This window comes from Durio zibethinus, chromosome 17 (genome assembly GCF_047325235.1).
Source record: "Durio zibethinus cultivar Kanyao isolate XHJ-2024 chromosome 17, ASM4732523v1, whole genome shotgun sequence".
NCBI lineage: Eukaryota > Viridiplantae > Streptophyta > Magnoliopsida > Malvales > Malvaceae > Durio > Durio zibethinus.
The window spans coordinates 7,894,795-8,020,436 of NC_143178.1; the positions used below are offsets into that span (position 1 = coordinate 7,894,795).

Here is a 125,642-nt window from a genome sequence, read left to right on the forward strand (position 1 = left end):
ATTCCCTCCTCGAGTCTGGCTTCACAGAAATGCTTTGCTCACCTCAGTGCTACAACAACTGCCCCAACGCCGTCGACCTTTACTTCAACCTGGCCGCCGGAGAAGGTAACATATAGTATAACAATAATATTAACTTATTGTGGAGAGTAGAGACTAGAGATTACACAAGAGCACTGATTTTGTTTGACCGCTACCTGTCTTGGTAGGTGTTTTTCTTCCAAAATTATGTGAGGCACAAGGAGCAAATGCACGCAGAGGAATGGCTGAGATCCAAAGCTCTGGTTGGGTTGCACCAGGACCCGCCAGTGGCGTGAAGTTCTGGGGAGTGGCCCCAGCAATGGCACCATATTAAATCTTGATTAAGTGGAATTTTTACAAAATCTTAGTAGTTTACAATAAAAGAAAGCTGCACTAGGGTTTAGAAACAGGGCTCAAGTGCATGGACCAGCTTAATTTGGTGTGTGCATGTGAGCCATGAGCTTGATGTGTTCAATCCAGTAAGGTGCTACTTTCTAGATAGATATGTTACGAGGTTGTGTGGTAACATACCCAGGTTTTTTTAGTATTTGCTTATTGTAATGGGTATGAAAAACCAAATTATGAAATACAGATTTATAACAGATTTATAGTTTTATTTACGTGATTAATTACAATCTTTCTTTTTATTATTATCATGGGATGAAAAACGATCAAAAGGAGAAAACGCAATTCCATTTATAATAGTCAAAACTCAAATGGGGATAAATATTTCCATTAAATTGAAAAAATGGAAACTGATGAATTTGGGAAAACTTCTTCAACCTTTTTTTTTTTTTTTTAATTTTTTAAACTTATGGTAGAAGATGTGTACTCTAAGATACATGAATGATCATAATCCTAAAACTTCTACCAAGACTAAATCATCCACACCAAAAAAATATCTTCTTTAATATTTACAATTTCTTCTTATTATTTTTTGTTACAAAATAAGAACATGCATAAGGATATATCATTCACTAAATATAATACTAATTAATGATAAATTAATAAACGTACAGAAGGTAAACCATATAACGGCATTTGCTTAATGATGGTTTAATTAACATTCAAGCTTACCGTTGATATCCCAATATAACTTTAGCTTAATGGTAAGAAGGAAGTCCTAACACTCTAAGGTCTTAAGTTTAAGTTTTATTATATGTAAGTTTAATTATTTAGTTATGTTCTAGTTTATTAATTAATTATTCAATTAATCATATTGACATAATATTTTATTATAATTTTATCAATTTCAAAAAAAAAAAATGTTTACTGCTGCTAGCATAGTACTTGTTCATTTATATCACTTGCCAAACACCATTCTCTACCCTAATTAATAAATCAGGCCCATAAATAATTCTTATCATGCCTTTTTGTTTGTTAAAAAAAAAAAAAACAACGAAGGAAGACTAATATCAAAGAAAACATTAATATAGAAGCCGTACATGATAATTTAATATCATCATTAATTTATAGAAGCCCAAAAAAAAAAATTAATTATGCTCTTACACGGAGAAAATTCACCTAATCCAAAATTTAATTAGTTCAATTGGTATATAAACATATTAAAAAATGACATTTAATAAATTTAAATTTAAAATTTAACACTTATAGCCCATTTCCTATCCTCAAGCTATGATCTCCTTCATACAAAAAATATATTGCAACATTAAAAGAACAAAATTAATAGAAGCTAAAAACTAATACAAACGATAAATGTATAATAAGAGTAATTAGATAATTGGTGATTTCAATCTTGTATATAATTCACCATCGTCCCTATTGTAATTTTTTTTTACAGAATTACACATTTTTAATGTATCAAATTTATAAACTCATGCACATATTTGTATGATATAAATTAAGCCAACTTATTCTAACTATATTAAATTGGACGTGTTTTGCAAAAATAAAAATGGAGAATTCTTCCGTTTCAAAACATATTTCTCTTTTTACTTTTTATTTTATTAGGAAAGTTAGTGGTTAGAAGATGGGATGATGGCAGCAAAGAGGATTTAATTTCAACTCATATTCTTCCAACCTATAAAAAATTTTCACTTTCAAAGTCCAGTCAAAGGTAGTTAATTAAAGGCTTAAAGCCTTCTTAATTTCTCAAAACATAAAACGTGTTAGTGTAGAGACTTCTTGCAGTTTGGTGTAGCATACAAAGCCCTTCACCTGGACTGCACCAAAAATCAAGATGCCTCAAAGGTCAACCTTTACATGTATAATTTGATTAACAAACTAGTAAACTTGCCTACGAAGCGTCGATATGGCCCAAAGTGAACTCTGAGAGTTCGAAGGTCCAAATCAGCTTTCCTAATTCCCAAATCTGCAACTAAAACCCAGCCCAAGGACCACCATGTACCTGCCCTGATCCTTGAAATTGGCAAATGAATATACCCGAGCAACCCAACAACCACATCTAAAGAGGTGTCGATAATCATATGCTTTTTTTTATAAAAAATAATAATAATAATAATAATAATAAATTTTAAATTTTAAATTCATTGAATATTGTTTTTTAAAAATAATTTTTTTGACGTGCATGAATTTTGATACTTTATTATTGATCATAGATGGTTTTAATAATTATTGCAAAAATAAATAACAATGATATCCAAACTTAAATTCTTTATTTTAAACAGCTTGCATGCCTATAATCATCCCTTTGAAGAAAAGAAAGATGGCATCTGAATTACAATACCAACAATTTAATAACTGTTCCATGTATTCAACTTTAACACACAGTCCCAAAATTATAACTAGCTAGTTGTTGGTCACCTAAGCTTAACCTTCAGAGATAAATGGCTTGGGTTCGAATAAAGATTAATCTAATTCAAGTCATCAAGTTTTGATATTCTTATCTTAGAGAAAAGCATAATTTTCAATTTTAACAAAGATACGATCATTGATACCATGTCGGGGCTGGTCCGAATGCCGGAAATGTTGTTGTGGCTTTAAGCCTTCAACTCTTTTTGTCTTTTACTTTAGTGAAAGTGAAGTTATAAAGCATGCAAAAAGTGAAAGATAAATGAGTGTTCAATCTCAATTTGATCTTATATGCTATCTATTTCCTATTCTTAAATTCATGATTTCTGTTGGTTTCCAATGGCAAGAATCGGCTAACAAGATAGTTTCATTTGGCACGTGTACAAACAGTTGCAGAAGAATATATAGTGATTACGAAACCAGCAAGGAATCAACAGACAGACACTAGTAACTTGCAAGAAAGACACCAACAACTTCTGGTACAAATGAAAATTTCTAATGCAAAACCCACTTCATCACTTAATACTCATCTCGATATTTTTCTCATATCCTTCTTGCGCATAAACCTGCTTACTAAATTGTACGCTTCAATGAAAGTCTGACCAATTAGCAATTGATATGAGTTTTCGTGTCTAGATTTTTGCCAAATTTGGAAAGGAAAACCAAAGATAGTGTCAGTGACTAAAATGCCATCACTTTCTTAAAACCACAAGCAATATTGAAAAAAAGAAACCATTGAAATTCACAAAGCAATTCAACTTCAACCTAACCTAGCAACAAAAATGCAGAGCAAAAGATGAAGCCTGACTTGCAAACATATGTTTTGTCGTGCAAGGCACTTATACTCGAATGGGTAAAAATATTCAAAACAAAAGGAAAAATATACAAAATTCTACATGATAAACCCAGAATATGTTATGGTGTGGGATCAGCCCCATACTATTATTGTCTTAAAAGGCCCAATAAGTAATATCAAAGTTATAATTATTTTTGAGTTATTGATATAATAGCAACCCAAGATAGAAATAATTTTTATTTAATATCATAGAAGGTGATACAAGTTCCATAATAAAATTAACAGCTTAAATTATTCAATTTAGAAGCCAATGATAGAGAATAATTTATACTACAAAGATTTGTATGATTCGGTATTAAGTGATTTGATTAAACCAAAAAATATGAAAGATGAAAGCTGGAAGAAACTAGATAGAAAGACACTAGTCACAATTAGAAATTAGGTTGATGTTAGTATATTCCATCATGTAGCGTAGGCCCACATTCTTTAGAAAAAATTAGCAGCATTATATGAGACAAATATAGGCATGAATAAAGTTATGCTTATTAAAAAACTTGTAACTTTATAGTACAAGAATTGATGATCGATTACAAAGCACTTAAATAGTTTTTAAGATATATTCAATGGAATGACTACTATGGAGTTTAAAATGCAAGATGAAATGAATGTGTTGAATCTTTTAGGTTCATTTCGAAACAACTAGAATACTCTAGTTGTGACTATTCTTAATTCAACTACTATCTAAAAGGTGATTTTGGATATGATAAAAGACAATATGCTTAATGATTAAGTAAGGTGAAAAGAGAGACAATGAATCAAGCTTTTGTCATAGAAAATAAGGTAGAAACATTGATAGAGGTCAAAATTCAAAAGACTATAATAAATCTAGACATAAATTTAGTCCAAAGATAAAGTAAAGTGCTACCATTGTGGTAAACCTAGTCACATAAAACAGAAATGCAAAATCTTGAAAAAAGAACAAAAATATGAAAAAGACAAGAGTCCAGATAATGGTAGTGTTATAGTGGTGAATTCAGATAATAATTCAGTTACTTTGATTTGTACACATGGCAACTATAATTTGATTGGTAATTCAGGCATTAAGTGGATAATTGACACAAGAGCAACATATCATTATGTTTAAAAAAAGAGTTGTTTACAACTTGCAAAGTAAGAGACTTTGATTGTACCAAGATAAAAACTAGAAATGTTCACAGATTGTTAGGATTAGTGATATTATTATACAAATTAGTATAGGTTGCATGTTGACTTTGAAGAATGTCAGATATATTCCAAATATAAGAATAAACTTGCTTCCAATTAATATCTTCGATAAAAAAAAAAGATATTAAAGTTAACAAAAGAATAGATAGTGAAAACTTCTTAAATGATCTATGATAGTTGCAAGAGAAAAATTATGTTGCATAATGTATAATATATGGACATAATTAAACGGCAACGAGATAAATGCTATTGAAGATGATGCTTTGACAAATTTTGAGGCACAAAAGGTTGGCATATCTTAGCAATTTAGGGTTATCGCTTTTAGCAAAGCAGTCTCTCATTTCCTTGACCAAAAGTATGTTTATTGTTTTATATGATCATTTTTTGCATGGTAGGTATCGTAGAGTTTCTTTTCATAAGCATTTTTAAAGGAAAGAAAATATATTGAAATTGATTCATTTTGATATATGTGGTCCTATTGACGTTAAGTCATTGGGTGATAGCAAGTATTTTAGTACTTTTATTGTGATACCTCACATAAAACTTTAGTGTATATATTGAAAGACAAAAGTCAAGTACTATAATATTTTTAAAAAATTCATGCCATAATGAAAAGGATGACAGAATTGTCCTTGAAGTGTATTTAGATTGATAATGATGGAGAATACACATATAAAGATTTTGAAAAATATTGTTCAAAGCATAGGATCATGCATAAAATAACAAAACCTAGAAAACATCAGCATAATAGTATAGCTGAAAGAATGAATTCACCATTGTGAAAAAAGTAAGATGTACGTTGAAGATGGTAAAATTACTAAAATTATTTTAAGGTGAAACAGTGAACACAGCCTACTATTTGATTAACAGATCACCATTAGTTCCTTTGGGCTTTAACATTCCAAAAAGAGTGTAGATAGGAAAGATGTTTCATACTCTCACTTAAAGATTTTTGGGTATAAAGCATTCATACATTTGCCAAAAAAATAGAGATCAAAGCTTGATAGTAAAGCCACACAATGTGTATTTGTTGGATATGGTGATGAAAATTTTGGTTACAGGTTATGGGATCCAGTAAAATCAATCAATCAAACGTAGAGATGTGATATTTCATAAAAAAAAAAAATCCATAAAGACCTTGAGAAGAATGAAAAGGCTACACGAGTTGTTATTGATTCATGTGATCATTTTTTGCATAGCAAGTATCGTAAAGTTTCTTTTTATAAACGTTTTTAGAGGAAAGAAAACATATTAGAATTAATTCATTTTGATGTATGTGGTCCCATTAAAATTGAGTCATTGGGTGATAGTAAAAATTTTCATTCTTTTATTATGATACTGACTTTAGTATGTATATTGAAAAATAAAAGTCAAGTATTACAGTATTTTTAAAAAGTTCGTACCTTAGTGAAAAAGAATGATAGGATTGCCCTTGAAGTATATTTGGACTGATAATGATAGAGAATACACATTCAAAGATTTTGAAAAATACTATTCAAAGCATAAGATTATGCATGAGATAATAAAACTTGGAACATCAAACATAATAGTATAACTGAAATGATGAACTATACTATTGTGAAAAAAGTCAGATGTATGTTGAAGATGGTAAAATTACTAAAGCTATTTTGAGGTAAAGCAGTCAACATAACATGTTATTTGATTAACAGATTATCATCAGTTCTTTTGGACTTTAGCATTCCAAAAAAAGTGTGGACAGGAAAGATGCTTCATACTCTCATTTAAAGGTTTTTAGGTATAAAATATTCATACATATGCCAAAAGAACAGATATCAAAGCTTAATAGTAAAATCATACAGTATGTATTTGTTGGATATGGTGATGAGAAATTTGGTTACAAGTAATTGGATCCAATAAAAAAAAACCAATCAAAAGTAAAGACGTAGTTTTTCATGAAAAAAAAACCAATCAAAAGTAAAAAAGTAGTTTTTCATAAAAAAAAATCATAGAAGACCTTAAGAATAATGAAAAGGCTACACGAGTTATTGTTGAGTATGATGATTCAAACTGACAGATGTTTCACTTCAAAAAGACACAGATAGTGAAAATGAGTAAGAGACAAAACTTGAAAATACGAATGAGCCAATCGTAATTAATAATAAGCCAGATGCAATTACTTTTAAGTAACATGAGTAGTGTTTTCCACCAAAAAGTATTGGAAACTTTAGTCCAAGCATAGCATCATGATTCATGTGGCATTCCAGCGCCATTGATAGCGACAGTGATTTCCTGGGCACGGCCACCGTGGGTCCAATAACGGTAAAAGATTTAGACCAAATTATTTAAATGAAATTTGTTAAATTTTTTATTAAAAATATTAAATTAAAATTAAAATAAATAAATTGAAAAAGTTTTAGTACATAAAGTAAGTGTGTAAAATTTGAAAAAAATAAATTTTAATTTTTTATAGGTAATTTTAGTTTAAATTTTTTAAAAAAAATTTATAATTAAATAAATACTTATCAAATTTGAATTATAAATAATAATTTTAATAATTTTTTATATATTATTAATTTTTACATTAATCTCTGTTAATTTTTCGAGTTGAAATTTTTATTAGATCATTTTTAGATAAAATTTGCACAAATTTCATTTAAAAAACTCCATCTAAGTTTTATTTTAATAATTCTAACTAGCATCTACAGTAGGGTTGGTTTCGATTTCTGACTTGAAATTCCCCGATCTCGTGGGTTGATTTTCCAAGTTGCAAGCTGCTAAACCGAAACCAACTATAAAAGAACCTTGCCCACCCCATCATTCTTCACATCACATTCCTCGCATAGAAGAATCGCACACAGTTGCTAGAAAGTAAAAGCCTTAGATACTCAACAAATCTTGGCTTTTTCTTTCCATTAGAAACCATGACTTCCAACCGTAGCTTGAAGATTGTCCTAGCTCTTTCAATATTTGCCTTCTGCTTGCAAGCAACCCTAGGTTCTCAAATCTAATACTTAGCACATGCAGCTTTTTTTTCCTAACAAAGCTTTATTAATTTGTTCATTAGAAAGACATTTTAACGTAATTATATATTTTGGTTGCAGGGGAAATAACATGTGAACACCTTGACCAAGACACCTGCGCCTACGCAGTATCGTCTACAGGCAAGCGCTGTGTGCTAGAGAAGCACGTCAAAAGGAGCGGAGAGGAAGAGCTAACTTGCCGCACATCTGAAATTGAAGCTGATAAGATCAAGAACTGGATTGAAAGCGACCAGTGTGTCAAAGCATGCGGGCTCGACAGAAGATCCTTTGGCATCTCATCAGATTCCCTCCTCGAGTCTGGCTTCACAGAAATGCTTTGCTCACCTCAGTGCTACAACAACTGCCCCAACGCGGTCGACCTTTACTTCAACCTGGCCGCCGGAGAAGGTAACATATAGTATAACAATAATATTAACTTATTGTGGAGAGTAGAGACTAGAGATTACACAAGAGCACTGATTTTGTTTGACCGCTACCTGTCTTGGTAGGTGTTTTTCTTCCAAAATTATGTGAGGCACAAGGAGCAAATGCACGCAGAGGAATGGCTGAGATCCAAAGCTCTGGTTGGGTTGCACCAGGACCCGCCAGTGGCGTGAAGTTCTGGGGAGTGGCCCCAGCAATGGCACCATATTAAATCTTGATTAAGTGGAATTTTTACAAAATCTTAGTAGTTTACAATAAAAGAAAGCTGCACTAGGGTTTAGAAACAGGGCTCAAGTGCATGGACCAGCTTAATTTGGTGTGTGCATGTGAGCCATGAGCTTGATGTGTTCAATCCAGTAAGGTGCTACTTTCTAGATAGATATGTTACGAGGTTGTGTGGTAACATACCCAGGTTTTTTTAGTATTTGCTTATTGTAATGGGTATGAAAAACCAAATTATGAAATACAGATTTATAACAGATTTATAGTTTTATTTACGTGATTAATTACAATCTTTCTTTTTATTATTATCATGGGATGAAAAACGATCAAAAGGAGAAAACGCAATTCCATTTATAATAGTCAAAACTCAAATGGGGATAAATATTTCCATTAAATTGAAAAAATGGAAACTGATGAATTTGGGAAAACTTCTTCAACCTTTTTTTTTTTTTTTTAATTTTTTAAACTTATGGTAGAAGATGTGTACTCTAAGATACATGAATGATCATAATCCTAAAACTTCTACCAAGACTAAATCATCCACACCAAAAAAATATCTTCTTTAATATTTACAATTTCTTCTTATTATTTTTTGTTACAAAATAAGAACATGCATAAGGATATATCATTCACTAAATATAATACTAATTAATGATAAATTAATAAACGTACAGAAGGTAAACCATATAACGGCATTTGCTTAATGATGGTTTAATTAACATTCAAGCTTACCGTTGATATCCCAATATAACTTTAGCTTAATGGTAAGAAGGAAGTCCTAACACTCTAAGGTCTTAAGTTTAAGTTTTATTATATGTAAGTTTAATTATTTAGTTATGTTCTAGTTTATTAATTAATTATTCAATTAATCATATTGACATAATATTTTATTATAATTTTATCAATTTCAAAAAAAAAAAATGTTTACTGCTGCTAGCATAGTACTTGTTCATTTATATCACTTGCCAAACACCATTCTCTACCCTAATTAATAAATCAGGCCCATAAATAATTCTTATCATGCCTTTTTGTTTGTTAAAAAAAAAAAAAACAACGAAGGAAGACTAATATCAAAGAAAACATTAATATAGAAGCCGTACATGATAATTTAATATCATCATTAATTTATAGAAGCCCAAAAAAAAAAATTAATTATGCTCTTACACGGAGAAAATTCACCTAATCCAAAATTTAATTAGTTCAATTGGTATATAAACATATTAAAAAATGACATTTAATAAATTTAAATTTAAAATTTAACACTTATAGCCCATTTCCTATCCTCAAGCTATGATCTCCTTCATACAAAAAATATATTGCAACATTAAAAGAACAAAATTAATAGAAGCTAAAAACTAATACAAACGATAAATGTATAATAAGAGTAATTAGATAATTGGTGATTTCAATCTTGTATATAATTCACCATCGTCCCTATTGTAATTTTTTTTTACAGAATTACACATTTTTAATGTATCAAATTTATAAACTCATGCACATATTTGTATGATATAAATTAAGCCAACTTATTCTAACTATATTAAATTGGACGTGTTTTGCAAAAATAAAAATGGAGAATTCTTCCGTTTCAAAACATATTTCTCTTTTTAGTTTTTATTTTATTAGGAAAGTTAGTGGTTAGAAGATGGGATGATGGCAGCAAAGAGGATTTAATTTCAACTCATATTCTTCCAACCTATTAAAAATTTTCACTTTCAAAGTCCAGTCAAAGGTAGTTAATTAAAGGCTTAAAGCCTTCTTAATTTCTCAATACATAAAACGTGTTAGTGTAGAGACTTCTTGCAGTTTGGTGTAGCATACAAAGCCCTTCACCTGGACTGCACCAAAAATCAAGATGCCTCAAAGGTCAACCTTTACATGTATAATTTGATTAACAAACTAGTAAACTTGCCTACGAAGCGTCGATATGGCCCAAAGTGAACTCTGAGAGTTCGAAGGTCCAAATCAGCTTTCCTATTTCCAAAATCTGCAACTAAAACCCAGCCCAAGGACCACCATGTACCTGCCCTGATCCTTGAAATTGGCAAATGAATATACCCGAGCAACCCAACAATCACATCTAAAGAGGTGCCTTTCTCGTCTCGGGTCGATAATCATATGCTTTTTTATAAATAATAATAATAATAAATTTTAAATTCATTGTAATATTATTTTTTTTAAATAATTTTTTTGACGTGCATGACTTTTGATACTTTATTATTGATCATAGATGGTTTTAATAATTATTGCAAAAATAAATAACAATGATATCCAAACTTAAATTCTTTATTTTCAACATCTTGCATGCCTATAATCATCCCTTGGAAGAAAAGAAAGATGGCATCTGAATTACAATACCAACAATTTAATAACTGTTCCATATATTCAACTTTAACACACAGTCCCAAAATTATAACTAGCTAGTTGTTGGTCACCTAAGCTTAACCTTCAGAGATAAGTGGCTTGGGTTCGAATAAAGATTAATCTAATTCAAGTCATCAAGTTTTGATATTCTTATCTTAGAGAAAAGCATAATTTTCAATTTTAACAAAGATACGATCATTGATACCATGTCAGGGCTGGTCCGAATGCCGAGAATGTTGTTGTGGCTTCAAGCCTTCAATTCCTTTTGTCTTTTACTTTAGTGAAAGTGAAGTTATAAAGCATGCGAAAAGTGAAAGATAAATGAGTGTTCAATCTCAATTTGATCTTATATGCTATATATTTCCTATTCTTAAATTCATGATTTCTGTTGGTTTCTAATGGCAAGAATCGGCTAACAGGACAGTTTCATTTGGCACGTGTGCAAACAGTTGCAGAAGAATATATAGTGATTACGAAACCAGCAAGGAATCAACAAACAGACACTAGTAACTTGCAAGAAAGACACCAACAACTTCTGGTACAAATGAAAATTTCTAATGCAAAACCCACTTCATCACTTAATACTCATCTCGATATTTTTGTCATATCTTTTTTGCGCATAGACCTGCTTACTAAATTGTACGCTTCAATGAAAGTCTGTCCAATTAGCAATTGATATGAGTTTTCGTGTCTAGATTTTTGCCAATATCACCGAGCAGAGTGCAAGCAACGCGAGAAGGTCACAGTTGTTTTGCCATTATAATTAGCAATATATGAGTTTCCGTGTCTAGATTTTTGCCAAATTTGGAAAGGAAAACCAAAGATAGTGTCGGTGACTAAAATGCCATCACCTTCTTAAAAGCACAAGCAATATTGAAAAAAAGAAACCATTGAAATTCACAAAGCAATTCAACTTCAACCTAACCTAGAAACAAAAATGCAAAGCAAAAGATGAAGCCTGACTTGTAAACATATGTTTTGTCGTGCAAGGCACTTATACTCGAATGGGTAAAAATATTCAAAACAAAAGGAAAAATATACAAAATTCAACGTGATAAACCCATAATATGTTATGGTGTGGGATCAGCCCCATACTATTATTGTCTTAAAAGGCCCAATAAGTAATATCAAAGTTATAATTATTTTTGAGTTATTGATATAATAGCAACCCAAGATAGAAATAATTTTTATTTAATATCATAGAAGATGATACAAGTTCCATAATAAAATTAACAGCTTAAATTATTCAATTTAGAAGCCAATGATAGAGAATAATTTATACTACAAAGATTTGTATGATTCGGTATTAAGTGATTTGATTAAACCAAAAAATATGAAAGATGAAAGCTGGAAGAAACTAGATAGAAAGACACTAGTCACAATTAGAAATTAGGTTGATGTTAGTATATTCCATCATGTAGCGCAGGCCCACATTCTTTAGAAAAAATTAGCAGCATTATATGAGACAAATATAGGCATGAATAAAGTTATGCTTATTAAAAAACTTGTAACTTTATAGTACAAGAATTGATGATCGATTACAAAGCACTTAAATAGTTTTTAAGATATATTCAATGGAATGACTACTATGGAGTTTAAAATGCAAGATGAAATGAATGTGTTGAATCTTTTAGGTTCATTTCGAAATAACTAGAATACTCTAGTTGTGACTATTCTTAATTCAACTACTATCTAAAAGGTGATTTTGGATATGATAAAAGACAATATGCTTAATGATTAAGTAAGGTGAAAAGAGAGACAATGAATCAAGCTTTTGTCACAGAAAATAAGGTAGAAACATTGATAGAGGTCAAAATTCAAAAGACTATAATAAATCTAGACATAAATTTAGTCCAAAGATAAAGTAAAGTGCTACCATTGTGGTAAACCTAGTCACATAAAACAGAAATGCAAAATCTTGAAAAAAGAACAAAAATATGAAAAAGACAAGAGTCCAGATAATGGTAGTGTTATAGTGGTGAATTCAGATAATAATTCAGTTACTTTGATTTGTACACATGGCAACTATAATTTGATTGGTAATTCAGGCATTAAGTGGATAATTGACACAAGAGCAACATATCATTATGTTTAAAAAAAGAGTTGTTTACTACTTGCAAAGTAAGAGACTTTGATTGTACCAAGATAAAAACTAGAAATGTGTCACAGATTGTTAGGATTAGTGATATTATTATACAAATTAGTATAGGTTGCATGTTGACTTTGAAGAATGTCAGATACATTCCAAATATAAGAATAAACTTGCTTCCAATTAATATCTTTGATAAAAAAAAAGATATTAAAGTTAACAAAAGAATAGATAGTGAAAACTTCTCAAATAATCTATGAGAGTTGCAAGAGAAAAATTATGTTGCATAATGTATAATATATGGATATAATTAAACGGCAACCAGATAAATGCTATTGAAGATGATGCTTTGACAAATTTTGAGGCACAAAAGGTTGGCATATTTGAGCAATTATCGCTTTTAGCAAAGCAATCTCTTATTTCCTTGACCAAAAGTATGTTTATCGTTTCATGTGATCATTTTTTGCATGGTAGGTATCGTAGAGTTTCTTTTCATAAGCATTTTTAGAGGAAAAAAATATATTGAAATTGATTCATTTTTATGTATGTGATCCTATTGACGTGAAGTCATTGGGTAATAGCAAGTATTTTAGTACTTTTATTGTGATACCTCACATAAAACTTTAGTGTATATATTGAAAAACAAAAGTCAAGCACTATAATATTTTTAAAAAATTCATGCCATGGTGAAAAGGATGACAGAATTACCCTTGAAGTGTATTTAGATTGATAATGATGGAGAATGTACATATAAAGATTTTGAAAAATATTGTTCAAAGCATAGGATCATGCATTAAATAACAAAACCTAGAACACATCAGCATAATAGTGTAGCTGAAAGGATGAATTAACCATTGTGGAAAAAGTAAGATGTACGTTGAAGATGGTAAAATTACTAAAATTATTTTAAGGTGAAACAGTGAACACAACCTACTATTTGATTAACATATCACTATCAGTTCCTTTGGGCTTTAACATTCCAAAAAGAGTATAGATAAGAAAAATATTTCAGAAAAATGTTTCATACTCTCACTTGAAGATTTTTAGGTATAAAGCATTCATACATTTGCCAAAAAAATAGAGATCAAAGCTTGATAGTAAAGCCACACAATATGTATTTGTTGGATATGATGATGAGAAATTTGGTTACAAGTTATGGGATCCAATAAAAAAAATCAATCAAAAGTAGAGATGTGATCTTTCATAAAAAAAAAACCAAAGAAACCTTAAGAAGAATAAAAAGGCTACACGAGTTATTGATTCATGTGATCATTTTTTGCATGGCAAGTATCGTAAAGTTTCTTTTCATAAACATTTTTAGAGGAAAGAAAACATATTGAAATTAATTCATTTTGATGTATGTGGTCCCATTAAAATTGAGTCATTGAGAAATAGTAAAAATTTTCGTTCCTTTATTATGATACTGACTTTAGTGTGTATATTGAAAAATAAAAGTCAAGTAGTACAGTATTTTTAAAAAGTTCATACCTTGGTGAAAAAAAATGATAGGATTGCCCTTGAAGTATATTTGGACTGATAATGATAGAGAATACATATTCAAAGATTTTGAAGAATACTATTCAAAGTATAAGATCATGCATGAGATAACAAAACTTGAAACACCGAGCATAACAGTGTAACTGAAAGGATGAACTACACTATTGTGAAAAAAATCAGATGTATATTAAGGATGGTAAAATTGCTAAAGCTATTTTGAGGTGAAACAGTCAACATAACATGTTATTTGATTAACAGATCATCATCAGTTCTTTTGAACTTTAACATTCCAAAAAAAACGTGGACAGGAAAGATGCTTCATACTATCATTTAAAGGTTTTCAAGTATAAAGTATTCATACATATGCCAAAAAAACAGATATCAAAGCTTAATAGTAAAATCACATAGCATATATTTGTTGGATATGGTGATGAGAAATTTGGTTACAAGTAATGAGATCCAATGAAAAAAAATCAATCAAAAGTAAAGATGTAGGTTTTCATGAAAAAAAAATCATAGCAGACCTTGAGAAGAATGAAAAGGCTACACGAGTTATTGTTGAGTATGATGATTCAAACTGATAGATGTTCCACTTCGAAAAGACACAGATAGTGAAAATGAGCAAGAGACAAAACTTAGAGATACGAATGAGCCAACCACAGTTAATAATAGATGCAATTAGTTTTAAGTAAAGGGAATAATATTTTCCACCAAAGAGTATTGAGTAGGAGGAGTTACTTTTGGCATCAAGTAATATAAAGTCTCAGCTTAAAAGATTTAATAGAGAGCACTGACTATCCATCAGGTATCCAAGTTCATATTTTATTTTAATTACTAATAAAAATGAGTAGAGAGCTTCAAATATTTACAAACTACTCTGAATAAAGAGCACTTATTAAAAGTAATGAAAGAAGAAATTGAGTCATTGTAAAAAAATAATACATATGAACTTGTTAAACTTATGAAAAGGAGAATGCCATTAAATAATAAATGGGTTTAAAAGTGATGGTGACAAGCTAGTGATATAAAGCACGATTAGTGGTAAAAGATTTTTCTAAAAAACCTAGTATTGCTTTTGATAAATTTTTTCTCTAGTTGTGAAGATGAGTTCCATTTGAGTGGTACTAGAAGTAGTAGCTACTTTGAATCTTAAGTTTGAGCAATTTGATGTCAAGATTGCATTCTTTCATAGTAACTTGCAGGAATAAATTTACATGAATCAGCCTAAGGATTTTGAAGTGAAAGGGAAAGAACATATAGTTTGTAAACTAAAGAAAAGCTTTTATAGCTTGAAATAGGCTCTACGATAGTAGTATAAAAAGTTTGATTTTTTTTATAATGAATCATAACTATAAAAGAACAATAATGGACTCTTATGTGTATGTCAAAAATTTTCTAATGATAACTTCATTATTTTCTTATTATATGTTGGTGATATACTAGTTATGGACAAGATGCTAATATGGTTCGTATGTTAAAAGAACAATTATCTATAAAAGTCATTTGACATGAAGGATTTAGGCCCAACAAAGTAGATTCTTAATATGGATATTATCTGAGATAAGAAAGCTGGGAAGCTATGGTTATTATTGAACAAGCATGTTGAATAGATGTTTGTAGATTCAACATGTAGCTTGATAAATCAGTTTGTATTCCACTTGCCAACCATTTTCATCTGAGTTAAAAATTTTATTCAGTGACTAAAAAAGAGCAGTTAGTTATGTTTAGTATTCCTTATTCATCTACATTTGATTTTTTTATATATCTTATGATTTACACACGACCTGACATTGCATACGTAGTTAGTGTGGTGAGCAAACTTTTTTCTAATCCAAGTAAGATTCTTAAGGAAACAATTAAATGGATTTTTAGATATTTGAGAAGCACCTAAAAAATGTGCTTAAATTATGGAACTATACAACCAATTCTAAAAGGGTTTATTGATGCTAACATGACATATGATCTTAATGGTGAAAAATTTATTTCAAAGTATTTGTTCACTTTTGTATGAGGAACTGTGTCTTAATAATTTAAGTTGCAAAAGTGTGTTGCTTTGTCAACTACTGATGGTAGACTACATTGTAACAATCAAAATAGGTAAATAAAATGCTTTAGATGAAACATTATTTTCTTAAATTGAAGTTAAATAAAAAAGAATATGTGATATATTATGATTGTCAAAGTGCTTTATATTTGAGTAAGAATGCTATGTACCATGTTTGAACAAAGCACATTAATGCTAGATGTCACTAATTGCATTAAGTAATTAATGAGCAACAGATATAATTGAATAAAATCTATACTAATGAGAAAATAATAAATATGTTAATTAAGATATTTTTTTAAAAAAAACTTGAGCTCTGCTATAACTTAATCGAAATAGATTTTTTGATCAAGATAAATTCTAAATAAGATTGTTATGACGATGAATCTCTTCCTAATAAAACTAAAGGGAGAGATTGTTATAGTATGGGATCCAACCCCGTACTATTATTATTTTAGAAGGCCCAGCAAATAGCTGCCATTGGAAAGGATTGAAACAAACAAAAGGGTTCAACCGAACGGGTAAATTTAGTGCACAAGCCATTCATAATAGTCCAATCTGCAGAATGTATAACCTGTGACAACCACAATTCCCATTTCCCACAAAATACCATCTAACGAGTATCTTATCATACATAGAATATCAGAGTGCATGACAGATATATTGCTCTATACTCTTTACTTGAATGCACCATGCATTTTGAGCTGCCCAAACAGGATAAGGTCGGCTCAGTTGCTGTGAACAATGTGAGCGGTCATTATCAAAATTATCACATACAGTTATAACTTTTTGACGTTACTAGAAGTTTTTTGACTTAACAGAATTTCAAACGATTGGACAGGTCTTGGGCATACATATCGGCTTTGCTAAATGACATCCCGTGCTTACTTCATTGAGGGGTAATGAATTTCACTACACTGTGATTGAAAAGAGATGTGCAGGATCGATCAGGGCGCATCATGGCCAAATGCCTCAAGGGACGCTGGTTTAGGTCTATTCCAAAAGGAATGCCAAATGAAGATCAAAGTAAATGTCCCACATTTCACAAATGTACAACACCAAAACGACAAAACTTCAAAATTTTACTCTGAGCTAGCTAGGTTGTAACTACTTCAAATATTTTTCTTCGTCAATTTTAGAAATTCAACACTTGACTTGGACTAACGGAAGTCGAGCCCCCACCCTCCAGGCCACCATGCAAAATCACCCTATTATATTAAAACTCTTCTTTCTTATGCACTCCGAGGAAAAAACCCCATGATATCTTAATTTAACTATACTTGTTTCGTTCAGAAAGCAACCGAGAAGAGAAGCATGGACACTCTTACACTAACAGGATTACTGAAGATTGTCGTCAGAGAATTCCCTAACCGTCGAGCCCTGTCAATTTCTGACAAGTTTGATATAACGCATTCTCAGCTCCTGGAACTCGTCGAACATGCCACTTCTAGGCTAGTCTCTGCTGGGATTGGGAGAGGCGATGTTGTTGCACTCACCTTCCTTAACACCATCGAGGTTTGCTTTTCAAGCTATATTTCTTTTCTTTATTACTAAAGCACAATTCCTATCTTTGACGTTGTTATACATTACAGTTTGTAATGATGTTTTTGGCTGTGATTCGAGCTCGAGCCTCGGCGGCGCCAGTCAACCCAGCATACACCACTGAAGAGTTCGAGTTTTACCTATCGGACTCAAGAGTCCAAGCTTTTATTAACTCCACAGGATGCCAACTCAATATCCCACACGCCTCAGCCACCTTTGTCGCTGCTGATTCTGAACTCGCTCTCTCCCTGAAGCAATTGGAATCAGCCCCCAACTCAATCAGCAATCTCATCAATGACCCTTCGGACGTGGCAATCTTCCTTCACACTTCTGGGACAACAAGACGCCCCAAAGGCGTGCCATTGACTCAGCTTAATTTAGTCTCTTCCGTTAAGAATACTGTATCCGTTTACAAACTCACCGAGTCTGACTCGGCCTTGTTAGTCCCTCCGTTGTTTCACGTTCACGGTTTGTTAACGGGTTGTTGAGCCCGCTTGGGGCAGGGGGAGCCGTGGAAATCCCCGCCGCTGGCAGATTCTCGGCTTCCACATTTTGGCAAGACGTGAAACAAAATAATGCCACGTGGTACACTACCCGAAGCTTCGATTCATCAGAAGCTGTAGTGCGTCAATTGCTCCGGCGATACTGGCCCGGCTGGAACAGGCGTTCGGGGCCCATGTCTGAGGCAACGGGGTTGATGGCTACGAACCCGTTGGTCGAAGATGGCCCGCATAAGGCTGGGTCAGTGGGGAAGCCTGTGGGTCAAGAGATTGTGATTTTGGATGAAAATGGCGTGAAACAAGAAGCAAATGTCAAGAGTGAAGTGTGTATTAATGGACCAAATGGGGCTATAAAAGTAACCCCGAAGCTAATGAGGCAGGTTTCAAATTTGGGTGGTTCCATACAGGATATGTTGGGTATTTGATTCGGATGGATATTTGTATCTTGTGGGTTGGATCAAGGAGTTCATTAATCGTGGAGGTAAACTTCTAATTTCGATTTTTGATCATCATGATTTCTGAAATTACTACAGTATCAACCATGTCATGGTTATTATGATCATTTGAATGTCTATCTATATGTGATGTCTTTACTCTTTTCTTCATCATAAGAACGTAAACTGCAATCTTTGTTTTTGTTTTTTGTTGTTTCAGGTGAGAAAATATCACCAATCCAAGTGGATGCCGTCCTTTTGTCGCAGAAGCTGTTGCATTTGGAGTCCCTAAAAACAAATACGGCGAGGAGGAAAGGTCGCCTAACAAACTTTCTCATTTCTCAACCGAACAAACGACACGAGTCCATTCTGCCTCAGTATTAACGAGGTGAAGATGGCCCATCCGTTCGGAATCTGTGCGAGATACGGCCCAATAAGTATTTTGTGGTCATATTGGATCCCAACTACGAGATTCATATGATGAATTTTCGAAAGAAAATATTTTGTGCATCCACTTTTGCTCCACCTACCTTTGTTTCCCAATTATGGAACTTCGGAAAAGCTCATACAATACAGCATATTTAAGTGGCAATGATATAAATGATCAATTAATTGTAATAAAATATTTAATATGATATTTAAATTTTAAAAATTTTTATTACATATTTTAATTATAAATTTATTAATTAAATGACATTTAAAAATTTATTTATTTATCACATTAATATTATTATTTAAAATTAATCATGTTAAATATTAATACTATATTAAATAATAATAAATTTATAATTCAAACATCAAATTAAAAAATTTTTAAATATCATATTTTAATTTTTTATTCAAAATCCATTTCGTAACAGTAAACCTCTATTTAGAACTCCATGAATCAGAAATGTCAAGTAGAAGAATGCTAATTATCTATCTTATGCTAACAGATAAATTGCGCAATCATTCCAAGAGAAGGATCAAAATATTGGCGAGGCAGAGGCGCAAGAGTTTTCCTGCAAAACTCTTGCAGCTTTCAAAGTCCCGAAGAAAGTTTTCATCATTGCTTCTCTCTCAAAGACTGCCAGGGGGAAAATCCGCAGTAGAGTTATACCAGATCACTTCCTTGCGAAAAAACTGTGTCCTCTGAGGTCTCCAAATCTATGACCTGAATAAATACCACCTGCCCCGGTTTTATATGAGTAAAAGCTTTAACAATCTCAACAGATGGGATGGGGTAGCTACACTCTCGCACACTGGATCATGATGCACTTCTCAAATAAAAAAAATAAAAAAAAGCTAATATTTATAGAACTGAGTTCCATATATGGAATTGGCTTCTTAGTTTCACATCATAGAATATTACCGTACCATAACATCGTGAAATTGTGATGCATACCAGGTGCCAACAAGTTTTCTAATCAAGTTTGATAAGGCCTAAAAAATTGTACAGAATGCAAATCACTTTGACTAGCTGATTAACTTAACAGTTCATGTATATGGGTTTCTGTCTATTTCATATATAAAATGAAAATTATTAAATCAAAATTATGTATTTTCTTTATTTTTGTCAAATCATTTTTTTAAACTGTGTCAAATGCTGAAATCCAACCCCGTCCTGCTAATAACCTCCTCCTAAGAAAGATGGGTGAATCATTTGAACTACCTCAGACCATCTTCGATAACACATGCTTTAGACAACCGGGAAACTTGTTAAGTGTCAAGTTATGAAACATGAGCAGACAAACATAAAACTGAAAGACAACGCATGTTCTCATATCACAAATTAATGGGAATTGGATGCCAAATGAGAGAACCTATTCTCTTCAACCAAGGCAGATTAATATTTACCAAAAATCAACATGCAACACAACCATTGTAAAAAGTTGAAGGGGAAAATCCATATGCATTCACTAACTGCTAATGTAAAGATGTTCATAAACAAACCATAGGCCGGGAACAGGAAACCGGCCACATAACCACAATTCAAACACCCGAACAAGGCAAGGCAGAAAACAGTCAGACACAAACACACTACTATTCCTCGAGTTCCTCCTCATCAGCTGTTTGCATCTTGATATTGTTGGTATTCAGAAACCTAGATCATTCATGTTGCTCTCAGCCTCAGTAAACTCCATCTCATCCATTCCCTCTCCGGTGTACCAGTGCAAGAAAGCCTTCCTGTCCAACATAGCTGTGAACTGCTCACTCTCTGAAACATTTCCTGAATTGATGTTGAGTTTCCAATGAATGTTGAGGCCACCTTCAAGCCAGTGGGAGGAATATCACAAACAGTAGACTTCACATTATTGGGGATCCACTCCAGAGTAGGATGAATTCTTGTTATGCACATTAATCATCTGTTCATCAACCTCCTTCATGCTCATCTTTCCACAGAACATAGCTGAAGCAGTCAAGTATCTCCCATGGCAAGGATCAGTAGAACACATCATATTTTGGCATCCCACATTTGTTGAGTGAGCTCAGGGACAGTAAGAGCCCTGTACTGCTGGGACCCTCGGAGATGTAAGTGGAGCAAAGCCAATCATGAATAAATGCAGCCCAGGGAATGGAATGAGATTAACAGCAAGCTTGCGCAGATCTGAGTTGAGTTGAGCAGGGAATTGAAGGCAACAAGTTACATCAGTCATGGTGGCAGAAATCAGGTGGTTAAAGTCTCCAACTGCATTCAAACAGGATACACCAATGAGATCAACACAATTTTCACAACCAAGAGTGAAAGGGAAACATATGAGCAGGACAAACAATAACAGTGTGAAAAGGTATTTTGACTTACAGCTTGGAATGGTGAGCTTGAGAGTACGAAAGCAAATATCATACAAAGCTTCGTTATCCAAAACCATACATTCATCTGCATTCTCAACAAGCTGGTGAACAGAGAGAGTGGCATTGTAAAGTTCGACAACAGTGTCAGACACCTTAGGGGATGGGAACACAGAGAAAGTGAACATCATTCGGTCTGGGTATTCTTCTCTGATCTTGGAAATCAGAAGTGTTCCCATTCCCGAACCAGTTCCACCCCCTAATGAGTGGCGTACTCGAAATCCTGAAAGATTAAAAAAAAAAATTTATTGCCAAATCATAATCAACAAGAATAGATGTCAAGTAATAGAGGAAAGCAAAATCCAATTTAAAACTAGGTGATAGTTTCACAACATTTCAAATCACCATTACATGTTTTTAAGAACCATCTTCCTCTCTGTTTAAATAGACCATCTAAAAAGCATAATACCAGGTTTTCCAGCATGACATTCAAATTATATTATTTATCATTTCGTGAAACTTGAATTTTGCTATTAAGTTGAAAGATCAAATTAAACATGCAAATAAAACCTTAAAACCTCCATAAATTCTCAGATCCGTAATCATAAATAACAGCAAAAACCACTTAAAATCAACCAATACAAGAAATGAAGACATCAAATCCTTCTTCTAAGAGCTATTCATACTCTTCACTCAAAAATTCCAAATAACATAAACCAAAAATGTAACAAAACGTTAAAAATTTCAAAAACAACTTACCTTGCAAGCAGTCACAGTTCTCGGCTTCTTTCCTCACCACATCAAGCACTGAGTCAAATCAAATCAGCCCCTTCCGTGTAATGACCCTTGGCTCAGTTATTCCCCGCACCGGACTGCCAGAAAACAAAGTTGTAGGGCCTGAAAATATGCCCGTACGGGCTGGATCTAACACTATCCATGGTGCCAGGCTCCAGATCCATAAGAACGGCGCGTGGAACAAACCTCCCGCAACTTGCTTCAATGTAGCAAACGTTCACACGCTCCAGTTGCAAATCGTTGTCCCCTTAGTACCGTCCCATGGAATTGATACCGACAAACCACCTACCAAAACTTGGCACCAATCTGGTTGCCGCATTGACCTCCCTGAATGTGAAGAATCTGACGCATTTTTTCAAAGACTGAGAGGTTTCAAAGAATAAGGGGAAGAAAAACAGAGAATTTTAAGCGAGTGGATTTGTTTTGGAAACGAAGAGATATATGAGGAGATGATGGAAGGTGGTGTTTGCCGTTCGGGTTGATGGAGATGGGTGATGACGAGAGCGTTTGATTTAAAAGGGAATTTCGAATTTTGAATTTTTTAACTGGAAGCGGGCTTTTTCGCGCATTTGATGGATTGAGAGTGACGCGTCCCTTCCATGTGTGAAAAAGTGTTTGTCTCATTTTCTGCGACTCAATGGCGCCTCCAGTTCTTCTTCTTGCGCGTGCGTACGAGAGTGGAGAGTGGAGAGTGGAAGCACGTGATTTTGGGAGAGGAACATGTGACCAGCACTTTGGGCTTTTGGCTTTTGGCTAAAATAAACGGATTTACTCGCAAGGGCGTGTTTGGTTGTCTCAAGTCTCACATAGAATTATATACTTGTATTTGGTATTTTTGCTAGTCCTCTACAAGACAATGGGAGCGTGAGCACATACATATATATACATATATATATATATAGTTGATGGTATTTTTAGATGTCTTAACTAGATGAAAGGAGAAAAAGTAGAGAAAATGATAACTTTAACTTACAGCAAAAAAAAAAAGATAAAAGGGCATTAAAATTGTTAATTCAGGACGCGCTTCGACACTTAAGTTAATACAATGCTTGAGATAAAGTTAGGAAGTAACAAAAATGAAAATGGTGAAATGTGTGAGAGAACTTTAAATGGAGGAAAAGTCAGAGATTGTTAAATCTAATTTTATATTATCTTGAGTATCTAATTTCCTACTTACCTCTCATGTGAGATCAAGGATGATGGTCTAACTGAGATAATTGACTATTGATGAAATATTTATGTAAAACTTGAGAATGATCCACATAAATATATAAAAATTACATTTAATGATCTCAGACAAGTATGAATTGCATTTAATGATCTCAGATAAATTAAATGATAGTTGATCAATTTTAAAATAATTATCTCGATAAATTATTAGTGAGACTTAGGTGAGTCCTTTATTTGGTGAAGAGTGAGCCATCACTTTAAAATAGGTGATGTGGCTCTTTAGACATTTTACCTAAGCTACCTAAAGACCCTAACTATTTTGACTAAGCTTTGGTCGTTGGTCAGTTAACTTAAGCATAACAATTGCCCTTCAAATCTAATGAGGGTTACAAAGTAACCGCTTTTAGGCCATTGTCACCTAAAAAGAAAGGGAAAGAAAAAAAAAAAAATGAAAGTGCTTTAGCATAGGGTTTTTATGTCTTGGCGAGCTTGGCATGATGACATGTTCGTTGAAAGTGAGATGAACGTCTTTGGCAAATGGTTGTGCTAAGTTGTACCTGGGGATGGAGCATATGATTTGGTGAGCTCGATTGCTAACTTGTTATGTTAAGAAACAGTGACTATCTTTGGGCAAGCCAATGGTTTAGAATAGATACAAAACCAGTAAGTGAGGGCTTATGAAAATTTGTATTCATCTGTGGAATGCACGTGGTCAGGACGTTTTTGGTGGGGTATTGTGATGCACGCGCGCATGTTTCTAAAAAAAGAAACTGGACAAGCTACATGTCACGTTTTTTATGGGAAGCTATCAAATTCATTTAATGGGTGCATTTTTTCAAAATGCACCACTTTTGAGAGGGAATATATGTGTTTAGTTTGAAAAATGATAACTAAAGGGGTTTTTTGAAGGGAGAGTTAATCTTGTACTGTATGAATCGATTAAAATAGTCTGAACGTGTATCATTTCAAAGGTGTCGTTTAATGTTTTAGGATTCAAACTTGATGCCATTTCACAGATGCCCTTTGGTTGGGTATAAATAAAGGACTTGGGGATTTTTGCAAAATTTATTTCTGCTATTTTCTTTCTGAGATATTAGCTTCATGCTTTCTGCTTCTTCATTGTTCTTACGAACTTTCAGAGTCTTTTACCAGTAACTGCTGGGTAAGGTTCTCATGGTTCTTACTTTTGTTTAGTATTTACTTTAGCATTTTTAAGAGAGAGAAGGAAATTACTCCCAAAAAAAATTGTCATGATTGATAGTTTCGATAAAGAAGGCGATTCTATGGTTTCATTCACCAAAACTGGTGACCAAGTTGGGGAGAGAAATACTCAAAGAGCTTAAGAAAGAGTTGAAGGTAGCCAACAGAGGGGTCGCAAGAACCAAGGTAGTTAGACTGGTGGAAGTTGTGGCAGCGGCATAGTATTTAGGGAGCGGGGAGCTCTTAATGCTGGTCTAGGTGTCTCTGTCGCTAGGGGCAAGCGAGATAAGGGTAAGAAAGTGACGGAGGAAGAGCACAAGGGCCCTAAAGATGTAACACCTAGTTTCTAGCCTGCAGATTGTTATCCTTGCCATACTACTTGTAGGATGATAAAGCGTGAACTGGACCGTGCGTTGTTCAATCGCAACGATCCTACGTATGAGATTTCTTTGTCTCCCTTAAGGTTCACCATCAGCTAAGTAAGGCTATTCGAGGACATGGTGGGTTCTTCCTATACAATTTCCATTATGGGTTCCACCTACCACTAAACCCATTCTTCCATCTTTTATTGGCTACGCTCAATGTAACCGCTAACTAACTTACACCAATCACTTGGGCCATTTTAGTGACATATTTGATTTTTTGCAAAATAGATGGGTGGATGCCTTCGGTGAACGTTCTCCTCACCTTGAACATGTTCAGGGATAATTATGGCTGGTTATACTTCCTCCAAGTGAAAGACAAGGCAGTTGTGGTGGACTTACCTTCCAATGCTCACACGAATTATGAATGGTTTTGTAATGGCATGCATCAAGGTAACAAGAGTGGCGTTCCCCTTCAAAATAAAATAGTCATATGCTAGCCATTTGGCGAGGGAGCTGCTTGAGTTGAGTCGAGTTAAGATAAGGCTAAACAGGTGTAGGCATTAAAGAGCGCGAGACTCTCTTACAAAAAATTGGCCATGGTCATGAACATTCGAGACTGTTACACCATCATGAGGAGGATCAATAGCGGTGTAAATGATACATTAATATTCACAAGTTATTCGGATTTGACTCGAATAAAATTTGAATTTGATTCAATTATTATCCATTCAAATTCGAGTTCGAGTAACTTGATTTATCAATCAAATCAAGTTTAAGCATTTTTATACAAATTTAAATAGTTCACAAGCTTAATCGAGCTTTTATATTTTAATATATTTTAATTATTTTAATTGATAAAATAGCTCAAACTCAAGTTCGAGCTTGAGCACAACTAATTGAATTTTTATTGAATATAAGAATCAAGTTTATTTTTACATATTAATCAAACATAATTGAGTGAATTCGAATAATTCAATTTCTATTTCGAGTCGAGTTTGAATTAAAAAATAAAAATTCGATCGAATTTGAATCTCAAATTTAAAATTGAATTCAAATTCAAACTTAATACTATATCGATTTAAACGTGATCGATTTTACTCCTAAAAATCAAGCTTTCACTGCTACTATTAAAGAGAAATTGATTGAGAAAAAGGCTTAAGTGGAGGGTGCAGTCCGAGGCAAAAATGCGGGGGCCTATCCCAAGGGCCAGATATGTAAGTTGTGTCATTGGATTGTTTAGTCTGTAGTTATGCTTGTAATGTTGAAATTGTTACAAGTGTTGACTTATGTTATTTATCTTGTGACTATCGTTGCTTTTTGTATCGAAGAGAATGGCTGTAAAGGGAAAAAAATTCTGACAAGCCAGAGGCTTGCTCAAGGGATTCCATTGCTAGAGTCGCAGGACTAGTTCCTAAAGTTGTTTCTACTTCAGCTCCTACTCCTCCTGTATCAGTTCTTGCACCGGCTCCAGTCCCAATTCCTGTATAAACTCCTACACATAGAACTGAAGAGGAAGAGGGTAATAAAGGGGTGAAGTGTAGGAAAGCGAATGATAAAGGAGAGAATGTAGGCATGCCAAGTGGTAGTGGCCCCTCTAAGGGTAACTACTATTGTTATAACTAACTGTTGTTCTTGTGAACTGATTCTATTTCTTATATCTTTGTTTTGAAAAGATGGATCTTGTCTCTAGCTCCAGAAAGTTGTTGGTTAAGAAAGGTACAAGAGTAAGAGGTCATCTGTTACTAGTCTACTTTTTGCCAAGAGGCTACAATTGGAGGCCCTGCAACTATTGCTGCTGTAGTTGCATCAATTTTACATCCTCCACCTCTTACTTTTGTTACGTCAAGTTTTGCTCCAGCTACTTAGTGGCTTCTGCAATCCCAGCCATGGTACCTACTCCTCCACCAGTCGAGATTCCTACTCATCTGCCATCCCAGTAACTCTTACCGTACAACTTTAACATTTGCTCCTGCTCCACCTCCTATTTCAACTTTTCTGCTTCCATCAACAATAACTGATGCTAATTTTATGACTATAAAGGCAGGGTCAAACAAGCTAACCACAAAACAGTTTGAGACAAGCCTTAAGGTTCATGCCCTCCTTTTTAGGTATACTACCCAGCGGCTGGACAGAGTAAGCTCTGCAGATTTTGTTGTAGTGTTCGAGAGGCCTAGAACTTTGTTCCTACTTAATGCCTTTCGTGTGTGGGTTGTTATTAGTCTACCCAAGTTTGCTAAGAATAAGGCTCGACGATTCTCACTACTCAGTAATCTGTAAAATGAATTCTTTTTAGCTACTGAGGTAATACTTATGTGACTGAAGTTGTGTATTTGTTGTTTTTAATATAAAAATTCATTTTTTGCCATTATTGTGCTTTGTGCAGACCTTAGCCACCAAAGTGGGTATTTATGAGTAGGTCAGGGAACTGATGGACCACCTAAATTCTAAAAAGGACAAGTTGCTACAAGAGCACTAAAAGATTGTTGATCTGGCTGCGTTATTAAGGGAAAGGGACCTTTCCATTGAGGGCTTAAAAACCTATAATGCCTCATTGATGATGGAGATGGACACAATAAAGGCCAAGATGAAAAAGGCCACAGAGAAGAATTCAGCTCTCGAGTAGCTCTTGAACACTACCAATGCTCACTTTAAGGATGTAGAGGGAAAAAATGACAAGTTAAAGTTAAAGCAGGTGGGGGCTATGGCTTGGGCAAACCAGGCAGAGAATGGAAGGGAAGAGGCTTTGACTAAGAGCAGCCAGGATTTAGTTGAGAGGGACCAGGCCATAATAGACAGAAATGAGGCACTGGCCCACATTTTGCAAGTAGAATAGGAGCTCGCCAAACTTAAGATCAAGCTAGAGAATGAGAAGGTAGAATCTTTCAAAATAGCTGAAAAACAAGATGTTAAATGGACGATGGTGTACATAAATGCTAGGTTGTAGTACAGGTTGTCTGCACTGTATCAAGTGCACTCTATGTAAGAACCTTGGATTTGAGGGATATAGACTTTACAGAGATGAGGGAACGTCCAGAGCGTTTTAATGTGGAATATATTGAAGATTTGGCCCTTTTAGAGGGGTTAAGGGCCTCCATGGAGCCATACGAAGAACCAACTGTAATTGTTATAGGTCCAAACTTAAACAATCTCCCTGTCTCTATCGACAATGGAGAGGTTAGCAGTTCCGACATTGAACTTGCTCCTGAGAGGGATGGAATGGTCACTGATGCTGTCATTTCTCCACCCTTTACTGAGCCTACAATTATACTGACTAAAAGTTAGAGCTCTTGCCCTATCTGTTGAGGCTGACTCTACACCCTAGCGAGAATGGTACTATTGTTGCCCTATAGGGCTTTTGTTTTTACGTGTTCTTTCTTGTTTTTCTCAACTAAAAGTTTGATTTGTAATTTTTCCTTGTTTTATAATTAAAAGAAATGAATATTTTTGCCATTCATTGTTTCGATTCATATATTGCTTTGATAACTTATTTGCAACTGCTAATCATAAGTCAACCATGTCTTTTCTTGTATAATAAATGACTAAAGTTAAAGATTAAGGAATGTCCCATTTTGTGCCAGATTGATAAAGCAAAGCATTATGTCCTATCTTAACACAATAAAATTGGCTAAGTTCGAATTCTATCAATTTTTAACAAAGATTAAATTGTATAAAAAACACTTCATACTAAGATTAAACTTCAAGAATTCATGCTATTCAAGCCAAGTAGTGTGGTTAATGTCATAGAGTTCACATGTAATGGGTCAAGTTGTTCCCCAAAATATATCAAAGCAATATAAGTTAGTACTATGAAATAAACTTTTTTTTATCAAGAAGATAGAATTTTAGACTTAATGGTGTAGCCTGTTGGCTAATGTTAAGGATTGCAAAAAAAATAAATTAGTAAAGGCAAGCATATTCTAAGAATATTTAAAAGTAATAATGGATATACAATTATTTGTAAAATAACAAGGTGTACCTTGCTATGAAATAGTTGATTTGTTATTTGAATCTTAGCATGTCAACCTTATTTTAGCTAGTTTAGTGTGATGTTGATTTTGGAGATACAGGAGGATGATGTATATAGTGTATAGGGCATGTTGGTTGGAAAGCCTTAATGCAAAAGATAAAGGTGCAAAGGCATGTTGAGCATGTTAGTGCAAAACCTTAACACAATAGATGAATGTGCCATAGGCATATTGGGCATGTTGGCAAAAAGCTTTAACACAAGAGAAGAAAATGCGAAGGACACATTAAGCATATTGGCATGGAGCCTCAACATAAGACATGAAGGTTTCAAGGGCATATTGGGTATGTAGGCAGAAAGTGGGATCTATGTTAGCTCATATACCTTAACGTGATAAAAAATGGTGCGCAAGACACATTGAGTGTGTCGGTAGAAAGTGAGATCTATGTTAGCCCATTTGCCTTAATGCGATAAAAGATGGCGCACGAGGTGTGTTGATTATGTTGGCACAAGGCCTTAATGCAATAATAGATGGTGTGTAGGGAGCATTGTGAAATAGAGTTTGGAGAAAGGCGATAAAACACCATCCATCTTCATTATGATATTTCTTGTGCAAAGTTACTTACGAGATATGGTAGTTAAATCCAAATATAAGCTTGAAAATATACAAGTATTGAAACTAAGTATAGAAATTAAAAAATGTTGTGCAAATGTAAATGACTTGACTATATGTAGTATTTCTTTAAGTGAGCATCATTCCAAGTTTTTGGAACGGGGTTGCCCCCCATGTTCTCTAACTTGTATGCTCCAAACCCAATAATAGCTGAAATTTTGTATGGCCCTTCCCAGTTTGGTAATAGCTTTTTCCTTTCACCCAATGGTTTATTGGCTTCACAGTTTCTGAATACTAGATTACCAACTTGAAAATGTTTGTGCTTAACTCAAAAGTTGTAATACTTGGTAACTTGTTGAGCTCTGGCAACCATTTTAACTTCAATAAAGTCCTTAGTTTTTTTATAATAAATCCAACTTAGCCCTTAAAGCTTTTTCATAATAGCTTAGGTCAAAATATGCTATCCTAAGTGTATTTACACCTATTTCAGCAGGTATAACTACTTCTGTCACATATGTCAATGTAAAAGGTGTTTCACCCGTTGTTGAATGACTTGTAATCCTAATTGCCCAGAGTATACAAAAGGTCTCCTCTACCCATGCCCCTTTTACTTCATCCAACTTCTTTTTTAAGGCTGTTAAAATTTTTTTATTCATGAATTCTATATGCCCGTTTGTTTGTAAATAAGCTACTAAACTGTGTACTGAGTCCATTTTAAAGTTTTGGCATAACCATTTCAATTTGTCAACCTAAAACTGTGTTCTATTGTCTACCATAATGGCGTGAAGAAGACCAAATGTACACATGATATCTTTCAGATAAAGTTTTCCACTATTTTAACTATGATGGTAGCCATTAGTTTTACCTCTACCCATTTCATAAAGTAGTCATAGGCCACTATCATAAACTTTTTTTTGGGCAAACGCTACAGGTAATTGGACCAAAATGTTGATGCCTCACTATGCAAATGGTCGTGGACTGAAAATTTGACTAAGGGCTTATCTTGGCTACATAGGTACTTTAGCAAATTTCTGGCATTTATCACATATTTTAACAACCTCCACTGCATCTTTCTTTATTATGGGGAAATAGTAATCCTATCTCAATGCTTTTTATGCTAGTGTTTGCCTAGCTATGTGGTGACCACACACCCTTTCATGAATTTTTCTTAAAACGTATTTTACTTAAGATAGAGAGATACACTTGAAGATGGGGTTGAAAAGGTTTGATTGTATAGGTTGTTTTCCACTAGTGCAAATTATGTTGCTATTTTCTATACCTTCTTACACTCGTAGGGTCAGAAGGGTACTCATTTTAAGATACGCTTTAATAGAGATCATCCAATTATCCTTTTTTTATACACAAGATAAGTGGAGCTTGCAAGTACATAGTTGTGGGCATATACTCCAATAGGATTTTCCCATGCTTCTTGATCTAAATAGATGCTACCAACTTAGACAAGTAGTCAGCCCTAGTGTTGTTAGCATGAAAGACTTAGGGAAAGGTCATTGAGGTGAAGGATTGACTTAGTTGGTGTATAATTACATGTTACTTGACAAGCGAGATGTCTCTAACTTCATACTTGTCATTCACTTGGCTAGCGACCAATTAAAAGTTCGTGTATACAATTAAGTCCTTAACATTCATACTTGCTACCAATTCAAGTTTTGCAGCTAAAGCTTCATACTTAGCTGCATTATTAAAGAGAGAAAAATTAAAGGATAATCCATACTGCCACTCATGGCCCCTTGGGCTCAATAACAAAATTCTCATGCTAGAGCCATTTTTTCCTAAGGAACCATCCATATATAACAATCACGTGTGCTCTGGCAAGGGACCCATCACTGAGGGATGCTGAATAATCTAGGTAAGGATTCAATTTTAACCGAATTAACCAACCAACCAAACTAATTTAATTAGGTTAATCAATCAGCCATCGAATTAATTTTAGTCAGTTAATAAAAATGATTTTAGAAGAATTTTGATTTTTAATTAATTCGATTTGAAAACTAAAATAACCTAATTAACTTAAATTTTAATCGAAATATAATATAATTCAAATATAAAATGAAAAATACATGAAATGGATAATTTAATTTCATAATTTGTTAGAGTTTTTAACATAATACTTTGATATTTGAATATTTTATTGGATAATTTTATATAGTTTGTTTAAAATATGAGAAATTAAGAGTTTAAATATAATTTAAATTAAATGTATCTATGATTCGATTACCTAAAAAAATTAACTGAACTAACCAAATTAAATTTCATTGATTAATTTTTAAAATTCATAATCCAATTCGATTAACAAAAATAAAATAAAATAATTTAGTTAATTCAATTTTAAAGTAATATAATTCAATTAATTCAATTTTGGATAATTTGATTCAAAATTAATTGGATCGAACGAATGAACACCCCTAAATCTAAGAGGTAATTGGGGAGGCTTAGTTGATTTATCTATCTCTTATGGCTTCTGTGGCTTTGGCCAGGGCTATTCTGTTTGGGGATTTGAAGTTATAAGGAAAGGTTGATTTTGGGTTTCTGATTCAGGTGTGAAAGAACATGCTGCGAGGAAGTCTGCCAAAACTTGGGCTTGATGGCTTTCCTTGGCATATACTCAATATGAAATTTGCTAAGTTTGACACTCTATTTCATCATTTTTACTAAAGTGTTTATCTTGTGCAAGACTTCCCTAAGCGGCTGGTCTGTTAGCACAACTATGGCATATACTTGGAAATACTATCTCAATCAACGAATTGCCATATTAGTGCAAAGTTTATCTTCTCTAGCCTTAAGTAATTAACTTTTCCATTCTAAAAGGCCTTATTGGCATAATATACTAGTATTTGGTTTTCTCGACCTTCTTTATTAATGTTGCTGCCACCATTTCATTAGAAGTTATCAAGTATACATATAGAAGTTTGCCAAGTATAAGGTCAGCGAGTAGAAGTGATGAATAGAGATATTGCTTAAGTTATTTGAAGGCCTTTTAACATTATTCATCCTATTTGAATCTAGTGACACTTCAAAAAACCTTCAAAAATGGTAAACACTTATTTGCCAGCTTGGACATGAACCTATTAAGGGTTGCCACTTGCCCTGTTATTCTCTACATCTCTTTAGTAGTAGGGATTCATGTCTAAGATTGCTGCCACTTTTTTGAGGTTTGCCTTTATGCATTTATTAGAAATCATGAAACCTAAAAATTTTCCTACCTCTACACTAGATGTATATTTGGTAGGGTTTAACGTTATGTTGTACTTTTTTAAGATGGCAAAGACCTCCGCTAGGTCCTATATGTGTTGTTCTAATGAAGGGCTTGTCATCAACATATCATCTATATACACTTCTAAAGATCTCCCAATATGTTTCTAAAAAATCTTATTCACTAATTTTTGGTAGGTGGCCCTTGTATTCTTTAGCCCAAAAGGCATCGCTATTTAGCAAAATAGACCATCTTCAATAATGAAAGATATCTTTTCTTAATTTGCCCTTATCAATTTAATCTTGTTGTACTCCAGGAAAACATATATAAAACTCAAGTATTTGTAACCCGTAGAAGAGTCCACTAATCTATCCACTAAAGGTAGAGGGAAGCTATCCTTATGGTATACCTTGTTAAGATTGGTGAAGTCTACACATATTTTCCATTTATCATTCATTTTTTTCATTAAAACTACATTGGCGAGCCAATTAGAATACTTGACTTTTCTGATATATCTAGCCACCAGCAGTTTTTCCATTTATTCTCTTACTACTTGCATTTGTTTAGAGAAGAACTTTTTTCTTTTTTGCATAACCAATTTGGCAATTGGATCTATATTCAAGTGATGAATGATAACATGCTCATTAATGCCAGCAATATCTGCTACAAACCATGTAAAGATATTAGCATTATTTTACAAGAATTTAAGGAGCATACCTCTTTCTTTAGCATCTAACAAAGAACTTGCTTTATTGGTGAGATCTGGGTTTGAGGGGTAAAGCTGGACTATTATGGTTTGCTTAACAGGGCATGCCTTATATTCCTTGATCTCATTTTATACATCTAAGTTGTCAAGGCTAGATTTATGATATAAATAGATGGGAAGGGATGTGTTTCAAGGTCCTCTATAGGTGGAAATGAGGATGGGTTGGTGTTTTAGTATTCTTTCTGGGCAAGTTAAAGGTTAAAAGGTGGCATTGGTGAGCTATCACCTAATTTTTTATGTACCTTACCATAGTAAATGTGGATAATTTGACTTTTAAATAGTAAATAGCAGTCACCACCTTAGCTTTTTTCATCAATGGTTTGCCAAAAATTACATTATAAGTGAAAGGCTAATCAACCACCAAAAAGTTTACCAGTGTTGTCAATGTGTGTTCATGATCCCCCCATAACTAGTAAAGTGATAGACCCTTTCACTACGATGAGTTGATTGGCAAAGCCAAAGATAAGCCTTAATGGCCTCAAACCTTCATTCGTCAACCCCATCTGCTTAAAGGCTTGATACTGAATTAAATTTATTACGCTACCACTATTAACTAATATTCATTGCACTTGATAGTTGACTATTATTGTTGTGACCACTATAAGGTCATTGTCATTGTCCACTAGGATATTAATATCATCATCTGAGAATTGCACCTGTTAGTCCTTAACTCTTTATCTCTTAGGTACAATATTGAAGGCTACAATATCGATGGCTATTACACTATGCATATGTTTACTATTCACTCGACCCTTACATTAACATGAATAATGTAATGAATTAGGTGTTTGCCTACGACTTTTTCTTAACATGCCTTTTCTAATTAACAAGATGATCTTTCACCCTACTGTTGTTCTTTGTTTCATGGTTTTAGCAAGGTGGGGGGTTGTTAACTTAAGGGGTTGGTTAAGTTTATCATGCTTTCCAACCTTTCAATCTCTTTTTGAAGAGTTATGCATTCACCAGTAGAGTGTTCCCCGATAAAATGGTAGCTGCAATGTTTTTTTTTATGGGGGTTGGTTTTTTGGGATTGCATTTTTAGGTAGGGCATTAGGCTGGACACTGTGTAATGGCATTTAAGGTTCTATTTTGGTTTTGATGTTGGTTAGATTGTGTTTGAAAGTTTTTGATGTTGTTGCTACTATGCCTATCTCTTTTTTCTTGCTGGCTATAGGCCTGATAGTAGTCATGAAACTTTTAGTTCGTTACAATCCATCTATTCCCTCTCCCATATGCATTTATGATATTGTGTACATTATTCGACCCTATTAGCGGCCCTAATCTCTTCAACCTTAGCAAACTTTTAGGCCCTTTCATACAATTGGTACAACTATTTTGGTTTACTTTTTGTCAAAAAAATATCTCAAATGATCATGCTTCACCTCAAAAGTAAAGGCCTAGATGACTCATTTAGTGTTTAGATATTTGATCTTTAGAGTAATGGTATTGAACCTTTTCAAATACTATTATAAAATTTCTTTAACTTTTTATTTTACGACCAACAAACTCATAGAGAAGCATACAACAGCTCTACTACTCAGAAAATATGTTAAGAATTACTTACTAAGGGAATATGTTGAATTGGAAAAAGAAAGTACCTAAGTACAGACAGAGAATAATATGTTGAATAGCTACTTAAGCATGTTGAGATAAAAGTTGAATGAACAAGAAGGCCATATTGTTGCATTGGTTAGAAAGCATAGAGAGTTATCATACCAAGTCTGGTGTGGTAAAAGAGAAAACTTAGAAGACAAAAATATATTGAGTACCTAATGACCCAAATTTGTAAAGGGATATACAAAGCAAGAGAGATTATAGAAGAGATAGAGGCATTGAAACAAGCGGTAGCCCCAGTAAGAGAACATGGGTAGCGTCTATTGAACTTCATCAAGGAAGCCAAAACCTAGTATGGGCAAATCAAATAATTTCATGGTTATATCTCTAGGATGACAAACTCAATGTAAATAAAGTTCTTTGGAATAAATGAAATCTTTTAGTTAAGCACCGTCTTAAGGTAAATGTTCTTTACATACATGTATTTTCATTCATTGCATTCTCACTCATTACACTTAACAAAGTAACCATGAGATAATCATATAAATTTGCTAATTCTAAGATATGGTATTCAAAGTTCAAGGATACCTCCATCTAGCGAGAACCCTATCCATCGATATAACACAAAAGTCAAAGCCAGACAAATGGAGCAAAAAAACTTTCATAGATTTGAAAAGCTAAAAAAAGCACAGAAAAAGATTAAAAATGAGTTGAGCAAGATTCTAGATGCTCTCAATAAGCTAAACAAGAGAAAAAGAATAGAAGAAAATACAAGCCAATAAGGCCCCCATCACAAGAAATGATCGACCCTTTGTATCCTTCAGGTTTTGGTCCATAACAAGCTCAGCCTACATAGGATATTCTACCACAATAGTTCACATATCCTGTATACCTTGAAACACTATCAGCTTCGAATCCAGGGTATTACCATAGCTATGTAAATCCTTTGTTACTGAAAAGGTAGTAGAACCAATTCAAGTTCTTGATCTAGATAACTTGAAAGAAAAGGAGAAAAAAAAGTAAAAGTGGTGGAGTCTCAGGAAGATTCAAAGATTAGTATGCTTGAACAAAGATTACGGACTGTAGAAGGGATTGAATTTTATGATTCTGTTGATGTTACTGGGCTGTGCTTAGTCCCAGATTTAGTCATTCCACCCAAATTTAAGAAATATGATGGTACGAAGTACCCAAAAACTCATATCACCATGTACTATCAGAAGATGGCAGCCCATGCCCATAATGAAAAATTATTAATGCATATTTTTCAAGACAACCTTACAGGCTTTGCTGTCAAGTACTATGTCTAGCTGGACAGAACCCGTATTCGTTCTTGGAGCGATATGGCTCATAATTTCATTAGTAAATATTGACATATTACAAATCTAGCTCCTGATCATTTATCTTTACAAAACCTAAAGAAAAAGGCAAATAAGTCTTTTAAGGAATATGTCCAGAGATAGAGGGATATAGCTTCTCAAGTAAAACCCCCTCTAATTGAGAAAGATACTACAATGTTGTTTATTAGCACTTTAAAATCTCTCTATTATGAAAAGATGATAGGGAATACAACCAAAAATTTTGTTAATATGATAATTTCAAGATAAATTATTGAAAGTGCGATCAAGAATGGTAAGCTAAAAGAAGGTGAAACATCCACTAAAAAGGCCCCGAAGAAGAAAAAGACTGAAGCTCAAGCTGTGAGCTTTGATAAGCAATAATTCAAGGGTTATCAATCTTACCCATCACAAGAATACCCCCTATATTATCCTAATGTGAATAACACCTCTCCTTATCCATACCAACCCATCTTATAGTTATCCTACCCTTAAACATATCAACCTTCCTTCAGACCTCAAAATGCCATATACAGTCCTAACACTCAACCTACCTCAAGACCTTAGACTCATCCAGCTAGCCCAATAGGAGGTTCTCGAGAACGATGAACCACTCGTAAAAAGTTTGTATTTGACCTAATCCTTATAACATTTACAGAGTTATATCGTGAGTTTTACAATAGTCATCTGATTACTCTTAGTAAATTAGAGCCATTCAAGCCACTTTACCCTAAGTGGTATGATATCACAACCCACTATAACTATCACTATGGGATCGCTGGTCACTTCACTGAAAATTGTACTATTTTGAAACATAAAGTGTAACGACTGATCAAGGATAGAATGATTAGTTTTGATACAGGATGATTAACTGCACCAAATGTTAATGGCAATCCTTTGCCTAATCGTAGTGTGAATGCTCTGAATAATGAACAAGAGTGCTATCTGAAAAGAAAAGTGAAAGATATTAAGACACCTCTTAGTCAGCTATTTGATATTTTATGAAAAACTGACATGATACAACCAGTGAGTCTGTATAGTTATTATGGAGTATATATAGTAGGCATTAGTTGTAAATATCATAATGGGGCAGATGGTCACCCTATCGAAACTTGTGAGCAGTTTCACCAAAAGGTGTAAAAGCTCTTAGATTTATACCAGTTAGAAATTTATGAAAAGGGAGAAGGTTCAAAAAGTGTTAAATTATCCATGATAAATAAGCCTGCAAGCTGTTTCCAAAGTCGATGATGATTCATTATGAGAATAAGCCAAAGTCATGCCTAGATAAACTCATTCTCAAGTCGGTAACTTTTAAAGTTTTGACTCCATTCCCATATAAGGATGATAAAGCTGTACCTTAGAAATATGGCTACGATACAGTAGTTCAGGGGTAAGAAAAAAATGTCTCTAAAGCTGACGCCTCTAATATAACTAGTGTAGGAGGCATTACCCGAAGTGAAAGATTCTACACTTCAAAAATATTAAAAAAGACTAAAAAAGAGAAAGCCAAGGTAGGAGAAGGACAAAATAACCCTGAAGTGGAACCTAAAAAAGATCGCCTGAAGATGGTGTCAGAAAAAGAGGCTTGTGAATTCCTAAAGTTTGTAAAACATAGTGAATATTCAATTGTTGCACAGTTGAATAAAATGTCAGCATGAATCTCATTATTATCACTGCTATTGAATTTGAAACCACATCGAAATACCCTGCTGAAAGTATTGAACCAAGCATATGTGGCACATAATGTATCTATTAAATATGTAAACCACTTGGCTGAAAATTTAGTCATGCCAAATTATATTCCATTTAGTGATGATAAGATTCTCTCATAGGGAAGGGAAAGTACCAAGGCTCTGCATATCACAGTCAAATGTAAGAGCCATATCATGGTTAAAGTTCTGATTGATAATGGCTTCGCTATCAATATCATGCCTATGTCAACTTTGGTAAGGCTACTTATCGACTACTTTCATATGAAAGACAGTCAAATGATAGTGCGAGCTTTTGATGGGACTAGAAGAAAAGTCATGAGAGATATCGAGATGTCCTTATAAATTGGGCCATGCACTTTTAATGTGAAAATTTAAGTAATAGATATCTTTCTATCTTATAGCTGTCTACTAAAAAGGTCATAGATTCACATGACAGGGGTTGTTCCTTTTACTTTTCACCAAAAAATTAAGTTCAATATAAAAGGCCAGTTAATGGTAGTGTTTGGGGAGGAAGACATGTTAGTAACCTAACCTTTGAATACCTTATATGTGGAAGCTACCAAAGAAGTGGAGGAGTGTTCCTATCGATCTTTTGAATTGGTCAACTCTGTAGGTGAAAGATTTAAAAATCAACTTTTTTAAAAGATAGTGATGAGCCAAGTCATCAATAAAGGCCGATATCCAGGAATATGATTGGGCAAGAACTTGCAAGGAATAAATAAACCCCCAACAATGGTAAACAATAGTGAAAGGCTAGGCCTAGACTATGAAGTAACAGAATGGAAAATCAAGAGAAGGCCAATAGGTAAAATAGCAAGACTAATGATTATCCCACACCTGTATAAGATTTTCAGACCTAAAGGATTTATGTACCTAAATACAGAAAAAAGTATGGAAAGAGCTTTTATCTAGTTAACCATCCATGCTATTGAAGATGGAGTGGGGCTTAATAAAAAAAGGTGGGTCTGTCTTTGTCTACCAGATTACGAGCTAAACAATTGGAGTGCCATTGAAATGCCTTTGACCCTTGAAACTAATTCAATGTAATTGTACATCTCAATAGTTATTGCCCAAAGTATTAGGGTGATCTTTCTTGTTTAGATCATTTATTTTTTATTATTCTAATAAAAATTAAGAATGATGCATTTTCATTCATTTCCTCTTGTGTCTTCATTATTGCCATTTTTCTTAAATATATGTTGCCAACATATCCCATTTCATTCAATTTCAGGTCCTTAAATGAACATGAAGATAATTATGATAACAATCAAAAGGTTACTTTTGAGAATTTAATTAACACTGATGAACTTGACAATGAAGAAAATTTTGAGAAATATGTTATGCCTCTGGACCTAATGAGATTGATTGAATAAGAAAATAAGCCAATTGGGCCTCATCAGGAGATAGTTGACTTAGTGAATCTAAAAGATGAAGAGAATAAGAAAGATTTTAAAATTGGCACTTTACTCTTATCAGGAGATAGAGAATGTTTGGCAGATCTACTTAAGAAATTCATAGATGTATTTGCTTGGTCTTACCAGGATATGACAAGATTGAGCACGGAGATAGTAGAGCACATATTACCCCTAAAGCCAGAATGTAAGTTAGTCCAATAGAAACTGAGATGAATGAAGCCTGAAATGATACTAAAGATCAAAAAAGAGGTGAAAAAACAGTTTGATGCAAGTTTTTTACAAGTGGCTAAGTATCCAGAGTGGGTAGCTAATATAGTATCAAATTTTTAAAAAAATGAAAAGGTATGAATATGTGTAGACTATCATGATTTGAATAAGGCTAGCCTAAAAGATAACTTTTTTTACCTCATATTGACACATTGATAGATAACACGACTAGGCATTCAATTTTTTCCTTTATGGATGGGTTCTCAGGGTATAATAAGATAAAAATGGCTGCAAATGATATGGAAAAAACTACTTTCGTGATTATGTAAGGAACTTTTTGTTAAAAGTCATACTTTTTGGGTTAAAGAATTCTAGGGCAACATACTAAAGGGCCATGATGACGCTCTTCCATGACATGATGCACAAAGAGATTGAAGTGTACATAGATGATATGATTGTAGAATCTCATGAAGATGAAAATTATATCACCAACCTCAAAAAGTTATTTGAGAGATTGAGAAGTTTTAGCTCAAGTTAAACCCAGTCAAGTGCACCTTTGGGGTAAAGTCAAGAAGTTACTAGGCTTTGTGATAAGTGAAAGAGGGATTGAAGTCGATCTAGACAAGATACAGGCCATTCAAAATTTGTCACCTTCGAGTACACCAAAGAAAGTTTGAAATTTTCTGAGAAGATTGAATTACATTTCTCGGTTCATCTCTCAGCTTACCTATAAATGTGATCTTATATTTAAGCTTCTCCGTAAGAATAATCTTAAAGAATGGAATGAGGAATGCCAAGTGGCTTTTGATAAAATCAAGCAATACTTGTCAAATCCTCTAGTGTTGGTGCCACATGTTTCAGAGAAACCCTTAATTCTATACTTGATAATGTGTGAAAATTCAATATGATGTGTGTTGAGATAGCAAGATGAGTCTAACTGAAAGGAGAGAGCTATTTACTATCTGAGTAAAAAGTTCACAGAATATGAATCCAAGTATTCCTCATTAGAGAAAATGTGTTGTGCATTAGCATAGATTGTCAAAAGACTCAGACAGTATATGCTCTATCAAATCACATGGCTCATAACAAAATTGGATCCAAGTAAATACATCTTAGAGAAGCCTTCTTTATTTAAAAGAATTGCTAGATGGTAAGTAATACTCTTAAAATATGATATTATATATGTAAGCCAAAGGTAATAAAAGGGAGTGCTATAGTGGAGTTTTTTACAGATCGTGCTACTGAAGAATATAAACCAATGAGATTAAAATTCTCTGATGAAGATCTAATGACTATTTCCTAATTAAAGAAAAGGAAGCATAAGAAAAGTGTTGGAAGATGTATTTTGATGGAGCTGTCAATGCCTTGAGACATAAAATTAGGGCAATTCTGATCTCTCAAGAAGAACAATACTATCTTGTAACAGTGAGGTTAAATTTTAATTACAGAAATAACATCGTTGAATATGAGGCATGTGTCATCGGTTTACAAGCTGCTATAGATAGAAGAGTGAAAGCATTAAAAGTATTTGGAGACTCAGCTCTAGTTATATATCAATTGAAAAGAGAATGGGAGACGAGAGATTTAAAACTCATTTCATATTATACGTATATTTTAGAGTTGATAAAGCAGTTTGAAGATATCCAATTTGACCATTTACCTCAAGAGGAGAATCTGATTGTCGATGTCTTAGCTACTCTGGCTACAATAATTTGAATTAATGACAATACTGACATCCAGTCCATCAGGCTAGATGTTAAGGGTATGCCAGCTCATTGCTCCAAAGTAGAAGAAGAAGAGGATGAAAAGCCCTGGTATTATGATATCTTACAATATATTAAGGATTAAGAATACCCAGTTCAAGCAACAGAGAACGATAAAAAGGTCATCCGAAGATTAGCTATGAGCTTTTTTCTGGATGAAGATGTTTTGTATAAAAAAAGTCGTGATCAAGTATTACTGAGATACGTAAGTAAGTTTAAAGCAAAAAAAATCATCAAAAAAGTGCATGATGAAATATGTAGGGCATATACCAGTAAACATATGATGGTGAGACAGATCATGATAGTAGGATACTACTGGTTGACAATGGAAAGTGATTGCATTGACTATGCTCATAAATGTTATAAATGCCAGATATATGCTGAGAAGATCCATGCTCCATCATTTGCTTTACATGTTTTGGCATCACATTGGTCATTTTCAATGTGGGGCATGGATGTCATTGGTCTTATCACCCTAAAAACTTCTAATGGGTATAGGTTTATTTTTATGATGATAGATTACTTCACAAAATGGATCGAGGTAGCATCATATACAAATGTAACATAATCTATAGCTTACAAGTTCATAAAGAGAGAGATCATCTATAGATATAAACTTTTGAATAGAATTATTTCAGACAATGCAAAGAACCTAAATAGTAAAATGATACAAGAAATATGTGCTCAATATAAAATCAAGCATCATAACTCAGTATCATATCGTCTAAAAATGAATGGAACAGTTAAGGCAGCTAACAAAAATATTAAAAGAATTCTTGAGAAGATGACTGAGACTTATAAAGATTGGTATGAGAAGTTACCATTTATATTGTATACATATCGAACATCAGTGTGCACCTCTACTGGGGTAACTTTTTTTTTTTTATTTATGGGATAAAAGTTATACTATCAGTGGAAGTAGAGATCCCATCTTTGGGGGTTCTAAAAGGAGTTAAATTAAAAGAAGTTGAATGGATTCGAGAATGCTGTGAACAGTTAAATTTCATAGAAAAAAAGAGATTGATTGCATTTTACTATGGTCAGCTATATCAAAGAAAAATGATGAGGGCTCATGACAAAAAAGTTCAACCCCATTGCTTTCAAGAAGGAGAGTTGGTCTTGAAGAGAATCTTTCTAATCCAACATGATAATAGAGAAAAATGGACTTCGAATTGAGAAGGACCGTATGTGGTGAAACAAACTTTCTCGAGTATAGCACTGATATTGACTGAGATGGATGAAAATGATTTGTCCCATCCTATAAATTTTGATGCTGTAAAAATACTATGCTTAAAAGAAAAAGGTAAGAAAAATAGACAAAAAAAGGGAATGAAAAAGGAAGACTCAAGGCGAAAACTCTAAAAGGGCAGTTTGAGTCATATGGGATTTATCTAAGTTAAAAACCTGAAAATATAGCTTAGATAAGGAGAATACAACATCAAATCTAAAAATTCATTGACAGGGAGGCTAGCAAATTCGAATGAGCTCTAAGTTGTTAAGTGTATCAGATGATTGGGTTTTTAGAAGAACCTTAAGATGTGTTATCATGATTGTCCAATTGTTCATTTTTGGGCATTATCTCCTTATGCCTATTTTTGTAATTCTTTCTTGGCCAAAGTTGACCAACATTTTTGCTAATAAAAGACATTCTATTTCACTCTTTGTGTGCCTCTTCTGTTGACTATTTTCTAACCATTCTTATTCTTTTCTTCTTAATACCCTACAATGGAATAAATGAGCAAATGCATTCTTACTTTTTGAGTTTGAAATAATGATAGATAAATAAATAATGGCATGAAAAATTTTTACATTACATTGAAGAAGTTAAGAGTGATAAAGGCAGAATCGAGATGTTCAATTCCTGATAGGGACATCGAATTTGGAAAAAAAAATTTTACAAAAAAAATATGAGAACTAAAGGGAAGAGCTGATTGAGAGTTACACTGGCTCGATCTTAGAAGAATAGCGTAACTTAGTCTTTAAAGAATCAAGGGTTCGAGGCCCAAAAAAAGAGCTTAAGAAACTTGAGTACCATAATTGAATAGGAATTAATTAGCCAACATTTGCATAGCATGCATTGAATTTCACATGCATTGCATAGCATATACTACATTCAAGAAAATATAGTGCATAAATTCAAGAAGCAAGGGCATTTCAAAATCTCACATAGAGAAGACAAATGTGAAGATATTTTTAAATTTGAGAAAAAGCTTGTCAAGTAAGTTTTTAATCCTTGAAATAGGATATCTCTCGGTATCAAGTTGATGTGTAAGACCTTTGGGCATAATCTCCTGAAATTTCTTCAAACATGATTTTTAACTCCTTTGGACATAATTGTCAATGAGCATTTACTTTCAAAGTTGTGATGCCTCTATTTAAAGGAGCTTTGTTTATTTTTCAAAGTCGTTGAGCCTCTGTTTAGAGGAGCTTTGTTTATTTTTCAAAAGTCATCGAGCCTTTGTTTAGAGGAGCTTTGTTTATTTTTCAAAAGTCGTCGAACCTCTGTTTAAAGGAGCTTTGTTTATTGTTTTAGTCGTTGAGCCTTTGTTTAGAAGAGCTTGGTTTATTTTTCAGAAGTCGTTGAGCCTCTGATTAGATGAGCCATTTATTTTCAAGGTCGTGAAATCTCTGTTTAGAGGAGCTTTGTTTTTTTTTTTTTAAGTCATTGAGCCTCTGATTAGAGGAGCCATTTATTTTCAAGGTTGTGGAGTCTCTGTTTAGAAGAGCTTTGTTTATTTTTTTTTTAAATCGTTGAGCATCTACTTATAGGAGCTTTGATCAAAATTTTAAACAAAAAAAAGTGTCGAGTTAAGTCTTGAATGAGTGTCTACGTTTTTGCACAATTATTGTTTCACAAAAAATGTGCAAAAAGGGGCAGCTGTAGACACTCAATTTGGTCCAGGCCTGGATCAATTGGGCCTGGTCCAAATGGGTAAGCCAATTATGTATTTTTATTTTGTATCTTATTTATTTATTATTTATTTACTAATTGCTGTCATAACGTCTAGATTCGGGGATCTATCGCTAGACATTGACTTAAGGAGTCACCACCAATCTTTTTATCTAGGTGCGATTGGTCACCTAAGGAATCTATTTTTTCAGGGAACACTAGGATTAAGGGTCCCTAAAAGAATACGTTCGGATCTACTAACCAGAACAGGGTTCGGGAGTTCGGTTACGTGTGAGAAAGGTTATAGCACCCTCACAACACCCATTAAAAGATGGTACCAGCATAATTTTATGTTATCCAATAAGCCTTAAAAATTTACCAAGTAATTAATTGTTGAAAATTATTCTCAATTGACTCTAATACTTTTAGCAAAAAATTAAAAAAATTCTTTCACCTCAAGAGTATGCAAGAAAACTACCGTTTCACTTGCAAAGGCTTCATTGTCGGATTATTTAAAAAAAATAAAAAGAAAAAAAAAGACTGCTTTTGTGCAGGAAAAATTGATACTTTCAACTTTTCCCCAAAATATTTTTTGGAAACTTTAATTTCGAGAAAAATTAATACTTTCAACTTTTCCTCAAAAAAACTTTTTGTTTTTGAAAATTTATTTTTAAGAAAAATTGATACTTTCAACTTTTCTCCAAAAATATTTTTTGGAAACTTTAATTTCGAAGAAAATTGATATTTTCAACTTTTCCTCAAAAAAAACCTTTTTTGAAAATTTCTTCTTAAGAAAAATTGATACTTTCAACTTTTCCTCCAAAATATATTTTTTTAAATTTTATTTAAAGAAAATAAAATAAATAAGAAAAATAAAAGAATAAAAATAAAAGAATAAAAAAATAAAAAAATAGAAAAAAAATAATCCTAATATAATAATAAATAAATAAATAAAATAAAATAAATGAAAAAAAAAACCTACGAATGGCTCGACTTATGGCTCGACTTGGCTTGGCTGGCTCAAGGAAGAAAAATGGCTCAAAGACGCGGCTCGGCTTGGCTAACGGCTCGAAAAGGTGGGTCACGCGCAGGTCGACGCTCAGATCGGGTCGGATCTCAACAAAACGCGCAGATCTTCTGGGTTACTTAATACACAAACGACGTCATTTTGGAAAGGTATATAAGGCTGATTCCTTCATTTTTCAGCAGAACCCTTCTTCTCTTCTCTCTCTTCCCTTATTTCGTCTCTTTTTTCTCTCTAGAATCCGAAGAACTCTGATTGAATATTCATCGGATTCTGAAAATTACGTCAAAATCTAAGTTTTTTATCGAAAGTTCATTAATAAGTTGGTCGATTTCTGGGAATTCTCACCAAAAATTGGGCTGCTAGCTGAAAACTTCAAACTTCTCTGGAATAGTCGTCGAAAAATTCAACCTTCGTAAAAAAATTCAACCAAAATCTAGAAATTTTCTAGAAATTTTCAGAAAATAATTCATAGAAAAATCTCCAAAAATTTTCCACCGATTCCTAAAGCTATTCTAACGCCTCCAAACCCCTTTTCAGCTTTCAAATTTCTTCTGTCTGCCTTTTTTTCTCAATCAGTAACTCTTTCTTTGTATTTTTTCCTTTGATCCGAAGGTCCTTTTATAGGGATTGATTAAAAGAGTTTCTAATCAATCTCAACTCCTCTTTGGATCGGGATTCAATCATTGAATCAAATATGGACTCTGATTGAATCCCAATCCAATCTTCAGCTGAAAAAAAGAATTAAAAAAAATCAAATAATAAAAAAATATTAATAAATAAATAATCAAATAAACCAAAAATTAACAGATAAATTAATTATAATATATAATCAGATAAATATATATATAAATATTAACAAATAATAATAATAATAAAGATATATATATTAATAAATAGTAATAATAAATAAGTAAATAAGAAATACTTAAAAGATAAAGAAAAAAATATATATATAATATAAAATACAAAATACAAAAATAAAAATAAAAAAAACAAAGCAGACCAACCCATTTGGACCAGGCCCAATTGATCCGGGCCTGGACCAAATTGAGTATCTACAGCTGCCCCTTTTTGCACATTTTCTGTGAAACAAAAATTGCTCAAAGACGTAGACATCCATTCAAAACTCAACTCGACCCTTTTTTTGTGTTTAAGACTTGATCAAGGCTCCTCTAAGCAGAAGCTCAACGACTTTGAAAATGAATAAACAAGGCTCCTCTAATCAGAGGCTCAACGATTTTGAAAATGAATAAACAATGCTCCTCTAATCAAAGGCTCGACGACTTTGGAAAAATAAATGGCTCCTCTAATCAGAGGCTCAACGACTTTGAAAAGATAAACAAAGCTCTTTTAATCAGAGGTATTTTTTTTTGTTTTTTTATTTTATTTTATTTTTTCTTGTTTTTATTAAAGCTCCTCTAAGCAGAGGCTCAACGACTTGGAAAAATAAATGAATTCTCTAAGCAGAAATACCATGACTTCAAAAATAAATGCTCCTCTAAATAGAGGCACCACAACTTTGAAAAATAAATTGCTCCTCTAATCAAAGGCAACCACGACTTTGAAAAATAAATTGTTCCTCTCAATAGAGGCAACCACGACTTTGAAAAATAAATTACTCCTCTAAACAGAGGTACCGAAACTTCAAAAAATAATTGTTCCTCTAAACAGAGGCACCACGACTTTGCAAAGTAAATTGCTCTTCTAAACAGAGGCAATGAAACTTCAAATTGCTTCTCTAAATAAAGGCACCATAACTTTGAAAAGTAAATTGCTCCTCTAAACAGAGGCACCACCACTTTGAAAAGTAAATTGCTCCTCTAAACAGAGGCAACGAAACTTTGGAAAATAAATTGCTCCTCTAAACAGAGGCACCACGACTTTGAAAAGTAAATTGCTCTTCTAAACAGAGGCAATGAAACTTTGAAAAATAAATTGCTCCTCTAAACAGAGGCACCACGACTTTGAAAAGTAAATTACTCATTGACAATCATGTCCAAAGGAGTTGATAGATCGTGATTGAAGAAATTTTGTAATGGAAACTGAAAGATTCACAATTTGAGTTCACATTCATAGGTTCAGATCCGCAAGAACCTTCCAACTTCGTAAGAATTTACTGAAATTTTGATTCTCAAAATTTTAGTTTCATTCAAATTTGTAAGATCTCAAGATTTGTATTTGCAACTTGCAAGACTCGCATCAAAGATCCTCATTGAAATTTTAGAGGCTCACATCCAAAAGTTCAAGGCTTTTCAAAGGTTCTCATTTGGCAAACTTGGAATTCATATCCAAAAATCTAAAGCTTTTCATTTGAATTTTGGAAATTCACATCCAAAAATTCAAAGCTTTTCATTTGAGTTCAAAGGCTCACATACAATAAACTTAGAGTTTCACATCTAAGTTCAAAGGTTCTCATTTAAAACATTATAAATTCATATCCAAAAGGTTGAAGCTTTGTATTTTGGAGATTCACATCCAAGAGTTTAAAACTTTTCATTTGTTTGAAGATTCACATTCGACGAACTTTAGGGTTTCACTCCTCAAAGATTCTCATTTTGAAACTCAAAGATTCTCATTTGAGTTCTCAAAAATTTTCATCAAAATATTCATAATTTATTTTTCAAGTGACTCAAAAATTTGCATGAATGAATGTCATGACCAAATACGCACATCCCTTCTTAATGATACAAATGCGGTAACCTATATTCTCATAGTGCCATGCATGTTTAAACAAAGTTTAATTTATCAAATTATGTGTATATACTATTCAAGCGACGATGTCACCATGATGTATGTAATGCAGATGTCTATGTAACAAAATTCTAAATAATTATGGTGATATGACTCTCAAAACTCCACTATTTCGCATGTCTTCCTTGTTTAGTTTCTCAATACTTCGAAACAAGTTTCATCAATCAATCATCACTTGACTACCATTCATGGACTTCTCAGTATTAAAAAATTTCAGAACAAGTTTCATCCATCATCACTGAGTCATTACTCATAGACGTCTCAGCATTAACCATTTCGAACTAGGTCACACTTATAGGTTTCTCAACCCTAACCATTCCAAAACAAACTTTGTCCATTGATTATTTTCATCATTCAATCATAACTTGTAAGTCATGTCGACCAATTCATCCTTGTAAACTCATCATTTAGTCATCATTCATAAGCTTCTCAGCATCAGTTTCGTTTATTACTTCATATCATTTTCATCACTTAACCATAACCAATACATCCGCATGTTCATCACTTAATTATACCACTTTTCAATATTTATCCCATCTTCATTTTATTGTCCAATCTAACATCATATTCTTCATTTGGTCACATCATATGTCCTTCCAAATCATCTTTTTTAGGTTTTTACCATTTTTTCATTTTGTCACCACCATCATCTTAGATTTTTTTTCAAATGAATACAAGACTTTTTTAAGCACATATTCATTCATTCATTATCATTTCAAATCTTAACAAATATAATGCAATCAAGCATTTTCTCAATTCATTCTAGGGGTGTAACAATAAGAGAACACAAAGTGAATTATGGTAAAGATATTCAATGAAGATCTATTTTGGTACAAAATAAATGGAAAAGGAAATAAATTGGATACATGTCATTGGGATGAATGGCATGTCCAAATGATGAATATTCAGACAATTCTCAACATTAATTTAGGATTTTTTTTTAAAAAACTTTTCCATTTACTGTTGAAGTCATCTTGAGCTTGGCGAACTTTGCCCAGTCTTTGAGAAATCTTCAAATGTCTTTGATCTTCCATCCATGTGAACCATTTGACCTGAATCTTTTTTTACCAAAATCACCCTTTCAAGTTTTCAATTTGAATCTCTATTTTCATTTTCTCATTTTTTTTCTTTTTTTTCTTTTTTTTTTTAATTTTTTTCATTATCTTCTTTTTTTTTCTCATTTTTCATCCATTGTTGATATCTTCTATACATCAAATTTTAGAGTAATGTAGCATGATTCCATTATTTCATCATGAGCATGTCTTTGCCTAATATATGATCATTCAATTTGAGCATTCACACTTGATCCAAATAGATTTTTCAAGGTTATAATGTAGGTCAAGGTGAGGGGTCATAAAAGAAATAGATATAATAGGCTCAAAACATGTATTAAAAAGGTTCAAAACCAAGGATCATTTGATGCAACTTGGCATTTTACCCCACATCAATTTACTATTTTTTTCTTTCTTCACACAAAAGATTCTCATTATTTTACCCCAAATCATGTGTGGCATTTATTTTTTCTTTTACTTTTCTTTCTCTTTCCATCTTTGAGACCTTTTGTGATTTTTTTTCAAAAATTATCCTTCAGTGTAAAGGGTGATCCTTGGTTGGAGTTCTTAAAAAAAAAATCATAATAGGCTCAAAAGGGTAGCAATAAATAGTTTTTTGAATGGTAAAAAAAAGATGGCCATTTTTCATCTCAATTATGAATGCCTTTCTTGAACATCATCTATTGAACAAAGCTCATGAACCTGTATAAAAGATTATGCATCTTCAAGACATATCTATTTCACCTCCGATAACAGCTTACTTTTTGCTTAAATCATCTCCTCATATTAATGTGATGAGTTCTCAAAATTAAATTTTAGAATTATTGTTATCATTGTCTAAATATTCATCCTCTGAAATTTGAGAATAGAAATGTGAATTTATGAAAGGTAACAGAGCATGGAGTAATGGTCGAGTAATGAAATGCATTAACTTGCCTTTATTAAAATGATAACAAGTGAAGTCATATTGCAAAAAGAACTCTAACATTACTCGAAAAGAAATCCAAAAAAAACTTTCAACCAGTCTTATCTCCATTCTTCAAAATTGTCTCTCTATGTGATCAGGTGAAGAATTTTTATTAATATCTTACCCTTCAATTCATTGTGACTCTCCGGACCATTTCTGTTCTTGACTTTCACTCAGAGCACTAACATTAGATGTTGTTACTTTTTCTTGATCAAAACATATCATTCCATCGTTGATCAATCGTTACACCTTAAGCTTTAAAGCAGTACAATTTTTAGTAGAATAGCTAGTAATTCCATAGTGGTAGTTTCAATGGGCTATAGGATCATACCACTTAAGATATGGTGGCTTAAGCGGCTCCACATGGCTGGGGGCAATCAAATGGCTATTATAGAGTTCTTGATATAACTCCGTATAAGTCATAAGGATTGGATCAAATACAAGTTTTTCTCAAGTAGTCTATTATTCTCGTGAATCACTTGCTAGGTTAGTAGGGCGAATTTGAGTTCTTACAGCAGCTTGAATGTTAAGGCTATATGTAAGATCTTAAGGGCTAAAAATTGATCGATATGTGGATGAATAAAGTGGTTGTAGAGCTAGCTAGTATGGGTAGGATGAGGCATTATTCATAACAGGATAGTATGGAGAGTAACCTTGAGGTGGATAGGGTTGATAACTCTTGAATTGTTGTCTATCAAAGCTCACAGCTTGAGCTTGAGCTTCTTTCTTTTTTGATGCCTTCTTGGTTTCTCCTCCTTTCAACTTGCCATTTTTATGGCACTTTCAATAATTTCTCTAGAGATTATCATATTGGTAAAATTTTTTGTTACATTTCCTATCATCTTTTTATAATAGAGAGACTTTAAAGTGCTGACAAATAATACTATAGTTTTTTTCTCAATCAGAGAAGGCTGTACTAGAGAAGCAATATCTTTCCACCTCTGGGCATACACTTTAAAAGTCTCATTGGCCTTTTTCTCTAAGTTTTGTAAAGACAAACAATCAGGGGCCAAATCTATGATATGTTGATATTGACTGATAAAATCATGGGTCATATCACTCCAAGAATGAATACGAGTTCTGTCCAACTAAACATACTACCTGGTCGCTGAGCCTGTAAGGTTATCCTGAAAGACATGCATCAAGAGTTTTTCATCATGAGCATGAGCTACCATTTTTCGGTAATACATGGTGATGTGGGTTTTGAGGCACTTCATAACATCATATTTTTTAAATTCTGATACTTTGAACTTATGATGAATGATCATATCAAGGACTAAACAGAGCCCAGCAGCATCAATTGAACCATAGAAACTAAATACTTTCACAGCCTGTAGCCTTTGTTCTAGCATACTAATCTTGGAGCTTTCTTGAGTTTTTACCCTTATCTTTTCTTTCTCTTTCTTTTTCAAATCATCTAGGTCAAAAATTGGTTCTACTGCCTTTTCAGTAAAGACAAGATTTACATAGCTATGATAATGCCCTGGGTTAGAATCTGATGGCATTTCAGGATATATTGGATATGTGAAGTGTTGTGGTGAAACCTCTTGTGCAGACTGGACTTGAGGTATGCCAAAACCTAGAGGATACAAAGGATCAGCCACTTCTTACAATAGGAGAACCTGTTGGCTTGTGTTTTTTTTAACTCTTTTTCTCTTATTCATCTTATTAAGAGCATCTAGAATCTTGTTCAACTCATTTTCCATTTTTTTCTTGTGCTTTTTCTATCTTTTCAAATTTGTGAAATTTTTTTGCTCCATTTGTCTGGTTCTGGATTTTATGTTGTATCGACGGACAGGGTTCTTGTTAGATGGAGCTATCCTTAAACTTTTAGCACCATAATTATGATTAAAAATGTTATGCTATACTTTATGTATGATACTTTTATGCACGAATGACATGTACATTTTCTTAAATGAAATCTAATATGAAATGGATGTAAATGATTGTGTTAAAACATGATCATGAAAGTAATGTAGATGCACAAAATCTGACAGACAACATAGTTAGTTTCATGGAGAAATGAAAGTGATGCTGATGCATAATATTACATATGATAATGAAAATGATGCACAAAGTTAAACAATCAAAATGATTAGATAAACACCTTTTTTGTGTCTTAATTTCAGGGTATATCTATCATTGGGTAGAAAAAGACTCTATCCTAGGTTTAGGTACCTCTACGGTTCACTATATGTGGTTCAAGGCTAAAATTTAAAGGTTTCCAAATTGCTCCTTATATCATTGTCCATCACAGACTAGTAAGGCACCTTAATCCTCACCCATTATAGGTTACAAGCGAAAAAAGTTCAATTTGAATGAGAGATTTCGCTAGCCACTGCGGAGGCATTAGACCTCACGAAAGCAATAGGTACTTTACTCCCTCATAAAGGGACAGAGCTCAGGTATAGAGCTCATGTTATGCACATGCATATGAATGACATAATTAACAAAGTAAATAAACATGAATGAATAATAACACATATATACAAAAAGGTTCAATTTTATTAGGCTTTTGGATAACATAAATTATTTGCTGGCCTGACTCTCAGAGTTCTCCAGTGGAGTCGCCAAACTGTCATAACGTCTAGATCCGGGGATCTATCGCTAGACATTGACTTAAGGAGTCGCCACTAATCTTTTTATCTAGGTGCGATTGGTCACCTAAAGAATCTATTCTTTCAAGAAACATCTAGATTTAAGGGTCCCTAAAAGAATAGGTTCGAGTCTACTAACCAGAACAAAGTTCGAGAGTTCGATTACGTGTGAGGAAGGTTATAGCACCCTCACAACGCCCATCGAAAGATGGTACCAGCTTAATTTTGTGTTATCCAGTAAGCTTTAAAACTTTATCAAGTAATTAGTTGTTGGAAATTATTCTCAATTGACTCTAATACTTTTAGTAAAAAATTAAAAAAAATTTTCTCACCTCAAGAGTATACAAGAAAACTACCGTTTCACTTGCAGAGGTTCCATCGTCGGATTATTTAAAAAGAAAATAAAAAGGAAAAAAAATGACTGCTTTGTGCAGGAAAAATTGATAATTTCAACTTTTCTCCAAAATATTTTTTGAAAACTTTAATTTCGAGAAAAATTGATACTTTCAACTTCTCCTCAAAAAAATTTGTTTTTTAAAAAAAATTTATTTTTAAAGAAAATTGATGCTTTCAATTTTACTTTCAACTTTTTTTCAAAAATATTTTTTGAAAACTTTAATTTCTAGAAAAATTGATATTTTCAACTTTTTCTCAAAAAAAAATTTTTTTGAAAATTTATTCTTAAGGAAAATTGATACTTTCAACTTTTTCCTAAAAATATATTTTTTTAGAATTTTTAATTTTGAGAAAAATTGATACTTTCAACTTTTCCTCAATAAAAAACCCTTTTTTTTAATTTATTCTTAAGAAAAATTGATACTTTTAACTTTTTCTCTAAAATATATTTTTTTTAATTTTATTTAAAAAAAATAAAATAAATAAGAAAAATAAAAGAATAAAAATAAAAAAATAAAAAATGAAAATAAATAAAAATAGAAAAAAATCCTAATATAATAATAAATAAATAATAAAAAAATAAAAAAAAAGAAACTTGGGAACGGCTCGGCTCAAGGAAGAAAAATGGCTTAGAGACGTGACTCGGGGTGTCGGCTTTGCTCAGCTAACGGCTCGAAAAGGCGGGTCACGCGTGGGTCGACGCTCGAGTCGGGTCGGATCTTGGTAAAATACGCAGATCCTCTGGGTTACTTAATGCAAAAATGACGTCATTTTGAGAGGGTATATAAAGCTGATTCCTTCATTTTTTCAGCATAAACCTTCTTCTCTTCTCTCTCTTCTCTTCTTTCTTCTCTCTCTTCTCTCTAGAATCTGAAAAACTTAGGTTGAATATTCATCAGATTCTAAAAATTACGTCAAAATTTGGGTTTTTCGTTTGAAGTTCACCGGTAAGTTAGTCAATTTCTGGGAATTCTCACTGGAAACTAGGCAGCTGGTCGAAAACTTCAAACTTAATCGGAATAGTCGTAAAAAAATTTAACCTTTATCGAAAAATTCAACCGAAATTTGAAAATTTTCCAAAAATTTTCAGAAAAAAATTCGCAGAAAAATCTCCAAAATTTTTTCACCGATTCCTAAAGCTATTCTAACACCTCCAAACCCCTTTTCAGCTTTGAAATTTCTTTTGTCTACCTTTTTCTCTCAGTCAGTAACTCTTTCTCTGTATTTTTTCTATTGATTCAAGGGTCTTTTTATAGGGATTGATCAGAAGAATTTTTGATCAATTTCAACTCCTTTTTGGATCAAGATTCAATCATTGAATCCAATATGGATTCTGATTGAATCCCAATCCAATCTTCAGTCGAAAAAAATAAAAAAAATCAAATAATAAAAAAAATATTAATAAATAAATAATCATATAAACAAAAAAATTAACAGATAAATTAATTATAATATATAATCAGATAAATATATATAAATATTAACAAATAATAATAATAATAATAAAGATATATATATTAATAAATAGTAATAATAAATAAGTAAATAAGAAATACTTAAAAGATAAAGAATATATATATATAATATAAAATAAATATAAAATATAAAATACAAAAATAATAAAAAAAATAAAGCAGACCGACCCATTTGGACCAGGCCCAATTGATCCGGGCCTGGATCAAATTGGGTGTCTACAATTGTTATTATTATTATTTATTAATATATATATTTTTTATCTATTAATATATATTATTATTTATCTATTAATGTATATAAATTTTTATTATTAACTATTATCTATTATTTATCTATTAGTATATATATATTTATTATTTATCTATTATTATTATTTTTTTTGGCTGGGATTAAAGGATATTGATCAAAAAGTGAGAATTTTACCGTGAATTTGAGACTCAATCAGAGTCCAGATTTGATTCAAGGATTGAATCCCAATCCAAGAGGAAATTGAGATTGATCAAAAACTCTTCTGATCAATCCCTATAAATATATCCACAAAAAATGAACGAAAAGACACACAGAGAGAAAACAAAAGCTAAAAAGGTTTTGGTGCGTTAGATACAGCTTTAGGAATTTGTGAAAAAATTTTTTAGAATTTTTAAAGTTTTTTTTTCTAAAAATTTTTCAGAATCCGACTAATTTTTTTTGTGAATCTTGGATTTTCCGACGAGTTTTCCAACTAACTTTGAAGTTTTCGACATTATTTCTAGAATCCGATGAAAATTCAATCAGATTCTAGGTTGTGTTCTTCGGGTAAAGAGAAGGATGAGAAAGCTGAGGGGAAGAGAGAGAGAAGGGGAAATGTGTATCTGAAGAAAAAACCAGTTCTTTGCCTTTTATACCTGCGTAAAATAACATCATTTTAGTGTTAGTACGTTACCAGGATCCATATGTTTTTGTTTGGGTTGACCTGACCCGATCGTGATCCGATTCGTTAACCCGAAAGCTAATCGATTCTTGAAGCCGAGCCGCGTTTTCGAGCCACCTTTTTTATCTTAAGCCGAGCCGTTTCCCAATCGAGTCGAGCCGTTCCAAAGGTTTTTTTTTCTTATTTATTATTATTATTATTTCTTTTATTATTATTATTATTATTATTATTTGTTTATTTATTTATTAGATTAGAATTATTTAATATTTCTTATTTTATTTTATTTTATTTTTATTTTATTTTATTATTTTTTTAAATGATTTTCTTTAAATAAAATTCCAAAAAAAAATTTTTTTGAGGAAAAGTTGAAAGTATCAATTTTTCTTATACAAAAGTAATGAGTTTTTGAAGAGAAAAATATTTATATCTAAAGTTGAATCGTTATTCTTTTTTTTTCATTTTATTTCTTTTCATTTTTTAATTTTTTTTAATGTTAAATAATCTGACGATAAAGCCTCTGTAAATAAAATAGTAGTTTTCTTGCATACTCTTGAGGTGAGAGAATTTTTTTAATTTTCTGCTAAAAGTATTAGAGTCAATTGAGAATAATTTTTAATAATTAATTACTTGGTAAATTTTTAAGGCTTATTGGATAACACAAAATTAAGCTGGTACTATCTTTCGATGGACGTTGTGAGGGTGTTATAACCTTTCTCACACGTAATCGTACTTCGAACCCTATTCTGGTTAATAGACCTGAACTTATTCTTTTAGGGACCCTTAAACTTAGGTATTCTTTAAAAGGATAGATTCTTTAGGTGGCCAATCGCACCTAGATAAAAAAGATTGGTGGTGACTCCTTCAAGTCAATATCTAGCGATAGATCACTAGATCTAGACTTTATAACAAAGATCATATTTAGGTTTTATTTTCTTGCTACACAGCTACACTAAAATCCATTATCAACAAAGTCTTTGATACTTATAACCATGGATTGGTTTTATGTTAATAAGGGGCGTGTAGTTATCGTGATTCGATATTAGATAGTTTTATTGGATAGGATTATTAAGATGTTGTCTGAAAGGCTAAATTGTTTTTAAAATTGTGGCCACATCAAAGAAAATTAGCTTGGAGTCTTATTTTTAAGTTAAGTTTCATAAAATCAAACTACCCAATTAATATTGTCCAAGTAGGAGAATGTTAGAATTTTTGATAAATAGCTTACTATTAATTGGTAATTTTAATATTTAATAAAATAGGCTGATAAATTTAGTCTTTATATGAGACAGGTATGAGCGTCCAATTAATTTAATGTGATTATCTAAGTGTAGGCCTTTCACATCTTACTAGGTCAATTTGGGTCGGTGTAGTGTAACGATTGTGTAGACTTTTGCCCCAGTAAGCCTTTGAGAAGGAGGTTACTAGGGTTATTTAAATATAAGGCTAAGGTCCTCTCTTCATTTCTTATATTTGGTAACTACCCATTGAGAAACTGCTAACGACAGAAGAGCAAAGAGAAAGACCATAGCTACTCTAAAGATCATTTTGCTTATGTGATTTCATGATGATTACCTAAACAGGTGTGCCTAATCTCTTCAATTTATGTATGGTGTTATAATTTTTACATAAAATTTTGGGTTTGTCTCTACATGTTGTAGTGCATATTACTTTCCTAAGCTGTTAAGTAGGTCCAATAAGGAGGTTAAATAATTTATCTGATAAGATATCAATCAACTCAAAAAAAATTTGTATAAGAAAAATATATGTTACTAATGCTTCTAATGACTTTAAAAGCATGTCATAAAGTTTCACTCACCTAAAATGTTATTGTTAAAGAATATATGTAAGAAAAATACTACACTGAACAAATATTGCTTCACCCATATGTGTACCCCTTTCATTCTTATAAGAATAACTTCAATAGATTAATACATGTAAAAGCATGGTTGATCTTGAAAATTATGTCAAGCAAAACTTTAAGCTCCGCCTTAATTGAAGAATGTTTTTTTCCCCTTATTCTTAATATAATACTGATGCATTAGACTTGAAACAAGGAATAAGAAATAATAAAAAAAAAAAACTGAGCCAAACTTTATTAACCAAATTTAAGTAGCTACTCAATGAAAATAATAGTTAAAATAAATAAAAGTTTAAGATATCATAGACCATGTCACTTGGAATTTGAAGTGGGTAGATTTGATAGCATGATCAACCACAATTTAAAGTTGATGGCATGATGTATACATTAATTCAATGAACAAGGATGTATGTCTTATACATCGTGACTGGTCTTAGGAATGATTGATTCTCTTTGAAGGAGCATCATTTTTTTTACAAAAATTATATATGTTAGACAAATCTATTTAAAAACTTTGAGTTGGATTAGGAGGTGGATGCATACAAAAGTTGATTTAATGGTTCAAGAATAGTTATGGTATATGTATCCTTTTATTTCCTTTAAAAAATTTTCTTTTCCTTTCTTTTCATTTCATTTTCTTTCCTTTATTAATATTTATTCGTACATAGTGTAAAACAAAAATGTCTTAACTTTAAAACAAACTAATGGTTCAAGAATAGCTATAATATTTAATTTGATATCTCATCATTATTGACATCAATTAATGAAAACATTCAAATATTTTTAGTAGTATAAATTGGCATTTTATTCTTTTTCTCCTCATCATTATTCAATAATTAAATTAATATCTATAAAATGCATAGATAGTAGTCTCTAGCATTTTAAATTGATTTTGACATTTGTTTGGTTTAATTAGGTAACATTTGTCAATTATAAGCCACAACAATTTTTTTTCTTAATGTTAATTAATGATAAAATCATCTTTTAAACCTCAATATATTTTACAAAAAATAATTGTTTAATGGTAAAAAAAATAGAATATGCTAGAGCTTGGAGCTTTAAGTTTTTGTCCTAGAAGTTTCGCAATTTAAAAAAATACAGAAAAAGAGGGCATGAAAATGGAAGATAAGTGGGATAAAGAAAGAAAGAAGAAAGCCAAAGTCTACTATCGATGGCCACTTGCTCCGACAAACAAGGTAAGTCTACAATGGCTAGCATTGATACAGAGAGAGTGGAAAGGATAGTAACAAGAAAGATAAAGAAAATAAAATAAAATGAGTAAATATATATATATATATATAAAAGAAAGATGAAAAATAATTTTTGATTTTTTTTTGTTTTCTTGAGTTTACTTTTTATTTTTCATTAACATTTTTTCATAATTAATTTGATTTTTTTTTCAATAGGTTTTTTTAATGCTGAATATGTTCTATGTTGGTGGAAAGCAATGGGTTCCTCAGTTTTTTTTTTTCATTAACTCTCGTGCTATGACACAAGTACAAATCTAATTTAGTATAATAGTTGGCGATTTTTTTTCTCTCAAAGAGTATGGTTTGGATTATCTCTTCTCCAAGAGGATACATGATTAATGTTTAAATCTCATATATAGTAAATGTATTTTTTAAATTTTATAAATGAAATTAAAGAATTATCATATATTTTATTAAAATAAAATTTAAAATATTAATAAAATAAATAAACAAACATATAATAATATTTTAATTTCAATTATAAAATCTTAAAAACTCTACCATACTACCACTAATATATAAAATAATAATCTTACATTTTATGCTTCCATTAATTGTTTTGCTACAAATTTGCAAGACCTACAAGCCACAAGGTGTGCACCATTTTGTTTCAGCTTAAATTAAGGAAAAAATAAAAGCCCTAAAAAGAAGGGTATCATCAGTTTTAAAAAAAAAAAACTCATACTTAGTTTACTCGTAGCGGATCATGACTCCTTTCTTCTTGTCAATAGCGGATCACGACTTCTGAACCCTTTTGCTATGCCTTCCATTACCGTCGGTCGCCGTTCCCCATTCAACCAAATACCCTCCTAAAACCCTTTGCCTCTGCTTCGACAGTCCACTTCTCTCCCTCTCTCTTTGCAGTTTTCATTCCAGATGGTGAGCAAAAGACAGAAATTGGCTCGCAAGCAATACAAAGAAGCGAACCCTGAGCTGCTTCAGACCCCAGAGCCAACCCCAGCGAAAGACCCAGACAAGAAGAAGAAGATCAATTTCAAGCGCAAAAGAGAAGGACGCAAAGAGCCTAAAGACCCCAATGACATCCGCAGGAAGCGGATTAGAAAAACACCCACTTAGAATTCCTGGCATGAGGCCTGGTGAAAGATGATATATATATATATAAAGCCAAAGATCATATTGCCAAGCCCTGCCCTCAAAAAGCTCAATGGGAAAAGTATATGGTTAGATTTTGTTTTGATTTCAACTACATTTCTTTTTTAATTTGGAATATTATGAGCTTTTTTACTTTAATTTGCTGTTTTGTTCTTTGTCTTTTGATGTTTATAGGTATGTTTGCTCGGTCATCAACGTGGACACAGCTGAAGAACTGCCCTGATGTTACGGATAAAAGGAAGTGTTACAACTGTGGAGAAACTGGGCATTCACTCGCGAAATGTCATCAACCTCTTCAAGATGGTATTTTTCTCTTTTTGATTTTATCAGTTAGAATGCTCTACATTCGGTTTATTCTTTCCTTGATTCTGTAAACTTGTGTGCAAAGTCTTGGAGTGTTAGTTTACCATTATGATTATGATTACATTTTCAAAATTTTGGTGTGATTCCGCACAAAAGTCTTGTTGAAGTTGGTCTCTCAGATGATATTAAGTTTTTTAATGCATTTCTTCTTGACAAATGCAAATGTTATCTTCAAAATGAATTTGGTATTGTTTTTGTTATAGTTTTTATTATACGTATGGTTTAAAGCACGAAATTTCTATTCCAGAATAGGCTTGTTTTTCTAAGCATTTCATCAAGGAGAAGCTCTTGTTTGCTTTATGTAAATTTATTTTTTACACAAATGTATATAAGATAAAAACACTTGTTTCAAGCTTGCAATTATAACTTGTTTGTGTTTGCGCTTCTCATCATTTATTGCTAGGAACAATGATGGCTCTCCTTCAAATTGCAGGGGAACTAAGTTCGCCAAATGTTTTGTTTGTAAGGAAATTGGATATTTGAGGAAGAATTGTCCGAAAAATACTCATGGAATCCATCCGAAGGTACATTTTGAGTAAATTATTTGCAGCTTTTTTATTTTCTTAGTGCAGAGTCTCTTGTATTCTTGGGGAGCAGACTACATTTTTGTTGATATGGATGTTCATTGGTAAATGTTTCAATCCATCACAGAAATCTTTTTCCTCACTGTATCTGTATCTGACACCTTGTAGTTCTTTTCTTCTTTTGTTTTTGCTCCCTATAGGGTGGTTGTTGCAAAATATGTGGTGGTGCAACCCATTTGCCCAAAGATTGTTCCGACAAAGGCAAAAAATCAACTGCTGCAGTTACCAGAGAAGGTGGTGCAGGTAAGTCTTTCACTACCATAATTCTGGGTTTATCCCAAATGTTCAGTTTTCATTACCATGATTTTGAAGCTTAGAGAAAGCAGAGAGCACCTAACTAATTTCGATGTGAAAATCTTGATATGGACAATGGCAAGAAGATCCACAATTTTTTTTGTTAGTGATTTCAGAAAAAAGAGAAAAAAAAAAGAGGAAAAATATATCTTTCAAAAGTTTCTCAACGTGTTTGAGGTTAGTGATCTTTTTATTCTTCTTAAGTAATGTTAAGAAGTTAAAATGACAAATAAAGAAACAACCTGGATAGGATAAGAATCTCAGTCCTACGGTCATGCTCTGCTCTTTTCCATTATCCCATGTTGTAGGATTACTGGTGATGTGATAGAAAGTACTTTGATGCGGAACTACTGCTATGCTTTTGCTTTTTGTTTGCTCATGCTGCATGAGCAAGAAACTATTATGTGTGACACATCAAATACAGGAGTGTGGTTTATTTGTTGGTTGTTGCTGGAATTTGAAGTATATTTACGATAGAGATAATTTCAATGCTATGTTTAACAATTACAAGTAACTTGAATCTGTCATTATTGATTAAAGTCAAGATATTTGGTCAAAATTAGGACAGAGGAGCAGTTGTGATAATGCTTATATGATGTAAGTCTGCTATATTGATCTTGGCTGCTTTCAAAGAAAAAAATTGACTCCTCTGTGAATAATATGCCATAGATTCTAATAATTGGAATTACACGGTGACCATAGTGTCTGGAAGTGTTTGGAATTTAAGGTGAAATTCGTTGTAAAGCTATCGCCACTTTCCCATTATATGCTGTCAAGTTAGCTTGTGACGAATGTGAAATCCATGCTGCCAATCTAGATGACCTGCTAAGAATTCTGGTTATCTGACGGCATCATCTTATTGCTCTTCTTGTGTGTGCAAGCACATGGTATAGTGTTATGCATGTTAAAATGTTAACCTTATCCTTTGTATCATTTCCTGATTTCAGCAATTGATAGTGGAGAAAGACTTGCAGCGCAAGTGACAAAATTCATTCATAAGTGGGGATGATCTTGAGGATGACTTCATGGCACAGGACTTTGAGTCAACAGACCAGGATGCTTCTGATGCAAAAGATGCTAAGAGAAAATAAAAAAAGAAACGAGGGAATTTTGAAGAATAAAAATTCTCTTACCCTGAACTTTATGAGTAGTATTCTGATCTGTGCTAACAGATGCCTGCTGTATTTCGAATAGTGCTGACGTTGCTATATTTCACAAATGCTCTATATCATTTGAAATATATTTATTTTCTCCCACTTTCAGAATTTGCTTCTTGAGAACTTGTTTTTTTTTTTTTTTCTTACCACCAACACGAATTCTTTTGATGTATTTTTATGTTTGGTCCTGTGTCAAATAACAGTGGGAATTTATTCGTTCTCCCTTGACATCATTTGAACTTGAATGAATTCTTTCAATATTGCATGTATTCATTTCTGGCCTTGCAAGACATTAGCATCCATCTCGGTTTTGCTCTTAATGTGATAATCGGGCTAATTAATAACTCATTAGCAATTTCGAGACGACATAATTAATTGTGGGACCTATTGTTGTCCATCTTACGTGATTTATTTTGTATAAAGATGATCAAAATCTATGGATAAGGGAAGAAGCTACAATATTTATACAGGTGCTGGAATTGTACAAAGGATATCGAAATGTACGAATAAAGCAAGGGGTTGCAGAATGTGGTATTATAATTTAAACTTCAGGCATGTTGGATTCTACTCTTTAATAGTAATTACATGAATTAATTAAGTCAAGCTTCTAGATTCACAGGCCTAAGCCAACCTCACCCAGCCGATGGAAAGAAGAAACGTCTAATTTGGTAGATGGCTGCATTGGGACTTTGGGAGGACATGCAGCGACCTTAATCTTGTTTTAGGTGTAGCAAACTGATGATAGAAGAAATAGGAGATATATACAGCTCTAGCACAAAACCTAAACTTCTATCAGGAAACCTGATGTAAGGGATAAAATGTGGAATGAAAGAAGAAAGTTTTACGCAAAAAAAATCAAAATGATAAATATAGGCAAACTGTTGTTGTGGACATGATTAGCCTTAGAAGCTTGGAGAGTTGTCTACCCTTGTTTTGCCCTCAATTTTCTCTTCACCACCGCATTTGACTCTCCTCTCAATATCTCCCCTGAATTAAGGATCTCTTCCTATCCTTCCCCATACTACATTTCTCTGTTTCTTCTTTTTCCTCCTCTTCATTTCTCATAGGACTTGTTTCTCTTTGGACGACGACAAAATGGTAAGGTCTCTTTTCCGCTGTTTCTCATCTTTTGAAGGATCATATTATTTGGATTTTCCAATATCATCTTTTTATTTTGATTTTCGTTTCATTAGTTATTGATTGGGAAAATCCAATTATGAGGCCATAGCAACTTTCCAGGGCCAATGATGTTTCATGTTATGTTATTATAACAACTTTTTTCTACAATTTTTAAGCAGGCGTATCAATTAGATTAGTGCAACGGTTGCAATCATCTTTAAACATTATCCCAGGTTTTCTGTTTGATTTAGAAATTACAGACAGATAGTTTTATTCATATATTTCTTGTTTTCTTTTCATATGTCCGAACTAAAATTTTGGATTAGGCGAACTCGGCATCTGGAATGGCTGTGCATGATGAATGTAAGCTGAAATTCTTGGAGCTAAAAGCAAAGAGGAACTACCGGTTCATTACTTTCAAGATTCTGAACCAACAGGTGGTGGTAGACAAACTTGGCAGCCCTGAAGAAACCTATGACGATTTCACAGCATCTTTACCGGCCGATGAGTGCCGCTATGCTGTCTTTGATTTTGATTTTACTACGGCTGAGAACTGCCAGAAAAGCAAAATTTTCTTCATTGCATGGTAACCACCCTATTTATTTTTCTCCCACATTAATCTACCTCTACGCCACTCACTAGACATAGGTTGAAACAGTCAAATTTTGTCACATAAAAACTTTAGGCTAAAAGCTGACTCCTGTTTGAATGAATCTTTTTTCTCTGTTTGAGTCATGAAAAACATGTAGAATAAAAGAATTTTCAAGGACGTAAAAATTTAAAAAGAAAAAAAGGCCACTCCTATCCTGTTATTTGGATTGCGAATGCTGCTTCAATTGATGAAATGTAAAGTGAAAATGATGTATAAGAGTCCAATATGAAAAGGGCTTTTTTTTTTTCTCTTTTTCAAGCCAAAAACAAGAGAAAAAAAGAAGGATGGGGGTCTTGTCTTTCTTTCTCATTTTTCTTCAAGTTTTTTGCAGGTCACCCGATACATCAAAGGTGAGAAGTAAGATGGTGTATGCCAGCACTAAAGACAGATTCAAGAGGGAATTGGATGGCATTCAAGTTGAGTTGCAGGCAACAGATCCTAGTGAAATGAGCTTTGACATTATAAAAGGCCGGGCGCTGTAAACGCTATTCTTGCGTTTTTCTTCTCCAAACATTCACTCTGTTCTAAGCATTACCATTTGTGAGCATTGTTTATTTGTATTTTTAAGAAAAATTTCTTCTCTTAAAACATTTTCACCTTTTGCTGTGTGGGTTTTTTACAATTGACTGTGCAGTTTTAATGTACTAATATTATCCATACCTTTATGCTAAATACATTTTCAATCATTTCTATTTCATCTTAGATATATGAATAGTTGATAGAAATATTAGTAATAGAGTAAAAGAGTGTGAGCACCAACAAAGAATAACAAACATGCCTCATTTCCTCAAATTTGTGATAATCGAGGTTTAAATCCTGTATATGGAAACGAAAATTTCATTGCAAAAGCAAATTAACGTTGAATTTTCCAAAGAGAATATAATACTAGGAGTTCATTGAACTACTTGGTCCTTCCTCTTTTGCTTATCCACCACCTAACCCCACTTTCTGTGGCAAGCTTTGAGAGTTAAAGCCAGACGCTAGCCTACTAGTAATTTCTCAGCAACAAGCATGGTGCAGTTTTCTGAGTTCCTGTCTCTCTCTCTCTGAGTGCAATGATATATTTTTGGAATCACTTCTCAAATATGATTGAGAAACTGTTGAATCCTATTCCGTTGTGGTTACCTTGTGCATTTAATCCGCACTGTTCTGTTCATGCCAAAATTCAAGCTTCAATGGTTTGACTATCAAGATAAAAATCCATCTGGGTCCCTCCTTTTCAATTGGAATACATTGAAATGGAGTCTTGAAAATTTGGAAAACAATTTCCTCAATGGCTTTCCGATGCTAGCATCTAGGATACCGTGCCAAAATGGATTAAGGACATGAATATCTACTAACTGGACCTCTCCCACAAACGGATTATGGGAACCCTGCCAGTATTTCCTTCCAGCTTGAAGCACTCAGATCTCTCCAATAACTGAATCTCCTGTGCCTTTCCCAAAATTATTGGTGATATGTTGCCTGTATCGAAGCATTTGATTCTTTCTGACAACCTTTTGAACAGTTCAATTCCAAACTCGTTGTGCCGTATTAAAACTCTAATAGTTCTAGAACTCTTAAAAAATGCCTTGTCCAGAAATATTCCTGACTACTGTAGAGACCATCAAGACATTGAAGTTTTAGATCTATCATCTAACAATCTCGAAGGTGTTATTCGAGCACTATTGGGCATCTTGATTTGCTAAGATGGTTGGACTTGAGCAACAATAATCTCAATGAAGAGCCACCATTGGGCTTACAAATTGCACATCTTTTAGATTTTTGGATTTAGGTGAGAATGCATTCTTTGGAAGTGTACCTAAATGGATTGGGGATAGCTTTTGGTTCCTAAGAGTTCTCAGGTTACGAGAAAAGAAAATAAATTCAAAGGTAATATCCCTTCGCAACTCTGCCAACTCGCTACTGACCTGCGAATGCTTGATCTTGCAGAAAACAATCTCAAAGGGAGGATACCTTATAGTTTTGACAACTTAACTGGCATGGTCCTTCCCCAGACAGATGTCACTAGTTTTGAAAGCTATAAGTACTTGCTAGGTTGGGATGAGGAGAACTTAGCATGGGTCATGAATGGAAGATTCCTCGAATACACATTGCCTTGTTGCTTTTGGTTAATTCAGGACAAATCCCTGAAGAGCTAACTTTCCTCACAGGGTTAATTGGTCTGAATTTGTCTCATAACCGGTTATAGGGAATGATGCCAAATTAGATATATAGGGGAACTTGAGATGCTGGAATCTCTCGACTTGTCAGTAATTGAACTTTCTGCGTGATACCAAGTAGTTAAGTATGTCAACTTTAACTAAACTAAGTCACCTCAACTTGGTCATACAATAACTTCTCAAGACAATTTCCAAATGACAATGAACTCCAAATTCTTTATGATCCATCCATTTGTGCGGTAACCCCCTACTCTGTGGCGCTTCACTATTAAAGAAATGCTTGGATGATTAGCCTCATCAACGCAACAAATTAGACAATGGTATTACATTTTAGTATTTGAACTTCATTCCATTTTGTGTTACGTATGATGGATTTCAATTTGATAAATGGGATTCAGTTTCTATTACTCGTTCTTAGTAACACTGATGCACAAACATAATGCTGATGTCCAATGATCAGTTCCTTGGATCTCCAGAAATTTCTCTTTTTCTTGGTTATATAATTACAACCAGAAATTTCAAATGTTATACATAAAATGTGATGATAGCACCTGAAATATGGTAAATTATTGATAATGATACATTGTCTTATTAGTATTTTTTTCCTGTTAATATTAGCTTTGATGCAAGAATACATTCCGGATCTGTTTCGAATAAGTATGAAAGAATATCCTTTCCTGGACTGCTTATTTTTGCTTTTCCCAAAATTCCTTCTCCAATTCCTCTACTTGCTTTATTGAATTCTCCTTTTTACTAAGCAAGGCATAAAGAGATGGGGGATCATAAGGTGGAGGCATGGTGCATGGACTTGTAACTGAGGGACCCTTCACCATTGATTCCATCATGAACTCCTTCTTTAATCCTTCCGCTGGACAAGCCATTGTTTCCGAACACAATTCAACGGCTTTTCTAGGTATGGTGGGCTTAAATCTTAAGAGTTTAGCATACTCATTTAAAAGATGAAACATATAATCATACACGAAGTCCATCTTCAATTCCTCTTTAATAAACTCACTCGCGGCCTTCCCTATGGCCTGTGCCTGATGAAACAAAATGAAAATAATGGAATGAGGAAAAAAACAGTTAGAAAATGAAGTAATACATACAAAAACAATTCAGATCATTTTCATCATTTTGATGGGAGAATTTTAAGTTGTAGTATCAATTGCATTCTCATGTAATCTAACAATTATGCAACTTGAACCCTGCTACAGCTCTCAGATTAGTGAGCAAGAACCTCCCATTTTATTATACTCATGGCAGAGCCGAACAAGTTGCTACGAGGTTACCTCTTCCTGATGGCTGTTGCCCCAGTCAACTGCATGCTTGATAGATCTGCACTTGTCATTAGCCTTGATGGGCCAATAATGCTCCATTGGCTCCAAACTTCTGGTGAAAAAATCATAGTACCGGGGTTTTACCAGTAAGGTAACAGAATCACAAGCTAGAATGTATTTTTCACTGACAGACCATGCCGACCCTTCAACATAGATCTTAAACCTGCATGAATTATACATGCATTCAGAAAAAAAAAAAGGCATGAATATATAACAGAATAAGTACTAATTAAAGAAGTAATTCAAATTTACGTACAACAAATAAATAAATAAAAGGTGAAAAACTTGATCTTTAACCTATGTACACATTGGTTTGCCAGATTTGATTGCTTGAACCCTTGCCGTGATTCTCGTCCCCAATCCTGCCAATAGTTTCCTACGATTAGATTGAATAACTGCTACATCCCTGTTTGTTAGCTTACTTTAAAAAAATGTTTCTCTATCCCTATTAATCCCAATTAAATTGTCACACTTTTTTTTTGGTCAAAATTTTCTAATTTGATCATTATTATTTTAAATATTTTAATCAATTAAATTTTATAAAACATATATTTAAAAACTTTTTCATTCAAAGTTTTTAAAATATATTTTTTTTACATTTTTATCATCAATAAATACATAAATAACATGAGGTTAAAATTTAAACTTTTAATAAAAACATCAAAATATGACAATTTAAAAGCAACGGATGGAATAATTGTAGATGTTGTTTAATGAAATCATTATTGGAAAATTAATCCTAGATGAAATAAACTTTTGATTATTTAGACAAAATTAAAAGAATAATAAAAATATATGTTAAATTGTAAAGAAGAGAAAAATGTGAAATAATTATACATATTTTTTTTGTGTAAAAAACTTACACATTTTTATAATGGAAAAAATTTTTAAAAAAAAGTGAATTTTAAAATTAAATTTTCTCTTTGAAAAAAAAATGTAAATTGCTGTTATAATATTATAAAACAAATATATTTTTTATTTATTTTTCCTATCAATTTTTTAATAGAATTAGATTCTATTACATCGTGATACTAAAATAAACTAGGGAATAATGAATATTCCAATGAAAATAAAAGTGGAAGCACCTGGGCATAGACACGAGCACCCCAGTCCCGTTTGTCAGAAACGTTGCATTTGAGGAGGCGTTGCCTGGTTATGGCAACATTGGGATTCCCTTTCCAGTAAGCATAAGGCTCCCTTTCGTCCCATCTCATTCTTTTGTTGCCTTCCTTCAGCTCATTTAACAACGGCACCCACGACTTTATGCGAATCTCAGGCCTGATACACGCAAATCATACGAATGATTATCATGTAAAAGCATTTTTCACCAATTACATCAAAGATTAAAAAAGGGTCTCACCATCCCCAGAAGGACCAGTCCGGAAAAACGATATCTAGTGTTCGGTCATCTTTGCAGTAACGGAACAAAGGAGGTGGGGTCGTGGCATTGGGCCCACCATAGTCGTTTGACTTGATGACCGGCCAGTCGACACAATCAAACATGAGATCCAAATCCGGTATTTTTCCTGCATACTTCCTTAACAACTGTATGATCCCCCACAGCGTGAAAACATCCCTTGTCTGAAACGACCTATGATATTTCTCCACGTAAGCCCTCCCGTTTACTATTACCAATCTGAAATTAGCCGTTCTCTTGGCCCTCTCCAGCATGCCCAGTGTGATCCCCGTGTACGCCCATGGCCTCAGATCTTCATGGATCCAACGGAAGTAATCTGGACACGTTGTATTTATATTTAAATTACTGTCTGGATCTTCCTCGGTGGTTTTAGGGTAGTTTGTGGGGCAGGATCGTGTGAGATGAAGTGCAGTGCAGTTAAGTGGGATTTCTATTTGCTGTCGGGCCTTTTTGGGGGTTTCACCTCTTGTTCCTGTAGTTAGCATGGGCTTCTGCACCAATCCACCAACAAAAGTCTGCAAGCCGACAGCGCCCCCATTAGAGAAAGGGTAGTGAGTAGCATAGGCGGAGCTGCCAAGGACCCATTTGGATCCCCGTATCTCGCGCAATGTGATTAGACGCGATTATCAGTTTTACGCCATTTGGATAAGAATGGTGCTGTAGAGTTATTTTCATCTTGCCGTACCACTGAGGTTAAAAATTTTGAAATTGTGTTTTTTAGATAAAATTCAAAGGGTGTTCATCGATCCAATTTATTTGATGTTGACATTAACATTAATTTTATTAATTATCATTGTTCCAATAAAAAAAAATCATTTTCACCTATGAATACTTTGAAAAACTCATTTGATTAATCAAATGGGTGATTAATATTTAAATGATATATTAATTTTGTCTATTAAATGAATATATTCTAATAACAAAATTATTATGCAATCTTTTCAAAATATGAAATACCATTGTTAGAATTTTAACAATTATGATTAGATATAAAAATTTTAATTTTAATTTCTAATTATTTATTTTTTATATATTTTAATATATTTCAACTAAGCCCCACTCAATAAAATTTATGACTCTGCACTACTTGACCATACAAATTGCATATCAAAGGTGATAGCATTAAATAGTAGTTTGTTTTTTATTTGGAAAGAAATGAGGAAATCAAATTCAATTCTCTGTAAATACTAAATTTAAATACTAAATTTCATTAACATGAATAATGAAATTAGATTCCACTTTAATAACATCATGTTGAAGGGAGGGACCAAAGGTTTCAAATATAGTTAAAAACGCGTTTAGTTTGTGAAATTTAATGTTTTTCTTAAAAATTTTATTTTTTAATGTGATTTTTGCGTTAGGTTCATTGAATTTAAAATTTTTTTAGAATCTAACATTTTCCATAATGCCAAGAAGAGAAAAAACAACCTAAAATTAGAAATCTTTCTTCCATTAAGACTTTTTAAATTTCTGATTGAAAGCAAAATTTTCCCCTCTTTAATCATGAGTAATTGGTCTTAATGGTTTATTTATTATACCTTTTAATATCAAAAACATTATATCGTAAATCAAAAGCCAACTGACACATGAAAGGCATTCGAAACCCTAAATTTTGGCATCTGACAATGTATAGAGATAAATTTTATTTTTACAAAATAAAAATTAATTTTATTTAATTTTTTTTTTGAGTTTTTATTTAATAGAATTAATATTGTATTAAGTTTTTACAATTCATTTAAATTTATTTAATAAAAATATAATAACTAAAATTGTTAACATATATATTTTGTATATAATATTGTAATTATTTAAAATAAAATATATTTAAAAAATTTGTTGGATACAAAAAATTCTCATTTAGTTATAAACTACCATTGAAACTAAAAAACGTAATTTATTATGAGAGTTAGTATTTGATGAATTATCAATGTAAAATTTTAATTATATAAATAAAATAAAAAAAATGACACATGTTTTATATTTTTTATTAAATTTTTATTTTTTAAAATATACATTAAATATTAAATGGGAACTCCTATTGTTAATATAGACGTGTATGACCTTTCTAAAACTGATAGCAGACTTGCAAGGATGCAAACACAAACCGACCAGTGTGGCAATTCCAAAGTAGTAGATTATGCAGAGGGGTAGGTGAATTTTAGTTGAAAGTTATGACTCTCCCTAAAAAGATTTTCTCTTTGGCTCTTAAAAGGTTGAAAATCAAACTACTTTTATTGGAAAGGAGTGCGCAGTCACCGACGTCAACACACATGGTAGGTGCTTGGACCAACAAAAGGTGGTGATCTCTCTTCATTTTTGTTTTTGAAATGAAAGGAAAAACCAAGGCTAGAATTTGGTCACGGCCGTGAAATGGGTTTTGATTTTCTTGGATTTTAGCTCAAGTTTTAGGATTAAAAAATATGGAAGGAAAGAGAGAGAAAAGGAGGGAGTGTTGACATGGGTGGGAGGTTTAATGGAGGAAACTAGGAGAGAAGAAGAGATGAGGAACAATAGAGGCCATAAATTTGACGATTGTTATTGTCTTTTATATTTTTTACGATATTTTTAGTAAAAAATGTATTAGATGACGTTTTAAGTAAATAACTGTAGTATTTTATTAATAAATAATTTTTTAAAAAACAAATTTTTATATATTTATTTTAAAATATAATATTTATTAATTAATAAAATAATATTATTTAATTTATTAATAATATATAAAATTTATATATTAAAAATATATCAAATATAAACTCATATTTTATTTTTTAACATTATGTTTGAAATTTTTAACCATCATTTTTTTATGTTAAATAAATAAAAATATAAAATAATTTACACATTATATAAATATATAAATTTATATATAAATAATTTACAAATAAATAAAATAAATTACACATTATATAAATATAAAAATTAAATTAATTAAATTATTTACAAATTAAATAAATATATTATGAAATTATTAATTACAAAAGTTCTTTAAATAATTATATATATAATATATTATTTATATGTCATTAAAGATAGTATAATAAAATAATTTTTTAAATAATTTTAAATTTCTTAAATTAAACATAAAAATTTTATATTTTTTAGAATCAACAAAATACAAAAATCATCGATTCGTTTTAAATATCACTTTTTTACAAAATTATTTTTTAAAATTTAAAAATCCAAAAACCAAAAGTGCAAATATAGGTTTAAACATGATTAATTCTAAATCACAAAAACATGCTTTTGTCTTTTTTGTTTTTTTTTTTCTCCGCATTTATGTGGCTGAAATATTGAAGCCTAAGTATCGGAAAAACCACTTGTCATCCCAATGGCCAAGCAAATTATAAAGGACAGGTAAACAAGTCATAAGAAAGTGGGAAACAAAAAAACACAAGAAAGGTCCCATAGCCAGCACATGAAAGTGATCAAAGCCATAACACGCCTCCCAAATCAATGATTTCTGGGATGAATTTTTTAGCCTACACCTAATTATGCCTTCCAATCGTTCTTCTCAATTAATTCTTTTATTCTTAACTACGCATATGCGCTGCGCTTAAAGCTACGTCGTTTTGACGGCGTGAGAAAATGCGTCTTCTTTTTGGTAATAACCGTAATATAAACTCTTTTTTTACGAGTCAATTTCGTGCTAACTAAATAATGCAGGAAAGTTATTATGGTAGTAATAATATAATAATATTAATATTTTATTACTTACAGTGGTGTCAAGCAAACTCGTGGAGACCAACGCGCCGATGAGTATTACGATGAAGACGATGAATATAGCTGAGGATCTCGCTGATGATTTCACGGAAGGCCGCCGGACGGTTTCCGTGAATTGACTGAAGAGCCCGGCCGATCCATTCTCCTGTTGCATGTTGTTTCCTCTTGTGTCGATATTCATCTCTAATTTCTATCTCCCTCCGTTGCGAGACTTCTGGTATAACCAACTGCTTCTGTCTAGTCTCTTTGAAGACCGATAGAGACTCTATTCTGAAGATTTCATCAGATAGGGTAGCTCATTTTCTGGTGGAAAATTGGCAGCAAAGAAAAGTCCATGAACCTGGAAAGTGTGTTCCGGGGCTGTACTTGAGTTTCTCAGCTCTGTTATATTTGGAGAAATTAATAAGAGAGAACTGGGAACCTGATGTAATATCTGTTGTACTCGTGGTGGAGTACGAAGGTATTTCAGTGGAAACGTGCCGTACTTTAGGCTTAGGTCAGCAAAAGAGGTGATGAATTGAAAAAGGTTAAGGTTTTTTAGGAGTACTTGGGGGTTCGGATAAAAGAAAATGAAGAAAGAAGAGAAAAATATAATGATATTAATGCTACAAAAAAGGTAGGAACCAGGAAAGGAAAAGTTTCAAATAGAGGAGTTCGAACGGAAGATAGAAGAGAGTAAAGGGAGTGAGGGATCAAGAGAGAGAGAGAGAGAGAGAGAGAGAGAGAGAGAGAGAGAGAAAAAAGAATAAAAGAGTTACAGGCAGAGCCTGAGGGGTGGACTGAGCTCGTGAGAAAGCATGCGCAGTTATGTTCTTTAAATTTTTGTTTTAAGGTCAGAATTCAGAAACTTGGTGAAAGAACGAGGAGCAAAGGGGTTTCTCAAACTTTTCCCAAGCAGAAGCAGTGAAGTGGAATTGAAAGAACAAAAGTACAAAAGTAAAAGCCGAAAGTGTGGCGGTAGTGGAGTGCACTTCCTACTTTTAGCGGTTTCCAACGGGAATTCAGTGGTTCACATGTACATTAATTTTTGCTTCTTTCTTTGCCCATTGGAGTTGTGTCTTAGGCTTTTGTTTTTGACATATTCATACCTTAACTCTTTACCTCTCATATTGCAATCGGGAATAAAATCCGTCTAAAACAAGAAAATTATTAATTATTCATACTACAATCATCAGTTTTTCAGTTTCTAATAGGTTGTTGGAGCAAATCAAATAATCAATCAAATTCCTTTAATTAATTCATAACCTAACTAAATTTATGAGAATGAAATAGGTACCTGTTTCCTTTGATACAATTGATCAAGGTATATTTAACAATTACCAATATTTTTTATAGGATTAGCAACAATTTTTTTTATAATTAGAAAAAATTATTCCTACTACTTTTTTTCTAAAACGAAAATATAATTTAAAAATTAATAACATAATTATTTTGAATAAAAAGGAATACTGTATACACGGAGTGAAGTTCAATATATATGAAGGATTTAAGTTTAGAAGTTATCAATATGATAATTTAATAAAATATTAAAATTTTAATTTTAATATAATAAAATTTATTTTTTAATCACTTCAAATAAAAAATAAAAAATTCTTATTTTAAAGTTCATGGCACAAATTCTTCGTTGCAAGATGGTGCTTGTAATTATCAAAAGTTCCATCCAACAGTCATCTCCCAAAGCTTTCAGCTTTCTTTTTCAATTATTTGTTTTTCTTATTTTTACTTTTAGTCGGCATATGCCCAAGGAAGTGGAACTAGGTGCCAGGTGGAGAGCAGAGAGCTAAATAAAGAAACGAAAATCAAGAGTGGCACATGGCTTTCAGGCCCAGCCTAGGGATCCGATTTTGAATATTCTTCTACTCTTCCTATAGGGACATCATGGGCCCGAGTGTAAATCTCGTTTTTACTGAGTTTTTGTTAGGTTGCGGACCAAGTTTGCATGCTCATGTCTGGCCCATAATCTTGTGGGGTACCCAAAATCTCTGAATAGATAGGGTAAAACAAAACAACCAACCAACCGGTGACATTGTTGGTGGTCCCTGTCTCCTTGAGCAACCCAAAGTTGGGGCATCAGATGCCTTGCATGACCAACACTGGGTTTAACTTCTGATGAAACTCGAGCCTACAAACTACCTGCCAGATATTTGACATTCAGTTGAAATTACTCAACTGAACGTTGGGATTAGGTTGGGAACTATGTGTCGGGGATAATGATTATTTTGGGTTTGATGTGTTAACAAAATTCTGGGGATTTGGGAGAAAATGTGAAACAAATAAGTCTAGAGAAAGGTTTTATTTGTTGTATTCCGTAATATTTTTATCACATGAGTTGCACTTGCACATGACGACGGCACTAAGGTTCCAGCATGATACAAAAAGTGAGTCTAATGTAATGGTGTTTTTCTGTACTCCAATGTAATCGGTGGGATTGTAAGCATGAAAGCTATTTTCTTTTTGCCCTTGAAAAACATCATGACTATGATCATTATGCTACCAAACAAGCCTAACAAATTATACCATAAAATTTCCTTTTTTTCATTTTGAAGAGACTAATATGTTTTTTCATCTTTCTTTATGTCTACTTCTAATATTTTGCAGCTTCTAAGAGAATATATATTGTGGGATGTTTTCTTTCCGTGAGGAGTTTTAACCTAAGCAAATTCATATACAACATTATGGTGATCATTGATATCACTACCATGAAAAACTTCAGATAAATAATCCAATGGTGACAAATATCTTCAGCTTTAGATTGTAAGGTCCACCATATCTGTAGAAAAATCATAAGATAAAGAGATATTTAGGTTGGGATAAGAGCAGAGCACCCAAAATTGCATTTTGACTACTCCTTGTCCATTTGGAAGCTTAGGTCGCAGCGTATCCTTGTGTTACTATCAAAATTCAAAACCTTTTTTTTTTTGGTAGCAAAGCAGATTCAGTTCTTTACTTTGAGAATTTCCCTTTTGCAGCGTCAATGGTGATTCAGTAAAGCCGACTTGGTTTTTATGTTGGTTTCTGCTTTATGTTCACTGTAAACAGAGTCGCAGACCTCAACACAAAAGGAGCTGAAAAAGAAAAACTATTCTCCTTTAGAGCACGTCTCCAACTTTGAAACTTCGGTTGGTAGTTAACTTCGAGTCGAAATTCAAGGAAACAATACAAATTGTGGACGACAGTGGAAGAATTTTAAGAAAACATGTTGAAACAACTCAATTTAGAAATAGAAACAGAAACATAGTCAAGTAATTAAGTACATGGGACCTATATGTAAATGGGGGCATCATATTTGTTTTTGCCCTTGATTTGAGAGTGTCATTAATCATTTCAAAGGGAACGTGGCATTTTACATTGGCATTGAGACAGAAAGTCACGCTTTCACAATCGCACGCGTGAACCTTCTCTCAATGCCCTCACTTATCAGAACCCAAGGCTCCTTCATCAGAGACCTTATAAAACCCCAGACTCAGCCCCCTGCTTGCACTTGCAAACGTAGAGCTCTTGTTTCTTCACCAAACCGCTCTCATCTTGAAAGCTTATACAACTATGTCTGCGGTGAGTTCCCTCTGTACCTTTCTCTCTCACAAGCACACACCAAGCCACAAACTAAAATTAGAAATGTAGAAATAAGATTCTAATAATGTGGATATATATATATATATATATGTAGGTATGTATGTATAGCAGATGCTGGAAGTCAGAGTTCCAAACCTGGATTGTCAGGGCTGCGCTTCCAGGTTAAAGAAAGCTCTCTTCAAGCTCAAAGGTACATTTTACATTTTCTCAAATCAAGGTACTTTTAATTAGGTCCTCCTATTCCTCTTTTCCATTGATTTTGCCTTCCTTTTTCTCTTTATTAATTCTATAAATTTTACAAGCAAGTGCCTAATTGGAATGACAATTACTACATAGATAAAAAGCCTTTGACAGAGATGCATTCATAATATGTATTACGGAGTGTAGTCGGTTGCTGCTATATGGTGCTTAATTGAGTGTTCATGGTGAAATAGCTTAACGTACTATGAGCTTTGAAAGATAACTTGAGCAAGGCCGAAGCATAGCTTTTTCGGGTTTTTAGCCCTTTCCCTTTTTGAAGTCGAGAATGTTGAATATGGCGGGCTATTGTGTCACAGTCTTTCCAAAAATTGGCCAGATCTGGTAAAAAGGGAACTATGGGCTTCTTCCAGCTCCATCAGTCTCCCTTTAAATATTTTACACCCAAAATATTTGGACCCAACCAGGAATTGCTCTGGGCTTAGCCTCTGCTCTATAACTAACTTGGGCTTTATTTATATATTTTAGGGGTTGAAGAAGTGGAAGCAGAAATGGATATCCAAAAAATCACAGTCCGAGGCTATGCGCTGGAAGAGAAGAAGGTGCTCAAAGCTATTAAACGCGCGGGGAAATCAGCAGAGCCATGGCCATTTCCAGTATACTCCCACTACACCTCATTTTACAAGTATCCATCCCATATAGTGAGCCATTACTACGAATCTTACAGAAATGAAGCTTCCAATGGAGTTCATACTTTCTTCCACACCCCAGCTATTTATTCGGTTGCCGTGGCATCTGATGAGGCCGTTGCTTCACTTTTCAGTGACGATAATCCACATGCTTGCTCTATCATGTGAACATATTGCAACCTTTTCTCATTTTTTTAAAAAATTTTCTTTCAATTTTATAGTTGGAATGACGTGTGCTAAATTTCATTTTGTTTGAGTTCTGCTTGCTATTGAGTGTTTGCCAAATATGATTAGAACATGAAATTTAGGTAGAATTTATTGACTCACTACTGCTTTTAGTTTCACCCAAAAAAAAAATTCAAAACTCAAAACTAAAAGGATTTCTTTAGCGACTATTTGCGTATCTATTGCACTTCAATTTGAAACCTAATGCAAATATAATGTATAGTATAAAAGGTGGCACTTGGATTAGCAATAGAGTTGAACCATTGTGAACCACTTCGATTACAAGTCATTAATTAACTTTCCAACTAGCTAAACTCGTATGGGAATACTTAAATGTTTTCCAGGCTTTTACAATTTAACTCAGGTCAAGTTTTACCACTTGAATATGATTTGGGCGGTGGCTTTTGCATGGAGAGGATAGGGCTGACCTGGAAGAGGAGATAAGTCAAAAATCATCCCCACTTCGATCCGTCGTTGGTACTTTTGAATAGGAATCTTGAAAAGCATGACAACGAAAGCCGCCCCTTTCGAAAGGATGACCTGTCCAATTTGTCCACAACCCAACTTTTGCCGTCATTCTCCACAAATTTTGAAAAGACAAAAAAAAAAAAAGACAATAACAAGTAGAGAGTGCGAACCAAATTTTTGGACCACGGAATGTACATTACATGCTCCATAACAATTTGTTTTGGTGTTTATTCAGTAAAGAAAGTAATTTCGAAATATACAATTTTCATAATAAGTTATCAATGATTTAATCATTAAAATTATTTGTTTCAAGCTAAGTGATTTTGAACTCTAGTTCTATTTATGATTTTTCTTGGTATTATTTAAATGAAAAAAAGTGATTTCGAAAATATACATTTTTCATTTGTGTACTTGTGTCTTAAATTGGCCTTAACAGAGAAGTAACCGTCTATTAGCTTCTTTACGGTGGCAGCTTGTATGGAGATGTTGAGCACTTTTGATATGTTGCAGGTTCATTTCATACTCTATTTTTGTTGTTCATATGCTTTTTTTTTTTTTTGGGTGATGGAATATTTGGTCTGACCTTATATTGAAAATTTTTTTCATATGCTACTCCAGATTCATGTATGTTTTAAGCTCTTGATATTGTTCGGACATTAGAATGTTGGAAAATAATTAGTTTTTTTTTTTATCAAATTTTTAAACTTTGGCTTCTATTATTTTAAATATTTTAATTAATTAACATTTACAAAAATAAACGAGAATCTGCTTGTATTGATCTCTTTCATGTGTTTTAGGAGTCTGGTTTGTTTTTGTCGTACATAGTTAGAGTTAGTTATAAGAAATATATGATTCTTTTAGAGGACAAAAGTTGGTACGTTACATCAAAAAGTAAAGCTTCTGGTCCACGATCTGTGACTTCTTTGAAAAGAAATTTTCATTTAAATGTATTTAAAAATTGATGATAAGGTTTAATCTTCTTTGGGTAATAAATGGTTAGTATAACTTACAAACTTGGAACTGCGAGTCTAGAGGCGATGAATTTGCCACCCATATGATTTTCGAGAAGTAAAAAAAGAGGGAAAAAGAATGTCAATCAAGTGGCTGAAAATACTCATCAAGCAAATATTTGTTTTGGCAATTGACAACAATTGGCTATGTGGCCAGAAACCATACATAACAATCATCCACTTGAAGCTCAAAGATGTGACTAACCTTAAACAAAAGGCTTACCTAATCAGGTAATCAGGCAGAGGACATCCTCCAATATCACTCTTTGTAAAGGCGAACTGGTCCTTGAGTATTCATTTCATTTGCCTATTTGCTCAAGCTTCACATTATTCCCTCGCACCAAAATGGCTCAGGTGATTTTCTCTTTGTTCTATATTATTCTACTACTGGTAATGTTTATTTTCATGTTGATGTTCTTTTTTTTTCCCTCATTTCTGTCTTCTGTTAGCTGTTCTAGCAGAAGGTGGTCCTCAAAGTTCTAACCATGACTGATGACAAGACCAAGCAAAAAGCAATAGAAGCTGCTGCAGACATTTTTGGTATTTTACCATACAACCTGCTAACATTATTAAGATTTGTCAGCTTAATCTTTATCAAAATTAAGATCTAGAATGTCTTTTGAGTCATGATTAATGGGGTGTTCCTTTTTTTTTCCTTTAACTTTTTAGTCTAATAATAAAAGCTTCTGGATCCTTGCTTACCCTTTTATACATGTGTCACAAATCAAAGCAATTAGAGCAGATGATATGACAAATTTTACTACTTTTCTCCTTTTGTTGCAAGTTTGTTTATGTTAAAATAATGGCTGCCAGGAGTTGATTCAATCGCGGCGGATCTAAAGGATCAGAATCTGACAGTGATAGGACAGATGGATGCAGTGGCAATAGTGAAGAAATTGAAGAAAGTAGGCAAAGTGGACATACTGTCAGTTGGACCTGCTAAAGAAGAAAAGAAAGAGGAGAATAATGAGGAGAAAGAAGAGAAGAAAGAGGAAAATGAAGAAGAAAAGAAGGAAGATAATAAATAAAAATTAAACAAAGAACCCGTCCTCTCAGCAAATAATGCTTACTTCTCCTTTTACGTTTTTTTTCAGAAATAAGGTTTTGAGAATTGCAGTGGTATAATTTCTGCAACTCTCTGTCTGCTAAAAAAAAAAGTTAATTCAAGCACAATCAAGGAGCTATGTGAAAGGGTTTTTGGTTTACGAAAGTGTTATGAGCAAAAATAAAATGGATCATGTGGGCTGGAATACAGTCCATTTATTTTGGCTGTTAACCGTTTCTGTTGAGAGTGAGCAAGATAGTTATTGTATGGGAATTGATAACTGGGTGAATATGATTGTTATATAAATTATACGGACAGTTTGTACAAATCAGTGAAGGAATTACAACAATTTCTTCAATCTAAAAAAAATTCTCTTCTCTTCTCTATTCTTTTCTCTCTCTTTCTCTTCCTTGTCTTTTATTCTTCATTCATAAGACTGCTTCAAAGAGTTCGCATGCAGAGTATAGTTAGATGTTGATTGTCAGGTAATGTAATTTTTAGCTTCCCAGCAAAAGTTATTTTTATGCAGATTGGATTATGAGAGAATCGCCGGTTTTGTCTTAGTCAACAAATTGAAATTACAAAGAAATAAGTTTGGCTTTCATTAAAAAAAAAAAAAAAAACGTAAGTTTGGGTCACCAGTTTCCTTCCTCTTGTAAAAGCCCAGTCAGGTGGATTGATGAAGATTCAGATGAAACTTTTTGATGCAAGCTATTGCTATCCACTTGATCTCATATACCAATAGGAAGTACGTAGCATCGACATTCGGCAGATATTCAAGTTTTCCACACGAGACAAAAAAACAAAAAAAAAACCTGCAATGTCTCACTGCTATATGTGTAAGTGATGAACCTGGTTTCAAAACCATAACCCCGCTGAGTTTTGAATACTTGGGGATGAAGGATTCTGCTCAATATGTTCCCAATCCTGTAAAGTAACATACAACCTCCACAGCAAAACAATGATATGCCTTGGTTACAGGAGAAATTGCCACATCGAAAATTCAAACTAAGCTACATATTTTAGCATGAACATGTCTTATTATTGTTGTCAGTGCCACTGTCAGACGTCAGCAGGGTGAAAAACTGAAAAAGAATAAAAAGAATGACCATCTAACAGGAGACCAAGAATATACAAGACTGATCCTTGTAAAAGCTAGCAATTTGAACCTTTGAGCAGGTTCCTTGTAAAAGCTTATCAAGTCCCTGGACTGGAAGTCAACTACAAAAAGGTATCTTCAATCTTCTTCTCTTAAGTGAAAGCCTGGGACTACATGAGGATAGAGCAGTGAACTTGAGGAGGGCCAAATGTCGTAATTGTAGATGCTTGCAGAAAGGCATCAAACGCTTAATGTAATCTAAAGAAAGGGAAACAAAGTAAAAAACACTTAACTGTGGTGGAAGCCCGAAGGCCCTCGTTTGTGTTCAACCTAACCACGTAATTCTCCTCCCTTGTCGCAATACCTAAAGCTAAAAACTAAAAACTTATTCAAATGAGACGTTCTACATTCTAATGAAGGATGGTGATGAATTACCATCGCAAAATTGAAACCAATAACTTCAACTAGGGATCAATGGCATGTTAAACATAACCCCACAAAGACAATCACTAACACTAGCTGCAGATGCCATTCTGTCTTCTGTCAGGTCATTTAAGATTTTCACCTTCCTAGGTTGCACTAAATCTGACACAAGCAAAATTGGAATTCAGCAAGAATGTCATCAAGGACAGCAGCTTTGTAAGCCTAGAGACACTGCACAGGTTACAAATGGAATGAAAATCAGACAAGAAAATGGAATTATAGGAACCGCAGAGGCTAGAAGTCTTCAGTGATGCATGGAATAATTGATACCTGCATGACAAGAAAATTAAAAAGCACAATTATAATTTTATCACCCTCTTTCCAGAGCCAATGGAAACAACATTCTCGAATAACATCCTTTCTTCCTTTTCTGTCTCTGATAATTTCTAGAAAAATTAAGAGGCTAAGGTGCTTGACTATGAACAACATGATAATTAGTGCAATTGTACGTGTCTACATTTGACTAAGATACAGCACCTGATAAGAGTGGGGCAAATAAGAGTAAAGCAGAAACATTCAGTTATATCTTCTGAAAGCGCCAGCCTAATGAAGAGGAAGCCATAATTTACAAAGAAAGAACTTTGAAACTGTATAACTTCAATGCATTAGTGTTTATTGATAGAAATCAAATCTTACAATTAATGAATCAATTCACGTTCCTCAGTTGGGACTTGAAGGTCTCAAGATCAGTAAACTGAAATGTCATTGCAACTCTCCCAGAAAAGTCGACCTCCACAATGATACCACCATTATCACCTTTTAGTGTGACAACTGCCCAGCTCACCGCCAATGGCAATACCATCACCAATCCACTTTCCCTTGACTCTTGGGAAGTCAAAATGCGGCTTTTCTCCTGTTAGGAGAGAGTATATATTTTTAGGGGAAAGAGAGTACATCGGTCTTTTGTTACTTTTTAGTGAAAAAGAGAAGCCAAGATAGGCGCAAATATTGGCAGCATATAGGAGAATTTTGACTTTTTAGTGAAAGTAAAAAACTGAAAATTTCAACTCTCAATCAAGATCCTAGATTCTCACAATTTCCAGTCCAGTAAATTAGAATTGAATATGAAGTCAACTACCTTAACTATTCATTCCATAAGGGACTTTTAAGAAAAATTGATAGCACATTGAAGCCAACTGAACAGATGGGAAAAGTTAATCTCATTGATTAAGAAGGGAAAAGATGAATTAATTTGGCTTTCTATTGAGTTTCATTGTTTCAACCAAATTGAATAACAAAAAAATGCGAAAGGAAAGAAGAATGTGCATACTTTATCCTTTTCACTCCCTTGACATCTATTACAGGCAGCAGGTTCGTGGTGCTGACATTGCTGAAACAATGAATATACTGGCAATTAAGTTACTTTAAACAATATTTATATCGCACAATCTACTATTTACCGTCTTCCAAATCTCTTGATCTTTAAGACAAGATGAACATATTGTCCCTTTTCCACCATGTTTTTTTATTACTTCATGAGCTTCAGAAAGCCTCCTGGCGTCCTGCAAATGACTCACTAGGGTACTGTACAAAACAAAATTTGGGTCACCTCCTCTAGCTTCCAATTCCTTAAGTATGGAGCATGCCTCCTCAAACTTTCCTGCCATACAACAACCACAAACCATCGAATTGTATGTATTGTCCCCTGGCAATCATCTCATCAAGCATTTCTTGAACTTTCTCAGGCTCTCGAGCCACAATAAATCCCGTAATGATTACAGTGTAGCAAACCACATCAGGCATGCATCTATTCTTTATCATTTGATCGAAAAAGAACTTGCAAGCGTCCCAGTTTCCAGCACAACTCAGGCCATCTATCAAAGTTCTGAAATGATAAACACCTGGGTGTAATCCCACTTCTTTCATGTGTATGCAGAATGGCATTGTATGAATGCTTAAACAGCTTATAACTGAATGTCTTTGACTTGATGAACCCCTCCAGAACTTTCCTAGCTAAGTCGGCATATCAAAATGTTAAATGTCCTTGCAGTAGCATGGAAGCCATTCTTTATCATTTCATCTACTAGTCTCCACATTGCCTTGTATGCCTCGCACTACGGAAATATCTTCATTATCAAATGATATGAGTTTGCCGTGTGCCTATAAGTTTCTTGCTGACCAGACCACACGAAAAATTTGTGCCCTAGTTTTGCACACCTGGCCTTACTCGCATAATTTATGTTCTTCAAAATTCCCTTAAGAACTTCTCTCACGAGAAACCCTGAGACCCTCATCTGCATTTCACTAACTTTTGCATCAAATCCTGGCCCATCTTGTTGTATTCTCCTAGCATCATCCCTTCCACTCTCGAAAAATCCTTGCCTCGTTGGAAAATGTCCCTCAGAGCTGCTTTCATACCCCCCAAAATTATTGGGAATTCCATAAAAAACAGAGTCAAAACTGGAACCCTTCCGAACCCTTCCACATTCTCTTCAAGTGTTCCTCCGAATAATTGAACTCACTATCTATTTTATCACTATCAAAAGTACCATCACACAATTTTCTCCATAAAAATAACGAGATTTATAAACATTCCTTGTAATAAATCGAGCTATAGAGTTCATTTTTTCATACCAATTCAGCATTGGGATTTGGGTCATTCCTATATCAATCTTTACATTACCCAACAAATCCAAGAAACGCACAAGCAGATTGAGATATCCAAACACCGAAAGCTCGGAAAACGTTGTGCTCTCGAGTTGAGAAATACCCATTCAGCTGAAAATGTTCCATGACAGCGGTCTATTGGGACTGGAAACGTGCAGTGGACAGATACACTTTGCCGTGAAAAATAACAACAAGGTCGACAGGGAATGGAAGTGCATATCTCTCTCTCTCTCTCTCTCTCTCTCTCTATATATATATAGAGTGTAGGATAAACATAATATAATGATTTAACATAAAAAAATATAAAAAAAAAACATGGTTCATAATTAATTTAATATTATTTTTTCGTTTTTTAAATTTTAAATTAAAAAATGTGATAAAAAAATATTATCGGAATTTTTAAATATTTAATATTATTATAAAAACGTATTGAGTAAAATGTCTAAAAAATATAAAGAGAATAATAAAATATTATAAACACAAGAATAATATAATATTTTTATTTCAAATATATTTTTTCACCCAAAAGCATCTTTTCAAGAATTTCTAGTTTGTATTTGAAAACATACTTTTAATTTGAAATTTTTGTTGTTGCTGTTTAGTTGGATTAGAAGTATTTTTTTAATGCAAAAAGTTATTTTTAATAGTATTGTTAAATTAAATATTAAATTTTAGTAAAAATTATATATAAATTTAAAAAATTTAAAATAAAAAATTTATATTTATTTATTAACATAAATTATAATAAAATAAATTTTGTATTATATATTTAACAACAAATAAATATAATATAAATACATAAATTATTAAATTACTTTTAATTACTTTTCTAAATTGTTAGTCCTTACTCATGTGTGGTGCAAAACTATACAAATAAATCTATTTTGTCACTTTTTTTTTTATAAAGAACTTAATTGTGTAGGGCACAATACAAAAAATTATAAATACATTCTCCAAAACCAGAACCGAAGCTAGGCCCAATTATAGCTCAGGACTAAATTTAATATTTTTTATATTTATATTATGTAAAATATTAATTATTTATGTATTTATTTTATATTTTATATAAAAATTATATGTCATAATTCTTACTAATATGAAAACATAAAATATATTTTTGATTTTATTAAATCTATATAAATTTTTTATAAAAATTTATATTTTAGTATTTTTATATTTTTTTATATTTTTATATCATATTATCATATCATTTTTTAGATAATCGACTATACTTATAACCCTAGAAGTAAGATATATTTTATCTTACCAAAAGGCCTAAGATGTCTTTGGCAAAATAATTTATAGTTTAAAAATAAAAAAAGTTTATATGTAATGCATTATCTATATATAAATCTTATACACGATTAATAAATTATATTATATTTCTCATTTATGGGTAAAAATTAACTTTTAAAATAAATATTTAAAAATTAATATTATTTAAATATTTATTTATTAATGAAGTAATATCATATTATTTATTTTATTAATAAGATAATATTATTTAATTTACTTATAATATTAAAATTATAGATATTAAAATTTAAATTGTAAAATATTATCTTTAAAATAATTAGAGATAGAGGTGAGAAAAATTTGAGAAAATAAAAAATTGATTTGAAATCGTAGTATTCTATTTGATTCAAATCAATTTTTTTATTTAATTTGAATTAAATTTAGATATTAAATATATATATTAGGTTTGAATCATATTTGAATTGAACAGTAAAAAATAAAAAATATGAATCAAATCAAATTATATATTTTTCATTAGTTTATAGATTTTTTAAATTTTTTTAAAAAATAATTATTTTATACCTAAATTTATTTAACTATTATTAAAAATTATATTAAAATAATATATAACAGATTTAAAATTAATAAATTAATAAAATTTGATTTGAATTTAAATCAAAATTTAAAAATTAATAAAAATTTTAAAATTATTGAATTAGTAAAATTTTATTTAAATTCAAATTAAATTTTAAAAATTTATAATTTTATATTATTAAAAAAAATCAAATCAAATTCGAATTGTCACTTCCTAACCATATACAAAAATGGTTAGAACGCGACTTAAAATTTTTATTTTGAAAAAAAAAAAAGAAGACAAAATTGAAAGGGTGAAATAAGAAAAAGAAGAAATAAGGGTGTAATTGATCAAAATTTAAATTAATATAGTATTAAACTCAAACTTAAGTTTGATTTAAAATTTGAGGTTTAAAATTAGATTCGAATTCGATTGAATTTTATTTTTTTAATTTAAACTCGATTAGAGATAAAAATTGAATTATTTAAATTCGTTCGATTAAGTTTCATTAATATTTAAAAAAAAGTTTAGTTCTTATATTCAACAAAATTTTGATTAGTTATGCTCGAACTTAAATTTGAATTTGAGATATTTTATTAATTAAATTAATAAAAATATATTTAAATATAAAAATTTGATTAAATTTGTGAATTATTTGAATTAAATATAAAAATATTCGAATTCGATTTGATTGATGAGTTTAATTATTTGAATTTAAATTTAATTTGATAATAATTATCTAAAATTTAAATTTTATTTAAATCGAATTTGGATAATTTATTAATACGAATGTATTTATACCTGACGAGCTAAAGAAGCAATCGTGCGCGCCATCCACGCAAGTGGCGAACCCTCCGGTTGGAAAAAAATCCAAATTTATGAGCGCCAATTTGAAATTTCATGTCCCAAAACAACTCTCACTTCACCTGAAACAAACTCATAGAAATCACCGACGATGCGCACTCGATTTATGAACACCGACTACGTCACCACCTCTCAATCTCCAACAGAAACTATAAACTTCCTCCATCTACCGCCTCCTCGCCTCCCTCCTTGGCATCTTTCTATCTTCAACGACGATCTTCTTCACTTTGATCCGTTCCTCAATGTCCCTCTGCAGACCGAGAGATTGCCGATCGACGCCACTCTCTCCAAGTTCTTGTCAGAAGCAATTCCTCAGTTCATCGATGTCGATTTCAGAGATTTCGAGGATACTCGATCTTCACGTGGAAATGTCGGCGCCATGTTCTCTGAGGTAAACTGGAGTTGGATTCTCTTTAGTTTTGGATGCAAACTTGATTTCAAATGAAAATTTAATGATTATGATGTTAAGTACGAAAATCACATGAATTGTTGTTGAATATTTATTTCGGTTTTGGATTTACAAAAAGTGACTCTACTTTATTTGTTATTTATTGATTTCCTGGGAGCGCTCTCTCTGTTGATCTATGACTTGTCAATGCGTAACAGTTCTTCAATAATGGAAATTACTGAGATCTATTTTCTTAGTAGTAACAATCTAGTTTCAATCATGCATGCATGTCTTTCATTTTACTCTACTTCAGAATGACCTATTCTGATGCCTGGTTCTGCACTCCATGATTTTACAAAAGGAAACCGTGAAAACGCACTTACAGTTAATTTATTCCTAAATATTTTAATAAAAAACTAAAACGAATATGAAAATTAACATCTCTTGAAAGATTATAAATGAAAAACTTAATGATTTCTAGTGATCTGGCAGCTTTTTGTCTACGGTCTTGGTATTGTTACCTCGAGATGATTTTCTTGATTTGCAGAAAGAAGCTATGGTTTGTAATGAGAAGGAAGCAGGGAGTCAGATAACTTTTGGATCTGAAGTTCTAGAGGTTAGATTTCCAAAAGCACTAAATAAACTTTCTCAGATGATGTTAACCTCGTTTCACTTTTATTTCCTTCTCTTTAGGATCTTCCATAAAGATTAATTCATGCCCCTGCAGAAGGATAATGCAACCAGAGCAGATGATAAGGATGTGCAGAGGTTTGAGGTCATCCTATTTGAAACACCAGCGCTGGATACATTCTTGGTATAATAAAATGTCCATTAGATATATGAAAATTGATTCAGTAAAGCACCAGTTTGAAAATTTTGTACTTACATATACATATATTTATATATATTATATTTCTTTGCAGGATAATACTTACTTTTCCGAGAAAGAGATTGAGACATTCTGCACAATTCCAGAGGTTGATAATAATCAGGTAAATAGTAATTTATCTTATAATTTTTTTAAGTCTTGTATGATATGTTATAATTGGTCTTTCCAGTCTTCCTCCAAATTCCTTAGAATCAGCCTTAATCTTTGGGTGAATTGTACTAAATATTACAGTTTATTTCCTTTAAATTTGCCTAAATTACATCTATTCTGATATGGTGATAAAGTTTAACGGTTACCTTAATGTTTTAGAGAGGTTTTAGATATTTACCTTAACATGCAAAAGTACAGAGAGGTTGGTCTTAATTTGCTTAGTATACTGAGGGATTTAGTAGTTTCTCCGGATGTCCCGTAACCTTCTTAATTTGTTCACTTGTTTCTGGAATGCAGCTTTAGTCATATCTTGTTTGAGACTTGGATGCAAGTTATATATTTATTTTGATCAAAGAAAGAAAAGTAAACTAATGCTGTTCAAGTATCTAGAAAGATGCTTCATTATATTCAGTTTATTCTGTTCAAAAAGAAAAGCCTAGCTTGATAGCCATAATCTGCAGTGTTTTAAAGGAGAAATATAAATGTAACTGTTTTGTGGAGTTTTAATGATCCTTAAAATTCTTAGAATAATTTGCTGTCTCTTTTTAACTGGATCTTTCTTCAGGATGAGATAGAACCTATAGTGCAGTATTCTAAAATGATTCAAGAATCAGTTTATTCTGTTGAAGACGTTGCTTCAGATAACAACATGGAGCAAAACAATTATATGCTGGAAGAGGATAGTTCTTTTGGGGATCAAGTGCTTTTACAGCATAGCACCTTTCCTATTTTAGAGGTGGATGAGATAAGTCTGGGTATTATGACAAGTCAATCTATGGATTATGTACTTCCTTCTGTTTTTGAATCTATTGAATCCCAGCTGTGGACTCAAGAAAATAATGTGCTTATTGACAGCAAGGAGCTCTTGGGCTCTGTTGGGTATGATATCTTATTGTTTCTTTCTGATCACTGTTTGTCAAAACAGTTTCCCGAACCTGAGCTGTCATTCCCAGAGATGTTCCTGGATGTGAACCTTATATGCATGGTGGAAACTCCTCAAGTTGATTGGAACTCTGAATTTTATATGGCTAAACATGATGCTGATTATTTTTTGCCCATGAACCTGGTTCTTTTTGAGGAATTCCAGAATTTTTACGTGGACTCATCTCAAAATTTTGAAGTGTTTCTGAACAGACAAATGACTCATGAACCAGAAGCATGCAACCAGATGTTCAGGGAAGACATGAATTTAAAGAGTTTCAATGAATTGGTTGTTAGTCATGAACTTGTGCTGGTAGATGAAACATTCAAATCTTTGCCTGTACCTGTACTCTCTGATTATAGAAGGAAGAATTTAACATGCACTGGTGTTGAGGAATTACTGTCTGAGTTGAAGCCGCTGCTTCTATCTTCATCTGATGATATCTACTTGGACTGGTATATTTTGGAAGAAGATAAATGCAACAATAAAGTTTGTTCTTTCTTTCAGAATATGGTAGAGGAGATAGACTCTTATAAGATTGATTTTGATCGGGAAACTCTTGAGGATGGAAAGTTAGTGTCTAACTTCATTTTCTTAGATGATGATTTAAGTGGATCAGCCACTGAACATTATGAGGAAGCACTGAACGTCAGTTCTGATAGCACTCCTATGCTTAATGGTCATCTTATGGCTGTTGTTTCAGGTGATTTACAAGACAATGGATGTCCAAAACCAGGAAACTCAGAACGATTAGCAGAAAAAGATGCCAAGAGGGCTTCATTGCTATTCAAGTCTATGTCACAATTCAATGATCTTGATTTTTTCTTGAATCCCCAGAAACGTAACACTGGAGAAAATGCTGGCCCTGCAGCTCTGTCATTCAACCCAAATGTTACATTACCCAATGTTTCATCTGTTCATTCAGTTGAAGCACGTGCATCTGCTGATGTACAGTTGCAGCAGTGGGATATCACGGTTTACACTATAAAATTGACAGATGATATCGTAGCTCTGATTGATAATTTTGAAAAGAGCTTTCTAGCTATCTTGCAGAATGAGACAGAGCTAATCACATTTTTACCCGCAGATAACTTTGAATTACTTAGCCTTCCAAAGCACAAATTAATGGAATGTGTTAAGAAAAAAATGGCTCGAAGAACTATTTCTCACAAAGATGAAGACATTATGGCATTTGTTACATTGTGTGCAATTAAGCAAATGGCTTGGTATATGTGTTTCTATGGCATCCAAGCAACTCACTTATATGTAGACAAGCTATGGCGAAGCCTTGGCTGCATGAAGTCAAGACTAAGTTTCCTCCATTCCTTGATTGAGGATGCATGTGGCAAGGTTGGCAAGGAAATAACCAGATCACATCCCTCACTCTGTGTTATACAGGGAATTTTACAGTCAAACACTGGTCCAAGTAGTTCAAAAGTGTTGATTTTGACAGAGCAAGTCTTCTGGTGGTCCTTGAAGAGTTTGTTGATGTCAATGGGTTTAACATGGAATGAATTATCAAGTGTCTGCACAAGTGCAAATCCATCAGATGCCGATAAGATGGTTTCTCAGCTGAATTCAGGTTGTTGGTTCGTATCTCAGGAGTAAGTTCCAAACCAACAATATCTAATTATATAACTCACTTTTTTGTTCTATACTATTTGAAATCTTTTTTTTATTTGCTCTGTCAAAAGGTCAACTGAATAACATTGTTACTACAGGATATAGGAAATAAAAACAAACATTTCGATTTTTACATTTATGTAAATCATGGATTGGCTTGAGATAGCAAGGTGTTCTTTACACTGTTATTGATGAACTTCTTGGAACTTGAATCCGGAGAAATTATACATGTTTCTAACCTCATTGGCATATTAGTTCTACCTTAATCTGGTTGTGTACTTACGAATTCAATGACCTATCCCTATATCTCTACATATACAGTACGTATCGCAGCTATTGACTGTTAAAGGATAGATGATTTGAATGGACCACATGACCATATATATTCTGCACATTTATGAAAAAATATTCTTAAATAAAATTTTCATGCCACATCTAGAACCTAATACAAGATGTTAAACTCATTTCTGTGAATTTGGGAATTATTGTTAGAATTCAACAAATTTTAGCATAGATGTTAAATCATGAAGATTAATTGCTTTATTTCTTGTAACAAAGGCATGTGGGATATTTTTTCAAATATTTATCCGACTTCTAGCCTCCTTCGCACAATTACTTGTTAGAGTTTGAGTTTTCTTACATTTTAGAATTTCTAACCAAAAGATTGAGAATGCAACACATTGCATGTTATGAAAACATAAAGATGAAAATCTGAACTCTGAAGTGGGTGACCTGATCTTCTTAAACTTTAGTCTGCTTGTTGTGTGGAGTAATGAAGCTATATGTGATATTCTCTTTCTTTCTCCTCAAGGCATGTTTCTTCATCTTTTCCATTCAACAAGTTCAACCTTATTGTGGAATATGGAGGCTTGTGTGGCTCATCTAGGGTATCTTCTTTTTCCCCCAAGTCAGTTGGTTTGACTCATCTTCACTTTTTGAAGATTGAACTGGATGGCTCTAGTGCTTCCAAAGCACTCTGTGAAGGCATCGATATGCCTCAGGCTACAAAGAAGTTGATGGTAAGTCTCTTCTTTCTTACTAGAGTTTACGGAAAGTTAATCTATTCATTGATGGTATCTATACTTTATGTGCTTGTAGGCAGTTAACTTCAGTTGCCACGATTCCTGTAATTTCAGTTTCATTCAAAGACTTGCATACCATCATGTGTAACAAAATTTGAATATAAATTATAGAACAGAAGACAAATTTAATCATACCATTAAGAGTGTTCTGTTGGGCCTCAGCTCAAGTAATGAAGGGTATTATGAGTTCAGAAGATGTTGTAATTGCCTATCAACCAGTGAAAACATCAATTCAGTGCCAAAGTTGAAATATGCAATTGGGATGAACGGAAGGAACAAAATACCTCATGTAACAGATATAGAATGCCCCCCTTGAAATTTAGGCGTGTTGCTTGTGTCAGTAAAGTTGAGAAAATTTCTTTAGGACGAGTTCGGAGTCTATAGCTGATTTTACTTTGTGATTTTCTTGCTGTTTGCTACAATATAGGTGATTGAATTGTGATAAATTGGTGTTTAATCATTGAAATTAATATCCTTTTCAGTCCTTAAGAATGGAAACAATTCCAAAATTTGACTGCTTGATAAAGGATAGGTTCTAATTATTGGGGCAAAAATATTTTCTTATTGGAATGAGCTGACTCTCTAAAATGTTGTGAACTCTTAATATAACTGTTTTCTATCAGTAATCATAGTGGTAATCATTGTGGTAATCACACACATGCTGCTGACACTACCCATGTTTTAGGAAGGAGAGTTTGATTCAATCTTGGCTCTAGATGATAATTTGAATTATGAGAAGTTGGAGGACCTCCTGAACTTTATTCCAATTGAAGACAAGTATAATAAGAGATCTGTCAAAAGTGTGGATAAAGTAGAAGTTCAATGTAGGCCTCTGCCAGTTGCAGTGGAAACCAAACTAACTCAGCAGAGAATGGTTGACACAGTAATTGTTGTGAACACGCAAAATTTTGATAAGGAAATGATTGTATCCAGAAGAAGTACATATCAAAAAATTCTTGCAAAGGAGAAAGAAGGAGCTCAAGTAGTGGAAAGGGATTCAAATCTGCCTGTGGATGTCATAATTAGTTCTGCAATTTGCCTAGTATGGTATGACTGCAGAAACATTGGACAAAAAGCTGCCACTTTAGATGAAGCATCTTCATGCTTACCATCGTGCATTGAGTATATTGCAACTAATCTTTTGACCTTGCTGAGTTTTACTTTCAGTGGCTGTTTCCTGGTAATTTCCACACCTTAAATCTGTCTTACACTTTGACTTTCATATCTTAACTAGCTAGACAATAGAAGTAATTAAGTTTCAAGAAGACAAATGTCATGTATTATTTGGAGTTCTTTGGGATGCTCAGAACCAGAAAAATCTAGGTTTATGCTTTAACTACCTTTCTGTTGATTTCATTAATATGGTTGGAGTATGTGTATTTTACCTCTAGTGAAACATTTTTTATTTGCTTCTATTCACTACTTGTCTTGCCTGTATATCAGAGATTTTAAAAGTAACAATGAACTATAAAAACAACTTTAAAGTAAAAATTTCAAACTGGATTTAAAGTAACCTGGTGTTGCTTATTTGCATCCGTAGCCATCTTTTGCTGGCTTCGTCAGACTCAGCTGATTAGGAGTTGTTATAGGTGATGTTCTTGCTTGTTCACTAGAAGTATGAAATTTCTTATACCCTAGGTTGAAAATTAAAACAAACCTTAAGGCAGACATTTTTCATTGTACCGTGCAAGATGAGACATAGTACTGTAGAAAAGATGGAAATTCTGAACTACTTTTATTAAAAAATTAAAATTACTGCTGTTGTTTTTTTTTTTAAAGTAAAATTATTATTGATGTAATTTGAATTGCAATAAATTGTATATACTTTTTCTTCCAGGTATTTGAGGGAGAAATTGGCTTCCTTTCTACTGTAATGGAATCCTCAGCTGGACTCTATGCAGCAGCAGCAAGCTTGGGAATTGATTTCCAGCTTTTTTGTTCTTATTCATATGAGTTAACTGATGAAATTATAATAAACTGCATTGACTATGCTGCTAAGAAGACCAGGGGCCTATATCCAAAGATGCCTGATTCAGAAACTCTGGCGGAGTCATTCCTCACAAAATTTCCTTCAATTAATCCTTTGACAGCTCATGCTATACTCTCTTCAGGAGGAATGCTCATTGAGTTCCTTGAGTGGTCACATGAACGCAGGATCCATGCAGTCCAAAACTATTGTGTACCTGATGAAAGTGTTTTTCTTTTCAGTGCTTTGTGCAAGTATGGTGAGCGGGAGGATTCAAAATCTGTAATGACAGATTGCTCTTCTGTATCTTCTGGTCCTGACTCTGACAAGTGTCATCATATTGTTGGTTCTAAAGGAAAACAAAGACAAAGCATAACTAGCCCTCATAAAATCAGCATAAGAATGGACGAGTTTATGAATTTTGAGCCTTTGAATAAATGCGCAGATGACTTCCTGAATCCTTCTGGACTGTCAAAGCCACATGATTCGTGGATTTCCAAAGGTTCTGAGATGTTCCAGGATTACAAAAAGCACAGTTCATCATTGAAAGCTATATTTGATCAAAAACAAGAATTTGATTTTCCCACACTGTTGAGCCCTCAAATTCCTAAGCAATATGATTCTCACATCTCTGAAGGTCCTAAGATGTTAAATGAAGCAAAAAAGCCCAAACTCAGTGTACCCTTAAAAGATAATATGTGGGATTACAATCAGGGAGAAAATATGGCCATGCTGAACACTTTGGAGTGGCAAAACATCAATAACTTTGAGAACCAGCACAAAGACCTTGTGTGTGAAGTTATTGACCTCACTGACAGTCCAATGTCAGGTGAGGGTTTCTCTTCCTTTGGTAACTCTACTATTCCTTTCTCTTTGGTGCCAGAGATTGAAAAAGATTCTATAAGAAAGTCTAAAATTGCCAGAAGATTGTCATTTGGTAAAGGCAGTGACACTGTTTTCCCATATGTTTCTGAGATCAACACTAGTTCAGATATATTGAGTTTTGTAAAATATCCTAGACAAAGTTTCCAAGGAACTAATGATAATCCAGATACATGTTATAAGGATAAGTTGCCTCCCAGTGACCAAGAAAACCTCATATGGGATGTTTTAGCTCAGAGATCTGCAGCTTGCAAAGGCTCGCTACTAAAAAATTATGTCTTAAATCCCAGAGCAACACCACTCTCAAAGGCCATTCTTTCAGCCCATCCACAATCAGGTTCACCTTGGACGATAGAATTTCTTAACAGAATCAAGGAGAAGAGCAGATTACATCGGCAGAATCCTCCTGATGCATCTGCTTCACCCTTTGAGATATCCGGAAATATAGCAAAAGTTCCTAAGAGAAGAAGTCCGTCAATTCTTGAATTTTTCAAATACCAAGGAGGTAGCACTCCTAGGAAATTACTAGAACAAAGGAGGAAGAAAAGATGTCCTCAATCATCCATCCTATCTAAGAATGAAAAGACTTCATCCTACCATATGCAAACATACACACCCATTGATAAGAGAGCAAGGCAGGTTTGTATAAACTACCTTGGTATCATATTTGACGTGTAATACAGACACAAATTCATGTCTGCAATTGAAATTTTGCTATTTTCTCCTCTAGACTCTATCTTTTGCAATGAATGACAGTGGAAGTCAAACTAAGCTGGTTTGGAGTGACGGAAGTGCTCATGGTTTGAGCAAAAAGCTTCGCAATCAATAATTGGGATGGAAACAAGAGGGGTGCAATGTGTATGGGTGTAGAACCATTTGTGGAATTAGTAGGTTGTTTCTTGAATATAGTGCTCAGCAGCGGTCTCTTTTTCTAGTCAGAAATAGCAATACAAAGATTTACTAAGTCTTATTTACATTTACTTGTTTTATGCAGATCACCCTTTAAACATGTCATCAACTTGGTGCAGTTTCCATGATTTTTGCAAGAATGTATCCAGATGGGTTCAATCAGTAAGCTCCAACACCATAGTCCTCATGCTATAAATATTTGATTTGGCCGGAAATATTGAACTGACTAGCCCACAGGCTGTTAGGCATTTATAAGAAAGCTTATCATGCAGCTTCATGCTTGAAAGTCAAAATGAATCAATCTTTGAACTAAAATTTTTATTGGGGCATGCACTGCTAGCAGCTGTGTATTAGAATATGCCTGCCTGCATTTGTGGTGCTTAAAGTATCTATTGATTTTAACACCTTTAATTGATGTCAAGCGTGATGTGTTCAGGCTTGCTCAGTGTAGTTGGGGTGTTTCTTTTATTGTTATAATTTTATTTTTGTGATAATAATATTATATTCACCCTAAGAAACAGAAAAGCCCCATCTTGTGAAATCAGTCGTTTGCTTGCAAAAGAAGTGCCAGGACTGTGGACCAAGACAGGCTTGATTTGTTAGTTCTTCTTCCTCAAACTTAATTATAGATTTTAATTTATTGAGCAAAATGAAGGAGGCAGTGGATTGGTTCCTATGTATCTATTTGGTCTGTAGGTATCTAAACATTTAAAGCCACAAAATCCAGATTTGCTGCTTGAGCTTTTGGCCTAATTGGTTGAATCTAATTTTTCAGTGTTCCTAACAGGAGAGATGAGCACCAAAGAAAGGAGGAATGCTGTTTCGCTAGCTCAAATGAAAAGGATTACTTAATTGAACTTTGATGTAAGTATCACACATGGATTTTCTGTTTAGAGGATCAGTTGCTTCACCTGCTTAGTGTTATTTGTCCAACATACTACATCTCTGAACATACTAGTTGTTCTTGGCATTCTTAAGGTTTCGTGCCATCATCACAAGTTGCTGTCTTTCACCTTCCACTTCTGCAAATTTGAGGCTTATTTCTGAATATCTTTGTTCCATGTCTTTAAGCTCATGCTCCATAGATTTATTCCTTTCCTTAAGATGTTCCACTTCACTTAGCAAATTGGCATGAGTAGCACCATTGCTGGTATCAGAAGTAGGAAAACAGAAATGATAAGATGATTAGCTCCATCTATAGTAAAGATATTGCTTAATAATAAGCTGTAATTCTTCAGAACAAAAAAATTGACATTGATGTTCACCTTATTGAATGCTAATACTTTTCAACTGGTACTGCTCCTGTTGAGAAAGCCGTGCCCTCTGTAGTGCTCATAGAATGGAGCATGTTGTCTCGTGACTTTCCGCTTTCTTCAGATTTGGTGACATTTGCAGAAAAGACTCCAGAAGATATGCTTTCCTGTATTTTGGACATCAGTAATCTTGAGACTAGAGTAACACTCTAGAATCTAAATGGATGGAACGGAAGCATATCTATCAATAAGGATGAAACTGAGATATAAGTGCCCTTCATTAAAACTTCTTAGTCTTGGAGGTCTAGAAATAAAGGAACTTCTACAAAATTAATTCATTGATATAGTTTTGAAGAGGCAACATTGTTTATGACTTTATTTCTTATGCATTATTATTGTTCAATAAGAAGGTATTGCTAATCACTGAAATACTGTTTCTATGATTGTTTGGACCTAAATGTTGCCTCATGAACTGTGTCTAGACTAAAATATTTCTGTCTAGTTGTGTGACAAATCACAAAACTATATTAGTCAATGCTTTTTTTATAATTGTAATCCACAAACCTTTTGACAATGGTCTGCAGAAAAACGACAAATTTTGAGTTGTTCCATTCTGCTCTCAAGCTCTTCAATCATGTTGCTGAGATTTCTGAGTTGTTCCATTCTGCTCTCGAGCTCTTCAATCATGCTGCTGAGATTTCTTTCTCTCTCTGGAGCTGAATTAGCTGATATTTTCAATGCAGCTTCCTTGAGGCTTATCTGTTCCTACCAAAAATTGTGAAATTATTAATCTTTGATATTTGATGAATGAGAGCAAAAAATTTGTTATATCAGCTTGGTGGTTTGGATTTTATGAGAACATAGAATGTTAACATATCATGACTGGATAAAGGAGATTATGTAGCAATGTGGTTTTTTTCCACCACTGATGTTTGTTAAATATAGCACATCTCACATTTCATATGTAATCTTTCCATGCATAACAGATACTGTTTTTAATTTCTAAGCGTTGTATTTGAACAACTACCTTAAGCAACCTTAATTTCTTCTGCAAACTAGTGATATCCTTGGACTCTTCAGGAGCTGAGGTAGAGTGGCTGCTCCTGGCAGTGATGTCCACTTGACTGCCATTACTTTTGAGCTCTTTCTGTATAGAGCTGATTTCTTCCTTCTTCTGCAGGTCATTCTTTAACTGAGAAACCTGTTTTCTCAGTTTTTCATTCTCCATTTCTTCTTGAATCAAGCTATGTTTTAAGTCACTATACTCCACTCCAATATTTTCCATTTCTGACTGCAAATTTCTGACCACCATCTCTATATTTTTTCCTTCAAAGACCTTGTACTAATTAATTGTTCCTGTGTCTTCTCTGCTTCCTTCTTTGCCGAAGCGATTTTTTTCTCCAATTCATCTATTTCTATAGTCCATCTTTGTATCAGCATCTCAGTTTTGTCACTTGATGTCTTAACATTTTTGGTTTCATCACTTTGTTTTCCATTTTCTTTTGCCTGATCCATAAATTGGCTTCTCTGCTCACTGAGCTTCTCAATCTCAGTTCTGGGCATTTGAAATTCTTTTGAGAAAGCCTCCTGCATTTTCTTCTCTTGCTTTTCTGCATATTCAAGTAGTGTGGTCTTATCATCAAGTTCCATTGACATTTGCTCTATTTGTTTTTTTTTTTTTGAGATCTAGTTGGTGTAAAAGGTCTTGTCGTTCAATTTCAGTCTGATCCTTAAGTAGCCTGAGCTTTTCATTGGCTTTCTGGAGCATTTCTTCCAGATTTCTTTTTTGCATGTGCAGTTCATTGGCTTCAGTGACTGCTTTCATGTTCATCTTTTCAATCTCATCAAACTTAGTGGCCATTTCAACAGATAGCCTTTTAAATTCCTCCTGAAGCCGCTCAGCAGTAACTGCATTTTTCCACCTTGTCTTTCTTAAGGCCTCCTCTGCATGGATTGCCCTCTGTTCCTGCTCTGTTTTGGCACATATCATGGCATTGAGGTCATCTTCAAACCCTTGTGTCCGAATCTCCAGCTTGTTCTTTAATTCTTTAACTTGACTTTCAAGTTTGTTGATGGCAATTAAAGATTCTAGTATTCTTCTGACTGCTGCTTGATTTTATCCTCTAGTCTATGCACTTGAGATTCAAGTTCATTTATAGTAGCTAAAGATTCTGAGAACTCATTTTGTGTCTTCATTGATTCTTTTTGCTGATTTTGTTTTAACTGGGAAGAGATACTGTCATTTTCCTGGTTCAGTTCTTCTATATGCATCTCTAACTCCTCTTTATGTTTCCCGTAAAACTCTAACTCTGCATTCATGTCTGTGCTTCATCATGAGTACTTCATTAGCATCATGTTGTTCCTTCTTGAATTCTTTCAGTGTATTCTGATCCTCAACCTCGTTCATTTGGCATTTAGAACTTGGCTGCACCTCTTCAATACTCATACTTGCTTCTATATCGCTGGAGAGGTGAGATATTTCTCTGTTCTTTTGCTCTAGTATTTCATTGAGGTCTCTTACTGCAAGAATCAGATTAGAATTTGAATCCTGTGTCATCTGCAGCTGCAAACAAAGATTGTTATTCAAGTCCTTTTCATGATTCAGCTCCCGCCTAATTTCTTCTAGCAGAACCTTTGACTCCTCTTTTTCAGCTTCTAGTTTGCTTTTAATTTCTGCCTCATCTGTATTTTTCTTTGACTTGAGTCATTCAAACTCTGTCTTCACTGCATCTCCTTCTTCTTTAAGGCTGATAATTTATCTTGACAGATCCTGTGTCCATTTGCCCTCTTTCAAAACCTGCTTCCTAAGAGATTGCAGCTCTAATTCTGATACTTCTACCTGGTTCAATAACATAGCATTTTCTCTTCTGAGTTTCTCAAAAGAATTTTCTGATCCCTCTTGCCATTCTCTTGGGATGTCTTCAGGGCTATTACCTGACTCAACTAGATTTCCATCTGAATTTGAATTGAGTGACCAATCTGTGTTTGTTCTCCGGTGCATGTGCTTTTTAGTCATGACAGCATCTGCTCCCCTCTGAGACATAGAATTCTGCCGTATAGATGGAAAGAAGCTGGCAGGGTCCTGACTGGTACTAGTCTTTTTCGGTTGTTCAGAACCAATATCCCAGCATGATGCTAATATAGCAGTAGAGCCACTGGATGCTTTAATGCTACCATCTTGTTCAGCATTCTGATATGTGGTCATATTCAAGTGCCCATCCTTTGAAAGAATCAAAACAATTTAATTGGAAAGTTGCATAAAACGGCCATCTATTCCTGCTAGTAAATTCAGGATGCTCTAATCAAATTATCATTGCCATAATAAACTATACAAAAACTTCTGTGAAATTTTGGTTGTTTTCATGTACACTGTAATTGTTGTCTTGTTTTTGTAGGCTTCCATCCAAGGAAATGGCCAAGCCTTCACTTTCTCCAAGATATCTGATATTAAAAGTTGGATTTCATATATGTAAATATAACAAGAAAAAGCTTAAGGAAAAAGAGTGGGAAGGCGAAGGAGAAAGGGACGAAAAATTAGAAGGCAATAGTGAATGACTAGAGATGGAGGCGTGTATCACCTCTGACCTGCTCCTCCCTCAATTTTGTGAATTGTCACCTGTGGATCACCATGAATTTTCACAACCAAATGACAGTGAAGCTACATTAGATTTTGAAATCAATAGAATTCAATGCTTGGGTCTCTTTCTTAGTGTAAGTGCACGCATTTTGATTTAGAAAGAGAGAACTAACATGTAGAATGGCACCAGAGTTAGCAAGCTTAAGGGGCAGAGAGACAGTAATTGGTTCAGTTTCTGCTGCAAAATCAGAAAAATCAATTGAAGCTTCATCGAGAAAACCTGCTTTTGATGATCCCTGCAACAAACCAGAGTAATTAGCTGCCAACAGTAGAAACTTAAACAATGGAGAAGAAAGGCTGAGGAATTCCCTACTATACATTACATACATTTGAAACAATGAAATGGCAAATCTTTTCACCCAGTTTCCCTGTTTTTGGCTCCCTGATGAGTTTCACAGTTTCATAGACAGGATTCTCCCACAAACAACTCCCATCCTGAACTGCGACTTTCTCTAGTCTCAGCGTCGGCTTTCCAACATCCTCCGGCACCAGTGCTATCGTTACCGCAGACTTTTTCAACCTTGGCACCTGAAAAATAAAGATGCAGATCAGGTGAGATCTTGAATCCTATTTCTTAATTCTTGATTACTGGCGCAGCTTATCTCAGTAGTTTGTCTAACTAGTACCTGAGTTGCCTGAAACTGCAACTGAAATAAAACTTTGATCTTTTTCTTGTCGCTCTTCCATGTCTTAAACATGTTTTAGTCGTATATATGATTCAGTTTCTCCATTGAATATTTGCTACAAATCCCATTCACTTCATTGGGATTCTGTCTAAAAACAATGCTACAGAACTAAAAAAAAGGGTAGTTTCTGCATAGCCGTGGAATGCATTAGTGTTGTGAAAGCAACGAGATGTTCCAGTCTGTTAAACCCCTTCAGTAACTTCAGAAATGCCAAGTAGAAGATGATTCAAAGTCAAACTAAAAATGTAGTGCAATACACCGTCAATGAAGAAGCTTCTTTGTAACATATCTAATCAAAACATCTACCACTATGCCAAGTAGTAAGTTTCGGAATTGGAAAGCTGTTTTCTTTTGATTGCAATAAGGCACGAGGTGCGAAACTTTAAACCAAACAGATGGCTGATGACCCTACACTTTTGGTTATTGTCATCATCAACTCAAAAACCGAATGCCTGTTTTTTCTAGGTTAAATTTATGATTCAACCCCGTCTCTGAGGATAGAGCCTCTTGTCCGTCTAAAATTTAAATTGTAGCTTCATTTCTCAGCAATATGTCAACAAAAGAATTCGAAGATGTAGAAAAAAAGATTATGCCCTCATATATATGTTGGTAAATTTTCATGCATGGGAGAACAATGAAAATAACGTAAATGGAAAAAAAAAAAACAAATGTTTAAATGTTCAAAAACAAATTGACCTAAAAAATTAATTTAGTTTTAAAGCATTAATAAAGAGATTGAAGGTATCAAATACCGTACAAAGCATAAGGCACTTGCAAATGCCAAAAAGAAAAAAAGTAATTATGGCACTATTGTCCGTTGCACCAAACCACCCCCACCCCCAAAAAAATTATTATGGCATTATTGCAACGGCCAAATGATTAAACCATGATTTGACCAAAATTATTAAGAGAAAGATTTTCAAAGTTTAGATGGTTTGGATATATGGGTTGCCTTGAAATTATTTCATGAGCCAGTGATGGCCCAAACCCCTTTTGTTTCGGCAAATCTGATCCATATTCAACAAGAGCCTCATTATTTTCCACCAGTGCCAAGATATACAAAGGCGTAACATTTATTTTTGGCTGGTCAAATTCCGGCCAAGTTGCCCCGTAAAAGTGTAGAAACACGTGGTAGCATGTGCTCTCTCTCTCTCTTACCCCATGCACAGTCCCATACTTTTCCTGTAACAATGGATCTAAATCATTACAAACTTATATCGTAAAGCTTTTGTATAAATAGCTATTTTGTAATAAGTGTCAATAAGCTATCTTGTAGCAAGTGTCATGGACCACTCTCGTACTGCCACCTTTGTGGAGTAACAACAAGCTTTTAATACCTTCACAAGCTATATTATGTCTGCTATAGAAATATTGGGAATGCCAGGAAATTTGATGTTAAATTCTTTGCTAATGGCACGGTTTTCACAAGGCAAAGTCTCACTCTTGAAAGTTGCTTTTTATGTCATCAGCAATTAATTCCTCGCCCTTGAATGGAGTTTGTTCGGGGTCTGCCTAGAACTTCTTGTGATGCTTCTTTTCTCTCTAATGCAAACACGTGCATGAGGTGATATCTCTTTTCGAAAGATAAAATCAAGAGAATATGTCTCCGGATCCTCACAGCAGTGGATAATATTTCATAACAGACTCAATTCAACAATCCTTGCATAAACGCACACCATATACTTGATAATATCTTTATATCTTAATCAATGGCTGCATTTGATCAATCTATCAATGAGACAATGGCTGATACTAAATCATTAACTTGATGTTATATTGCGAGTATGTCGTTATTTTCAGAATTTGAATCCTTCCTTCCCCTGTTTCCCATTTAGTTAAAACAGAAAGTGACTCTGTATATTACCCTTTCAAGTTTGATTTCTTTCTCATAAACTTGTACAAGTATCTCTTGGCAGTTTTTTCTTTTGTTTTTCCTGGTAAATAATATACCAACAAACTTCAGCATTTCTATTTAGCATCTGTTTGGCTGCAGGAGAAAATCATTGGAACACTAGAAAACAGCTATATCTTACATGTCAAAATAACCAACTCACATATATATCCCCTTGTAAACCTTTAACCTTTTATTGCTCAAATTGCATCAAAATATTGCAGATCTTCCCTTTTTATTTTTGCCCGGTGTGGATAGATCTTATCTCATTATAGAATTGCTCAGATATCTGCAATAACAGACCTCGTGATTGTGTGATAGGATCAAATTACTTTTTTAACCTTTGCCATTAGCAAAAAGCTTTTATGGTTAGTGTTGATACTGAACTTTGAGTTGAGAAGTAAAATCCTGAAATTATGAGAGAAAATAAGTCGATTAAAAATAAAGACAAAAAATGTTTTTATATTTGAATTTTGACGCTCTAACTCAGAGATCAATTAAAAATTAAAAAAATAAAAAAAAATTTAGATAATACTTGTATAACCTTATTTATAAATAAAAAATAAGAGAGTTTTGAACAGTTTGTGTTGTCCATGGTTTGCCTAGAGTTGAGATGACCTGATAGACAAAGTTAACTTGAACATTAACCATTCATTCGAAGAATGACAAACTAGCACAAAGGGACCCATTTGGCAGATTAATAATAAGATCGAATTGACGAAATGTTGTAATTACAGATTAATCTAATACGTTAGATTAACTCAAAAAATCAAAATATCTTTAATTATTTATCAGCAGTCTCTAACGGGGAGAGAAGATTACAATGTTCTTTGAACCTAAACATACTCCAAATAGGGACCTAGGGAGCTTAATCTCACCTAAATCAGACGAGAACCAGATTCTTTACCCTGATGAGAGTAAGGTTGGGAACTAAAATTCGGGAACAGGAAGAGGATGGGGAAAGAAACAAATTCCCCGTTTCCGTCCATATATAATTAATAAATATATTTTTATATATCATAATTTTATAAATTATTAGTTTATTTTAGATTTTTATATCCCATCCATTAATATCGAAATTCTTTTTAAAAATCAACCCAAACATTCCTCGTTACCTATTCTTTTCCTGTTTCAAGTTACTTTAAAAAAAAAAATCCTTAAATTCTCTTAAATCTTAAAAATCGGTTATTTCAAGCTCCTAAATATCTGCTTAGATTCTCATAGATGGACCGTAAGTTCTTTTCATGTACCAGATAAAAAGATAAAAAGACTTCACCAAAGAGAGAGTAAATTATCAATTGGACTGAACTAATGTAAAGAAACAGAACAAATAATAAATCAAATCAATTGTTTCTTAATTCCATAATGAATAATAGTATATGATTTGGCACTGCCTTATTTAGAACACGGAATGGAATCGAGATAGATATGAATGTGGACCGAGACGACCATAGCACCAACGTAGTTTTGGGCTCTCATAATGCAATGGGTTAGTGCTGAGCTTACATATTGATGTAAATGTCGGGTACATCTGTTCATGCATCGATTGGTCATATAGGTTCGACTCTAGTTGAGTTTTAAACAAAACTAGATCCCTCACCCTCCCCACCCTCCCCACAACGTCGGGACTAATAATTTTTTATCAAATTTTATTTTTAATATATTATTATATAACATAAATATATTTTTATAGTAATTTCTATGAGAGATTATTTTCAATAATTTAATATGCAATTAAGTTTTATATAATTACTTTAGTGTGTAATTTAATTGGTGTATTATAATAATTATATAAAATACCACATGTCAAATTTTCATGAAATAATGAGAAGGATATTTTAGTGATTTTATATGTAGTTAATTTTATATCTTATTAAATTTAATATATAATTTAGTAAGAGCATTATGGTAATTTTAAGTAATTATAATAAAATGGGTACTTTCATAATTATAGTAAGAAGAGCATTATAATAATTATAGTCAATCATGATATGATTATGTTTTTGTAATTATGATAGGAGGGACATATTTTGATCAATTATGTTAGGAGGGCTATTTCTGCCATTATGGTATGAAAAAATTATACTAATTTTGGCTAATTATGAAATGAGGAGTATTATAGTAAATTTGGACACGTGTTAGCTACTAATTAATTAATTAAAGGATATTATAGTAATTTTCCTTGGAGATTACTTTTAGTATATTGTATAGATTAAATTTTATTATAGTAATTTAATATATAGTTATGTTTTATGCAATTTTCATGAAGCAATAGTAAGGGTATTTAATAATTTAAAATGTAATTAAATTTTTATTATGATAAAATTTAATATATAATTAATAGGGTATTATAATATTTTTTAAATAAAATGCACACATCATTTCATAATTATGATAGATGGACCATTATAATAATTTTAGTTAATTATGGTAAAAGAGATATTTTCGTGATTATGGCAAGAGAAGCATTATAATAAATTTGACCAATTATAATAGGAAGCACATTTTTGTAATTATGGTAAAAGGAGCATAATAAGCAAAAGGGCAATATAATAATTTTCAAGAAGATTACTTTTAATTATAGTTGGCTAATTATGGTAAGAAGGATATTTTCGTAATTATAATAAAAGGGGCATTATAATAAGGAGAATTCTAAATGTACCCCTGTTTTTGCTCTACACACTCCCACATTTTTTTTAAAAAATTTTACAAGTAAAATTATTTAAATTTTTTTTTGTAAATTTTCAGATATTCATCATTTTCGAGAAATCAACATTTCTCAAAAATGAATTTTCGAGAAATCATAACACTTCTCAAAAATGCATTTTTGAGAAGTCATAACACTTTTTGAAAATTCATTTTTGAGAAGCCGTAATACTTCTAGAAATATATTTTGAAAAGTGAAATTTGATAAAAAAAAATACAAAAAAGGAATGTTGTTAAAAGTATTTATAAATTAATGTAATAAAAAATATAATTAAAAAATAATAAATTTTAAAATTAATAAAAACAATTACTTTTACTATTTTGATTTTTAAGATGCACAACTTCCCGTAATATGATGACTATATGCTCCCTGAGATTTTTTATAAAGTTTTAAAGAGTAGAAATAATAGTAAAAAATTACTATTACCATTTTCTCGACCTCATACTAATTTGAGAATTAGTGAAAAGGCTATTGAAATAATTAAAACTAATTCAAAATTAAAGATTTTCTTGATCAACATTGTATACTTGTGAATAAAAAGATAATAATACTACAGATACTATACGATTTTGTCAAAATCTAATATGTTAATTAGAGAAACCCGTCTTGATAAATAGATAGAGATAATTCTCCAAAAAATTTAATTTAATTAAAAATATTATAAAATTTTAAAAATTGATAAAAGTTATTTATTATTCTTTCTCTAATAATGATTTTTTATTACACTTATTTACAAATAATTTTAATAAATTTTTTTTTGTAATTCTTCATAAAATTTCTTTAATAACACTCTTAAAAATATATTTTTGACAAGTGTTATGACTTCTCACAAATTTATTTCCAAAAAATATAAAATTTATACAAAAAGTATTTTAATAGTTTTACCTACAAAAAATTTTGAAAAGAAAAAAGTGGGGGTGTATAAAGAAAAAATGGTGGTGCTAATAAAACTCCCCTTATAATAATTTTAACCAATTATGGGAGTAAAGGTATTATTGTACTTTTGGACATGTATCAAACAATTATCAAATAATTATTTGAAGGGTAATATAGTAATTTTAAAAAGATTATTTTTAATTATAATGACTAAATATGGTAAGATGGGTATTTTTATAATTATAATAGAAGGGCATTATCATTATTTTAGCAGAAGAAACATTTTTGTAATTATAATAAGATATGCATTATAATAATTTTAATCGAATATGAAAGTAAAGATATTATTGTACTTTTGAACACATGTTAAAAGCAACATAGTAATTTTCAAAAGGATAGTTTTAATTATATAGTATTGATTTTTAAAGTTTAAATTTATTACCGACAAAGAAAAAGTAAAAAATAACTTCGAACTTATTTGGTTTTTTTTTTTCGAAGAACTTATTTGGTTTGTAAAAATATTATATTATTAATATTTAAATTTGAAATATAATAAAAATATTAATATAAATTTTTATGGTTAATAATAAATTTGAATTAAACAAAGTTAAATCAACCATCAAATAAAATCTTAATCCAATTTTTAAAAATGCCAATCGGCATTTGGTTGTTACTTGATCCAATCAAATTCATGACCACTTTTAGTACGCCAAAAGAACCAAATCGTTTAAAATGCTAGAAAATTTGAGAATATAGGAAGAATAAATTTTTTTTTTTAGGTGTGAAAAATATTATTTTAAAAGTAATCATATTTATAGGATACAATAAAATCTTAAAATTTTCAAATCAAAATTAGTGAAATTGATTATATAAAAAAATTTATTTGTAATATAAATTGATAGTTACAAATTTTTATTCAAATAGTTATGACAATATGTACAATTATATTTTTTTTATTCAAATAGTTATAGCTATTTGAATGATTATCAAATAATTATGATTTTTTATTTTTTTATAAAATGATTGCTTTTGTTTATAATAACTTATTCATAATAAATAAATATTTAATAATTTTTTAATATTTCAAAAATTTATAAGTAAAAAATTAAAAAATAAAATTTGTTTACTAAATAAGTCGAATATATGATACCACATGGCATGCTGATTTCCTCTCAAATCTATTTTTTACTTTATTTTTCTTCAAATATTTTAAAATTTTTTTACTTTTCACTTTTTTATTTGTTTTTTATTTTTATTTTTTATTAGATAAATTTTGTAAAAAAATATCAATTGCGGTATGAATAAAAAAATAATCTATATATGATTGGTTTTAATTCATTTAACGTACGTGCTTTTATTAAAAAAATTTTGAGATTGGATCAAGACTTATTTTAAAAAAATAAGTCGAGTCAAAAATAGACTTACGGTGTTTTGTCTTATTTTGGATGTGCATGTGGCACCTCCTCATTTTATTTTTTTCATTTCCTTTTTTAAAGCTTTTGTTTTTTTTTTTTTCTTTTTTCCTTATTTATTTATTTACTTTTTTACTAGATAAATTTTATAATGAAAGTCAATTGAAATAAAAATGATAAAATAATCAATATTCAATAAGTTTCAAATCATAACTATCTAATTGGTGCTTTTTTTTTTTAATTAGATCAAATTTTTTAAAATTGAATTCGAATAAGAGTAAAATTTTAGATGATGTCATTTAATCTTAATATCTTACCAAATGCCTTTTATTCTTTATTTTACCTTTTTTTAAAAATCTTTTTCATGCTTTTTTTTATGTATAACAACTCTCTTTTTTTTTTAATTTAATTTTCTTCTATCTCCCTAATTAAAGTCTCTCATTCTCTCACAATTTTCTAAAAATGCAATGCTAGGGAATAATCATAATAGCAAAACAGAAAGTGTTTCGATGAGGTTGAGGTTCAAAGAGAATATATACTTATATTTGTCCTTAATTTGTATTTGTATTTTTTAAATATTTTTAGTATTTATTTTTAAAACGTGCATTTTATATTTATCTATATATAATCACCATTAAATTTTGATATAAAAATTTTATTTTTTTATATTTAAAATATAATTAAAAAAATAAAAAATAATCCGCAACGAAACGCTGGCCTAGCTCAATTAAATTTTGTAGCATAAATAAATAAGAAAAACAAACATCATAATGCAAAAAAGGAAATGGCGGGAAAGTGGAGATGGTGCCAAAACCAGATGACAACATCAGAGATTGTCAGGCTTACAGCGCTTGATTAGGACAATTGCGCTTACTACGGACCACGTGACCAAGTATACGTCCGAACGCCGCAGAATCTTTAAGTATCAAAAAGGCGTATCAGCAGGCACTTGCTGGTTTGATGGTTGGCATCCCTCTTACAACTGCTACCAAAATTTAGCTTTATTCCAACCCATTTTTTTTCCTAAATATAATTTAACCTCGAAAATTGCTCTTTGACAATAAAATCCATATATATATATATATTAAGCTCTATAAATCATACATAATACATAGATAATAAATTCTAATATATAAATATATAAATATCAAACTAATAAAAATATCGGCTGGACACAAAGCATGCTTGTGTATAACTAAATAGTTGAAAAACAAAAAGTCTTTTCTTTTATAATAAAATAAAATTTATTTGTAAAAAATGTGTGTGATACACTAAGGAGAAAATTAGAATGAACATGTATCTTAATTTAGAAGAACTATATAATAGAATAATGATTAATTTTGGGATTATAACTCATTCAAAGATGCTTTGGGTTTATCTATTTTTGATTAAAAAAAGATTGTTTGGTGGTGGAAGAGTTGAGTGTAAAACTACCCAATTACTTTTTTTTTTTAGTTTAAAATTTTTTAGAAGGCACACTCAATTAATTTATTTTTTAATTAAATAAAAATTAATTTCATTAACCATTACAAAATAAAATGTCCTATGCTATTACTTCAAAAAAAAAATTTCTTACGTTATTCTTTTAAAAAAATCTTATTTTATTGGCAAGTAGTATAGTGATTCATTAATTTAAATATTAATTGTAGCAGAAAAAATTACAAATTAATTATATAATAATCGATGATGGAAAAAATTTGACAATTGACAAGGATTGATACTTGCGTTTTTTGCGGCGCTACGTAAGGCACTGGAACGCACGGTGGTCACCACCAATAATCAAGGGTGTTTTCCGTGGGAGGGGTCCCGTCTTTGGCTTGCAAGCCTTGCCCTGTTCATAATCATAACGATAAATAATACAACCGTTGCTTATGTTACAATACAAGGATATCAAATTTCACAAGCCATGCCACAGGCAAATAATCCCTTGTTTAGACTAATCAAATTATAAAAAAAAATGTGATAAAATAAAATAAAATAAAATAAAATAAAATTTTAGTATCTGTTACTTTTTTTATCTCAAAATTATGATTAAAAAAAAACATAGTTAAAGGAAATTCTATACTCTAAAAGAACATTATTCCTCAATTTTTTAGTTACCTACATATGGTTAATATATTGAAGGGTAAAAAAAAAAAACAGAAAAAAGCAAATGCATTAAGCTCAAGACTTATTCTAATTGCACAATGCAGAGTACTTAATGAAACCTTAATTTTTTAAATCCTTTGATTATTTACTTTGAATAGATCCACAATTAATTAAAATTGTTAAAAATACTGGTATATGATTTTTTTTGTTGAGAAGATCGTTCATGGATGCTAAAAGCAATATGTTTTTAACTGGCTTAATTATCACAAAACTCTACAAGCACTATATATATATATATATATATATATTTCATTTGTATATACCATTGTTGTATGATGGTGAGGCAAGATCAGATTTTTGGGTAATTGGCAACTTGGCTTTACAATAAAATGTATTTTCGTTCGCTGTTTCTTTGGTTGTAAAGCTTGTTAGTACAAACAAATAAGATGTGTAACTTTCAGGACGACAAAGCACATTATCAGCGCATGCAGTAGCATAGATTAGAACTGTAAATAATATATTAGTACTCATAAATTATTCGAGTTTAATTTGAATAAAATTTAAATTCGATTTGATTATTATCGAGTCGAATTCGAGTTCGAGTAAGTAGACTCATTGATCAAATCGAGTTCGAATATTTTTATATTTGATTCGAGTAATTCTCGAATCTAATCGAACTTTTATATTTAAATATATTTTTATTATTTTAATTAATAAAATATTTTGAGTTTGAGTACAAATAATAGAACTGTTGTCGAATATACGAATCGAGCTTATTTTTATATATTAATTGAGCTTAATCGAACGAATTCAATAGTTCGATTTTGATCACTAATCGAGTTTGAACTCAAATCTTTTATTGTATCGACTCAACTCAATTATATCCTAACATAGACAAAAGCTTTCAGATACTATATTATTAATTTTAGGAAAGAAAACCGTAGAAAAAAATTTCCTTCTAAAACACAAATCAATAGGAGGAACTACAGTTAGATGTGTAAATGATATATTAGTTATCGCAAACTATTCAGATTCGATTCAAATAAAATTTGAATTCGATTCGATTATTATCGAGTCGAGTTCGAGTTCGAATAACTCGATTCATTGATCAAATCGAGTTCGAGTATTCTTATACTTAACTCGAGTAATTCGTGAGTCTAATCAAGATTTTATATTTAAATATTTTTTATTATTTTAATTAATAAAATATCTCAAATTCGAATTTAAATATAAATAATTAAGTTATTATCGAATATAAAAATCAAATTTTTTTACATATTAATCAAATAAATTCAAATAATTTAATTTTAATCATAAATCAAATACGAATTGAAAAAATAAAATTCGATCAAATTCGAATCGAATATCAATCTTCAAATTAAGAGTCAAATTTAAATTTTTTATTATATCAATTTAATTTATTTGATTACACCTTAACTACAGCTGACACGTAACAACAATCGTCAACTGACGCTGCCAGGCTTCTTTTAATATATTTCAATCACCTGTCTAACATTTTTTTATAGTTTTTAATTTTGGCCTTACTTATTTCATCCACAAACCAAAAAAGCTACCTAAATTCGTTGGGTACTTAAATTGCTTGGAGGAAACAAAAAAGTGTAATGATGACAACGGTTAGAAAATAAATCTTTGTCAAAGATACGGAAAACCTTTAATCTCTTGGGGAATTAGTCCTAATTGTTCATTCTCATTTAGAGAGCGTGTAGCTGCGCAGCTTTCTTATTGGCTGAGTGACTGAGGCGTTCCCCTATCCAATTCTTTGGCGAGCGTGCGTGTTCATAAAGATTTGCGCGTTGCGGATTAAATTTCTCGTGGTAGTTTAAATGCCAAAGTTGGCCCGTAAAGATTTCGTCTTTTTATCTAAGTTTATTGGTCTTACTGATAAAGAATTCGATTCTTTTAAATAAAATTTTGATTTTAAATTTTATAAATAAAAAAATATATTTAAAAATTTTTTTTTTTATAAAATTTAACTTGACTTAATTTTTAATTAATTTAAATTTAAAATAACTATAAAATATTAAAAAATTTCAGATTAAAATCAAATTCCATCTTTGCCACCACGATGCAAGAAGGAATCAATTAACAGTATATGAGGAGATAAACGTAAAATCCCTGAGAATTAAATTTTTTAGGCAAGAGCAAATTAAGGCTAATTAGAAATGTTGGGTTTATTCTGGATAAATTCAAAACTTAAGGCTGAATTCATTAGTTTATTTTTTTAATAAAATTATAATGTGAAAATAAGAAAATAAATAGTGAATACTCAAATTTAAAATTTAAATTTATTTAATGTTAATTTTAATTATATAAATTAATTAAATTAAATTTAAAATTTAAAATTCATGAGCTTTTGACCTATGTATGTTTGAATTAAAAAAAAGCAATAGAGGATATTAATTTTCTTTTGGCTAAAATTTTCAAATTTTCAACTTTCTATGGTTCAATCAAAAGAACATCGAAAAACGGATTTTTTTTTTTTTGTTGATGTTAATTTTGGGATGTTGAGAAAAGATGAGAGTATATCTCATAGCCTGTCTGAGTCACTCTCTGCCAAAGAGTGATGGACCACTTGTACCAACCATCCAGCTCAGCTCAATCAATCAAAGAAAGCTTCAGTTGCCAACTCTCTCCCCCAACCCCAACTATAATATCTCAACCAACCTATACGTCTCTCTCTCTGTCTTCTGTTTCAAATCCTAATTCAACTTGCCCTCCTATAACTTCTTATCATTTAAAGGATTCTTGTTGGCAAAGTTAACACATGGCAGAGGAAGAACCCAAGAAGGTTGTTGAAACCGAAACACCCTCGGAGCCTCTGCCGCCAGCTCCCGAACCGGCCGAAGCTCCCCTAGACGTTGCCGAGGAAAAATCCGTAATCCCACCTCCTCCTACTGAAGAAAAGTCTGCTGAGTCTACTGAACTCCCAGCAGTCGAAAGTATATCCCTTCATTTTCCCTTCTCAGTTTTGCTTCTCCTGCTTTTTACTTCGTTTTGTTTGTTTCTCTTTGGTTTAATTTGTCCTTTATCGTGTTTTTCTTTTCAATTTAATATTTTTATAATTTTTTTGTGATTATTTAGTTTAATTTTATTTTGGTGTTTATGGCAGAGGCGGCGGAATCGACTGAGGAGAAAACCACGAAAGGTTCTGTTGATCGAGGTAATTTCTCAATCTTAATGTGATCAAAATCTTTGTCTGTAACTGTAATTAATATGACTGAATTGAAATTTTCTGTCTGGTTTGTTTGTCCAGATGCTGAGCTTGCTAGAGTTGCGACAGAAAAGCGAATTTCACTAATCAATGCTTGGGAAGAGAGTGAAAAATGCAAAGCTGAGAACAAGTAGGAACTTTCCTAACTTGGGTTTCTCTTCGACTTATATTTCTTTCCCTTCAAGAGAAAACCCCTTTAATTTAGTTTGAAAAATTTACAAAATTTCATATGAATTTTTTGCACAACATGCATTTACATTACAACTATGCGTTTTACTGCTTTGGGTTTAAATTTTTGTGGCTGCGATGGCCTAGAAAAATTAACTTGGAGCTTGAAGTCTTTTTCTTTGATTGAGTTGGGATTTTATATATGTTTCTGAACTCGATCGTATTAAAATTATTGAGCAGAGCTCACAAAAAGCTTTCTTCTATTTCGGCATGGGAGAATAGCAAAAAAGCAGCTCTGGAGGCTGAGCTGAAAAAGCTTGAGGTATCAAATTCAGTTTTGTTGGAAAAGAGGTTGATATATGTAACTTAAAGCAGAATAAGGATCAATAACGTGACTCTCAAATTTGGCATGGGCAGGAAAAATTAGAGATGCAGAAGGCTGAGTATGTCGAAAAAATGAAAAACAAGGTGGCCTTGATCCATAAGGAAGCGGAAGAGAAGAAGGCAATCGTTGAGGCGAAGCGCGGTGAAGATGTTCTCAAGGCAGAGGAGTTGGCAGCAAAGTACCGTGCCACCGGAACTACTCCCAAGAAGATCCTTGGTTGGTTTTGAGGAATAAAATTAAATTCATCGAAAAAGTTTGGATTGGAAATATTGTATCATTTGTTAATTTTAGATGTGTTTGTTTGGTCTTATACGATTTGGCCATTATTCATTGCTCTGTGTGCATCTGTATATATTTGTGTGTTTGCGTGAATATTTACCATTTGACAAAAATTACTTATTGAATTCGTAAGAAACAAAGTTTGGTGTAAATAATGATGAGTCATGAAGATTATAGAATGAAGTTTTATATTTTTGCATAGCTGAAAGACCAGAGTGCAATCCAGCTTTATTGATGGTTTTAGCTTCCAGACAAAATGCTGTCACTTCATGTAGGAAGTGGCAAATTTTATGAAATCCCTGATGTATGAATAAAATATGTTAAGCCTCCACTACAATCTTCCAAGCCCCAAATTACATTAGACTGTATAGGTATAGCTCCGCTTTCTATTCTATGGGCAGAATATCCCAGATACAGCCTTCTTCTTGTATGCTGGATCAGTGAACAAAAAATTTGCCTATATCAAAAATAAATTACGCGCTTTCTTTTAACTTTGTTAATGCTATATACAATATATATTATTTTTTATTATATGTTTCATTTTTAATTATTTTTTTTATTTTTTAAAAATATATGAGTGTATGTCATCTTAATAACTTTGTTTATGAATCTAAAAACTCCAGTAACGGGCATGAAATGATTTCACCGAAAGGGCAATTCCTGAGATTAAGGCAGATGAATTCATCACAAATTTTGGCACCTGAAAAAAATTTAAACGATGTGATAATTGGCAATGGAAGGAACAGTCACTATCTCGATTTTTATTAACAATAATCAGCGATCTGGAACTTGAATTATATATTATATATAAATTATATCAAATAACATAAAATTACGAACGTAATTAATGAAGAAATTAAACAATATGAGGGATAATAACAAAAATTAAAATATAGAAAAATTAACAAACAATTCAATCCCATAGCTCAAAAAATATACCCTTTCAAATTATTTTGTTTAAAAAAAATTTTCCTTTTCCTTTTCCTTTTCCTTTTATTTTTGTTTTATTTTTCTTTCTTCTTATCTGCTTGGAATAAACTAACATTTCAATCCCACGACTCAATTAACCCTCAAATGAAGGCAATTGATCGGTACAATAAAAGATTATTTTTATTTATTATTATAGATATTGTACAATATAATTAAGAAATCTGCAAAACTAATGATTTATTAGATGCAACATTCGCGGACGTTCATTCTTTGAAGAAGGGCCGGGTAGCTGGTAAGATGATCAAGTAAGGGTCAGTTTGGATGAGATGTTTCGGTGCGACGAGATTCGGCTCTCAAACAAGAGTAACTGGATTGACCATCCATTCGAGTGTCTTGGTTTCGGTGCTGTAACAACAATCCCATCATGCCAAGCCCCAACTGTTCACCGAAGGGGAACCCTTCAGTTGCCAACTAGAGTTGGTTTTCCTTTTCTCTTTTTATCTTTTTGGATCAGTAAAAACAATTACATCAAAACCTTCTAAAAGAAAAACTTAGAATTCCTTCTTTTGGCTTGATTTAGGCATATGTGTAATCAAGTTGAACCAAATCGATATAACGAGAAATTTGAGTTCGAACTCAACTTAATATTCATTGCTTGAAACTCAATTTGAATTCAATTAAATTTTAATTTTTAAGTTGGAGTTCAATTCGAGATAAAATCGAACTACTCAATTAAGCTCGTTTAATAAAAAATGAGTTCAATTATCATACTCAATTTCAAGCTCAATTATATATTTAGTCTCAAGATCGGACTCAAATTGATATATATAAAAGTAAAATAGTAATTTTTAATTAAAATAATAAAATATATTAAAATTTAAAAACTCAATTAGGTTCATGAGTTATTCGAACTAGGTATTAGGATATTCAAACTCGACTTGCTCGATAAGTCAAGCTACTCAAGTTCAAACTTGACTCAACAATTTTTGAGATGAATTCAAGTTTTATATGAGTCGAACTCGAATAACTTATGAGTATTGATATATCATTTATACTTCTAGGTTCAAGGAACTTTTCCCTTTAAAGATAAGGTAAATACTATTGTGTTGAAAATGGCAAAAGTGCTGGGATCACAGTAATAATAAGGGATAGCAGACAAATTATTGATGGGAGAATGTGAGAAAGAAATAGTAATACAGATAGGGGTGTAAACAAATAGAGTTTTCGACAAATTGTTTGTGAATATGTTTGATTTTTGTTCATTTATATTCGTTTATTAAGTATAACAAATGATATTGAATAATATTTTTACATTCTTTTATTAAATGAATTGAACACGAGCTTAGACCTATTTGGTTTGTTTATGTTTATAAACAAGCTCACTTAAGATTCGTTTAAAACATGTTTGTGTTTTTTCTTAATTTTATAATTGTATGTTTGTTTAAATTTATTTGATTATGATATGTTTATTATTCATGAACATATTTAGTTATTGTTCATAAATATCAATGTTCATGAATGAGTTTGTTTAATTTAAATGAGTAAAAAACAAATTGAACTCAAGTATCCTACTATTTAAATGATTGAGCTCAAAATGTAATGAACCATTTTTTTATCAAACACAAACTGAACATAAACAACTCTAAAAATAAATTAACAAACTACAAATATACATTCATTCATTTGTAGTCGATTCATTTATACCATTAAATGCAGGATATTGTAGAGGCAGAAGTTTTAGTTGTGAAAGGAGTTTTATAAGCTAGCCGATGAGAGTTAGGAAGATTGTGGTTCATAGATTCTGGCCAAAAAAAAGTTTTCTTTTTTTTTTTTTAAATTTTGATATTTTCTATTTAAAAATTATAAAATAATTTTATTATTATTTAATTTAATATAAAATAAAATTTACTATTATATAATAATTAACAAATAAATGAACTAAGAAATAGTAAATTTTATTATATAATAAACTAATAAATAAATAAAATTTATTATGATATAAAAAATGTTAGGGCATTATTTTATTAATTAACATTACATTACTACATAAAATAATAAAAAATAAAGAAAAAAACATTATTTGATATATTGCTATTATTTTTAATAATTTTTAATATTTATTAATAAAATTAATATTTGATATAAAAGTAATTTAATAATTTTTTAATTTTATAAAAATTAAATAATTTAAAATTTTTATCAAATTAACATTTTAATTTAATATCTTTAATGATAATTTCTCATCTCATTACAATTCTCTTGACTGTTACCTTTATGTTTGCATTCAAATACATATCCTCATCATTGATTTTAATATTACTGTTACAGTATCTAGTTTCACATCCATCATTATTTTTAATTTTACCAAAACCAACCTCATTGCCTATTCAAATGAACCCTAAATTGTTTGTCTTTAGGACAAGAGTTTTGCTAATATAAGTTACTTATTGGAGACTAAAAAGGGTTTTTTCATGAATGTTATCGTATTTTATATGAGATAAATTAATCTTTTTATGGATTTTCATCAAGCACTTTTATTATAACAGTAAGAATTTGCCTTTGCCAAATGGATGAGAATAGGTTTAAAGTGGATTTGGATTGCACTAAACTTCTGATGGGGGTTCAGTTACAATAAAAATATGTGCTGACTACACCATAGATACCTAAATGGGTGCAGCTATTAGAATTTTTCATAAGTGGATTACTATTAATTGATTATTTTAATAATTTAATGAAAACGGCTAATGGATTTAATTCTAATATGAGATAAGCATGAGAGCTCAATTAATTTAATATGATAACCTAGGTATGGGTTTTGCACATCCTATAGGGTCAGTGTGGTTTGGTGGTTGTATAAGCCTTTCACCTAGTAAGCCTTTAATGGAGAGGCTTCTAGGGTTATTTAATTAATTAGGTTAAGGTCCCCTTTTCACTTTTATAAGATACAATAACTACTTATTGAGTGCTACTAGCAAGAGAAGAGTGAAGAGTAAGACTTAGCCACTTCAGGTATTGGTTTGCTTCCACGAATTCACAATGATTACCTAAATAGGTATGTCGAATCTCTTTAATTAATATTTGGTGTTCTAATCTTCACAAAATGATCTTGGATTAGTGTTTATATGTGATATTAGAGCTTAATTGTGTGATATTATGACCCTAAATTCATGTTAATTAATTGATTTTTGGATTAATTGCTTATTCGGGGCAAAATTAGTTGTTGAAAAAATTTTAAATTCCTATCATTATTTTTTAAAATTGATTGAGAAATTTTGTTCCCCTTTGAAAGAGGATTAAAACCATATAAAGATTGTTTTCTAATTCTTTGTATGAATAGAGAAATCAAGGTTGTAAATTTTTAGTTAAAGTTTTGATCAAAATTTTTGTTTTGATTATAACCTTAACATTTTATGTGTTTAATCTGAAGTTGATCCTTAGGTAATGTTTATAATAGGTTATAAATTTGAATCAAAGTATTTAATTTCATAAAATGTTGATGTAGATGACCGAATTTAAAATAAAACAAAAATAGTATGGGTTTGAATAATCTAAATGTTATATAAATTAATCCTATTTTTATTAGTTTTTGGTGCGATTTTTGTATAGATATGATAGAAAATAGTTTAATTGAACACTGGGCACTTTAATTTGATGAAAAGACCAAGAAAATGCATAAAAATGGCAAAAAAACCCCAACAAACCCAAATGGGTCAAAGAATCGATCCAATCGAGTAATGTCAACCTGGTTACAGGTTGAAGAAGACCAATCTTGCTCACTAGATGAAGCCCACACACAGAGAATGGCACGTGTGTTACGTGTGGGCTCGTCTGATGTCTGTTTTTGCTTCGATTTCTTTAGACATGTTTAGAATTTAATTTTTGAATTTTTCTAGAATTTTAAATTACATGAAATATTTATTGTTTGAAATTCAAGTATTGTTCAAAAATTACTTTATATTATGTACATAATTTTGTTATTTTATTTTATGATAAAATATTTTAACATGCTAGGAGTATAATGGCAGTATGTACTTTCTTTAGATGAGCCTTAATATTTATGTACTCTCAAGTAGAATCTTATGTGCATAATTGATTAAATGATTAAAAATTTACTTTAATCAAGTTTAAGACCTAAAGTTAAATGCAATATACACTATTTATAGGACTTAATGAGATACATCTACGTTTATTATCTTAGCTAGAGTGGTCTATTGCATACTTTATGGTTGAGTATGCAAACTAAAAATTTTGGGCAATTAATAAAATTTTTCGGTTCAAAAATATTTTTCATTAATTGATATAAGTGTTTGGCTACCAAAGTGACTCATTTATTGAAAATTAATGGAATATTTTTTCATTCTAAAGTTACGGGATGATTATTAAATTATCTTATACAATTGCCTACCCAAATAAAGTTAATATATAGGTAATTTGTTTTGGAATATAAAATATTATGGTTAAGGGTGTACTTGTAGACACTAATTTTGACTAACTTTAATATTAATATTGATATTATTATTAATCTTAAAAAAAAAAGTAAAAAAAAAATCTTTGATTTTAACTCTAGTAGTTGAAAGCAAGCTGCTAGAGTAACATTTTTTCCCTTTGACATTGCCTAATGTGGCAGCATGAAATTCGGTGATTAAAAGTCAACAGATAGACACTCAAATTTTTCACAAAAAAATCTAAGGAGATCTAGGATTTGAAATCCTAGAAGCTCTATAAATAGAGCTAAATTCTACAAGCAAAAAGAGGAAAGAAATACTATCAACAAAAAAAAAAGATCACAGTCCTCTTTGAAGAACCAGCAATAAAAAAAAAATTTCTTGAAAATAAAATTTTAGATTTACGAGGTTAGAGATTTTTTTTTGAAAAATCTGAGTTTAAGGGAGTGTTTAGAAAACAAAAAAAGAGCAATTTGGGATTTTTTGAAATTTTTTTTGGGCCGTCAGAATTTAAAAAATTTTAAATTTTTTGACAATCAGAATCTGGGTTCATTGTCGAAATTTGGAAATTTTTGAATTTTTTGACATCGGTAGAAGTTTTTGGCCATTGGTGCACGGTGCCCAATGAGTGGGATTAAGTTTTTAGAGAGAGAGGCTCTGGGGTAGAGAGAGAGGGGAAAGAAAAAATAAGAAAAAAAAATAAAAAATAGGCCTTTTATAAGCCTTTCAAAACGACGTCGTTTTGGATGTCTGAACCGAGTCTAACTCACATAGGATCTGCGCGCCGACCCGCACGCCAACCCAACCAGTTTCGCAGGTTTTTCCTTTTCTTTTTTTTTTATTTTCTATTTTATTTATTTTGTGTTGATTTTTTAATTTTTTTTCATGATATTATTATTATTATTATTATTATTGTTATTTTATATTAATAACTCTTAAAATAAAAATAAAACTAAATAAAATAAAGACCTAAAAAATATAATATGCAGAAAAAAAAATTAATACTAACTATTTAAAATAAACAAAATTTTATTACAAGTAAAAATGTTATTTAAATTTCACCAAAGTGTTGGGATAGTTTTAAAAAATAATTTTTGCTAAATAAATAATAATAAATTATAAAAAATGATAAATAAAATAAAAATAAATCGTTTAAATGTAATTTTTAAAGATAGCTAAAAGAGTTTAGTTTTCTTTAATTATTACAAGTAAAAATAATTTTTTTGGATTTCATCATAGAGTTGGGATAATCCAAAATTATTTTTACTAAAATAAAGATTGATTTAGACAATGTAAACTAATAATAATAAAAATATAAAAATATAATAATAATAATAATAATAATAATAATTGATATTTTGAATTTTTTTTTAAAAATAAAAAATTAAAAGAGTTCGATTTTTTTTAATATAAGCAAGATATAAATATTTAGATTTCTCCGATGAAATGGGATAATCTAAATTTTATAATAAAAATAAATAATAATAAAATATTTTTTAAATAATCATAATAAAAATTAATTAATAAATTCCTTCAATTATAAAAAAAAAAAGATTTAACTTAGGATCTTGTTAAAAAGTTGAGATGATCCTAAAATTTGTTCAAATTTTTAGGATTTCATCAAATGGTCGGGATAATCTTAAAACTTATTTAATATATTTTGAGAACTCGTCAAAGAGTTGGGATGTTCTTAAAATCTTTTTTAAAATAAATAAATAAAATTATCTTATGACGAGATTTCAAAAATTTTGTGAATGATTAATTTTCTCGAAATATTTTCTAAATTGTGATTTTCTATAAATTTCGCCAAAGCGTTGGAGAATTTATAAAAATATAAAAACAATAATAATAATACTAATTTCACAACAAAAAATTTTTAAAAAATAAATTTTAAGAAATTAAATTTAAATAAAAAAGATCATATTATCAAAATTATAGGATTACACATGTTTAATTGGCACCGTTCTTCGAAAGGGCAACGTGAGGGTACTAATACCTTCCTCACTCATAACCATACTCCCATACCTAACCATGATTTCGCAGACCTAAACTTCTTTTAGTAAATCTTAATTAATTTTAAGATTTTTATTAAAAGATGATATTTTGGGTGACCAATCACACCCTACAAAAAAAAAAGATTGGTGGCGAGTCCAAAATGTTTCACCAACTCTAGCAATCGAGTTTCTCCCGGACGAAAAATCATTATGACAACTTGACGACTCCACTAGGGATAACTGGGAGTCAAGCAAAAAATTAAACATGCATCATCAAAATTTTAATTTTATGGTCTTTTCGATATTTAATTTTAATTTCTTATCTCATCTTAGAATAAACTTTTTTTATTGTCATTTTAGTTTTGATATGTTATTGTACTTATTTTAATTATTACTAATTATATTGTTAATTTTATTAAGAATTGTTACATTCCCTCACACACGTGCACATTTGCATTCATGCACGAACTTTATACCCGGGCTCCCAAATCTATCCCTTTTTAGGAGGGAGTAGAGTACTTATGCTTTCGTGAAGTTATAATGCCACTGCTTGGGCTAGCGAAATACTTTCATTCAAGTTGAATCATTTCCGTCGGTAGCCCATTATGGGTTAGGATCGGGGGCCTTACTAGTCTAAAGTGGACGACAATAAGGATCAATTTGGGAACCTTTTAGCCTATGTTAATTACCAAGCCATGCATATAGTGAAACTTAAGTAACCAACTTTAGATAGGGCTATACCATTTTTTTAGATTATACCTTAAATTAGGACACATGAGGAAATTTTTTTTTAATATGATTACTAACCCTATTTTGTTTTGTTTTCTTTTTGTTTCATGATCATGCATCATCATAAACACTTGCATATGGGATGTGTTTATCAATATGCCAATATCAATAAGAAGATTTTTAGTTTTACTTTAGAAACACCATCATGATGTTCTCAACTTCAAAGCCCACTGTGTGTGAAGAGACCAATGTGGTAATAACTCTATCATTAGAAGCCCAAAGTAGAATGGAAAATTGTTTGAAAGAATCTGAACAAAAAATTTTGCCTGAAAAAATCAAATCGGGACTTCAATAAAATGATATCTCTAAGTTGGTTGAGATCTAGCGCTATGTAACAATTCTAGGAATATGGCTTTTGAGGAAAAATATGATCATATTGCTTCACTGCTTGAGGTGTTTATGAAAAATCAGTCAATAAGATTTTTAATTCAGTTTTGGGACCCTACATACAGATGTTTCATATTCAACGAAATATATATGACCTTGACGATTGAAGAGTATACTACATTGTTATGGTTGCATCTCTCCAATTCAGATAAAATCTATTGACAAGGTTAAAAACTTGGATCTTGAAAAAAACTTGTTTGTATGATGGAGGTCTTTATTCAAAATGTGAACTCATATATCCAAACAAAAGGCAAAAATGATTGTATCCCATGAGAAATCTTACGTGATTACATTATCAAACACTTAAAGGATGAATGAGGCGTGAGAATGATAGCTTTGGCAATTTATGGCTTGATCATTTTTTCGAATGTCCTGGGACACATTGAGGTATCAATGATTTACTTTCTCAAGTAAATGGATAATAAGATCAATCTTGTTCCTTTTATACTAGCAGAGACCTTTAGATCATTAAATCTTGTCGAAAAAGAGGATGATGTTTCATAGGATGTTTATAGTTACTCTACATTTGGGTAAAAAGTCATCTTCAACATCTCATGGGTAAATTCATCCTACTTATAGTAATAAAAGTAGGCCAATTGAAGAATGCTGCAATGTTGAGTGGCCAAAATCAAAGACCAAGGAAATATGGATATTGACTTTGCAAAATCTCACTAGTGCTCAAGTTATATGGAGAGCTCCATGGATACCACGAGAAGTCATGTTATACAAGTGTGGTGACAAGTCATAAGTTTCACTCTTAGGACTGTAGGGAGGTGTAAGCTATGTTTCAGGATTGGCTCGTCGACTTTTAGAGTTAGAACAATTTGTCTCAATGACTCATAGGCTTTAAGAATTATAATTCTTTTTTAAGAAATTGAGATTTTTGAGAAAGGTAAAAGATATTATTAGAGAATGAAAGCAGACTTGAAGAGTAAATCGTGACGGCTATACAAACAAAGCCACACCTGAATATCTGATATAGAGAAGTTAATGGGTCACAAGCAAAGTTAGTCTCAAAGAAAATAGACCATGCCATCGAAAAGGCACCCATTGTGAAAAGATTCATGAAGATATAAAGACTATAAAGTGTAAATTTAAAAAAAAAAAAATATGAGAGCTTGAAAAGAAGAGGCTTCAGCATAAGATTAATGAGTGAAAAGATAAGACTAATAAGAGTGAAGCAAAGTCCTAAAAGCTTGAAAGAGAACAAGAAAAGATTTCTAAAAGCTGGTATAGGTCCATCACCACAATGACCACAAAGCTTGAAAATTTTAAAAAGAATGCAGAATAGCTTCAATCTAATTTGTTATATAAGGAAGAATAGCTTAGTCAGTTTGTGAAAGAAAAAAAGATACTATAAGGTCTCGTAGATGACTTGAAATAGCAAATACATTATCGATGTGAAGCCATTCAAGTTTTGAGAGAGGAAAAAGATCAATTTGAACATAGAGCACAGTATTAGAAGGAAAAATATCAATTGAAAGAATTTCAAGCCACCTACCTAGTAGAATAGATAAGAGAAGTCAGCTTCAAAGAAAGACATATGGCCCAAGAAACTAAACAAGTAAAGAAAGAAATTTACTTAGGACATCACAACCAACGCTTGACCAATTTTCTAGATAGTGTTTATGAGCAGTATAAACATATATGGTGCTTCTTTTAAAATTTTGTAATGAAAAAATTATTTAGTAAAGATAATGTGAAGTTATGATATGGTGGTTCAAGTTTAGACTTAAAAGTTTTTACAAATTTTGGATATATAATAAGCATATCCTTTCCATTCATGCATCATATGTGTGTTTCATTTAAAAAAATGCATCATGACTAAAAAAAAATGCCTTAAAATAACAAATCTCAAGAGTTTCTTTTAACTCGATCAGGTGCAAAGGTAATTAGACCTTCAGAAAATATAGATTAGACCACTCATCATCGTTACAACACTCGCTCATAAGTCAGGATTATAGAAAACGAGCAAGCATCTAGAATAAAAAAGATAGAAAAAGCTTAATTTGATATGTAAGAGCAAATGATTAGGTCTTAACAAAAATTGATAAAACAAATGACTATGACTCAAGAAGAGACTCGAAAAGAGATGGCTGCAATGATAGACATGATAAGGAAAATGAACAAAAAAAAAGGTAGCTGAAGAAGTTACCACTGAGAAATAGCCTCAAGCCTAAGAAAATACCAGTGATAGGGAAGATCCATTATATCCACTAGGGTTTACTCTACACTATGCTTAAACTTCTCATCAAATGCATCCATAAATGACACAGCTTGAAAGGCAGCCACATGCTTAGTTTAATTTACCTCCTTTCATAGTTCAACCACGTAGTCAAAGACATGTTGGTTTAAATATTAGGGCAAGTCATGATGAGCCCATTATGATTTTAGATTTAGATGACCCAAAAGAATAAGAGAAACTAAAGAAAGGCACGCCTGAACAATATGAGAATATAAAGGCATAACAGAAGCTAGATCTCTTAGAAAAAAGGTTGTAAGTTATTGAAGATGTAAATATTTTTAGTACAATTGATGTTAGTGAACTTAGTTTGGTTCCAGATTTGATAATCCCACCAAAGTTTAAAGAATTAGAATTTGAAAAATATGAAAGAACCACATGCCCTCAAACACATATCACTATGTTCTATCGAAAAATGACTGGGCATACAAATAATGACAAGTTACTTATCCATTGTTTTCACGATAGTCTTACTGGATTAACTGCCAGATGGTATATTCAA

At 32.1% G+C, this 125,642-nt stretch overlaps 8 protein-coding genes and 5 pseudogenes across 24 annotated transcripts in view; 9 read left to right on the top strand and 4 right to left on the bottom strand.

Moving 5' to 3' along the window:
- LOC111288096 (uncharacterized) overlaps positions 1–620 on the top strand; it is a 12,798-nt gene extending 12,178 nt beyond the window's left edge. For all 3 annotated transcript variants that reach the window (XM_089746392.1, XM_089746393.1, XM_022878862.2), the window contains 2 exons: positions 1–105; positions 207–620. The exon at positions 1–105 is cut by the window's left edge and continues 222 nt beyond it. In XM_089746392.1, coding sequence (XP_089602518.1) covers positions 1–105; positions 207–352 — 251 coding nt within the window. In that variant the 3' untranslated portion in view covers positions 353–620. The remainder of the gene's footprint in view (positions 106–206) is intronic.
- A 6,958-nt stretch (positions 621–7,578) lies between these two features.
- LOC149514002 (uncharacterized) lies at positions 7,579–8,714 on the top strand. The gene is made up of 3 exons (XM_089745807.1): positions 7,579–7,765; positions 7,873–8,199; positions 8,301–8,714. Exons 1-3 carry the CDS (start codon positions 7,693–7,695, stop codon positions 8,444–8,446), a joined length of 546 nt encoding a protein of 181 aa, XP_089601933.1. The 5' UTR covers positions 7,579–7,692; the 3' UTR covers positions 8,447–8,714.
- Positions 8,715–17,729: 9,015 nt separating this feature from the next.
- On the top strand, positions 17,730–20,079 carry LOC111274347 (oxalate--CoA ligase-like; annotated as a pseudogene).
- A 709-nt stretch (positions 20,080–20,788) lies between these two features.
- Positions 20,789–22,960, bottom strand: LOC111281197 (tubulin beta-8 chain-like; annotated as a pseudogene). Its single transcript, XR_016329172.1, has 3 exons — positions 22,456–22,960; positions 21,710–21,979; positions 20,789–21,595 (listed from the first exon to the last, which is right to left on the bottom strand). The product of XR_016329172.1 is annotated as a tubulin beta-8 chain-like (transcript).
- Positions 22,961–59,455: 36,495 nt separating this feature from the next.
- On the top strand, positions 59,456–62,708 carry LOC111274352 (uncharacterized protein C683.02c-like; annotated as a pseudogene). The gene is made up of 5 exons (XR_016329173.1): positions 59,456–60,120; positions 60,227–60,355; positions 60,849–60,939; positions 61,140–61,242; positions 62,241–62,708. The product of XR_016329173.1 is annotated as an uncharacterized protein C683.02c-like (transcript).
- A 1,173-nt stretch (positions 62,709–63,881) lies between these two features.
- Positions 63,882–66,605, top strand: LOC149514003 (actin-depolymerizing factor 7-like). Its single transcript, XM_089746394.1, has 2 exons — positions 63,882–64,155; positions 64,553–66,605. Exons 1-2 carry the CDS (start codon positions 63,914–63,916, stop codon positions 64,701–64,703), a joined length of 393 nt encoding a protein of 130 aa, XP_089602520.1. The 5' UTR covers positions 63,882–63,913; the 3' UTR covers positions 64,704–66,605.
- Positions 66,606–66,824: 219 nt separating this feature from the next.
- Positions 66,825–73,842, bottom strand: LOC111288105 (uncharacterized). Of its 2 annotated transcripts, none has more exons than XM_022878877.2 (6): positions 72,853–73,842; positions 69,081–69,652; positions 68,806–68,998; positions 68,018–68,082; positions 67,673–67,883; positions 66,825–67,423 (listed from the first exon to the last, which is right to left on the bottom strand). In XM_022878877.2, the coding sequence occupies exons 1-6, from the start codon at positions 73,036–73,038 to the stop codon at positions 67,070–67,072; spliced, it is 1,581 nt and encodes a 526-aa protein (XP_022734612.1). In that variant the 5' UTR covers positions 73,039–73,842; the 3' UTR covers positions 66,825–67,069. The 2 variants fall into 2 exon arrangements, with proteins under 2 accessions (XP_022734612.1, XP_022734606.1); XM_022878871.2 differs by having other exon boundaries at positions 66,930–67,423; positions 68,018–68,115; positions 72,853–73,188.
- A 1,993-nt stretch (positions 73,843–75,835) lies between these two features.
- On the top strand, positions 75,836–77,821 carry LOC111288119 (heavy metal-associated isoprenylated plant protein 31-like). The gene is made up of 3 exons (XM_089745809.1): positions 75,836–76,409; positions 76,525–76,620; positions 77,157–77,821. The coding sequence occupies exons 2-3, from the start codon at positions 76,542–76,544 to the stop codon at positions 77,483–77,485; spliced, it is 408 nt and encodes a 135-aa protein (XP_089601935.1). The 5' UTR covers positions 75,836–76,409; positions 76,525–76,541; the 3' UTR covers positions 77,486–77,821.
- A 1,415-nt stretch (positions 77,822–79,236) lies between these two features.
- Positions 79,237–80,451, top strand: LOC111288127 (heavy metal-associated isoprenylated plant protein 39-like). 2 transcript variants are annotated; one of them, XM_022878904.2, is made up of 3 exons: positions 79,237–79,374; positions 79,470–79,560; positions 79,834–80,296. In XM_022878904.2, exons 2-3 carry the CDS (start codon positions 79,506–79,508, stop codon positions 80,046–80,048), a joined length of 270 nt encoding a protein of 89 aa, XP_022734639.2. In that variant the 5' UTR covers positions 79,237–79,374; positions 79,470–79,505; the 3' UTR covers positions 80,049–80,296. The 2 variants fall into 2 exon arrangements, with proteins under 2 accessions (XP_022734639.2, XP_022734632.2); XM_022878897.2 differs by having other exon boundaries at positions 79,240–79,374; positions 79,482–79,560; positions 79,834–80,451.
- A 1,914-nt stretch (positions 80,452–82,365) lies between these two features.
- Positions 82,366–83,677, bottom strand: LOC111288141 (small ribosomal subunit protein mL103 (rPPR7)-like; annotated as a pseudogene). The gene is made up of 2 exons (XR_016329174.1): positions 82,918–83,677; positions 82,366–82,500 (listed from the first exon to the last, which is right to left on the bottom strand). The product of XR_016329174.1 is annotated as a small ribosomal subunit protein mL103 (rPPR7)-like (transcript).
- Positions 83,678–86,878: 3,201 nt separating this feature from the next.
- On the top strand, positions 86,879–96,603 carry SHOC1 (shortage in chiasmata 1). 9 transcript variants are annotated; one of them, XM_089746399.1, is made up of 11 exons: positions 86,879–87,319; positions 87,864–87,932; positions 88,044–88,130; positions 88,240–88,308; positions 88,921–90,881; positions 91,712–91,923; positions 92,675–93,162; positions 93,820–95,469; positions 95,561–95,721; positions 95,825–95,901; positions 96,515–96,603. In XM_089746399.1, the coding sequence occupies exons 1-9, from the start codon at positions 87,020–87,022 to the stop codon at positions 95,657–95,659; spliced, it is 4,935 nt and encodes a 1,644-aa protein (XP_089602525.1). In that variant the 5' UTR covers positions 86,879–87,019; the 3' UTR covers positions 95,660–95,721; positions 95,825–95,901; positions 96,515–96,603. The 9 variants fall into 9 exon arrangements, with proteins under 9 accessions (XP_089602525.1, XP_022724596.2, XP_089602522.1 ...); XM_022868861.2 differs by having other exon boundaries at positions 91,712–91,919; positions 92,668–93,162; XM_089746396.1 differs by having other exon boundaries at positions 91,712–91,919; positions 92,668–93,162; positions 96,527–96,603.
- Positions 96,604–96,628: 25 nt separating this feature from the next.
- Positions 96,629–101,897, bottom strand: LOC111274358 (uncharacterized; annotated as a pseudogene). Its single transcript, XR_016329175.1, has 9 exons — positions 101,256–101,897; positions 100,957–101,157; positions 100,743–100,865; positions 100,571–100,608; positions 100,331–100,433; positions 98,020–100,089; positions 97,557–97,757; positions 97,023–97,159; positions 96,629–96,886 (listed from the first exon to the last, which is right to left on the bottom strand). The product of XR_016329175.1 is annotated as an uncharacterized LOC111274358 (transcript).
- An 11,055-nt stretch (positions 101,898–112,952) lies between these two features.
- Positions 112,953–114,554, top strand: LOC111288151 (remorin-like). Its single transcript, XM_022878926.2, has 5 exons — positions 112,953–113,249; positions 113,420–113,470; positions 113,564–113,651; positions 113,930–114,011; positions 114,107–114,554. Exons 1-5 carry the CDS (start codon positions 113,075–113,077, stop codon positions 114,299–114,301), a joined length of 591 nt encoding a protein of 196 aa, XP_022734661.2. The 5' UTR covers positions 112,953–113,074; the 3' UTR covers positions 114,302–114,554.
- Positions 114,555–125,642: the final 11,088 nt, after the last annotated feature.

What these genes read in the sequence shown, in the direction of transcription:
- LOC111288119 (XM_089745809.1), top strand. Translation starts at nt 76,542, where the DNA reads ATGCTGGAAGTCAGAGTTCCAAACCTGGATTGTCAGGGCTGCGCTTCC. An exon ending in AGCTCTCTTCAAGCTCAAAG is followed by an intron (nt 76,621 to 77,156) that starts GTACATTTTACA and finishes TATATATTTTAG; the next exon opens with GGGTTGAAGAAGTGGAAGCA.
- SHOC1 (XM_022868861.2), top strand. Translation starts at nt 87,020, where the DNA reads ATGCGCACTCGATTTATGAACACCGACTACGTCACCACCTCTCAATCT. An exon ending in TCGGCGCCATGTTCTCTGAG is followed by an intron (nt 87,320 to 87,863) that starts GTAAACTGGAGT and finishes CTTGATTTGCAG; the next exon opens with AAAGAAGCTATGGTTTGTAA. An exon ending in CAGAGGTTGATAATAATCAG is followed by an intron (nt 88,309 to 88,920) that starts GTAAATAGTAAT and finishes ATCTTTCTTCAG; the next exon opens with GATGAGATAGAACCTATAGT.
- LOC149514003 (XM_089746394.1), top strand. Translation starts at nt 63,914, where the DNA reads ATGGCTGTGCATGATGAATGTAAGCTGAAATTCTTGGAGCTAAAAGCA. An exon ending in AAAATTTTCTTCATTGCATG is followed by an intron (nt 64,156 to 64,552) that starts GTAACCACCCTA and finishes AGTTTTTTGCAG; the next exon opens with GTCACCCGATACATCAAAGG.
- LOC111288105 (XM_022878871.2), bottom strand. Translation starts at nt 73,038, where the DNA reads ATGAATATCGACACAAGAGGAAACAACATGCAACAGGAGAATGGATCG. An exon ending in CGAGTTTGCTTGACACCACT is followed by an intron (nt 69,653 to 72,852) that starts GTAAGTAATAAA and finishes GTCGGCTTGCAG; the next exon opens with ACTTTTGTTGGTGGATTGGT. An exon ending in GCAACAGCCATCAGGAAGAG is followed by an intron (nt 67,424 to 67,672) that starts GTAACCTCGTAG and finishes TTGTTTCATCAG; the next exon opens with GCACAGGCCATAGGGAAGGC.
- LOC111288127 (XM_022878897.2), top strand. An exon ending in AGCTGCTGCAGACATTTTTG is followed by an intron (nt 79,561 to 79,833) that starts GTATTTTACCAT and finishes AATGGCTGCCAG; the next exon opens with GAGTTGATTCAATCGCGGCG.
- LOC111288151 (XM_022878926.2), top strand. Translation starts at nt 113,075, where the DNA reads ATGGCAGAGGAAGAACCCAAGAAGGTTGTTGAAACCGAAACACCCTCG. An exon ending in GAAAGGTTCTGTTGATCGAG is followed by an intron (nt 113,471 to 113,563) that starts GTAATTTCTCAA and finishes TTGTTTGTCCAG; the next exon opens with ATGCTGAGCTTGCTAGAGTT. An exon ending in AAATGCAAAGCTGAGAACAA is followed by an intron (nt 113,652 to 113,929) that starts GTAGGAACTTTC and finishes ATTATTGAGCAG; the next exon opens with AGCTCACAAAAAGCTTTCTT.
- LOC149514002 (XM_089745807.1), top strand. Translation starts at nt 7,693, where the DNA reads ATGACTTCCAACCGTAGCTTGAAGATTGTCCTAGCTCTTTCAATATTT. An exon ending in CTGCTTGCAAGCAACCCTAG is followed by an intron (nt 7,766 to 7,872) that starts GTTCTCAAATCT and finishes TTTTGGTTGCAG; the next exon opens with GGGAAATAACATGTGAACAC. An exon ending in CAACCTGGCCGCCGGAGAAG is followed by an intron (nt 8,200 to 8,300) that starts GTAACATATAGT and finishes CTGTCTTGGTAG; the next exon opens with GTGTTTTTCTTCCAAAATTA.